The 128,872-nt window shown below is 32.1% G+C and overlaps 5 protein-coding genes, 1 long non-coding RNA gene and 1 pseudogene across 12 annotated transcripts in view; 2 read left to right on the plus strand and 5 right to left on the minus strand.

The window, feature by feature from the left end:
- LOC138935408 (terpene synthase-like) overlaps nt 1–946 on the minus strand; it is a 6,224-nt gene extending 5,278 nt beyond the window's left edge. The window contains exon 1 of the mRNA XM_070299958.1: nt 869–946. The gene's annotated coding sequence lies outside the window, so the exon portion shown is untranslated. The remainder of the gene's footprint in view (nt 1–868) is intronic.
- A 3,980-nt stretch (nt 947–4,926) lies between these two features.
- On the minus strand, nt 4,927–11,156 carry LOC138935787 (terpene synthase-like; annotated as a pseudogene).
- Nucleotides 11,157–18,911: 7,755 nt separating this feature from the next.
- LOC138935485 (terpene synthase-like) lies at nt 18,912–25,544 on the minus strand. 2 transcript variants are annotated; one of them, XM_070300105.1, is made up of 9 exons: nt 25,472–25,534; nt 23,955–24,440; nt 23,213–23,308; nt 22,924–23,078; nt 22,396–22,537; nt 20,122–20,242; nt 19,891–20,030; nt 19,710–19,812; nt 18,912–19,513 (listed from the first exon to the last, which is right to left on the minus strand). In XM_070300105.1, exons 3-9 carry the CDS (start codon nt 23,276–23,278, stop codon nt 19,311–19,313), a joined length of 930 nt encoding a protein of 309 aa, XP_070156206.1. In that variant the 5' UTR covers nt 23,279–23,308; nt 23,955–24,440; nt 25,472–25,534; the 3' UTR covers nt 18,912–19,310. The 2 variants fall into 2 exon arrangements, with proteins under 2 accessions (XP_070156206.1, XP_070156205.1); XM_070300104.1 differs by lacking the exon at nt 23,955–24,440 and having other exon boundaries at nt 18,913–19,513; nt 25,472–25,544.
- A 3,780-nt stretch (nt 25,545–29,324) lies between these two features.
- LOC138935412 (terpene synthase-like) lies at nt 29,325–36,052 on the minus strand. 3 transcript variants are annotated; one of them, XM_070299970.1, is made up of 9 exons: nt 35,973–36,052; nt 33,463–33,613; nt 33,124–33,219; nt 32,832–32,986; nt 32,038–32,179; nt 31,444–31,564; nt 31,218–31,357; nt 31,037–31,139; nt 29,325–30,856 (listed from the first exon to the last, which is right to left on the minus strand). In XM_070299970.1, exons 3-9 carry the CDS (start codon nt 33,187–33,189, stop codon nt 30,654–30,656), a joined length of 930 nt encoding a protein of 309 aa, XP_070156071.1. In that variant the 5' UTR covers nt 33,190–33,219; nt 33,463–33,613; nt 35,973–36,052; the 3' UTR covers nt 29,325–30,653. The 3 variants fall into 3 exon arrangements, with proteins under 3 accessions (XP_070156071.1, XP_070156072.1, XP_070156070.1); XM_070299971.1 differs by having other exon boundaries at nt 33,463–33,570; nt 35,973–36,042; XM_070299969.1 differs by lacking the exon at nt 33,463–33,613.
- Nucleotides 36,053–44,328: 8,276 nt separating this feature from the next.
- Nucleotides 44,329–45,391, plus strand: Mrm2 (Mitochondrial rRNA methyltransferase 2). The gene is made up of 2 exons (XM_070300006.1): nt 44,329–44,482; nt 44,567–45,391. The coding sequence occupies exons 1-2, from the start codon at nt 44,403–44,405 to the stop codon at nt 45,285–45,287; spliced, it is 801 nt and encodes a 266-aa protein (XP_070156107.1). The 5' UTR covers nt 44,329–44,402; the 3' UTR covers nt 45,288–45,391.
- A 729-nt stretch (nt 45,392–46,120) lies between these two features.
- On the minus strand, nt 46,121–108,880 carry LOC138935719 (uncharacterized). 2 transcript variants are annotated; one of them, XM_070300510.1, is made up of 3 exons: nt 108,307–108,880; nt 107,599–108,186; nt 46,121–51,132 (listed from the first exon to the last, which is right to left on the minus strand). In XM_070300510.1, exon 3 carries the CDS (start codon nt 51,011–51,013, stop codon nt 48,557–48,559), a length of 2,457 nt encoding a protein of 818 aa, XP_070156611.1. In that variant the 5' UTR covers nt 51,014–51,132; nt 107,599–108,186; nt 108,307–108,880; the 3' UTR covers nt 46,121–48,556. The 2 variants fall into 2 exon arrangements, with proteins under 2 accessions (XP_070156611.1, XP_070156610.1); XM_070300509.1 differs by having other exon boundaries at nt 107,599–108,880.
- Nucleotides 74,572–85,132, plus strand: LOC138935721 (uncharacterized). 3 transcript variants are annotated; one of them, XR_011447277.1, is made up of 4 exons: nt 74,572–74,744; nt 84,021–84,238; nt 84,451–84,581; nt 84,691–85,132. It is a non-coding gene; the product is annotated as an uncharacterized lncRNA (long non-coding RNA). The 3 variants fall into 3 exon arrangements; XR_011447276.1 differs by having other exon boundaries at nt 84,451–85,132; XR_011447278.1 differs by lacking the exon at nt 74,572–74,744 and adding an exon at nt 78,990–79,357 and having other exon boundaries at nt 84,451–85,132.
- Nucleotides 108,881–128,872: the final 19,992 nt, after the last annotated feature.

Below are 128,872 nucleotides of genomic sequence, written 5' to 3' on the forward strand. Positions count from 1 at the left end.
TTATAACTTTACTGACATATTTTTCAGATGTATTACTATTGATTTATGAAAAAAAAAAAATAAAATTGATTTTTTTGAACTTTTACATCAGGCTCCCCCCTTAATTCGAAGAAGTCTGTTCTTGAATTTACCTTTATCATATCCAAATCTGTATCCATTCTATTATCTATAGTTTCATGTTGCGTGCATTCACATAAACACACACACACACACACAATCCGGTGGCAAAAGTGCTTAGATGTTAGTGGAAACTATGTAGAAAAATGATTTGGATGTGCGAAAGGAATATGTTGATCGAATATAAAATTTTGGAAAAAGTTCGGTTTACATTTGACTGCCCTTTTTACTATATTGTAAACCACTGACAGATGTATGTGTGGCGTTAGCGTTTAGACGTTATCCACTAATTTGTACATATTCTACGCGATGTTTAGTGAGCCTTCTTTCTTGATTATTAATTTTAATTTAAAATTTGAATGCAATAAATATTGTGTACCTCAAGTTTTAAAATACTAATGTAATATATTTATATCTATACTGAAGATGGATCAAAAACGGTCCGAAACGTATATTTTTAATACACATTTATTACTAAAACTTAATAATAATAAGTTTGCGTACCAATACCCGTACTTTATTTGCCAGTTTTTTCACTTAATTGTTAATATTCTGCTTATTGTTAGTTTTTGATATTAGTTCAACGTCACATCAACTACAAATATATATATATATATATATATATATATATATATATATTTTTCTGGTTGCATAGTCTTTAACATTAAACACTAATGCTGGGCGCATTGCGCATTTATATACATATATGCATATACTTAATTATATTATTTATTTATTTATATATACATACCTTTCACTATTCGTATTTCAATAATCTGTCAGAATTCGTATGAAAGTTTGAACAGAATCGGACACACCAAAATATTAAACATTTACTGTTCTTGATCGTGATTGCGTGCTCTTTATATATCTTCTATTTTACCCCTTCTCATTAAATAATTATTTAACGCGTGATAACGCGTGGGGCGCAGAATGTTCTGCATATTAGATGTACGCGGTTCACGGTTATGTGCGTTATCTCCTTTCACTGCTGAGCCAGTGAGCACGCTTGTTCTGACATTATTGCTTGAATCTACGGTCAGTCATACGGCGAAACTCGAAAAGTTTGAGATTCTGTATATCGGTATATCTCGAAAAATTCTACGTTTATTATAATTAGTTATTATAACACAAGTGTATCGAAATAATCGTATTTATACGAGTATCGTAATTACATGCAAAAAAGAAGCAGTAAAACATGAAAAACAAAGTGGAAAAAAGACGCAGAAAAACATCGAGCGATTGCAGAGTGATCTTGAGATTTTATTATTCATTACATGAGAATAATTGTTCATTTTTTCTATTCTTCCAAGAAAAACATATTAATTCGACGGTAATGACAGTATGACGATATTATTATTGCGATTGTAATACAAGTATAATATATCATTTTTAAAGAATAAAGAAAATCATAAGACATTCCTTTCGAGATTATAAAATGTTAAACAACCTTCATTGGTCTATTGGATCAAGTTCTAGGAAAATACATATTTTTATAGTAAAAACTCTACATTCTATTTTTAAATATAGAATATTTATTTTACCTAAGTAATAATTACGTAATATTTTTCCCCTCTCTCTTTCTTAGTATTAATTTTTTAATTTTACAAAGTATAATATAATGTAATATAAATCAAAACCGGTTATGAAATATATATATCCTATTTTAAAATTAATTTTCAATTCTGTTTTTAATTTAGATGTTATGCGAACTGTAGATCAAATTGTGCTCTCGCTTTCATCTTGTATTTATTTAATTCTCGGTTGGATCCTGAAACTTTCCATGCAACAAAGATCAATATCGGATCATCTGGGCAACAGAGCTCGTTGTCATGGTATAGCGTATAACTACCCGTTTCCTGTTTTCATTATTTAAATAAAATTTAGAACATTTATATTATTCTTTTGTTCCGACATGTCATAGAGACTCTATTTTCATTTACATAGTCAACAATTTTGCTGTTATATAATTTAACTTAATAATGTGCGTATAAATACGGAAAATAATAATAATAACAAAAATATTATTATTAGCTAACAATTTCGCGTAATTCAATTAGTGACAATTGATAATGATAATATCACGATATTATATATGTTTTACCAAATTTTTGATTAAAATATCTAATATACATATTTTATATCAGATTGATGCAAAAATTTATCCCATTTTTACTATTAAATGGTATTTAGTATCATGTATCGCAAACTCAATTTGCAATCAACATATAATATTTATATGCCATTTGAAAGATTATGTTTCTATGAGTATTTAAAAAAAAGTTGCCATGATTAGTTGTATTTTATATACTTTGCGAAATTTTGGAAATGGCAGAAAATAAGGAATATTTTTGGCGTATTGTATTTCTTTATTTTCGAAAAGACAAAAACACATCGCAGACTCAAAAAAAGATATGTGGTATTTAAAACTTTGCAAAGTTCAACCGGTTCAAGTTTTTAATTTAATGAGCTTATCGGTTTAAATATTCCTAAATTTTATGAACATATATATATATATATATATATTTTTTTTTTTAGAAATTATATAGATATTAGGTGTACAACTTTGCTTCCGCCGTTTTTTTTCCGAAATTCAAGGCTTTATTGTAAAAAACTGGTTATACATTTATGAGGCGTTTTGAAATTGCTTGTTGAGTCACTCCCAATGATCGTGCCAATTCTTTTTGACTTTGACTCGAGTCTTCATTAAGTAATGCCTCCAATTCTGCATGTTCGAAAACCTTCTCTCTTTTACCGCTATGCCGGTCTTCGACGTGAAAATCACCGTTCTTGAAGCGTTGAAACTACTCACGACACGTTCTTTCGCTAATAGCGGCTTCATCATAAGTATTTGAGAGCATTCGATGAGCCTTAGCCGCAGATTTCTTCGTATTGAAGCAGAAAATTAAAACCTCCCGCAAATGACGAGAATTTGGCTCGTAAACTGTCATTTTCAATCGAGAATAACTTTATGATGCAGACACGAATCGAATAATGTTTCTATGGGGTTATGTTGACAGATGCCCAAGTTTATTGCATGACGTCTATGATCTATTCATTTCGACCACTATTTACCGCTAAAGCCATCTATAGGAAAACGGCGGAAGCAAAGTTGTACATCTAATATATTCTAATTAACAATAATTGCAATAAGATATTAATTTTTTATATTTGGATATACATACATACACATACGTATGACATATAAATACATGTATGCGTATACTATATGTTTATGTATATACCTAAGTATATACGTTACTTAATTTTATATTGAAATATTTTGTACATTCTACATAAATTTTGATTATTTTCATAATAATGTTTATAATTAATTAAGAAAACATTTCTATAACAATTAAAGATAAGTAAAATAAAACACAACAATATTTTTTTTTAATGTTGATTACGTCAATACTAAAATTTTTTGATCGTACTATACTTTATTTATTTTGAATTATTATAAAAATATAATAATAGATTGAAATAAATAATAAATTACATAAAAAATAAGAAAGCATACTCACTAATGCGTTTTGTGGTATTTAAAACTTCACAAATTTCCACCGATTCATGTTTTAAATCTAATGAACCTATTGGTTTAAGTTTAAATATTCCTAAATTTGAAACGATAGTGTTAGATTTGATTAATAGCTTGTAAGGCATATTGCCATTATTAAATTGAGCCATTTTTGATAGGCGAATTAGAACATCATCTAAATGAATGATCTGTTATATAAAGAAGCCTTTATTAATATTAAAAATATAATCAAACTATACATATATTTAGACACATGTATTATTTAAAAAAAGTAAAATATTTTCAATTTATAAATTAAATATAGATTTGACATTTTAATGTAATAAGGAAATAACAATAATAAAGAAATAATGACGTAATAATATATGATTATATATAAATATTAATGAGTATAAATAGCAAAATTAAACAATTATATAAAAGAGCGATAAGTAAAATAAAAACAATGTTTATATCTAAATATATAATTTTATGCTTCTTAAGTCTTTAAATATGTAACAATTTTATTTGTCTATAGTTGCAAGGAAACGATTAACATTTGTTTGAAGATGTTGAAATATATCTTTTTTATTAATATTATAATGAATTACAATCTTATTTTAATAAAAAAAATATTTAGTTTACAATTTAATCTTTGATAGCTTTAATTATTTTTTTTTTTACTTTTATTATTTTTATTTGTACATGAGAGAAATAATAAATTAGAAGTAATGGAAGTATTTACATAATTGACCATTACATGATGCAATATTTTGTCGATATCGTTATTATATTAATTATTAATATTATAAATATTAAAATATTTCATAAAGCGTTCGTTTTTTGATGAATTTACCTTACTAGTTTTATACGTATTAAAGTAACATTACTTTTATACGCATAAAATAATAATAATAATAGAAAAATATAGAAAAAACCGATTTATGCAAAAATGTTTATTTAAGAAGAAGTGTCCAACTATCAACAATATTATTATTTTTTTCTATTATTATTAATTGTAAGAAAAATATTTTTGACTTAAATTATATGACTCATTCTATAGATGCGCAAAAGTTATTTGAATAACAAATTATTAATAAACAATTATTAATAAACAAGATTATATAAGTAATAAGCTTTTAATTGAAGTGTATTAATCTGTAAATTAATAAACTTATTCAAATCAATAAAAATATTTGATAAGTTATATATGCAATAATAACTACTATGCGTATATTGTTGTAACTTGTTGTAACATGTCTTAGCGGGCTGTGTGATGCCAGTCAACTTTAAAATGTTTCGGTTAAAAGATCTTTGGTGCTTCTTTAGTCCCAATAATCTAAACTCTTGAGCTCGTCTAAAAGTTTTACCAAAAGCGGGTTACCTCCTAAACGTTCAATCTCAGCTCTCGCTTTCAGGTCCAACTCTTCAAGTACACTTTTCGTGTACTCGAAAGAGCCAAATTTCTCTAACAATTTAATGCAATGATGTTTCACTTCGATTTCTTTGGTTCGTTGTTTCAGAATATCTTTATCAGGCATTATTAAGAAAATCTATATATAATAAAGTTGATAAATTATAAAGTTTCTGAAAATGTCTTTTGTATGTGTATGATGTGTAAAATCGTTTACAGTTCTTTAGTAAATAAAGTGTATTAATTAACACAAATATTTCTGTTGTAAACAAAAAAAAAATATTATATAAAAGTATTGTATAAAGGATACATATTATTTGCTTATCATCAGGATTCGTTGTAAGCGCATGAACAATGGGAAAGCTGAATTTTCCTTCACTCAAGTCATCGCAAAACCCCTTACTTTCGGTATACTATAACAAAAAGTTACTTTAATTCTTTTCAGTTTATTTATGTAATATGTATAATGTCGCAGATATATTATTACTCACCTTATTACCGTTCAAATTGCCATAATCATCGCGTATTTGGATGTACAAACTCAAAATGGCATTTAGCAATGATAAGTCTTCTTCGTAAGTTGAGAACAACTTCATTAATTTTACTATCAAGTTAAAGAAACCACCAATCTCTGCGAAATTAGATGATATTTTAATTTTTGCCATATATAATTTTTTGAATTTCACAAAGAAATATGTAAATATATAAGTATTAATATTGACTTTTCTTTGCCATAGTATTGTAGTCTGCCTCACTTGGACAAATGAGATTGTCCCGCCAAAAAATTTCCATTCCTTGACCTCTAAAAACTTTCAACATTTGTTCCATATATACTTTTGTCGCCTGAAAAAAAAACGCAGTTAATACAATAATACAGCACAAGTTATATTTTATTTAACAAGCAAATATGATGCTAATCTTTTACAATTTTAATGAGTTTTAATGAGTTTTATATTGTATATATGTATACACTGAGAAAAAAATACTGTTGAATCAAAAAAAAAAAATCGCTTTGATTCAATTAAACGGCGATGTCACGGGCTGCCACAAACTTTTGCAGTTGATTCATCGTCTGTATATTTTAGTTAAGTTTCATTAAACATTTGTATTAAAAGAATTATATATCATGTTTGAACTAATGATATATAATGTTACATTAACAATATGCCGAATTATAAGAATTCTTTTAAATAAACAATTTAATTACAATGTAATTATGGGATTATCATATATATGATTATAGGAATATTGCACGATATTTTTCCAGTTTAATTTTTTTTAAAATTAATTTCATATTTAATTTGTATGATTAATTATAAATTAAATGCAACTATATTTTCACTTAAATCAGATACAAACTATCAGTAAATTTAAATAAACTTATATATGCATATAATACATATAGATTTAATGTATTTGGATATATTATTCAATGTATTAATCGCACATTTCATTAACTTACATGTGCAATTAAATCAATTATTAATATATTTTTTATAAATAAAAAAGCAATTGTTCTGATAATATCCTGAATTGAAATATGTATATTATATTTTACAAATAAATAAAAAATTAATTGTATGAATTCTATATATAAATAAAGCAATATAACGTATACATCAATCAATGTCATATTGCGTTGATTTAAAAATGAAAAAAAATTAATCAATTAAATAATTATTCGAAAGAAAATAAAATACTTTTCATAAGCTTTACTTTATAAATGCATTGAATTATTAATTAATTAATTAAACATATAAATTTAATTCTCTGAATTATATGTCGTGTTTTTATAAATTAATATTTAATTATAGTAATTATCTATACTTTTACATTAAACCAATGTGACATTAGAACGCTTTTATTAATCTGTCACTTCAATTAAATATGAAGTTCGAACATATAATAAAAATATTGTATCAATCATTAGTGAAATTTAAAAAAATTATTAAGGCTCCTGAGTAGTCACCGTGAAACTCCGAGTTGACGGTGACGACATAGGAATAAAGATGCTGCGGTAGGAATAAGAACCCTGTTCAACGACTTATCATATAAGTAAATAAATCAACAAGATAATGCTTTTGTGTTGATCAACAGCATAGTCAATTGATACTATCAATACAAATGAATCATCTTGTTGATTTATATAATTTATTTAACAAATTAATAAGATGATGCATTTGTATTAATTAATAACGTAATAAATTTTGATACTATTAATGCAAATGTACCATCTTGTTAATTTATATAATTTATTTAATAAATCAACTAAATAGTGCATTTGTATTGACAGTATTAAATGGATTATGTTATTAGAGTTATAAAATTAATTTATGCAGTTTAACTAACAGAAAATTTAATTTAATAGACTGCATATATTCAGTTACATAATAACGAATTATTTATTTCATATTTAGTTAAAGTGAATACTTATTTGTTTGAAGGGAGTACATATATAATTAATTTAATTAAATTCTTCAAAAGTATCATACTTTTGAAGAAAAGATTTCAATTTGTAAAACAAAAGCATCAAGTATTGATTCGATTAATTATATCATTGAATTAATCAAATAAAATTTAACTGCATCGATGTTGTTGAATCAACAATATTTTTTCTCAGTGTACATATATTGGTATATCATAAAACATGTATTTTTAAGGATACATAAAGCATATATTTTTAAGGACATACAAAACATGCATTTTTTTAAATGTTTTCTTTTTCAGTCAAGTTTTAGCAGTAACTTTTACTTTTCCTATACTATAACAAAAAACTAACTAAATTCTATTCAGTTTATTTAAGTATGTATGATGTCATGGACATAATTGAAGGAGTGCATTTGAATTTTGTATCATTTAAAAATGTTATTTGAGCACTTGGAAAAGAGAATAAGAGATCTCTTATTTTCAACTTTTTTTGTGACTAAAATAATGCATAATGTAACTAAAGTATATTTTGTTACTTTTTTTTTCATAAGTATAATGTGATTACTTACTGCAGGATGCAAATTAACAATTCTTTCCAATGCGATAAAAAATATAGAAATTGCAGCGTTTAGTGAGCTAGCAATTCCATAAACAGAATGAGCGACAGGAATACCTCTTCGCAAAATGGAATTATCTTGAATATCATCAATTCTGTAAAAAAAAAATTAGGATCTTATAAAAATATATATACAGAATTGCTTTGTTGATATAAATTCAATTTTATACATCTAATATAAAACTAATAACATGGAAATAAATGTAATGTGAAAACATAAGGATTTATATACTGAAACAGAACATTAGTTATGACACATCAATGTTTTGTTTCAATCTTGTTAACAGCAATAAATTCAGAATAAAAACAATTAAGTGGGAAAACTGATAGATAAAAGTCAAACCGCAAGTATCGAACTTATTATTATTTTATTAAATGTAAGTTTTATTAAATAATATGCATTAAAAATGTACGTTTTAATTGAAAAATATACAAAATACATAAAAGATCATATACTAATAGAGCAAAATGCAAACTTACATTAGGCATGAGTTGCAGAGCATGGTTACTATTTCGTTGATCGCTTGTACTTTGTCGGGCGATATTTTCAGCCAATAATTAAAAGCATGAGCTAATTTTACAGTTGTCTGTTTTCCAGGAACTTGAAGATGGTATCGGATCGGTTCCAACAGTTTCTACGAGAAATCATGTAATTTGTTAGTCTTCATACAGTCTTTGAATAATTGTAAGTCACCAAAATTTGTTTATTTATCGCAAACAAATCAAAGATTTTTTAAAAAAAAGAAAAAATCCAATAGAAACACTAACTTCATCTTCCTGCCTGTCGTTGCTCAGAGAGTAATAAAACGGCTTATTTTCATTTGTATTTGTCATGTTTCCAATTCGGAACGATATTTCTCTCTCCTGAAAAATTGTAAGATCTCAAAGAGAATATAATATCTCGTATATACAATCTTGCAATCAGTTAGAGACACAGACTTTTATCAGGCTTTACAAACTTCTATTAAACATATATTCTCAACCTCTTCTAATTTTCTTCAACCGTCAAATCTTATAGTTAACTAATAGCTTTGTAAATTCTCGATATCACAGAGGACCTTTGATACGTTATAAATGAAAATAAAAAAGATACAAAAAAATATACTAACTTGTATTACTTTATTTTATCTTTCTTAGTATCAAGAGACACGATAGTATGTCGCCAAGTTCATGCAGCGAAGCATCGCGTGCATTTATACGCGAATCGGCTGATTGACCTTAAATTATCGGATCTCAATAATAATAGTTGAACCGAACTAGGGTCTTAATTATATAAAGAAAACGTCTTAATTATTGTTTTATATATATCATGTACGACGTTATTATATTGCAAAGTCTCAATGTACACAAATTGTCCTAATTATTGTTATATTATATTATAATTACTGACCGTCGTCGGTAATTTAATATGTCAAAGTATAATATATGTTTGCTAATCGATTCCATGTTATTAATTGTTATCATTAAGAGGTGAGCCTGATGTAACTTGCCAAAAATAAAATGATTTTTGGGAATTTTTGGGAACTTTCAGAGCATATTAATTACATTTCAAAAAATAGAAAATTATTTTTTTCATATAAAAAAATGGTTATAATAGGAGTTATAAAAATATTTTAGCAGCTAGTCTGCTATTCCAGGCTCATACAACAATCCTTCTGCTTCCTCATAAAAATGTTGTAACTCAATTTGTTGCTTTTTTCGAGCTGTTCGAGCCTCTCTTGTGCCGCTTAGACTGCGGCGCTCTTGTCTCTTCAACCGCTCCGCATCGCGAATATCAACAAAAAATTTGCACTGTGGTTCAATAGTTATGTCTAGTGCTTCCATAATTCTTAATGTGACATAATCGCCTTCATTGAAAACACTAGCAGCTATAAAAGCGGCGATCTCAATAATCTTTAATTCAAGCCGTAATTCAAGTGTTTTGGAGCTGAGTATCTATTCTTTTTTCCACGTAACCGATACACTTACTTTTTACTGCTTGAAAATATATTTACATAAACATACATAAATTATACAGACGCGCTGACTCATAAATACCGGTTCATGTTCGAAGTCTATTCATACAACGGATTATAAGCGGAGCGGCGCGCCGCGCGCTCTCCGATATACCTGCGCGACGCGCAGTTGTAAAACCAGTTGTAACTCTATTAATACTTCAAATATCGGTTTATAACTTTATGGACATATTTTTCAGATGTATTACTATTGATTTATGAAAAAAAAAATAAAATTGATTTTTTTTGAACTATTGCATCAGGCTCCCCTCTTAATTCGAAGAAGTCTGTTCTTGAATTTAGCTTTATCATATCCGAATCTGTATCCATTCTATTATCTATAGTTTCATATTGCGTGCATTCACGCACACACACACACACACACACACACACACACACACACACACAATCCGGTGGCAAAAGTGCTTAGGTGTTAGTGGAAACTATGTAGAAAAATAATTTGGGTGTGCGAAAGAAATATGTTGATCGAATATAAAATTTTGGAAAAAGTTCGGTTTACATTTGACTACCCTTTTTATTATATTGTAAACCACTGAGAGATGTATGTGTGGCGTTAGCGTTTAGACGTTATCCACTAATTTGTACATATTCTACGCGGTGTTTAGTGAGCCTTCTTTCTTGATTATTAATTTTAATTTAAAATTTGAATGCAGCAATAAATATTGTGTACGTCAAATTTTAAAATACTAATGTAATATATTTATATCTATACATATTTATTACTAAAATTTAATAATAATAAGTTTGCGCACCAATACCCGTACTTTATTTGCCAGTTTTTTCACTTAATTGTTAATACTCTGCTTATTGTTAGTTTTTGATATTAGTTCAACATTACATCAACTACAAATATATATATATCTGATTGCATAGTCTTTAACATTAAAGACTAATGCTGGGCGCATTGCGCATTTATATACATATATGCATATATTTAATTATATTATTTATTTATTTGTATATACATACCTTTCACTATTCGTATTTCAATAATCTGTCAGAATTCGTATGAAAGTTTGAACAGAATCGTACACACCAGAATATTAAACATTTACTGTTCTTGATCGTGATTGTGTATTCTTTATATATCTTCTATTTTACCCCTTCTCATTAAATAATTATTTAACGCGTGATAACGCGTGGGGCGCAGAGAGCTCTGCGTATTAGATGTACGCGGTTCACGCTTATGTGCGTTATCTCTTTCACTGCTGAGCCAGTGAGCACGCTTGTTCTGACATTATTGCTTGAATCTGCGGTCAGTCATACGGCAAAACTCAAAAAATTTGAGATTCTGTATATCGGTATATCTCGAAAAATTCTACGTTTAATATAATTAGTTATTATAACACAAGTGTATCGAAATAATCGTATTTATACGAGTATCGTAATTACATGCAAAAAAGAAGCAGTAAAACATGAAGAACAAAGTGGAAAAAAGACGCAAAGAAACATCGAGCGATTGCAGAGTGATCTTGAGATGAGCAATTTATAACTACTTTATTTTATTATTCATTACATGAGAATAATTGTTCATTTCTTTCTATTCTTCCAAGAAAAACATATTAATTCGACGGTAATGACAGTATGACGATATTATTATTGCGATTTTAATAGAGAGAGCGTATTATCAGGAGATAATAAGGGACTATAAGTGCCAAAAGTGAAAACGTACAGCAAGTAATAATTCGCGAGAAGCAAGTCAGCCTAGCGACACGTGGCAACGGTCATGGCAGAGGTCGGCATGCAAAATTTAGGCCAAATCGAAAAATTGATAGGCCGGGAAAATTACGGGACGTGGAAATTCGCTATGCGAGCGTGCTTAGAAGCCGAAGACTTGTGGGGATGCATACTTGGAGAAGAGGCGTATCTGATGGATACAAAGAAGATGACCAAGGCGAGGGCGAAGATCATCCTAGCAGTACAAAAACAAAATTACGGGCACATACAGAGCGCGGAAACACCGAGACAAGCATGGGAGAACCTTAGGAATGCGTTTGAAGACAAAGGGCTCACACGGAAAGTAGGTCTTTTACGCACTCTAACCTCAATCAAGTTACAAGATTGCAATTCCGTAGAAGAGTACGTAAACACAATAACAACGACGGCTCATACTTTGAAAGAACTCGAATTCGAGGTCAAAGAAGAAATGATAGGAGGCTTGCTACTATCCTTGGACTCCCCGATGAATACAAGCCCATGATTATGGGCCTAGAAAGTTCCGGTACAATCGTAACAGCAGACGCAATCAAGGTAAAACTACTCCAAGAGGTCAAATACGACGGAAAACAAACAGGAGAGGCGGCATTATACTCGAAGGCGAGAGCAACACGTAAAAAGGGACAAGAAAGGACAAAAAGCAGGTGCTATGCATGCGGCAAGATCGGACATTTCGCAGCCAAGTGTCGTAACAAAATGAAAGACGAAACCAAGAAAAGAATGGCTCGACACACAGGGTATTCGCGACGTTCGCAAACCGAGCAAGTGCGAAAAGTGATGAGTGGTATCTCGATTCCGGAACATCGACGCACATGACAGGCTGGGCGGGCTGTCTGAAAGAGACAAAGAAGTGCAACAAAACCATAACAGCAGCAATCCACGGCAAATTGAAAGCAATAGCGCTTGGAACAGCAGAACTCGAGGTCGCCGTGAACGGAACCGAAAAGATCATTCGCGTTGAAAATGTATTATATGTTCCAGGATTAGCCGCGAACTTGCTCTCTGTGGATACAATAGTACAGAGAGACTACAAGGTCAACATCACCAAAAACGGGTGCACCATACATGATGCAGACGGAGACCTGGTCGCAGTAGCCAAACCGCACGGAGGAGTGTACAGGCTGTGCAAAGTTTCGGAGACAGCCTTTGCTATGATAGAGACGGAACAGCGAGGAGGCGTCTGGCATAGACACATGGGGGATCTCGGCAGAGGAGGAATGAAGCAGCTAACCAAGGGCCCCGCCAAATCCATAAGAGGCTTCGAGACAACGAAAGAAGAATGCGACATATGCGTAAAAGGCAAACAATGTAGAAAACCATTTAAGTTTAGTGGTAAACGAGCGCGCGTACCTTTAGAATTAATACACTCGGATATTTGCGGACCTATGTCCACGGAATCGTTAGGCGGCGCGAAATACTTTATAACCTTCATAGAAGACTATAGTCGTAAAAAATTTGTTTATTTTCTGAAACATAAAAGCGAGGCAGTCAAAGCATTCAAAAATTTTAGAGCGTATGCTGAAAATAAATTAGAAAGAAAGATAAAATCGATTCGAACGGATAACGGCCGCGAATACGTAAATAAAGAGTTCAAAGATTTATTACAATCATTAGGAATAGCGCATCAAACGACAGTTCCATATAATCCTCAACAGAATGGCTTAGCCGAACGCGCGAACCGTAGTATTGTAGAGCGAGCTAGGTGCATGTTAATAGATGCGAACCTGCCGAAAGCTTACTGGGCTGAAGCGACGTCCACGGCGGTTTATTTGCTCAATAGAAGCCCAGCTAGCGCATTACGAGGAAGAACCCCGGAGGAACTGTGGAGCGGAAGAGAACCTAATATAAAACATCTACGAGTATTTGGCAGCAAAGCCTTAGCATACGTACCACGAGAAAAGAGAGACAAGTGGGATTCAAAGAGCTAATATTCATCGGTTACAACGAAAATATCAAACGATATCGGTTGATCGACCCAAGGACAAAGAAGATAACCGTAAGTAGAGACGTTGTATTTCGTGAAGGTCATTACAACAAAGTCTCAGAAAAGAATAAAAGGACGCAGGAAGCCGCAATCTACCAATTAACCGAAGAATTACAAGAGGAACACGAACAAGCCGAAAACTTTGATTCAGATTCCTCAGAGGAGGAAAACGATGAGAGCGAAAACCAAGAGGATGTTTTCCTGGAAGCTGACGGAAATATCGAAGAAGCTCAAGAGCCCGCACAGGAAGAGCGAGCTGACCAACCGGGCGAACACCGAATACAACAAAACGAAGCTGCGCCTAGGAGATCCGAACGCAAATGGAAACCAATAAACAGACCAGGATACATGGCATACATGGCATCGGAAGAATATACGGTTGACCCAAGTACAGTAGAGGAAGCAATGGCCAGCTCGGAACGTCAAAACTGGATGAGGGCAATGCAAGACGAAATACATTCATTGCAGAAAAATAACTCGTAGGACGTAGTGGATCAACCACCTAGAATAAAGCCACTAGCAGCCAAATGGGTATTTAAGAAAAAACTAACCGAAACAGGAGAAACACGATACAAAGCACGATTGGTGGCAAAAGACTGCGCACAGATAGAAGGAAGAGACTACAGCGAAGTCTTCTCACCAATGATAAGGTATGAAACTATAAGATATCTTTTAGCCACTGCAGCCAAAAACGGATGGGCGATAAGTCATATGGACATAGTGACAGCTTACCTGAATAGCGAACTAAAAGAGGAAATCTACATAACATCACCAAAAGGTATCCGCAAAACAGAGAACGAGAAAAAGGTTTGGAAGCTGAAAAGAGCAATGTACGGATTAAAACAGAGCGGACGAGCGTGGAACGACACAATAGACAAGAAACTAAAAGAATACGGAATGCGCAGACTGAACGCGGATCCATGCGTATACATGAAGAAAGAATAGGACAAAATGTCGCCTAATAGTCGCCGTGTATGTAGATGATTTATTAATCCTTGGCAATCACAATGGTGAACAGAAAAGGTTAAAGAAATTTCTGAATCAATTTTTTGAAATGAAAGACCTAGGAGAAGCAAAATACTTCCTCGGCCTAGAGATCCACCAAAATAAATTAAAGAGCGAAATAAAAATCACGCAAGAAAATTACATAACACGGACACTCAAGAAATTCGGAATGGAAGACTGCAAACCTATTGGAACTCCAGCAGATCCAAACGTCAAGCTGACGGAAAGCGACGAGGAGCGCAATGAACCGGCCGACGACGACTTCAGAACCCAGTACCTTGAGGCGATAGGCTCATTACTTTACATAAGTCAAATCAGTTGACCAGACATAGCGCAATCGGTGAATGCAGTTAGTAATTTTTGTAAAAAATCCCAAGAAAATACATTGGACAGCCGTAAAGCGAATTTTTCGATATTTAAAAAATACCGCGAATTATCACCTTAAATATAGTAAAAATAATGACAGCGACATTATAGGTTATAGCGACGCCGATTGGGGCAATGATAAACGCGACAGAAAATCTATAAATGGCTGCGTTTTTATGTTAAATGGAGGAGCCATTATTTGGCATAGCAAAAAACAGCGCACGATAGCGTTATCCACAGTGGAGGCAGAATACATAGCGCTAGCCTTCATCTGTCAGGAAGCTATATGGCTAAGAAACCTTTCGCACGAGATCACAGAAATAGCTAAAGAAACGTTAGAAATTAAGTGTGATAACATCGGAGCGATAAATTTGTCAAAGAACAACTGTAATCACCAACGCACTAAACATATTGATATACGCCATTATTTCGTACGGGAGATACTTACACAAAAGCATGTAAATATAACTCACGTACCCAGTGACGAGATGACGGCCGATATATTGACTAAGCCTTTGCCAAAACCACAACATGTAAAATTAGCGAGTCGATTGGGACTAAACAGCGCATAAACAAGATGTAAAAAAAAATACTTTCGAGGGGAGGTATGTTGGGAAGTTCTAAAGACTGTGCGAAAAGCATTTTACTTGTTTCTAAACATATATATATATATATATATATGTTTAGAAATTATATAGATATTAGGTGTACAACTTTGCTTCCGCCGTTTTTTTCCGAAATTCGAGGCTTTATTGTAAAAAACTGGTTATACATTTATCAGACGTTTTGAAATTGCTTGTTGAGTCACTCCCAATGATCGTGCCAATTCTTTTTGACTTTGACTCGAGTCTTCATTAAGTAATGCCTCCAATTCTGCATCTTCGAAAACCTTCTCTCTTCCACCGCTATGCCGGTCTTCGACGTGAAAATCACCGTTCTTGAAGCGTTAAAACCACTCACGACACGTTCTTTCGCTAATAGCGGCTTCATCATAAGTATTTGAGAGCATTCGATAAGCCTTAGCCGCAGATTTCTTCATATTGAAGCAGAAAATTAAAACCTCCCGCAAATGATGAGAATTTGGCTCGTAAACTGACATTTTCAATCGAGAATAACTTTATGATGCAGACACGAATCGACTAATGTTTCTATGGGGTTATGTTGACAGATGCCCAAGTTTATCGCATGACGTCTATGATCTATTTATTTCGACCATTACTTACCGCTAAAGTCATCTATAAGAAAACGGCGGAAGCAAAGTTGTACACCTAATATATTCTAATTAACAATAATTGCAATAAGATATTAATTTTTTTTATTTGGATATACAATACATACATACACATACGTATGACATATAAATACATGTATGCGTATACTATATGTCTATGTATATACGTTACTTAATTTTAAATTGAAATATTTTGTACATTCTAGATAAATTTTGATTATTTTTAGAATAATATTTATAATTAATTAAGAAAACATTTCTATAACAATTAAAGATAAGTAAAATAAAACACAACAATATTTTTTTTTAATGTTGATTACGTCAATACTAAAATTTTTTGATCGTACTATACTTTATTTATTTTGAATTATTATAAAAATATAATAATAGATTGAAATAAATAATAAATTACATAAAAAATAAGAAAGCATACTCACTAATGCGTTTTGTGGTATTTAAAACTTCACAAATTTCAACCGATTCAGGTTTTAAATCTAATGAGCCTATTGGTTTAAGTTGAAATCTTCCCAAATTTAAAACGATAGTGTTAGATTTGATTAATAGCTGGTAGGGCATATTGTCATTATTAAATTGAGCCATTTTTGGTGGGCGAATTTGAACACCATTTAAATGAATGATCTGTTATATAAAGAAGCCTTTATTAATATTAATATTAAATATAATCAAACTATACATACATTTAGACACATGTATTATTTAAAAAAAGTAAAATATTTTCAATTTATAAATTAAATATAGATTTGACATTTTAATGTAATAAGGAAATAATAATAATAAAGAAATAATGACGTAATAATATATGATTATATATAAATATTAATGAGTATAAATAGCAAAATTAAACAATTATATAAAAGAGCGATAAGTAAAATAAAAACAATGTTTATATCTAAATATATAATTTTATGCTTCTTGAGTCTTTAAATATGTAACAATTTTATTTGTCTAAAGTTGCAAGGAAACGATTAACATTTGTTTGAAGATGTTGAAATATATCTTTTTCATTAATATTATAATGAATTACAATCTTATTTAAAAAAAAAAAATATTTAGTTTACAATTTAATCTTTGATAGCTTTAATTATTTTTTTTTACTTTTATTATTTTTATTTGTACATGAGAGAAATAATAAATTAGAAGTAATGGAAGTATTTACATAATTGACCATTATATGATGCAATATTTTGTCAATATCGTTATTCTATGCAACAATTTGCATCCGTTTCTCCCTTCCATTATTCAGATAAAATTTAAAAAATTTATACTGTTGTTTTGTTTCGACATATCGACAAGACTTAAAAAAAATGTAAGAATGTGTAAGAATACCGTTGACAATTCTAGAATAAAATAGCATGATGAGCCAAAAATGCTCCTTATTTTCTGCTATTTTTAAAATTTTGAAAAATGCATAAAATACAATTAATCACGGTAATTTTCTAAATGCTTATTGAAATATATATAATCTTTCAAATGACAGAAATGTTATTTCTATAAATTTGTTAGCAACTTTCTCTTAATAAGATTATTAGAAGAAACAGAGATTATAATAATTAATATTAAGAAGAATATAAATAGCAATAACTTAAATATAAATGGCGATTGTAAAAGAGCAAATAAATAAAGAATGTAAAATTGCCACTAGACAAATTACAGAGTGAACACGTCTGTATTATGGGATTCTAATTGAATTCTTAAATCGGCGATACAATTATTGTTCATGGACTGGGAACTTCATTGAAAAGAGAAGTTAACGTTCAGAGCCTGGTTGCCATTCGATTACTTCTTGACAGTACTCTTTTACTTTATGTATTTTCATCAATTGATAGGTTTACTTGTTGGGGTTTTTCTACATGTTGCTTGTGACAGTCTGATATGTGATTTAAAAATGCACATATGGTATACTGTCAAATAGAGATATTGAAATTTTACTTGAAAGAAATCATATGTAATCCAAAAATTCTTTGCGACTACAACCTTCAATATAATCTCAAGTTTTTGAGTTTATGAGTTTTTTTCACTTAATTAGTATTTTGTTCTATTAGAATTATATATTTCTTTTTTGTGATTCCTATATGATTGTAACACATATAACAGTTTTATTAGGCTTAAAAAATAAAATATAAAGAAGGTTTTAAAATAATATTGTGATTAACAATTTTGCATATAATATTTTATTTATAATTTTTTGTTAATAATATTTTATTTATAATTTTCCGGAGTATAATTTTTTTTTTAATTTTGATAAAAAACATCATACTCTCTTATGCTTATAGTGAGAATTAAACAATATAATACATTATATAAAACTTAAATAAAGCTATTAAAGAGTAAATATTTTTTTAAATATTTTATATTTTATATATTCTTTCTAACATTAAAGCATAAAATATTTCATAAAGCGTTCGTTTATTGATGAATTTACCTTACTAGTTTTATACGTATTAAAGTAACATTACTTTTATATGCATAAAATAATAATAATAATAGAACAATATAGAAAAAACCGATTTATGCAAAAATGTTTATTTAAGAAGAAGTGTCCAACTATCAACAATATTATTATTTTTTTCTATTATTATTAATTGTAAGAAAAATATTTTTGACTTAAATTATGAATCATTTTATAGATGCGCAAAAGTTATTTGAATAACAAACAATTATTAATAAACAAGATTATATAAGTAATAAGCATTTAATTGAAGTGTATTAATCTGTAAATTAATAAACTTATTCAAATCAATAAAAATATTTGATAAGTTATATAGGCAATAATAACTACTATGCGTATATTGTTGTAACTTGTTGTAACATGTCTTAGCGGGCTGTGTGATGCCAGTCAACTTTAAAATGTTTCGGTTAAAAGATCTTTGGTGCTTCTTTAGTCCCAATAATCTAAACTCTTGAGCTCGTCTAAAAGTTTTACCAAAAGCGGGTTACCTCCTAAACGTTCAATCTCAGCTCTCGCTTTCAGGTCCAACTCTTCAAGTACACTTTTCGTGTACTCGAAAGAGCCAAATTTCTCTAACAATTTAATGCAATGATGTTTCACTTCGATTTCTTTGGTTCGTTGTTTCAGAATATCTTTATCAGGCATTATTAAGAAAATCTATATATAATAAAGTTGATAAATTATAAAGTTTCTGAAAATGTCTTTTGTATGTGTATGATGTGTAAAATCGTTTACAGTTCTTTAGTAAATAAAGTGTATTAATTAACACAAATATTTCTGTTGTAAACAAAAAAAAAATATTATATAAAAGTATTGTATAAAGGATACATATTATTTGCTTATCATCAGGATTCGTTGTAAGCGCATGAACAATGGGAAAGCTGAATTTTCCTTCACTCAAGTCATCGCAAAACCCCTTACTTTCGGTATACTATAACAAAAAGTTACTTTAATTCTTTTCAGTTTATTTATGTAATATGTATAATGTCGCAGATATATTATTACTCACCTTATTACCGTTCAAATTGCCATAATCATCGCGTATTTGGATGTACAAACTCAAAATGGCATTTAGCAATGATAAGTCTTCTTCGTAAGTTGAGAACAACTTCATTAATTTTACTATCAAGTTAAAGAAACCACCAATCTCTGCGAAATTAGATGATATTTTAATTTTTGCCATATATAATTTTTTGAATTTCACAAAGAAATATGTAAATATATAAGTATTAATATTGACTTTTCTTTGCCATAGTATTGTAGTCTGCCTCACTTGGACAAATGAGATTGTCCCGCCAAAAAATTTCCATTCCTTGACCTCTAAAAACTTTCAACATTTGTTCCATATATACTTTTGTCGCCTGAAAAAAAAACGTAGTTAATACAATAATACAGCACAAGTTATATTTTATTTAACAAGCAAATATGATGCTAATCTTTTACAATTTTAATGAGTTTTAATGAGTTTTATATTGTATATATGTATACACTGAGAAAAAAATACTGTTGAATCAAAAAAAAAAAATCGCTTTGATTCAATTAAACGGCGATGTCACGGGCTGCCACAAACTTTTGCAGTTGATTCATCGTCTGTATATTTTAGTTAAGTTTCATTAAACATTTGTATTAAAAGAATTATATATCATGTTTGAACTAATGATATATAATGTTACATTAACAATATGCCGAATTATAAGAATTCTTTTAAATAAACAATTTAATTACAATGTAATTATGGGATTATCATATATATGATTATAGGAATATTGCACGATATTTTTCCAGTTTAATTTTTTTTAAAATTAATTTCATATTTAATTTGTATGATTAATTATAAATTAAATGCAACTATATTTTCACTTAAATCAGATACAAACTATCAGTAAATTTAAATAAACTTATATATGCATATAATACATATAGATTTAATGTATTTGGATATATTATTCAATGTATTAATCGCACATTTCATTAACTTACATGTGCAATTAAATCAATTATTAATATATTTTTTATAAATAAAAAAGCAATTGTTCTGATAATATCCTGAATTGAAATATGTATATTATATTTTACAAATAAATAAAAAATTAATTGTATGAATTCTATATATAAATAAAGCAATATAACGTATACATCAATCAATGTCATATTGCGTTGATTTAAAAATGAAAAAAAATTAATCAATTAAATAATTATTCGAAAGAAAATAAAATACTTTTCATAAGCTTTACTTTATAAATGCATTGAATTATTAATTAATTAATTAAACATATAAATTTAATTCTCTGAATTATATGTCGTGTTTTTATAAATTAATATTTAATTATAGTAATTATCTATACTTTTACATTAAACCAATGTGACATTAGAACGCTTTTATTAATCTGTCACTTCAATTAAATATGAAGTTCGAACATATAATAAAAATATTGTATCAATCATTAGTGAAATTTAAAAAAATTATTAAGGCTCCTGAGTAGTCACCGTGAAACTCCGAGTTGACGGTGACGACATAGGAATAAAGATGCTGCGGTAGGAATAAGAACCCTGTTCAACGACTTATCATATAAGTAAATAAATCAACAAGATAATGCTTTTGTGTTGATCAACAGCATAGTCAATTGATACTATCAATACAAATGAATCATCTTGTTGATTTATATAATTTATTTAACAAATTAATAAGATGATGCATTTGTATTAATTAATAACGTAATAAATTTTGATACTATTAATGCAAATGTACCATCTTGTTAATTTATATAATTTATTTAATAAATCAACTAAATAGTGCATTTGTATTGACAGTATTAAATGGATTATGTTATTAGAGTTATAAAATTAATTTATGCAGTTTAACTAACAGAAAATTTAATTTAATAGACTGCATATATTCAGTTACATAATAACGAATTATTTATTTCATATTTAGTTAAAGTGAATACTTATTTGTTTGAAGGGAGTACATATATAATTAATTTAATTAAATTCTTCAAAAGTATCATACTTTTGAAGAAAAGATTTCAATTTGTAAAACAAAAGCATCAAGTATTGATTCGATTAATTATATCATTGAATTAATCAAATAAAATTTAACTGCATCGATGTTGTTGAATCAACAATATTTTTTCTCAGTGTACATATATTGGTATATCATAAAACATGTATTTTTAAGGATACATAAAGCATATATTTTTAAGGACATACAAAACATGTATTTTTTTAAATGTTTTCTTTTTCAGTCAAGTTTTAGCAGTAACTTTTACTTTTCCTATACTATAACAAAAAACTAACTAAATTCTATTCAGTTTATTTAAGTATGTATGATGTCATGGACATAATTGAAGGAGTGCATTTGAATTTTGTATCATTTAAAAATGTTATTTGAGCACTTGGAAAAGAGAATAAGAGATCTCTTATTTTCAACTTTTTTTGTGACTAAAATAATGCATAATGTAACTAAAGTATATTTTGTTACTTTTTTTTTCATAAGTATAATGTGATTACTTACTGCAGGATGCAAATTAACAATTCTTTCCAATGCGATAAAAAATATAGAAATTGCAGCGTTTAGTGAGCTAGCAATTCCATAAACAGAATGAGCGACAGGAATACCTCTTCGCAAAATGGAATTATCTTGAATATCATCAATCCTGTAAAAAAAAAAATTAGGATCTTATAAAAATATATATACAGAATTGCTTTGTTGATATAAATTCAATTTTATACATCTAATATAAAACTAATAACATGGAAATAAATGTAATGTGAAAACATAAGGATTTATATACTGAAACAGAACATTAGTTATGACACATCAATGTTTTGTTTCAATCTTGTTAACAGCAATAAATTCAGAATAAAAACAATTAAGTGGGAAAACTGATAGATAAAAGTCAAACCGCAAGTATCGAACTTATTATTATTTTATTAAATGTAAGTTTTATTAAATAATATGCATTAAAAATGTACGTTTTAATTGAAAAATATACAAAATACATAAAAGATCATATACTAATAGAGCAAAATGCAAACTTACATTACGCATGAGTTGCAGAGCATGGTTACTATTTCGTTGATCGCTTGTACTTTGTCGGGCGATATTTTCAGCCAATAATTAAAAGCATGAGCTAATTTTACAGTTGTCTGTTTTCCAGGAACTTGAAGATGGTATCGAATCGGTTCCAACAGTTTCTACGAGAAATCATGTAATTTGTTAGTCTTCATACAGTCTTTGATTAATTGTAAGTCACCAAAATTTGTTTATTTATCGCAAACAAATCAAAGATTTAAAAAAAAAAAAGAAAAAATCCAATAGAAACACTAACTTCATCTTCCTGCCTGTCGTTGCTCAGAGAGTAATAAAACGGCTTATTTTCATTTGTATTTGTCATGTTTCCAATTCGGAACGATATTTCTCTCTCCTGAAAAATTGTAAGATCTCAAAGAGAATAATATCTCGTATATACAATCTTGCAATCAGTTAGAGACACAGACTTTTATCAGGCTTTACAAACTTCTATTAAACATATATTCTCAGCCTCTTCTAATTTTCTTCAACCGTCAAATCTTATAGTTAACTAATAGCTTTGTAAATTCTCGATATCACAGAGGACCTTTGATACGTTATAAATGAAAATAAAAAAGACACAAAAAAATATACTAACTTGTATTACTTTATTTTATCTTTCTTAGTATCAAGAGACACGATAGTATGTCGCCAAGTTCATGCAGCGAAGCATCGCGTGCATTTATACGCGAATCGGCTGATTGACCTTAAATTATCGGATCTCAATAATGATTGAACCGAACTAGGGTCTTAATTATATAAAGAAAACGTCTTTATTATTGTTTTATATATATCATGTACGACGTTATTATATGCCAAAGTCTCAATGTACAAATTTTCCTTATTATTGTTCTATTATATTATAATTACTGACCGTCGTCGGTAATTTAATACAATACATCAAAGTATAATATAATATATGTTTGCTAATCGATTCGATGTTATTAATTCGGTGTTATTAATTATTGTTATCATTAAGAGGTGAGTCTCATGTAACTTACCAAAAATAGAGTGATTTTAAGGAATTTTTGGGAACTTTCAGAGCATTTTAAATTTGCATTTCAAAAAGTAGAAAATTAATTATTTCATATAAAAAAATTGTTATAATAGGAGTTATAAAAATATTTTAGCAGCTAGTCTGATATTCCAGGCTCATACAACAATTCTTCTGCTTCCTCATAAAAATGTTGTAACTCAATTTGTTGCTCTTTTCGAGCTGTTCGAGCCTCTCTTGTGCCGCTTATGCTGCGGCGCTCTTGTCTCTTCAATCGCTCCGCATCGCGAATATCAACAAAAAATTTGCACTGTGGTCCAATAGTTATGTTTAGTGTTTTCATAATTCTTAATATGGCATAATCGCCTTCATTGAAAACACTAGCAGCTATCAAAGCGGCGATCTCAATAATCTTTTATTCAAGCCGTAATTCAAGTGTTTTGAAGCTGAGTATCCATTTTTTTTTCCACGTAACCGATACACTTATTTGTTACTGCTTGAAAATATATTTACATAAATATACATAAATTATACAGACGCGCTGGCTCATAAATACATGGTTCATGTTCGAAGTCTATTCGAACAACGGATTATAAGCGAAGCGGCGCACCGCGCGCTCTCCGATATATCTGCGCGACGCGCAGTTGTAAAACCGGTTGTAACTCTATTAATACTTCAAATATCGGTTTATAACTTTATGGACATATTTTTCAGATGTATTACTATTGATTTATGAAAAAAAAAAAAAAATTGATTTTTTTGAACTATTGCATCAGGGTCCCCTCTTAATTCGAAGAAGTCTGTTCTTGAATTTAGCTTTATCATATCCGAATCTGTATCCATTCTATTATCTATAGTTTCATATTGCGTGCATTCACACATACACACACACACAGACAATCCGGTGGCAAAAGTGCTTAGATGTTAGTGGAAACTATGTAGAAAAATGATTTGGGTGTGCGAAAGAAATATGTTGATCGAATATACAATTTTGGAAAAAGTTCGGTTTACATTTGACTGCCCTTTTTATTATATTGTAAACCACTGACAGATGTATGTGTGGCGTTAGCGTTTAGACGTTATCCACTAATTTGTACATATTCTACGCGGTGTTTAGTGAGCCTTCTTTCTTGATTATTAATTTTAATTTAAAATTTGAATGCAGCAATAAATATTGTGTACGTCAAATTTTAAAATACTAATGTAATATATTTATATCTATACTGAAGATGGACCAGAAACGGTCCGAAACGTATATTTTCAATACATATTTATTACTAAAATTTAATAATAATAAGTTTGCGCACCAATACCCGTACTTTATTTGCCAGTTTTTTCACTTAATTGTTAATACTCTGCTTATTGTTAGTTTTTGATATTAATTCAACATTACATCAACTACAAATATATATATATCTGATTGCATAGTCTTTAACATTAAACACTAATGCTGGGCGCATTGCGCATTTATATACATATATGCATATACTTAATTATATTATTTATTTATTTATATATACATACCTTTCACTATTCGTATTTCAATAATCTGTCAGAATTCGTATGAAAGTTTGAACAGAATCGGACACACCAAAATATTAAACATTTACTGTTCTTGATAGTGATTGTGTACTCTTTATATATCTTCTATCTTACCCCTTCCCATTAAATAATTATTTAACGCGTGATAACGCGTGGGGCGCAGAATATCTGCGTATTAGATGTACGCGGTTCACGCTTATGTGCGTCATCTCTTTCACTGCTGAGTCAGTGAGTACGCTTGTTCTGACATTATTGCTTGAATCTGCGGTCAGTCATACGGCGAAACTCGAAAAGTTTGAGATTCTGTATATCGGTATATCTCGAAAAATTCTACGTTTATTATAATTAGTTATTATAACACAAGTGTATCGAAATAATCGTATTTATACGAGTATCGTAATTACATGCAAAAAAGAAGCAGTAAAACATGAAAAACAAAGTGGAAAAAAGACGCAGAAAAACATCGAGCGATTGCAGAGTGATCTTGAGATGAGCAATTTATAATTACTTTATTTTATTATTCATTACATGAGAATAATTGTTCATTTCTTTCTATTCTGTCAAGAAAAACATTTTAATTCGACGGTAATGAAAGTATGACGATATTATTATTGCGATTTTAATACAAGTATAATATATCATTTTTAAAGAATAAAGAAAATCATAAAACATTCTTTTTGAGATTATAAAATGTTAAACAACTGTCATTGGTCTATTGGATCAAATTCTAGGAAAATACATATTTTTATAGTAAAAACTCTACATTCTAGATTTTTAAATATAGAATATTTATTTTACCTAAGTAATAATTACGTAATATTTTTCCTCTCTCTCTTTCTTAGTATTAATTTTTTAATTTTACAAAGTATAATATAATGTAATATAAATCAAAACCGGTTATAAAATATATATATTTTATTTTAAAATTAATTTTCAATTCTGTTTTTAATTTACATGTTATGCGAACTGTAGATCAAATTGTGCTCTCGTTTTCATCTTCTATTTATTTAATTCTCGGATGGATCCTGAAACTTTCCATGCAACAAAGATCAATATCGGATCATCTCGGCAACAGAGCTCGTTGTCATGGTATAGCGTATAACTACCCGTTTCCTGTTTTCATTATTTAAATAAAATTTAGAAAATTTATATTATTCTTTTGTTCCGACATGTCATAGAGACTTTATTTTCATTTACATAGTCAACAATTTTGCTGTTATATAATTTAACTTAATAATGTGCGTATAAATACGGAAAATAATAATAATAACAAAAATATTATTATTAGCTAACAATTTCGCGTAATTCAATTAGTGACAATTGATAATGATAATATCACGATATTATATATGTTTTACCAAATTTTTGATTAAAATATCTAATATACATATTTTATATTAGATTGATGCAAAAATTTATCCCATTTTTACTATTAAATGGTATTTAGTATCGTATCGCAAACTCAATTTGCAATCAACATATAATATTTATATGCCATTTGAAAGATTATATTTCTATGACTATTTAAAAAAAAGTTGCCATGATTAGTTGTATTTTATATACTTTGCGAAATTTTGGAAATGGCAGAAAATAAGGAATATTTTTGGCGTATTGTATTTCTTTATTTTCGAAAAGACAAAAACACGTCGCAGACTCAAAAAAAGATATGTGGTATTTAAAACTTTGCAAAGTTCAACCGGTTCAAGTTTTTAATTTAATGAGCTTATCGGTTTAAATATTCCTAAATTTTATGAACATATATATATATATATATATATATATATATATATTTTTAGAAATTATATAGATATACTCTAATTAACAATAATTGCAATGAGATATTAATTTTTTTTATTTGGATATACATACATACACATACGTATGACATATAACATACGTATACTATATGTTTATGTATATACTTAAGTATATATGTTACTTAATTTTATATTGAAATATTTTGTACATTCTACAAAAATTTTGATTATATTTATAGTAATGTTTATAATTAATTAAGAAAACATTTCTATAACAATTGAAGATAAATAAAATATAACACAACAATATTTCTTTTTTGGATGTTGATTATCTCAATACCAAAATTTTTAATCATGCTATACTTTATTTATTTTGAATTATTATAAAAATATAATAATAGATTGAAACAAATAATAAATTACATAAAAAATAAGAAAGGATACTCACTAATGCGTTTTGTGGTATTTAAAACTTCACAAATTTCAACCGATTCAGGTTTTGAATCTAATGAGCTTATTGGTTTAAATATTCCCAAATTTGAAACGATAATGTTAAATTTGATTAATAGCTCGTAGGGCATATTGTCATTATTAAATTGAGCCATTTTTGGTGGGCGAATTTGAACATCATCTAAATGAATGATCTGTTATATAAAGAAGCCTTTATTAATATTAAAAATATAATCAAACTATACATATATTTGCACACATGTATTATTTAAAAAAAGTCAAGTATTTGCAATTTATAAATTAAATATAGATTCGACATTTTAATGTAATAAGAAAATAACAATAATATTAATAAAGAAATAATGACGTAATAATATATGATTATATATAAATTTTAATGAATATAAATAGCAAAATTAAAAAATTATATAAAAGGGCGATAAATATAATAACAATAATAATAAATGTAATAGCAATATTTATATCTAAATATATAATTTTATGCTTCTTGAGTCTTTACATATGTAACAATTTTATTTATCTAAAGCTGCAAGAAAATGATTAAAGTCACGGTTTTACGGTAATTTTTTAAATACTTATTGACACTTAATATTCACACTATAGCAGTGCATTGTTTATGAAATACTTTTTGGGCTGCAAATCACTTCTCGACATCTAATAAACCTCTATGTAAATATTAATGCAATATGTATGTAACATCATAATAAAAACAAACAACAAAATTCTATTGTTGGAAAATAATCTCATAAAAAGTATTTATAGTCATACATTAGTATTCACTATATCGCCAAGATCAAATTTTGTCTATATATTATATAAACCCAGAGATTGACGATGTTTATAGCTATATCTGATGAGAGAAAAAGATAGTATATCGTATGTCTGTTCCCAGGGAGAAACGCAAGATCGGATATACGTCTATTAAATGTTGGAGCCATCTAGCCTAAAACAACATCTAGAAATATATGAATTAGATGCCATGTAATTTTGTGTCATTGAATTTTTTAGATACTATTAAAACTTAATATTCATACAATAGCAATGCATTGTTTATGAAACACTCTTTGGGCTGCAAATCACTTCTCGACATCTAATAGACACCTAATAAACCTTTAAATGTTAACGCAATATGTATGTAACATCATAATAAAAACAGAAAAAAATTTTCTTGGTGGAAAAATAGTCTCATAAAACGTATTTGTGGTCATATTCACTTCATATCGTCATAGTCAAATTTTTGGCCTCTCGAGTATTTCACAAAAATTTGGCATCTCGAGTATTTCACAAACAACATATACTGTCAAATAGAGATGTTGAAATTCTACTTGAGAAGAATCATATGTAATCCAAAAATTCTTTGCGACTACAATCTTCAATATAATCTCATGATCAAGTTTATTTCACTTAATTAGTATTTTGTCTTATTAGAATTATATATTTCTTTTTTGTGATTCCTATATGATTGTAACACATATAACAGTATCTTTATTAGGCTATAAAAAATAAAATATAAAGAAGGTTTTAAAATAATATTGTGATTAACAATTTTGCATATAATATTTTATTTATAATTTTTTGTTAATAATATTTTATTTATAATTTTCCGGAGTATAAAATTTTTTTAAATTTTGATAAGAAACATCATACTCTCTTATGCTTATAGTGAGAATTAAACAATATAATACATTATATAAAACTTAAATAAAGCTATTAAAGAGTAAATATTTTTTAAAATATTTTATATTTTATACAATATATTCTTTCTAACATTAAAGCATAAAATATTTCATAAAGCGTTTGTTTTTTGATGAATTTACCTTACTAGTTTTATACGTATTAAAGTAACATTACTTTTATACGCATAAAATAATAATAATAATTGAAAAATATGTTTTATGCAAAAATGTTTGTTTAAGAAAAAGTGTCCAACTTTCCATTATTATTTTTTTCTATTATTTTTCTACTATTTTTTTCTATTAATTGTAAGAAAAATATTTTTGACTTGAATAACATGAATCATTCTATAGATGCGCAAAACTTAATTTGTATGACAAACAATTATTAGTAAACAAGATTATATAAGTAATAAGCATTTAATTGAAGTGTATTAGTCTGTAAATTAATAAACCTATCCCAATCAATAAAAATATTTAATAAGTTATAAATATATATAATAATATTCGTATGATGTTGTAACATGTCTTAGCGGGCTGTGTGATACCATTCAACTTTATGGGGGGAAACTAGTGTAACGGTTAAAAAAAAGACTATTTTTAAGAATTTTTTTTCTGGTTAATAATTGTTTTTTTTCTAAATCGCGTTATTAACATTTCTCCCAAAGTACATAATTTGAACTAACTTTTGTGAAATTTTCGTTAAAAAATATTAATATTTATAGCTACAATCGCCAATAGTGTGAATCGGTTTAAAAAAAAACAAACGCCCGTGTAGCGGAGCAACGAAAGCTCCGAAACAAAAAAAAACAAGGATTTTCTTAAAATATGAGACAATAGCTTGAGTTGTACGTATGGAATTTTTGATTGAATAATTTGTTTTTCTGTAATATTAAAAACCAGAAGTCAATGTCTCACCGATTTAGAAATTTTTTTCTTCAAAAGTCCGCCATTTTGTAACAAATCTTTTTTTTTTTTTTTTTTTTTTTTTTTGGAAGCTTTCGTTGGCCCGCTACGCAAACGCCCGATCTTCTTGGGCGGCTCACACTATTGGCTATTGTACTTACAAATATTAACATTTTTTAACAAAAATTTCACAATAGGTAGTTCAAATTATGTACTTTGTGAGATGTTAATAACGCGATTTAAAAAAAAAAAACAATTATTTACTAAAAAAAAAATCTTTGAAAGTAGTCTTTTTTTAGCCGTTACACAGATTTCCCCCCTGAAAATATTCCAGTTAAAAGATCTTTGGGTGCTTTTTTAGTCCCAATAATCCCATTTCTTAAGCTCGTCTAAAACATTTATTAGAAGTGGATTGCCTCCTAAACGTTTAATCTCAGTTCTTGCTTTTATGTCCAAATCTTCAAGTACACTTTTCGTGTACTTGAAAGAATCATATTTCTCTAACAATTCAATGCAATGTTGTTTCACTTCGATATCTTTAGTTCGTTGTCTCAGAATATCTTTATCAGGCATTATTAAGGAAATCTATATATAATAAAGTTCATAAATTATAAAGTTTCTGAAAATGTTTTTTGTATGTGTATGATGTGTAAAATCGTAAATAAAGTGTATTAATCAACACAAATATTTCTGTTGTAAACAAAAAGAAGTATTATATAAAAGTATTGTATAAAGGATACATATTATTTGCTTATCATCAGGATTCGTTGTAAGCGCATGAACAATGGGAAAGCTGAATTTTCCTTCACTCAAGTCATCGCAATAACTCTTATTTTTGGTATACTATAACAAAAAATTACTTTAATTCTTTTCAGTTTATTTATGTATTATGTATAATGTCGCAGATATATTATTACTCACCTTATTACTGTTCAAATTGCCATAATCATCGCGTATTTGGAAGTGCAAACTCAAAATGGCATTTAGCGGTGATAAGTCTTCTTCGTAAGTTGAGAACAACTTCATTAATTTTACTATCATGTTAAAAAAACCACCAATCTCTGCGAAATTAGATGATATTTTAATTTTTTTCGTATATAATTTTTTGAATTTCACAAAACATATGTATATAAGTATTAATATTGACTTTTCTTTGCCATAGTATTGTAGTCTGCCTCACTTGGACAAATGAAATTGTCCCGCCAAAAAATTTCTATTCCTTGACCTCTAAAAATTTCCAACATTTGTTCCATATATACTTTTGTCGCCTGAAAAAAAACGCAGTCAATACAATAATACAGCACAAGTTATATTTTATTTAACAAGCAAATATATGATGCTAATCTTTTACAATTTTAATGAGTTTTTATGAGTTTTATGTTGTATAAATGTATACATATATTAGATCGTAAAACATGTATTTTTAAGGTCATATAAAACATGTATTTTTTAAAATGTTTTCTTCTTCAGTCAAGTTTTAGTAGTAACTCTTACTTTTCCTCTACTATAACAAAAAATTAAATAAATTTTATTCAGTTTATTTAAGTATGTATGATGTCATGGACATAATTGAAGGAGCGCATTCGAATTTTGTATCTTTTAAAAATGTTATTTGAGCACTTGGAAATGAGAATAAGAGATCTCTTATTTTCAACTTTTTTTGTGACTAAAATAATACATAATGTGACTAAAGTATATTGCATACTTACTTTTTTTTCATAAATATAATGTGATTACTTACTGCAGGATGCAAATTAACAATTCTTTCCAATGCGATAAAAAATATAGAAATTGCAGCGTTTAGTGAGCTAGCAATTCCATAAACAGAATGAGCGACAGGAATACCTCTTCGCAAAATGGAATTATCTTGAATATCATCAATCCTGTAAAAAAAAAAATTAGGATCTTATAAAAATATATATACAGAATTGCTTTTTTGATATAAATTCAATTTTATACATCTAATATAAAAATAGTAACATGGAAATAAATATAATGGAAACATAAGGATTACATACTAAAATAGAACATTAGTTATAACACATCAATGTTTTGTTTCAATTTTGTGGAAAAACTATATATAAAATATATATATATATATATATGTATATATATATATTTTATATATATATATATATATATATATATATATATATATACACATATATATACACAATAATAATATGAAAATATAATAGAATATAACAATCTAAACACACACACACACACACACACACACACACACACACACACACACACACACACACACACACACACACACACACACACACACACACACACACACACACACACACACACACAGAGAGAGAGAGAGAGAGAGAGAGAGAGAGAGAGAGAGAGAGAGAGAGAGAGAGAGAGAGAGAGAGAGAGAGACAGAGAGAGAGAGAGAGAGACAGACACACACACACAGAGACACACACACACACAGACATATCGAAAATTAGAAGTGTGCAATTGAAAAATATATAAAATACATAAAAGATCATATACTAATAGAGCAAAATGCGAACTTACATAACGTATGAGGTGCAAAGCATGGTTACTATTTCGTTGATCGCTTGTATTTTGTCGGGCGATATTTTTAGCCAATAATTAAAAGCATGAGCAAATTTCATAGTTGTCTGTTTTCCAGGAACTTGAAGATAGTATCTGATCGGTTCCAACAGTTTCTACGGGAAACCATGTAATTTGTTAGTCTTCATGTAATTTTAATCTTTTATTAATTGTAAATCACCAAAATTTGTTTACTTATCGCAAACAAATCAAAGATTTAAAAAAAAAGAAAAAATCCAATAGAAACACTAACTTCATCTTCCTGCCTGTCGTTGCTCAGAGAGTAATAAAACGGCTTATTTTCATTTGTATTTGTCATGTTTCCAATTCGGAACGATATTTCTCTCTCCTGAAAAATTGTAAGATCTCAAAGAGAATAATATCTCGTATATACTATCTTGCAATCAGTTAAAGACACAGACGTTTATCAGGCTTTACAAACTTCTATTAAACATATATTCTCAGCCTCTTCTAATTTTCTTCAACCGTCAAATCTTATAGTTAACTAATAGCTTTGTAAATTCTCGATATCACAGAAGACCTTTGATACGTTATAAATGAAAATAAAAAAGATACAAAAAGATATACTAACTTGTATTACTTTATTTTATCTTTCTTAGTATCAAGAGACACGATAGTATTTCGCCAAGTTCATGCAGCGAAGCATCGCGTGCATTTATACGCGAATCGGCTGATTGACCTTAAATTATCGGATCTCAATAATGGTTGAACCAAACTAGAGTCTTAATTATATAAAGAAAACGTCTTAATTATTGTTTTATATATATCATGTACGACGTTATTATATTGCAAAGTCTCAATGTACCCAAATTTTCCTTATTATTGTTATATTATATTATAATTGACTGTCGTCGGTAATTTAATATGTCAAAGTATAATATATGTTTGCTAATCAATTCGATGTTATTAATTATTGTTATCATTAAGAGGTGAGACTGATGTAACTTGCCAAAAATAAAATGATTTTTGGGAATTTTTGGGAGAAAAACGGTTCAATGGATTTAGTTAAAACTTTCAGAACATTTTAATTTACATTTCAAAAAGTAGAAAATTATTTTTTTCATATAAAAAAATGGTTATAATAGGTGTTATAAAAATATTTTAGCAGCTAGTCTGCTATTCCAGACTCATACAATAATTCTTCTGCTTTCTCATAAAAATGTTGTAACTCAATTTGTTGCTCTTTTCGAGCTGTTCGAGCCTCTCTTGTGCCGCTTAGGCTGCGGCGCTCTTGTCTCTTCAACCGCTCCGCATCGCGAATATCAACAAAAAATTTACACTGTGGTACAATAGTTATGTTTAGTGTTTTCATAATTCTTAATATGGCATAAGAGCCTTCATTGAAAACACTAGCAGCTATAAAAGCGGCGATCTCAATAATCTTTAATTCAAGCCGTAATTCAAGTGTTTTGGAGCTGAGTATCCATTCTTTTTTCCACGTAACACTTACTTTTTACTACTTGAAAATATATTTACACAAACATGTTATATAAATTATACAGACGCGCTGACTCATAAATACCGGCTCATGTTCGAAGTCTATTCATACAACGGATTATAAGCGGAGGGACGCGCCGCGCGCTGTAAAACCGGTTGTAACTCTATTAATACTTCGAATTTCGGTTTATAACTTTAGGGACATATTTTTCAGATGTATTACTATTGATTTATGAAAAAATAAATAAAATTGGTTTTTTTTGACCTTTTACATCAGGCTCCCCTCTTAATTCGAAGAAGTCTGTTCTTGAATTTACCTTTATCATATCCAAATCTGTATCCATTCTATTATCTATAGTTTAATGTTGCGTGCATTCACACATACACACACAATCCGGTGGCAAAAGTGCTTAGATGTTAGTGGAAATATATAGAAAATATAGAAAAATGATTTGGATGTGCGAAAGAAATATGTTGATCGAATATAAAATTTTGGAAAAAGTTTGGTTTACATTTGACTGCCCTTTTTACTATATTGTAAACCAATGACAGATGTATGTATGACATTAGCGTTTAGACGTTATCCACTAATTAGTACATATTCTACGCGGTGTTTAGTGAGCCTTCTTCCTTGATTATTAATTTTAATTTAAAATTTGAATGCAGCAATAAATATTGTGTACGTCAAGTTTTAAAATACCAATGTAATACATTGGTTATTTATATCAATTTATATCTATACTATCAATTTATATCTATACTGAAGATGTACCAGAAACGGTCCGAAACGTATATTTTCAATACACATTTATTACTAAAACTTAATAATAATAAGTTTGCGCACCAATACCCGTACCTTATTTGCCAGTTTTTTCGCTTAATTGTTAATACTCTGCTTATTGTTAGCTTTTGATATTTAGTTCAACGTCACATCAACTACAAATATATATATATATATATATATATTTCTGATTGCATAGTCTTTAACATTAAACGCTAATGCTGGGCGCATTGCGCATTTCTATACATATTAGGTGTACAACTTTGCTTCCGCCGTTTTCCTATAGATGGCTTTAGCGGTAAGTAGTGGTCGAAATAAATAGATCATAGACGTCATGCGATAAACTTGGGCATCTGTCGACATATCCCCATAGAAACATTAGTCGATTCGTGTCTGCATCATAAAGTTATTCTCGATTGAAAATGTCAGTTTACGAGTTAAATTCTCGTCATTTGCGGGAGGTTTTAATTTTCTGCTTCAATATGAAGAAATTTGCGGCTGAGGCTCATCGAATGCTCTCACAAATACTTATGGTGAAGCCGCTATTAGTGAAAGAACGTGTCGTGAGTGATTTCAACGCTTCAAAAACGGTGATTTTCACATCGAAGACCGACATAGCTGTCGAAGAGAGAAGGTTTTCGAAGATGCAGAATTGGAGGCATTACTTAATAAAGACTCGAGTCAAAGTCAAAAAGAATTGGCACGATCATTGGGAGTGACTCAACAAGCAATTTCAAAACGTCTAAACGCGTTTTTTACAATAAAGCCTCGAATTTCGAAAAAAAAAAACGGCGGAAGCAGAGTTGTACACCTAATATATACATATACTTAATTATATTATTTATTTATTTATATATACATACCTTTCACTATTCGTATTTCAATAATCTGTCAGAATTCGTATGAAAGTTTGAACAGAATCGTACACACCAGAATATTAAACATTTACTGTTCTTGATCGTGATTGTGTATTCTTTATATATCTTCTATTTTACCCCTTCCCATTAAATAATTATTTAACGCGCGATAACGCGTGGGGCGCAGAATGCTCTGCGTATTATATGCGGTTCACGCTTATGTGCGTTATCTCTTTCACTGCTGAGCCAGTGAACACGCTTGTTCTGACATTATTGCTTGAATCTGCGGTCAGTCATACGGCGAAACTCGAAAAGTTTGAGATTCTGTATATCGGTATATCTCGAAAAATTCTACGTTTATTATAATTAGTTATTATAACACAAGTGTGTCGAAATAATCATATTTATGCGAGTATCGTAATTACATGCAAAAAAGAAGCAGTAAAACATGAAAAACAAAGTGGAAAAAAGACGCAAAGGAACATCGAGCGTTTGCAGAGTGATCTTGAGATGAGCAATTTATAATTACTTTATTTTATTATTCATTACATGAGAATAATTGTTCATTTCTTTCTATTCTGTCAAGAAAAACATTTTAATTCGACGGTAATGAAAGTATGACGATATTATTATTGCGATTTTAATACAAGTATAATATATCATTTTTAAAGAATAAAGAAAATCATAAAACATTCTTTTTGAGATTATAAAATGTTAAACAACTGTCATTGGTCTATTGGATCAAATTCTAGGAAAATACATATTTTTATAGTAAAAACTCTACATTCTAGATTTTTAAATATAGAATATTTATTTTACCTAAGTAATAATTACGTAATATTTTTCCTCTCTCTCTTTCTTAGTATTAATTTTTTAATTTTACAAAGTATAATATAATGTAATATAAATCAAAACCGGTTATAAAATATATATATTTTATTTTAAAATTAATTTTCAATTCTGTTTTTAATTTACATGTTATGCGAACTGTAGATCAAATTGTGCTCTCGTTTTCATCTTCTATTTATTTAATTCTCGGATGGATCCTGAAACTTTCCATGCAACAAAGATCAATATCGGATCATCTCGGCAACAGAGCTCGTTGTCATGGTATAGCGTATAACTACCCGTTTCCTGTTTTCATTATTTAAATAAAATTTAGAAAATTTATATTATTCTTTTGTTCCGACATGTCATAGAGACTTTATTTTCATTTACATAGTCAACAATTTTGCTGTTATATAATTTAACTTAATAATGTGCGTATAAATACGGAAAATAATAATAATAACAAAAATATTATTATTAGCTAACAATTTCGCGTAATTCAATTAGTGACAATTGATAATGATAATATCACGATATTATATATGTTTTACCAAATTTTTGATTAAAATATCTAATATACATATTTTATATTAGATTGATGCAAAAATTTATCCCATTTTTACTATTAAATGGTATTTAGTATCGTATCGCAAACTCAATTTGCAATCAACATATAATATTTATATGCCATTTGAAAGATTATATTTCTATGACTATTTAAAAAAAAGTTGCCATGATTAGTTGTATTTTATATACTTTGCGAAATTTTGGAAATGGCAGAAAATAAGGAATATTTTTGGCGTATTGTATTTCTTTATTTTCGAAAAGACAAAAACACGTCGCAGACTCAAAAAAAGATATGTGGTATTTAAAACTTTGCAAAGTTCAACCGGTTCAAGTTTTTAATTTAATGAGCTTATCGGTTTAAATATTCCTAAATTTTATGAACATATATATATATATATATTTTTAGAAATTATATAGATATACTCTAATTAACAATAATTGCAATGAGATATTAATTTTTTTTATTTGGATATACATACATACACATACGTATGACATATAACATACGTATACTATATGTTTATGTATATACTTAAGTATATATGTTACTTAATTTTATATTGAAATATTTTGTACATTCTACAAAAATTTTGATTATATTTATAGTAATGTTTATAATTAATTAAGAAAACATTTCTATAACAATTGAAGATAAATAAAATATAACACAACAATATTTCCTTTTTGGATGTTGATTATCTCAATACCAAAATTTTTAATCATGCTATACTTTATTTATTTTGAATTATTATAAAAATATAATAATAGATTGAAACAAATAATAAATTACATAAAAAATAAGAAAGGATACTCACTAATGCGTTTTGTGGTATTTAAAACTTCACAAATTTCAACCGATTCAGGTTTTGAATCTAATGAGCTTATTGGTTTAAATATTCCCAAATTTGAAACGATAATGTTAAATTTGATTAATAGCTCGTAGGGCATATTGTCATTATTAAATTGAGCCATTTTTGGTGGGCGAATTTGAACATCATCTAAATGAATGATCTGTTATATAAAGAAGCCTTTATTAATATTAAAAATATAATCAAACTATACATATATTTGCACACATGTATTATTTAAAAAAAGTCAAGTATTTGCAATTTATAAATTAAATATAGATTCGACATTTTAATGTAATAAGAAAATAACAATAATATTAATAAAGAAATAATGACGTAATAATATATGATTATATATAAATTTTAATGAATATAAATAGCAAAATTAAAAAAATTATATAAAAGGGCGATAAATATAATAACAATAATAATAAATGTAATAGCAATATTTATATCTAAATATATAATTTTATGCTTCTTGAGTCTTTACATATGTAACAATTTTATTTATCTAAAGCTGCAAGAAAATGATTAAAGTCACGGTTTTACGGTAATTTTTTAAATACTTATTGACACTTAATATTCACACTATAGCAGTGCATTGTTTATGAAATATTTTTTGGGCTGCAAATCACTTCTCGACATCTAATAAACCTCTATGTAAATATTAATGCAATATGTATGTAACATCATAATAAAAACAAACAACAAAAAATTCTATTGTTGGAAAATAATCTCATAAAAAGTATTTATGGTCATACATTAGTATTCACTTCATATCGCCAAGATCAAATTTTTGTCTATATATTATATAAACCCGGAGATTGACGATGTTTATAGCTATATCTGATGAGAGAAAAAGATAGTATATCGTATGTCTGTTCCCAGGGAGAAACGCAAGATCGGATATACGTCTATTAAATGTTGGAGCCATCTAGCCTAAAACAACATCTAGAAATATATGAATTAGATGCCATGTAATTTTGTGTCATTGAATTTTTTAGATACTATTAAAACTTAATATTCACACAATAGCAATGCATTGTTTATGAAACACTCTTTGGGTTGCAAATCACTTCTCGACATCTAATAGACACCTAATAAACCTTTAAATGTTAATGCAATATGTATGTAACATCATAATAAAAACAGAAAAAATTTTCTTATTGGAAAAATAATCTCATAAAACGTATTTGTGGTCATATTCACTTCATATCGTCATAGTCAAATTTTTGGCCTCTCGAGTATTTCACAAACATTTTGGCATCTCGAGTGTTTCACAAACAACATATCATATGAGTCTGGAGATTGACGATATTTATGGCTATATCTGATGAGAGAAAAAGATAGGACATCGTATGCCTGTTCTGTTTTGTCATCTGCTGAGCGTATATAGTTATGTATAGACATCGGATTTTTTATGCAGAAATTTATTGTTGGAAAAAAACAATTACTAACTAAGATTTACGTTATTTATAATATCCAACATATTTATACTGCAACATATACCAATATGCAGTTTCTATGCAAAATATATGTAAAATAATATGCAAGATAATTGTCAAAATATATTCTTGTAAAAAAATGTCTATTATATTAATAATGTTTACTTATGTTACCATGGAAATGTTATTCATCTCTGAAACTGAAATACAGTTTAATGTAAATACATTTTTAAGTGTTTCTTTATTATTATAGTCTTAAGTTGACACAATTAATATAATTAATATAATTATTTTAAACATTTATATATTTATCAAAAAATTTAGATGTGAGAAATATTACAAACATACAAGATGGATTATAATTCTTAAAATAAAATGCTATTTAAGAGTTATAAAATTTAAATTGCAATAAATAACTAATATTTTCTCAAGACTGGAGACTGTAAATTTGTGACGTTTGTCTGAAAAAATCATCTTGTATGCAGAAAATGAAGTTCCACGTCGCAAGATGATGTAATAGGAGCGTATTTGAATTTACTTCACTAACATTGTTGCCTCTTAAAATTTTTCTTATTTTTGAAATAATGGTGAATCTCCAGGATATTTTTTTAAGACTAAATCAAATTTAAAAATAACTTCTTTCCATATTCATCTGGCATATTTTTTTCATATTTTGCATAGTATATATTAGTTATTAAATTTATGGATTCAGTTAAAAGTTAAAGGCATACTTTTCATCTCTAACATTTTCATAATTTCTGGAAAATATTTGAAGTGAGTTTGAATATATACTTATATATACAGGGTGTCCTATTTTAAAGAACCCACTCAAATATCTCAGAAACACTGCGTTAAATCGAAAAAAGTTTCAAACAAAAGTTAAGTGGCTTCGGGGAGGCCATAAGATGGTGACAATGATTTGACCTTGGAAAATCATGTGAAGGTCAACTTTAAAATCTTAAATAGAAATCCCCATTTTTTATTTAGTATTCTTGTAGCTGACATCGAGAGATTTCCAAAACACTATAATAAAGTATTTTTTTATTAAGTACTTTTTGAGTTATTTTATATTTTAATCTGACATATTTTGATATAAAAAATTAAATATCTCGTAAAATATTTAGTTTTTGATAATATTACCGTAATACTTCTATGTACAGAATAATGAGACAAATCAATTGGTATAAATAAAAAAATTGTTTTTAAGAAAATTATTTACAATGTATTTTTTTTAACAATTATTTGTTTTTTTGGGGCACTAATTAATTTGTCTTATTATTCTGTACATAGAAGTATTATGATAAAATTATTGAAAACTGAATATTTTACGAAATATTTAATTTCTATGTACAGAATAATGAGACAAATCAATTGGTATAAATAAAAAAATTGTTTTTAAGAAAATTATTTACAATGTATTTTTTTTAACAATTATTTGTTTTTTTTGGGCACTAATTAATTTGTCTTATTATTCTGTACATATAAGTATTACGGTAAGATTATCGAAAACTGAATATTTTACGAAATATTTAATTTTTTATATCAAAATATGTCAGATTAAAATATAAAATAACTCAAAAAGTACTTAATAAAAAAATACTTTATTATAGTGTTTTGGTAAGCTCTCGATGTCAGCTACAAGAATACTAAATAAAAAATGGGGATTTCCATTTAAGATTTTAAAGTTGACCTTTACATGACCTTCAAATGATTTTCCAAGGTCAAATCATTGTTACCAACTTATTGTCCCCTTGAAGCCACACAACTTTTGTTTGAAACATTTTTCGATTTAACGCAGTGTTTCTGAGATATTTAAGTGGGTTCTTTAAAATGGGACACCCTGTATATGTATAAATCATTTTTAAGTTGTTTATTTTTTAATATTTTCTGAGCTGTTTTTATTGATGTTGCATCATTCGCATCAAATGATTGAATCACCTTTTCTTTTTTAAATAAACATAACCAACCCAGACAGCACAAGGATGTCCTTAGGACGTCCAAAGGGCATCCAGGATATACATGTAGGATATCCTCAGGAAATCCCATTGTAATCCTCAGATCTCCTCTGGATGTCCTGAGGAAGAGTAAACGATAGCCGTATATTAACCTCTGGAGAATCCAGGGAGATCCTGTGGAACATCCTAAGGATTTTTATAGGATATGTTAGGGATATTTTTCGTATGTTTCAAGGATCAAATTTAAAAATTTAAATATGAATTAAAATTATGTTTTGTTATTTACTGCCAATATTAAAAATCTAATATTAAAAATAGTTCACCGTTCTTTAATATTTGAGGCTTTCGTGCTGTACATGAATATTTTAGGTTTGGCTCCCAGGTTTGAGTTGTGTAATATTTTTTAAACAATCCAATATCTGAATTCCCTATGTTGGGATTGCATCAGAGATTGAATTGATAGAAAATAATTACATTTGTAATTTCCTGTCAGTTGCTCTTTGCAAGCTTTATATAATTCTCATGACCAAATCTCAAATACGAGTTCGCGTGTCGCATAGCGGTAAACAAACGAACTAGCGGTTGAATATTATTGTTTGTAAAGTTTTTGGAATATTGCGAACAGTAACATTTCTCATGAAATATTAAATAAATAATAATTTTGAATATCTGAAAATGTGCGCATCAAATTCAATTATTAATATTAAACGAAATTAATGTTAACAATTAATTGCACATGTATATGTCCTCTGGAAATCCAAAAGACATCCAATATAATAGACAGGGCAGATATATCCTACAGACATCCAGGGGTTATCCAGTGGACATTTATAGGACATTAATACTTATTATAATACTTAAGATTTTTAAATTATATTAAATAGCCGACACAACTAAAAATGATTATGTATGCATATTAAATTTTTATAAATATATTTATAATAATATCTTAAAACATCCTACAAATGTCCTGAACTGTCCTGGACATATTCAGGATGATCCTGAGGATGTTTTGTGCTGTCTGGGAATGTATCAACAAACTATTAATAAGTTTTACTATAATTTTTAATAATAGAAGAAAAAATTAAATAAAATATTTCAACAGCAAATGTGTCAAATATCAAATAATAAGGGGGAACACTAACTTAAAAATATAAAATTCTTAAACTTGTCTAAAATATATAAAATATATGAAAATATGCACAAAAAATGGAGAAAATATGCACAAATATGCACAATATGCACAATTAAATATACATTTTTATGTATATTTGTTCACTCTGTTATCTATATTATCCTACTATTATTATTGATCATCATACAAAATATTTAATTGCACGTACAATTTTAATTATAATTTAAACATATATATGCATATATATATGTATATATGCAAGTAAAAAATTCTCAAAAATGGGCGCCCGTTAGTCTTGTCGCATTACTGCTTTTTGCCACGAAAGGCCAGAAAACAAAGGCCGTATCTCGGCTCTCGGCCGTAAAGCGATACGCTAGAAGCTAGAGAAACAAAGATAGCGTTGATCCTTTTCTATCTTTCCTCTCCACGATATATGCGTCCATGCGAGCAATGCAATCATAGACATAGTATATCTAGACCGAGTGTTGAAGAGTGGAAGCCGAAGTGCACGTAGAAAAGAACATACTCTGTTTCGTGCCCCATTCATTCTCTTTCACTCGCACGTAGTATGACGAAAGAGAGCGCTATGCTCTGTGCGAGCGAGAAAGAACGCATGGAGCACGAAACAGAGTATGTCCTTTTCTACGTGCATCTCTACCCCCACTCCGTAAATAAAGGCAAACGCTCGGTCTAGATATACTATGTCTATGGTCTAGAGTCTAGATATACTATGGCTGCGGTCGAGTAGATGCTAGAGATGCTTCTATTAATCTGTGCTTCAAAGCATTGCATTAACCAATCAGACTAAAGAAATCTTTGCACTTTTTGTCCTGATTGGTCAATCAAACGCTTCGAAGCATTTCTAGCATCTTCCCGACCGCAGCCATTATATGTTATTTATTGTACGATCGCGCAATTTATCAGAGTTTCTGATACAAAGCGATTACAGATATTTAATATAATTATTGTAATTATAACATTATATATATATATGTTTTCTTGATACTGTCTTTATAATACATTTAACATTTTTTGAATAATATTTTATTTTCTTTTTTTTGCTCTCTCTATTATTTCATGTAATATATTTTATATATTGCATAATTATTTATGTAATATATTGTATATTAGCATAATTATTAATTTATCTTTTTATTGTTTTATTTTTTCCTTTTTTAAATATATTATTAACAATTTATCTGTATATATATTTCTGATTAAAATATATTATTTTGGATTATTATTTATTGCTACATATGTATCAATGGGTTAGAGAGAGAACGAAAAACGAGAGTGAGCGAGAGAGAAGTTCAGATGGCGTTCCCGACCAACTTATTTATTTCGCGCCTGCGCACTCCGTTTTGGCCAATGCTAACATTAAAGGTGCCGACAGGGAGTTGCGCTACTGTACTATAGTACTGTGATATATGGTCTGTTCTTTACAGCTGAACTGGCTGCACCAGTTCAGAGCCCATCCTTCTCCTTCCAATGGGGAGAGAAAAAGATAAACTCTGAACCAGTGCAGCCAGTTCAGCTGCAAAGAACAGATCCATGGTCGCGCGCAGAGTCGCTGTTCCATGTTCCATGCTATCGACGGTTTATTGCGCGTGTTTATTCTCCAATTAATCAATCCCAGTTTGTATATACATGATCGATATATGTCCTTCAAGGATATATGGCGCCTAATTTGCGCAGAGCTACTGAAAGATGATCAGTTCGCGAGGAGCGTCGATATTGAGTACGTCCGCTGTGAGCAACGTTTATTAGGTTAGATTATATATTTGTATACCGGGTAAATCGAGATGAATTGTTTCTGCAAAAGCGTTTCGCAGACGAGAAGCGTATACACCAATTGCACGCTATTGAGAGAAACGCCGCAGAACTTGAAGGGCAAGAAACACAGTTCGCAGCTGTGGTTAATGAGGCAAATACGCGATCCTTACGTGGAGAAGGCGAAGCAGGAGAACTACAGGTGCAGAAGCGCCTTCAAGCTTCTGCAGATCAACGAGAAATACAAAATTCTCAGCCCAGGTCTGACTGTCATAGACTGTGGAGCGGCACCTGGTAGCTGGACACAAATCGCCACCAATCTGACCAATGCACTTGCCAAAAAGGAGGGTCCCATTGGCAAAGTGTACGCCATTGATAGACTACCGTTTTATCCTGTGGAAGGTGCAACCGTTTTGGGAAATATGGATTTTACAAAGGACAAGACGCAGGAAACTTTGTATAAATTATTGCAAGGTAATAAGGCCGATGTTATTTTATCCGACATGGCTCCAAATGCATCCGGTATAAGAGAGATAGATCACGATAATATAATATTACTGGCGTACGCGGCTTTGAAATTTGCATTGCAAATTACTAAAGTGCACGGTACGCTTGTTATAAAAGTTTGGGACGGCGGCAAATCACAACAGTTGGAGCAGAATCTGTTGAAATTTTACGATAATGTTAAGGTGGTAAAGCCTGATGCGACAAGAGATGAATCGACGGAAAAATTCTTTTTGGCTAGAGGATTTAAGGGTCTCAAGACTAGCTGATTTAATCAGAGTCGTTAGGTATATATTAATTCTCTATTGTAGGATACGATGATGTGTGCGGACAGAGGTTGTATAAATAAAAGTGTATAATAATTTTCATATCATACGGACAGAGCGTATGCATTTTTTTTACAACTCCTTTCACTTTGTTATCTAACAGGCGACCTTGCACAACACGACAAATGTAATATACATCGATATAATACGCTATAAATAATACAATACAGTTACATAGTTAATACGCATTGGAACGCTGTTGTTACAACTTATTTATATTATGCCTATATTATGCTATGTATATACATTTCTCAATAATAAAACTAATATGTACATGAATTGACATCCAATAATACGAGAGACATTACACACCACATTGAAACGCATGTAGACTTACTGGCCGCATAATGTCAAGTATTATAAAAACTTTCCGCTTTGTTGCCACATTCGTAGTGAAACACGCACTAAAGTAACAATAGCTAATTCGAAATGTTTCGTGACGGTATCTCGATAACACCCGCTATAATGATTACAGTTTTCATATCGCGACGTTATACGCAACAGATCAATAATCAAGAAGTAAAACGATTTGACAAGTTTCGATGTACTACAGGATTTAATGATATGTATTGTTCGAAGAGAATCGGCTTAACAAAATTATTTAATTAATGTAATTATTTAGTCAATGATATATTCGCTATATTTTTGAAGTTCTTTGATTTTAAAGAAGGGATAGGTACCTAAAATAATTCCAGGAATATATTAATAACAATATATATATATATATATATATATATATATATATATATATATATATATATATTACATACATACATATAATTTGTAATGTGAAATGTAAATATCTATTAAAAAAATTTGTAACACTAAAAAAATTAAATTTTTTAAATTTGTAACTACATTTTTGTCTGAATGGTTCAGCCATTGACCTAAATAATTACGTTACATATCAATGCTTTCTCTCTATCTCTCTCTTTCTCTTCTCTCTAGTATTATTATCGTATAATACTATCTACATAAATAAAAGTTTTATTACGGATTTTAACTTATTGTATACCGTTGCTGGAAGCGTTTATTGTAGCGGAACGACGATAACGTTCCCGTTGAAGCGCAATCATCTTGCGCATGTAAATTCGAAAGACAAAACAAATACACGACAATGATGATCGAAACTTGTCAACTCGGGATAATTTCGGTGGGTATTTCCAACGAAATAGCTTTTCAGGCTGTCGACGTGAAAGAACGATTGTTTAGGTCACACCGAAAAAACACACTACGTTGTCGGCTACAATGTAAGCGTAATCGATTTGCGACATAAAATAATTTAAGACGTCGAAAAAACCCGGTCACTCATTATGCGAATTATAAAATCGACTCGCTTAAAATCTGTCAAAATCGAAAAGTGATCTTAAGGTGGGTATACACTTAGCGAACGAACAGCGAATGCGAAACGTTTTGAACGTTTTTCTCGCACGAATTGTCTTTGATGTACCGCTTCATGAGCGAATCGAACGTTCTGTTCGCATTTGCTTTGGCGTATATATCTGCTGAATGATAATAATGAACGTTTGCATTCGCTGTTCGTTCGCTAAGTGTATACCCACCTTTACATGTCTTTCTCCGAAAAATCTTACGACGACGTGCATCAAATTGATTGCTGCGTACGACATTATTCCGTTACTATTCGCGATTCTCAAGATTTCGTACGACCGGAAATCTTGATTTTTTTTCTACTCTACAATAATAACCCTAAAGATCAGTCTGCTTCGATAACGCCTCCATTAGTAGATTAGCTCGACATATCGCTCGTGAACTCGTTAAACGCCGCTTATATATCGTTATCTCGAAAGTAATGTTAGCACTCTGACAAGCCCAATAACGATCCATCCGCTATACAGAGAATAAAAATTCAGCATCATTTTATACATGAAACTTTGCATGAATTAATGACTTCTTTCAACGTATGATATTTATTAGCAATATATTTTGCACTACAAATTTATTATTTCATACTTTTGTGTCGCATATATTTAGTATTAAATGTCATTACGCGTTTTTAATTAGTGTATTCTTCGTGTTAAAGTAATAAAATTTCCAGATGAATAATAACAGTTAATAATGTGAAATCAGCGCAAATAAAATTTTATTAAAAATCGATTGTTATATATGTAATATCATTAAAATAGCGTTAGTAGGTAAAAATAAAAAATATAGGGATCCAAAATATATCACACATAAATTCAAATATAGAAATGTGAATTGTTATGAATTTCTATTATTGATAAAATATGTTTATATATAATATAAAAAGTCACTTGTAAAAAAAATTTAAAAATAATCTCAACCAGTGCGTTTCTCTTCTATATATAATCTATTGTAGCACATTTTAATAAGACCTTATCTACGTTTGGCTGGCTTGTTTCGTAAATATTAGCTTCGTGAGATTCGTGAGATTCGACATAAAGTTCCAAGAAATCGATTTTGTTATTCGACGTATAGCAGCGGCATGATATTCCTCATGTAATTCAATATCTCATCATCGCTAAATGCAACGAGTTCGCAAAGAATATCCGATGCACTAAAATGCCTTTGTCTAAATGGACGATGTAATTCAAGGTTTCCGTAAAAAGTTCATTAGTATAGCGAAAATTCTGTCATCGGGATTATATAAATATCTTATGCCTTACGCTAACACGCGTTATTTTCTTATTATTTTGTCTATTAAATTTCATTATCGATTGCGCAGCTATTACCAAAATGCATTCTTCATATGTTGGAAACGACTGTTGCAATACAGCTATGGATTTCTATGGAAAAAGATGGAAAAAAATTTTTCCACATTCGAGCTTAATAATAATTCAATATGACTCGTGTAATATCCGTTTAGTATGTTTTTTTACTAAATCTTCTCTGCTATTAACGAGTTGAATTCTACTGCTTCCTTTCCATACGTGAGCTGGAAAAGACCTAGATCACTCCTTCTGAGATCGTCAAACTTTCCAGACAATTCGCAGCACTCGCGACACGAAATACTAGACACGATTTACGCAATATCGATCTATGGAATTATTACGGAATAAAATATTTTCCATCGACGATTCTTCTCGTCAATCGCGTTTTTTCGAAGTTCTCGTACTACAGTGATTTAAATGTCGCGACTTCGCGCGATCTTGGAATATTTCTCGCAAATCATTTGGCACAGTTCCAAATAGTTTACTGGATTTTTTCTTTCAAGGAAAATAACATACGGATAATTAGCCGCCGATCGATATTCTTCGCTTTTGTGCGGGCACTCTATTGACGTTCTCGAGTGATAGGATTTCCGGCGTAGAGGGACTCATCTTCCGCGATCGCGATGCACGGAGGAATCGGTCGCGGGGTAGTTCCTGAGTGTCGTCGGCCGTTTCATCATTCGGAACCTGATCGACGGGGTAGATGTCAGGGTCCCTGACCAGCGGCATCTTGCTCCAGAAATGCAACAAATCCGGTCTCTGCTTCTGTCTCTCGGTCGTCGGGACGTGATCAGTTTGCAGTCGCTCCGGCTTCCAGCTCGGCAAATAATAGACCGGTTTCTGGCGAACAGGGACGCTGCTCTTAGTACTGGTGCTATCGTGAGGACCAATGTCATCTATGAGATAATGCGAATGCTGCTTATAGCCCAGGCTGTGTATGCTGTTGGCCTCGCTAGACGGGAACCTCACATAACTGTCCTGCTGCGGCTGCTTCACGTAATCAGGAAATCTCACGTAGTCTTCGGCCGAGCCAAGATTCATCGTCGTCTGTTTGAAATTTGCGGGGATATTTAGCTGAAAATCCTTCGCATTTTCCTGCAGCGCGCTCTCTTTAATGATTGATTGTTCTTTATCCATCATGCGGATCTCCGTTATCGGATTTTCCTCTGGAAAATTGTACAGAAACGACTCCGACGAAGACGGCGCAGCGATCAGTTCCTCGTTGTTCTTATCCTCGAGTTTCGTCAATTGCTCGGTTCGTTTGCGTCCGTGCAGGCTGGTAAACATTGTACCGTGAGCTTCCTGAGAAAATACGACTTCCGGTTCGGTGTTAGGATTTATGCCGGATGGTTCTTTGGAATCGTCATCGCTGCTCTTTATAATCTTTCGAATTACATCCGGCGATTTGGTGGTGAGTTGCACCTTCTCAGTGTTTACGTCTAAGAGAGTAGTCTCCAAAATGAGGTCGCCATTGATACTGACCTCACTGGAGACGTTGCTGCCCGCCTCGTCTTTGTCCTCCGTAGGTATGGAATCGTTAAAGCGAATCATGATCTGATCGCGTACCTCAAGTGTCTTCTTCTGATTCGTAGTTTGATTCTGTTGCTGCTGATCGCGATGCAATCGCTCGACATTTCGTGTAGGAATCGTCATGCCGGCTTCTCCGTGTCTCAGGATCTCCTCGTTCTCTAGTTCTACCGAATCCTCCTCGTTCGGTACATCCGTGCTGTACGAGTATTCCGAATCCTCTTCCTCTTCATCATAAACGAACTCCGTTTCGTGGGACTCGTTCAATTTGGAACTTTTCGATGCCGTCTCGTTATTCCACTGCTTGTCCATTGTAATTAACGAAACTTCCGCCGACTTGTTCGCAGACGGAAGCGTGGATTCCGGCACATTGACAATGATGACCTCCTTCGCGGTCTCGTTGGAGGTGACGTTGAACATCTGCATAGTCACATGGCTGTCTTTCGTTTCACGTGGTTGTGTTTCGTTTTGCATTATTGGCAGATTATCCGTTATGCTTGGCAATTTTGTAGACGGAATCAGCAAGATCAGTGTGGGCGACAGTTCGGTGAAGTTGATCGGTTTTTCCGCCATCGGAACATTTCTCGTAACTTCGCTCGCATTGAGTCTCATCACGCTCGAAATGTTCAATGAAGTTTTCAAATCTATCGGGATCTTGTAATCCACCACCTCTGAGAAACTAGTATCGTTCGCCTCTTCGATGAAATCGGCTACCGGAACCACTGCATCAGCCTTCTGGTGAATTTCGCTAACATCGTCGATACTGGAATTCTCAGCAAGAATCGTCGTCTCCTCCAGTTCTAGCATCGTGTCATTCTTCATCTCGTATTTGCTCGCTATTGCGATCTCATGCGGCCTCGTCTTCTTTTCATCATCCAGTTGCGTTTCGTTACGAGACGGCATCACGATCGGATCTTTCATCGAGAATGTTTCCTCGAGCTCGATTTTCGTCGACGAAGGCTTAGGATTAGAGGGTATCAGAGGGATATTAAGTTGTAATGGACCACTTGACTTCCTTTGATCGTTCTTGTTCCCGGAGGCTTGTGGACTACCATACATGGCGTTGAGCCGCTGCAAAAGGAAGCTGATGTGCGCGTTTTCGTCAATGTTAACACTTTTCACGCACCTGCCCATGGTATCCGCGCGATAACCCTCAGCGCAAGCGGGCAACGCCGGCGCGATAAACACGCTTTTGGGTGTTATCCTTCGTAGAAGAGTGGCGGAGTCTATGCCATGTTGAAAGTTGTTCTGCGCGTCCACTAGGAGCCACGCTTGCCAGGAGAAGTCGCTCAGGGAACCAATGTCCTGTGGTTTTCTTTTGGCGGTGGGCGCCGACGACGATGATTCAGGTACATTGACGGGTGCCAATTCGCCGTTGCAGATCAGTCCGAGGAACACCACGAAGATGAGGGACATTCTCCATCGAGAATGCCTTCGTCGTTGACTCAACATCTTTTTCGTGTTCCTGACGAAGGCTTCTTCAGAGAGTGTTCCGGATATTCCCAGAGACGCTTGTCTGTGTGTGGATCTTTTGCTTGTCACCTGTCCTTCTTTGGAAGCATCGGGTCAGTCTGTCAACAAATAGGAAGGATGAAATTAATTATTGTCTATATATGGTGTATATGGTAAATGGTATTTAAGTGGTCGAGTGAAAAAATTAGCGATACGTTTGCGTAACGCGATAATGAATTAACTTCGCCGCTAGGGCTTTCGCTAAGTAGCCGTTCATCTTCTAGGGAGCAATATATTAACCCAGTTTCTAATCTTAATAAACACCACTTAGCCAATACGTATACCGGATGCGACATTCTCTGAGGTAATTTAGGACTATGAGTTTCCTCAGGAGTTTCTCAAAATGTTGCTCATCTGCTTCGGCCGTCTCTAAAGTGCCTTTAGCAATATTTCCATCTGTCCGCAAGTCGCATAAATTGATAAATTAGAGCGAATTGAGACAGTGTATCGCGTTTATTGCAAAGGATAATACATAAAGAAATATCTATTATAAGAAACAGAGAAACAGATCAGAGCAAGGAACGCTAAAGTAATGTTTTCAAATATTAGTAAATCATAATTATAAACACATGGCATGTCACGTTTAGAAAAAATAATAATGGTTCATTATTCTTATGATGTAAAAGTTGTTTTTTGATCCTCTTAGGAGCGTATAATAAAAGAATCTCGGGATATATTTCTATGCGTCAAATTTGATGACATACACATATGCGTGCCACATGTCAATTGTCAGTTTTATTAATTTAGTCGACCGTCCACAAATGTCACGTATTAATCGAAAGAGATTCTTAAACGCGAAACAATTTTTTGAAAGGATCATATTATGTCTCAAAAATCTGTCCAATTAAAAATCTTGCATATATAACAAAAGAATTTTCGAAATAGAAATCTTTAGTAATTTCTGGAAAAATATAATATTTGTTACTATTTTATTAGGTAAAGAGAAAAAGCATTGACCATATTAGAGTTGTCATTTGTATGGTGGTTTTTCCTTCTATATTCATATACCAGGTATATAAATATGAAACCGGAATTTTTGTATAGAAAATACACGTTTATTGTATGAAAATGATAAAAAATATTTTATTCCAAGTATTGCCCATTGCTAGCTATACATTTTTCCCATCTCTCTGACAATTTGTGGATGCCACGCAAAAAAAACTGTTGCTCCTTTGAGGCAAACCAGTCATCGAGCCATTTTCGTACATTTTCGTAAGAAGTGAAGCGCTGCTCAGCGAGTGCGTGTCCCATCGATGCAAATAAGTAGTAATCGGATGGAGCCAAGTCTGGTGAGTAAGCCGCATGCGAAAGTATTTCCCAACTAAACGCCTCAATCGTTTCCTTGACCGGTTTTGCTGTGTGTGATGGTGCATTATCATGAAGCAAAATCACTTTGCCTTTTTTGATATTCTGGTCGTTTTTCACGCAAAGCTTGATTCAAATCGAGTTGTTGTTGCGTTTGAGCGTCATCCTCATCCAACAATGTTTGCAATTCGCTGTCTTGAAACTTTTTCGGTGGTCTCCCACGTTCTTCGTTTCTCACGTTAAAATCGCCACTTTTGAATTTTTTAAACCACTCAAAGCGCTGTAATTTACCAAGAGCATGCTCACCGTAAGCTTCGACAAGCATTCGATGCGATTCTGCAGCAGTTTTCTTCAAATGGTAACAGAAAATCAATGCTGTCCGCAAATCATAGTTTCCAGGCACAAAATTCGACATGTTCAACGCTATTAAAAACTATGCTGTTGTATGAAACTTGTATTGTTGTGAGTTGAAAATCTTCATCAGATGTCAAAACAAGAAAATGGCGCCAATGACGCGGTTTGACGGTAACTACATTGACAGCTAGGGCCAGCTATGGGCAAATTCCGGTTTCATATTTATATACCTGGTATCTGTAAATATTAATCCAGAATGTAGCTATCTTTATATCTTACTTTTTAATTGAGACTCTAGCATCTAACAAAATATATTAGAGGTACTAAAGGAAAATTCAATACAGGTTACATCGTGAGATGCATTGTTTCTCGAGTAATAGAATATATTTATTTTGGCTTGTAATTAGACATATATCGTTCGCATATATCGTTAAAAAGCGCGTCGAAAAATGCGTGCCTCGTACGCGTATGCGACTGAATAATACGTTTGCGAGTGTATGTATGCATAGCGAGGAAAAGTGAATGCACGCCGATCTGTTTTTACCGTTACGCAGGCTCGCCGGGATTATGTCTGCTTCGTGAATAAGACGTACAAATATGAGAATCGACTTCCCGATCGTTTATATGTCGTCGCCTCGTGGAATATATGGGGTCTCTTAAGGGTTCTTTTGCCTTCTATTTTCAGTAGCAATAACAGCAAAAGCAATATCGGTAGACACTTTACGACGTTCCGAACGAGAGAAGCCGCGAAATATATCGCATATCTCAGTTTATGTCGCTAATTTATATCGGGAATTATTTTAAGATAAATTTGTATGATTACGATTTGAAGAAAAAAAATTACTATTTTTAATTAATAATTATCACGATGACTGCCTCGGCGTTTTCCAAATCAAGCGAACGATCAAATTTTTGAAACTAACCAACCGAAATAACTTTGTAAAAGTTTCTTATTAAATCTCATATTTTTTATAAAAATCTATTTATACCAGGCAGGACAATGTTACGCTACGTTGAATTTTATTTTCTCAGAATTTTTTGTTACTTCATATTTATTTAACACGATTATATTATACAAGATTTTCTTGATCTCTTGCAATTTGTTCCTCATTTATATTACTAAATGATTCGATTAATGACATAGAACAAGCATATGTTTTAATTATTTTTAACTCTATTAAATTCTTTCTTTAAATACTTTAACAAAAATGAACAATGTTTTATACTTTAATTAATCTTAAATTAATCTCGCTTTATTTGTAATCTGAAATTGCCATATTATCGCCATGTTTTTTCAAGTAATATAAAAAATTAAAAGTCACATGAAGAAAATTAATGAAATTATTGCTAGAAAAATATCTAGTATTTCAAATCCACAGGATATGTATTTCAGTGTGAATGTAATGCAAAATTTACATAATAAATTATAAAATAATATGTATCAGATAAAAAAATATACATCGTAAAATTGTTTTTTAATAAATAAAAAATCAAAGAATTTCTTCCTCTGTAATTGATTCATGAACGCATACAAATACGAAAATTGATTTTCTTGATTTGATCGTAATTGACTGTATTAAAATTCTTGCGTAAAATTATATATAATTTACGTTTGAATATCTGTGAATAGATTAACTATGTACATTCATTAGTTAGCTAAAAGATATAAATTTGCTTCATACTCGATATATAAAAGATAAATTAATGCTTTTTTGCTATTCCTGTCAATGGCGTGACATTTAAAAATAATATAAATAAATTAACACACACACACACACACACACATGAGTGAAAGAGGCTCTATAGAAATTTAAATAACGTTAAATATCATTACGGTGTAAATATAGAAATGTGTGTGTTCTTCAGGATCACAGATTCTTCTCTTAACAGTTCTTAACAAAGTAAACGAACGCGTTTAATCTAGATCAATTTCTATCGTAAGAAATGTACGTTTATAAATTATTCATATCTGGAAGGAAAAGAAATTCACTATTTAAGCAATTTATTACGAAAACGAGACTTAAGTAAGCCTAGTATTGAAATATGAGGAATTTAGATAAAATGCAGATACAAATTGACGCTATGTCAACACAATGAACACAAATTTCTTCCCTTTTCCCTTTACAGTTGAACCCAAATGACACAATTTATAAACGTGTATTCCCCGATGCAGAAGTAAAATATAGTCTCCTACGAGCATGTCGGTTAACATAGCTGTTGAAATTGATGCTATAAATAAAACGACGTGTAATGACCGAGGAGATTGAATATCTTTCGCGCGGGCGATCATATTTACCAGCCTTTCCAATCAACGAAAGTCGATGCGTTAGCATCGAGGTAAATGTCGGGCCGCGACAGGAAGCGCCGTCGTCGTCGTCTGGCTTTTCCCGTTTTCATACGAGTATCTCGCCGCTGCCACTCGCGCAAATAATTTCGCTCGGCGAATGGAAAATGCGATTTTCCGCGCTGGCCACGATATTGACAATCTCGGTAATCTCAGTTGAATTAACGCCCGGTCTCGGTGATCGCCGATATCAGTGATACGTTGGAGTTGACCAGAGTGCGGAGAGACCGTGAATATTTCAAACGTGAAACGTCGATAATCGTTATCGCGAGAGGAGAGCACGCCGGAACGGAGAAAGAACTGTGTGTATGATTTATGCGAGAGCTAACTATAAGTATATATATATATCTCTTTCTCTACGTGCTTCTTGAGATCGTTGTTGCGATATCGGCATGATTCTTCTTTCGGAATGACTCTATCTCGTACACGTACTGTAAACACGCGCAAGCGTCTCTATTAAGTGCTGTTAGAGGGCGCTCGATTAATGTTCACAGCCGATCGCAGTAAGATCGCTAAACTAGGATACTTATCCATTATAGCCTATTTCAACTATAATCGCTAAATTGGTTATTCAATGTATTCTATGCTAATAAAAAGCATTATAATATAGCGTTCTGCAACATGCATGAAGATATTAATATGTGCATGAGACACGCGTAAGTTTCGCATTATTATTTTTTTTTGTTTTGTTTTAACAAACTTTCAGAATTCATATAGAGGGTTCAAAAAATAAAAATAAATAAAGTAATAAAAAATAAATATAGATAGTAAAATATATCGTTTAGAAAAATGGATTTATCTATAAAACTTGTCCTTTTTAAATTTACATCTTTTCGTATAACAAGAGAAAGAGAGAGAGAGAGACATGTTCAATTTATTAGAAAAAAAAAGACCAACAGCACGTAATCCAGCTGTAAATTCAGAAATTCGGACGGAGCGAAATAAATATAGCGTAATTTAAAATTTTTCACCGCTTGCCGGATGCGATGATTGCTCGAGGTCACCGAAAAAGAGTTAACGGTCGCGTATAGCGACACTTTATGCGATCGTCGTGACGCTTCGAATCTCGTTATTTTGCAAAAATATGTGTTTCTATATATAAAGATCATATGAGATACGTTAATAATGTCTGTCTGCCATTCTTATCGCGAGGAATCACATCAGATGTCGATGCGAGGTGTTTTAGAATTAGCATCGATTATTTCTTCGTTGTCCTAAAAGTATTTTGATATATTTTCTTGTTGATTCTTTTTTTTTTTTTTTCAACATTATCGCGTTCTCGAATATAGCGTTAATAGGAAATTACGTTCACATGCTTAAATATAATAGTAAAATTTATATTCAAATATAACAAGAAGAAGATATAGGGGAAAGTGGGGTAAAACCGGGTACCTTTTTGGATCTGTCTTCCTACAAAAGATCTGTAAAGTAAAAAAAAAATTTTGCCGATCCTTAGTAGTCTTCAGTGAACCTTAAACTACGAGAAAATAAGGTTGGTTGCTGTGAAAAAAATTTTTGATTACCAAGAATAATAAGATTTTGTCGGGAAGTCAAAGTACCCGGTTTTGTCCTACCGATAGGATCAAACTGGATATCCATTTGAAAATATGGAAAACATGTGTGATTACAAAATCTAAATTTATCTTTAATCAAAATACAATATAAAGATATATTCTATTGATCGAAGTAACAAATAAAGATATCCCCTTGTTCGACATTGCTGCAGAACTTCCTTATTTAACATTTTAACTTTAGGGATCTCAAAAAGGTTCTTTTTTAAGCGGTTTCTTTTTCCGATTGTTAGTTTTTGTTTCCAACTGTTTTTTGTAGGGAGACAAAGTCAGGATAACAGTTCTTCTTCTTTTCATCTTCTTACATCAGATGTGTTTAAAGTACCCAGTTTTGCCCCAACACAAGGAAAGTAATAAATACGGCGGTTGTATATTCACAAAGTGCTGATCAAGATTAATATACTCTCTAATATGTACAGACACACACACACACACACACAAATATTCATATATATATATATATAGTCAATTTCATTTCAATTTCACATTTTCGAATTTTTTAGCTCGGAGGGGGCTTCATTTGCGAACCCATGTTCAAAAAGTAAGAAAAAAAAGTCTTATTTTGACCTCTAGAATATGCTCCTAAAGTTTAGTGCATCATTACACCCTGTATACATAAACTGTGTCATCTAATTGTAAAATATACACATTAAATATAATTCACACGTTAACTTGTGCATTTAATGTTCTAAATATGTTTTCGTGCCAAACGTTTTCACTATTCAATTTCAAGTATGTAATAAAAATATCGATAGCTGCCCGGTTCGATAAAAAAGTTCTTGTTAAACGTATTTTACGTAGTCAGGACACGAACGAAAGGTGTACAGTTTTTGCCGATGATCCGTTCGTTCCGGCCAACACTTAAGAGCAGACGTTTCACTGATAGCCGATGGCGAGAGTATTTCCTACGCGAGCGATTCGTTATCCGCGCTTGTCAATGGCCAGCGACTTTGATTGCCTATGTACCAACCACCGAGCGTTTCTGTATCGGAAGCTTTCTCCGATAACGTTGTCATTTTCGATGAAAAGGGAGAATAGAAAGTGATATATAGAGGAATGTTTGGAAAATCCGTTAATTACGTTCCAACGTTTATTAGGAGATTATAATTAAGCGATAACAACGCGTCCGTTAAGCTTGATTTCCTAGAAATTAATTTCAACGTGACGTTCGAACTGACAAACAAGATTATTGGCGGGGAGGAAATTGATTTAATTATCCAATGTTTATAAATTGTATTGTCTTTTAAAGATGTTCTGCCTATATACTAGTAACAAAACATTGTCAAAATTAAAAAAAAGAAAAACATTTTTTACGTTTACACTGTTTGAAAAATCAAATAAATAAATCCGGATTATATAAAAATAATTAAAGTATCACAAAATAAATATGGTTTTTAACGTCTTTGTAAAAGGAAATAATTGTAATTAATATTTTTCCTAATTTATGATAAAAACTTGATTGTGAATACCCCCTGAAATTAATTGCAAGAATAAAAAAAAAAAAACGAGTAATTTGCAGAAAAAGAGAGAGAGATAATATTTTCCTACAATTTTTAGTAAATAACTTTTAAACGAGTAAATGGATGTAAATCAAATTTTGCACAAATATTTGTTGGAATTTTCTTGATATATGTGACAATTTGTATTTTTTTAAATCGCGATTGCAGCGGGTGATACATAAGCCTGAGAAAGGTCGAATAGTAGAATATTATATGTTGTTTATTATGGTTTATGATGCTCTCGTTTCTTCTGCGAATTATTGGCAGAATGCAGGCATTGATTTTTAACGCAAATTACGCTGCATGTAATTATTATTATAACATTGCTACGATAATATTATCTGAGAAAATTTACGATGGATATCCGCTGACCTGTTTTATTATTTAGTTAGAAATTGATAACAAATCCATGAAAGGAAGACTATTTCGAGCCTAACGCAATGATGGATGCATAGAATATTTTAACATTATTAATATGACAGATTGAAATTGAAACTTCGATGATCGAATTGATAAGCCGATCGTTTAGAAAGTAAGAAGGTTCAATTTCGATTCCCAATTAACTATTTTTTTGCAATACTAAAATTATTCTACCTTTCTCACAAAATCGTTCTATCTGTATTAAGGATATTTTGGGTGTACAACAAAAAAAAAAAAAAAAAAAAAAAAAAACTCGAAATTAAAAAAAAAATATTTTTTAAGTTTATACTATTTGAAAAATTAAATAAATAAATCAGGATTGTAAAAAGAATTAAACTGTCATAAAATATTGTAATATGGTTTTTAGTGTCTTCGTGAAAACAGATAATTGTGATTAATACTTTTCTGATTTATGACAAAAGCTTTTGATCGTGAATACCCCCTGAAATCAATTGCAAGAAAAACGAGTAATTTGCAAAAAAAGTGAGAGAGGTAATATTTTTCTACAATTTTTAGTAAATAACAATCTATGAAATTCTCATGCTTTTGTCAATGTTTGGACATATGATACGTACATCTTTAAATTAATGTGTTTCCGCGTTTTAAACTCGAATTGTCTTGTTCTTTTTTTTTCATGAGTGAGGTCAAACTATTAGGTGTACAACTTTGCTTCCGCCGTTTTCCTATAGATGGCTTTAGCGGTAAGTAGTGGTCGAAATAAATAGATCATAGACATCATGCGATAAACTTGGGCATCTGTCAACATAACCCCATAGAAACATTAGTCGATTCGTGTCTGCGTCATAAAGTTATTCTCGATGGAAAATGTCAATTTACGAGCCAAATTCTCGTCATTTGCGGGAGGTTTTAATTTTCTGCTTCAATATGAAGAAATCTGCGGCTGAGGCTTATCGAATGCTCTCAAATACTTATGGTGAAGCCGCTATTAGTGAAAGAACGTGTCGTGAGTGGTTTCAACGCTTCAAGAACGGTGATTTTTTTCACGTCGAAGACCGGCATAGCGGTGGAAGAGAGAAGATTTTCGAAGATGTAGAATTGGAGGCATTACTTAATGAAGACTCGAGTCAAAGTCAAAAAGAATTGGCACGATCATTGGGAGTGGACAATACTTTGAATCATAAATGTATAACCAGTTTTTTACAATAAAGCTTCGAATTTCGGGAAAAAACGGCGGAAGCAAAGTTGTACACCTAATATGTTGAGAAATATGAAACTGAAGGAAAAGGCGGTAAACTTTGGCCACCCTGTAGAATCAGCCGGAGAGTAGAGATTTATCCCGAGAGTTACTATTCTCGGTCGGTTAAAATGGCCTCGAGATGACCAATGGTGATCGCCTCTTCTTCGACTTTCGTCGCTTCTGAATTCTCTCGTTTTGCTCGAATCTACGATGATTCACTGCGAGTTGACCTCTCCCTAAATAACGCGACGCTAACAGAACGTATTCAATAATACGAAATAAAATCAATTCTCTCATACTCAGGTTAATCCCAAGATATGAAAGGCATATTGTTTTACGCGTCAAATTTTTGGCGCGCGATATAAATATCGTGTAATGCAAACAATTATTTGTAGAAGCAGATATTCTTATCATTTAAAAGCGAGAATTCAGGAGAATTTTGTGAACATTTTCACAATTTATAATATATTAATTCAATTGTGATTAATTGTGATTTGTAATTAAGAATATGTAATACGGGTTTGCGATTAAAATATAACGATCGTCGACTACGCGATAAATAAATCTTTGTTGCCGGCGAAGACCACAAATCTGTACACTTGGACGAACATAATACGGTGCAGCTAGAATGTGAGAGTAGAAGCCTTTCGAAACGACGGCTCTAAGCGCATTCCTCAGGATTGTAATCTTGGCGTTTCTCAGGTGATTAGTAAATCCGCTTCTCTCTCGGTTTCTCTCCAACGAAATTCCGCTCTATCGACAAATAGTGGCCGTATTTATTCGAGAAAAGGTAGCTAAATATTTTGATATGCTGATATTAGCGAGGAGTGCACGATCTATTTATAAGTACAATTTTAAATTGCTAAAGATTTTTTTTCATCATAAACTTGATTGATATTCTCCACATATAAATGTATATTATTTAATACTATATATATATTCTATTGTTATGCATTTATCGGTTTGTTTCGCAGTCATACAATACTATATGTATAATTATATGATATTTAAGAGCGTTATGTAATAGCAAACTTCGGTTGTTAATGAGAACATTGTTATTAACGAAAATTTAAGGCTGTATGTGTCATATGTCGAAACATTGACAAAAGCATGAAAATTACATAGTTCTATTATTTCTTCTGAGTATCTGTGCAAAACCTGGAAACAATTCTCTTAACGGTTTGAAAATATTATTTAAGTTTTTTTCAAAGATTAAAAATTTAAAGATTAAAATTATTTAAGTTTAAAGCATAGTATTGATTTTTATGGAAAATCGCGTATTGTAGCACTTATTGATAAATTTGACAAGAGAAAAATAATTGTCACTGAAATAAAAATATTCACATATATTAAGAAAACTCTAAAATATATTTATGCAAAACTTAATTTTAGATCCATTTACTCGTTTAAAAATCATTTACTAAAAATTGTAGAAAAATATTATGTATATCTCTTTCTCTCTCTCTCTCTCTCTCTTTCCGCAAATTATTCATCCTTTTTGTTTCTTGCAGATTTCAGGAATTATCCACACACGATCAAAAAGTTTTCATCATAGATTAGAAAAAATCTTAATTATAACTATTTTCTTTTATGGAGATATTGAAAACCATATTATTTTGTGATATTTTAATTCTTTTTGTAATCCGGATTTATTTATTTGACTTTTCAAACAATATAAACGTAAGAAATGTTTTTTTTTTAATTTTGACAGTTTTTTGTGCAGCCAAAACATTCTCAATCACGCCTTTTTGATATATTTGTTATAGCAATAATTTACAAACCGAGATCGTAAAATTTCGGCTTTACCTTTTTGAGAAGTCCTATTAAAAGAAGTTGTCATAAAAATACAATAGGGTATATTTTGAATTTAAATAAGCACACTATTTCTAAAATTCTATCGAAAAAAGCTTTTCAAATCATAAATCACGAATGAAATTCTCAAGGCGCAAATGCAACATCTCTCTCTCTCTCTCTCTCTCTCTCTCTCTTTAGAACACCCTGTAGCCGAGATCCGAGTACGAGTCGCACAGCAGGTGCATCTTTGCTAAGAATCTCCTATATCTCCAACAGCATGCACTTTGTCTGGCCTCGTACGTATCCCGGAGCTGGTGCATCTCTCGGCTGAGTTTGTATTTATCTGAGGTTGAGAGCGCAGTTTGACCATGGCAGTATATATTTCAAAGCGTCCCTCGACTCCTCGATCCTGCTACATATGTATATGTACGCGTTCTAACTCTCGGATACACCTTACTTTACGTCCAACGCGCTTCGCCAACCTTAACCGAACAGTCACTATTTCTTGCGTACTTGTTGCGCGAATGCTCAACCGAGTAGCGCGATTCGCTTTTTCTCTTCGCGATTACATTTTCTCACAACGCGGACTTTCGTCGAACATCTATACTGTATTAATTGGCATTTTAGATCATGTTATCTCATATTACACGAACAAATGTAAGGATAACTGTGTTAATTTGTATTAATTTGTATTTCTACCATTAATGTGTTATTTATTTTTTGCCATAATATCCGGAAAAACAGCTTTTCGAAACGCTTTTCGAAGCAAATATTAAATATTAAATTAAAAAGAAAGTTTATCTGATTTGATAATAATAAATTATTATATATGATATACGAATGATATATTAAATAGATTAAGTGTTCGAGCAATATTTTAGTCAATTATTATAATTCTCCAAATGAATAAATTAATAAACAATAGTATATTTATAAGAAAATAAATTGAACGTTTAATATGTAACATTTTACGACTTTATTTAAATGGCCTTCGTTAAGCACTATTTTATGAGACCGACGACATATGAAAAATGAATCATATGCTCGATCAATCGAATAAATTATCTCAGAAGCTCATTCTGCTATAATGCAATAGATAAATAAAAACTGCGCATGTTTATTCAATGTTATACGAAAATGTTGCTTTAGCAATTGACACGTGTAAAGCTTTTTGACTTTTATTATACGGACCATTAATTGCTATTATACGACGTTGGCGACACGTCAAACAGGATAAATGCCAGAACAGCTGAATCAATTACTCAGCCTGTTCAAATAAATAAACAAAAAAATTTGAGATTATGTATTTATTCAGTTGCGAGATAATGCTTCTTGGAAGTAATAGATATGTAAAATTCATCGACAGCAGACCACGCGAACGTCCATTTTTTTTTTTCTACGAATCAAAATTTCATCATATCACGGCGAAGGTTGACCGGCTTGTCAGTGACAGGATATCGTATTCTACCGGCGCACATGCCGGTTAACGTAATTGGCGCTCGTAAATTAAATATGAAATTAGGCCCGACACTGTTAACTTATAAAGCGAAGGCGATACCGTAATTTTCCATCCGAGGTGATCTCTCGATTGATCCGAATTGCTGGGCTTTTAAGTAACAAGATGCGAGAGCAATTTCCTTTGCAGCATCTTGTTCGCTGCAGACGAGCAGATTCGACACACTTCTGGTCGATACTTGGCCTCGAATGACACGACTGTCCCGGAACAATGAGCGCTTATCGATTTAACGAGGATCATCGATAATCATATTATATGATACGCAATTGAAATTAAAGCATCGAAGATACCGTGTTTCGCTGCGGGTTAAGGTCGTTCTGGCTGTACAATAGTAGCAAAAAACAGTCAAAATTTAAAAAAAAAAACATATTTCTTGCGTTTGTACTGTTTGAAAGATCAAATAAATATATCCGGATTATAAAAAGAATTAAAGTATCACAAAATATGGTTTTTAATGTCTTCAGAAAAATAGTTGTAATTAATATTTTTCCCAATTTACGATAAAAACTTTTGATCGTGAATGCCCCCTCAAAATTAATTGCAAAGAAAAAAAAAAGAAACGAGTAATATGCAGAAAAAGAGAGAGATAATATTTTTCTATAATTTTTAATAAATAACTTTCAAACGAGTAAATGGAGAGATCTAAATCAAGTTTTGTACAAATATTTATTAGAGTTTTCTTAATATATGCGCAAATTTTTATTTCGTTGGTCTTTTTTTTTTCCCTTGTCAAATTTGTCAATAGGTGCCTACGATACGTGATTTTCCATAAAAATCAATAGTAACTTTGAACTTAAATAATTTTCAAATCGTAAAGAGAATTATGCTCAGGTTTTGACATCCCAGACAGCACAAAACATCTTCAGGATCATCCTGAATATGTCCAGGACGGTTCGGGACATTTGTAGGATGTTTTAAGATATTATTATAAATATATTTATAAAAATTTAATATGCATACATAATTATTTTTAGTTGTGTCGGCTATTTAATATAATTTAGAAGTCTTAAATATTATAATAAGTATTAATGTCCTATAAATGTCCACTGGATAACCCCTGGATGTCTGTAGGATATATCTGCCCTGTCTATTATATTGGATGTCTTTTGGATTTCCAGAGGACATATACATGTGCAATTAATTGTTAACATTAATTTCGTTTAATATTAATAATTGAATTTGATGCGCACATTTTCATATATCCAAAATTATTATTTATTTAATATTTCATGAGAAATGTTACTGTTCGCAACATTCCAAAAACTTTACAAACAATAGTATTCAACCGCTAGTTCGTTTGTTTACCGCTACGCGACACGCGAACTCGTATTTGAGATTTGGTCATGAGAATTATATAATGCTTGCAAAGAGCAACTGACAGGAAATTAAAAATGTAATTATTTTCTATCAGTTCAGTTTCTGATGCAATCCCAACATAGGGAATTCAGATATTGGATTGTTTAGAAAATATTACACAACTCAAACCCGGGAGCCAAATCTAAAATATTCATGTACAGCACGAAAGCCTCAAATATTGAAGAACGGTGAACTATTTTTAATATTAGATTTTTAATATTGGCAGTAAATAACAAAACATAATTTTAATTTATATTTAAATTTTAAAATTTGCTCCTTGAAACATACGAAAAATATCCCTAACATATCCTATAAAAATCCTTAAGATGTTCCATAGGATCTCCCTGGATTCTCCAGAGGTTAATATACGGCTATCATTTACTCTTCCTCGGGACATCCAGAGGAGATCTGAGGATTACAATGGGATATCCTGAGGAGATCTTACATATATGTCCTGGATGCCCTTTGGACGTCTTAAGGACATCCTTGTGCTATCTGGGATATGACATTCCTAATGGCCGATTAGGGATCAATAGTTACACTTAATTGATAATCGATCATTTTTTAATATTTATAATAAAAAAAATATATTGCAAGTAATAGGTAATAAGAAATTTTATTGCTCGAGTTATTGACACAAGAATTATCTATTATTTAAATAAGTAGTTGAAGATTTAAATAAGCATTAATATAATTTTGATAAGATTATTTTATTGCATTATTATATAAAGAAAAAATGGATATCTTCAAATATATTGTCAGATATGAGCACAATTTTTCAATCAGCTGAAATGATCGGAAATTGTTTACAATTTCTCTTTCTCTCTCTCTCTCTCTCTCTCTCTCTCTCTCTCTTGTCTATGTTTTCTCTCTCTGTATTTCTCTTTAATGATCGACTTAAGGAAAGTTTCTTTTATCATGCATGCCTTAAGGCGTTACATTATTTCATTGCAAGGTCAGTGGCGTTTTATCAAGGAATGACTAAATCGCCGGTTAGCAGACCGCTTATAATATTGAATTTTTTCAATATGTACGTCACTCTTTTGTTTGGAGATTATGGACACCGTCATGTCAGAATTATGAGGCGTGATGCAACTTCTTTTCTGTTATTATCTTGTCTTTTTCTTGAAAAGTATGTGTATGTATCTCGAATCGAAAATATCATAGTTGGCTCTGTGCCTGAGATGTGGGGCGCCTTTTCCGGCACACTTCCTGTTTATCTCTCACACATACACATCATTTTATCTGTATAATAATTTATTTCTACTCGTTGACCTTCGTTTAGGCTATCATGACGAATCTTCGAGGGCATCGTCCTGATGTCTCGCCCATGTGTGTTACATAGAAATACATGAGATTTTAATTTTTATAGAATTAATACATTATTAAAGTTACCTATTATCATATATAATTATTAATTAGCTAAAATAATAATCTAAAAAAAAAAAAGAAAAAAGAAAAAAGGAAAGTGTTCTAATAATAATTCATAGGAAACTTTTCGCCGAGATATTTCTAGAGGGAGAAAAAGAATTCAATCTTCGTTTCATATTATTTAAAATAAATTCTTGCTTATAATGTCATTGTTAACCTTCTTTCTTTCATTCCTATCTTCAATATCTCGTTTTGCAAAAATGCGTTTCATTATTACAGGAAACCAGCTTCCTTAGCTCTCATTCTCTTTGTTTACATTTTTATCTTGTTTATACATTAGATTTGCTTAATCTTTTTTAATGTAGTATTAGACTCTCTCTCTCTCTCTCTCTCTCTCTCTCTCTCTCTCTCTTGTGCGTATTACATAGTATCATACGCCGACACCGCGGGCGGGCCGCGTTTCTGTCACGCATGGAAAAAGCACGAGCGGCCGAGTCTCCGCTCCGACAGATTCAGCGGGGTCAATGTATCTGATCTGAAAAGCGGCGTGTACTCGCGGTGGCTGAGCTCGTGGGAGCCGCAGCCGTGGGGAACTATAGGAGTCGCGACCTCGAGGCCTCCACTCCCGGAGGTGACGACGGCGGCTTCTGCTTCTTCCTCTTCTTATTCTTCTTCGCTATCTTATTTTTCCAGCTGCCGATGCACCGCCGATGAAATCATATGCTCGCGAACTCGCCCGCGACACGCGACATCCTTTCGTACGCTCGAGAAAGATTCTCAAAGATTGATTGAGAGAGACACAATGTTCCTTTTAAATATAATAAATAATAAACACTCCACTATATATTGGAAATAATGGAGCTGTTAAATATATTTCAATGAAGAATAAAGTATTATTTATGGTATTAAAAAAAAAAAAAAAAAAAAAAAAATGTGTGTATGTGTATTTTGATATAGTAATATATGTTTTTATATACAAGGTGTTCCAGAAATAGACCGACAAACTTTAGATGGTTATAAGGAACGCCTTTCGAAACGGCCGGCCGATTCGACCGTATCGTGTTAACGTAAGTATAAGAACCGAATACGCTGCTCGCAGCTTCCGCGTTATCATGCTCGTCGCGATAACTGCATTCGCAGGAACGTGACGGAGTAATTTCGAATCCCACGTAAGTTGTTTTGAGTCCGCGAGTCCGTGACATATCGCGGGCATGCGCGACACCGAAGGTCCGCAACGGGAATTTCAGTACACGTTTGCAGCATGTACTGTCTGGCTGTCGTCCAAGGAGGTTGAGAGACACAGCGGTAATAATCGGCACGGCCAAAAGTTCGTCTGGATCATAAGAATTAAGGCTTTGGCGCGCCGCCAGCATTCACTACCACGCACAGGAATTGACACTCCCTCCGATAATGTTAATCATAGACACCTGCTGCCGAGACTGAGTTATGAGTCTGGATCACGCGCTGGATCGTGTGGCTTCTTCTTTTTGCTCTTTCGATGTAGGGAATAAAACGAGCATCACCTTTCTCCTCCTCGGTTGCGGTTACGGGTATAAGAAATACTCTGTAAGATATTCTGTCCATTTATACAGGGTGTCCCCAATTTAAATGGCAAAACTTTAGAAGCGTATAGGGGACCGAAGAGCTAAGACAGAAAGTCCTTTAGAGGTTTGCTCGTTTTTCATCCATTTTGGAGAAAATCACAAAAAAAGGAACACAACAAGTTTTCGTTATTTTATTTATGTTATCATCTATTTAATGCAGATATTGTTCAAAATGTTGTCCTCCTGCATCAATGCAAGCATTACATCTAGCACTAACCTCATTGATTGCAGCTAGACATTGTTCTAGTGATATTTGGTGCACTGCATCTATGATTCGGTCTCTTAATTGCTCTCTTGAATTGATTGGCATCGTAAAGGATAACATCGAGTGTTTACGTATGTAAGGAACCTTGAAGCAGAAAGTTTATTCGATGCCAATCGACTCGAGAGAGCAACTGACAATGAGGGATTGAATTTTTGCGATTTTCTCTAAAATGGAGCAAAAACGAGCAAACCTCTAAAGGACTTCTTGTCTTAGTTTTTCGGTCCCCTACACGCTCTTGAAGTTTTGCTATTTAAATTGAGGATATCCTCTATATCACGAAGATTTTTTTTTCTCAGTAAAACCCAATCGAAAATGTAATCAACAATTACTTCATGAAAGAGAGAGAAAGAACGTTCATCAATATAATCAATTTGTTTCTGTTATATTCTTTTTATTTCGTTTTTTACAAACAAGTAAGAAGTACGAATTTCTTGAATGTGAAAAACGATATTTGACATTATTTATAATAGAAGAAATCACAGATGTCTGGTTTTTTAATATAAGAGATAATATCTATTTCTGTTTGCTCTCAGCGTTAAATTTCACGGACCGGCGAAGATATTAAATCCGAACGCCGATGTGTGCGAGGCGTTCCTTACAACGTTGTCAATTCTGTAAAGATATATTTATATGACGTGCGACCGTTCGTTGAGAATACACTTGCGGAAAGAAAAAGCGCGCCGAAATTTATTGTGACGTCTCGACATAGCTATATTTCTTGTTGCTCGTCGCTAACGTAAGATGGGATCGGGTTCGCGTTTAATGTCAGCCTCCGAGCATCGAGCTCTTTCATGCTCGCTATCGGGACTTTTGAAATTACGAGGGGCACGTTATCATTATAACGAATCTAGACGAGTTCGCAAGAAGCTTGCACAAAGAGACTTCATAATACAGGGATATATTAATAAATTCCTTCCTCCATTTTTAACGCTCAGATGAATTTAGGGATGTTCTCACTCTACAATAGTAGCAAAAAATTAAAAGAAAATGTCAAGATTTAAAAAAAAAAAAAAATTATGTTTTTTACGCTTATACTGTTTGACAAATCAAATAAATAAATTCGGATTATGAAAATAATTAAAGTATCACAACAATAATATGTTAATGTCTTTGTAAAAGACAATAATTGTAATGAATATTTTTCCTAATTTATGATAAAAACTTTTGATCGCGAAATCAATCGCAAGAAACAAAAAAAAAAAAAAAAAAAAAAGAAACCCGAGTAATTTGCAGAAAAAGAGAGAAAAAGAGATAATATTTTTCTACAATCTTTAGTAAAAAAAACTTTTAAACGAGTAAGCTGATTTAAATCAAGTTTTGCATATAAATATTTATTAGAATTTTTTTTAATATACGTGAAAATTTTTATTTCACCGACAAATATTTTTTTCCTTGTCAAATTTGTCAATAAGTGCCACAATACGATGATTTTCAATACTAACTTTAAACTTAAATAATTTCCAAACCGTTAAGAGAATTGTGCTCAGGTTTCGCATAGATAATCTACGAAATTTTCATGCTTTTGTCAATGCTTTGACAAAACATTTTTGATATACGTCTTTAAGTTATGTGACTTTCAAGATACGTAGGTTCATTAACTTAAGCAGAATTAAACATCTTTCAAGAATTTCTGTAAATTCCGCACATTATTATAAATGACATTGCGAATTGAAGGACTGATCCGTCTATCATCTCGAAATTATAAAATGCGATATTAGCATTTTATTAAGATACCTAAGTGAGATTTATAAGACATTACGTCATTATGTGAAGAACATCATCTTCAAGGCTGCAAATGTATGCATCTTTTCTAGATAGCTGAATATTCTTGAAAACGCGAGGTCTCACCGCCAATCCCTTATGCGCGATCTTCTCCATTCGCGGATCAGCAATTTCCCTTTCACGTTTAAAGGTGACATCGATATCTTCCTACTTAAAATATTTTCAGGATAATATCATACATTTCATTACGCTACTCTTGACACAAGAGAGAATATTCTTCAGCGCAACTTTTATTGTCTAAAAAGCATATTGCATAAAACATAGTAGTTTCAAGTATTAATATTAATCAAAAAGATTAATCAACGTCTTCGTATATTATGCTGTCATATTAATACCTTTACGTGAAGTACGAGCAGCGACGCATATTTTATGACGCGTCAGCCGCCGCCAGCGCCTCCTGCAAGGTTTAACGTTATTCCATGTTATTATCTCCATCTTGGAGAATGCATCACGAAGACGTTCTCACTGACAGGAAACAATACGAGCCGCCGGCAGATAAGGCTTATTCACCTTGTTCCCACAGACTTGTTGCCCTTCCTAATCGAGAAAATGCGTTTGCTTCCTATCGCAAGTGAGAAGAAACAAAGACATCTCATCAAACTGTAATCTTAATAAACATCCTAATGAGTTGTGCTAATTTGCAACTAGTCGGATAAACTTGTATCGAGTTTGTGACGATGTTGAATCGATAAAGAAACGAGAGCAAAAAAAAAAAAAAAAAAAAGAAAAAAGACACAATGAACTAAATCTTCTACTTTTCATTCCTATTTGTTCATCGCCAATCTGGAACATCGCGTATAAAACAATATCCGTTACAGGATGATAAAAAAAAATACGATATGCTATAGTGACGAATTCACATTTCGCTACAATTCATATATATTTCGTTTTCTTGAAATATTTTATCTCTTTGGCGCTGAAAAACCTGTCGGATATATCTATTGCTAATGCAATTGATTGGCTTGTGGAAAATCAAGTATACGACGTTTGTATTTTTTTTTTTTTTTTTTTCAGAAAACCAGTCATTACGAGACGCGAAAGAAATAAAATTGTATTTAGAACAACTGCATTAGATGCACGTTGCATCAATGGCACTATCATACTGAGAATAATTATGCGATAACAATTAATAATAGATTAATGATAGTATAATTATTCATCCAAATTATTCATAAAATGATTCATCGAAAATATTTAATTATAAAATATATTTGAGTTTAGACACAGGCTAGTTTAGACAGATAAACACGACGATATAATTATGAAAAAAATGAATATACTGGGTGGCCCATTTTAATCTCCTCAGGCAAATATCTCAAAAACCAAGCCCGGAAGAGAAAAATGTTTCAGACAAAAGTTGTTTGGTTTTGAGGGGGCCATAAGATAGTACCATTGGTTTGACCTTGGAAAATCATTTGAAGGTCACGTGAAGGTCAACTTTAAAATCTTAAATAGAAACCCCCATTTTTTATTTAGTATTCTTGTAGCTGACATCGAGAGCTTTCCAAAATACTATAATAAAGTATTTTTTTATTAAGTACTTTTTGAGTTATTTTATATTTTAATTTGACATATTTTGATATAAAAAATTAAATATCTCGTAAAATATTCAGTTTTCGATAATCTTACCGTAATACTTTTATGTACAGAATAATGAGACAAATTAATTAGTGCCAAAAAAAACAAATAATTGTTTAAAAAAATACATTGTAAATAATTTTTTTAAAAACAATTTTTTTTTAATACTAATTGATTTGTCTCATTATTCTGTACATAGAAGTATTACGATAAGATTATCAAAAACTAAATATTTTACGAGATATTTAATTTTTTATATCAAAATATGTCAGATTAAAATATAAAATAACTCAAAAAGTACTTAATGAAAAAATATTTTATTATAGTGTTTTGGAAAGCTTTCGTTGTCAGCTACAAGAATACTAAATAAAAAATGGGGGTTTCCATTTAAGATTTTAAAGTTGACCTTCACGTGACCTTCAAATGATTTTCCAAGGTCAAATCATTGTCACCATCTTACGGCCCCTTGAAGCCACACAACTTTTGTTTGAAACATTTTTCTCTTCCGGGCTTGGTTTTTGAGATATTCGACTGGATGGATTAAAATGGGCCACCCAGTATATAATATATTTAAGAAAATCTATTTATTATAATTTAAACGATCTTCTTTGCAAGTTGCTGCAGTATTTTATCAAGTTGTTCATTCTCCATTTTCTTTCTTATTCATTTACGCACGAAACACCATGACGTGGGATTTATAAAAAGGCCGCTTATATACAAGGCAGGTACAAGAAGCGCGTAACATGCTTACCTTTTCTATCGCTTCCTTTTGTCGAGGTAGACAAACAGGTAACTATTCCATTTGATTCGCCTCCATGTTTTCGTGCGAACCTGTCATGACGGATCCCGCTGTTTTGCCGCGAAAGAGCCGCGCTTAATCCCTCACCGGAGTTAGCGCGTTTTATTATGTGTGGTCCCATCAAAAACATATTCTTGTAGGTGGGTAAAAACGTTCCCTCGTTCGTTTCGTTGAACGACCGAAGGCGTAGAAAATGACGCGTATTTGGAATCCGAGGGGAGAAACCCGGCTTCTCTATATTCTTTTTTTTTGTTCCAACCAAGCGCGCTGCTTAAAAACGTGACTCGAACCGGATTTCTAAATCTGTTCAACAACCGGCTATATTTAGAATCGAATGTCTTTTTCTCAGCATGGTATATGAATCGCAGCACAGATTTTTTTTTTTTCTGTCTTTCCGACAGGGTCCTCATCTTATGCGGTTTTATCTCGATGCGCGTGTTCGAAAGCGACTGAGAAGATAGAGAAGCAAAAGTAGATGCGACGGCTTAAAAAAAAAAAGGTTGGGCCAGTCTGAAGTGAAGTGGTTCTTTTTTTTTTCAAGTCCCAATTATATTCCGCCGAAAAGATTATCGTTTATTTGAATTATCCCGATGAGACTGCCCTTGTCCCAAAAATTGAAGAGGATTATTGAAGATTTTACCTTCGTATGTATTTTATAAATAATCGAAGCGAATGTAGAATAAATATTAACAATTTGAAGCTTATTTGTTCATTAACTAACTGTTTATTCACAGCTATAGAAATTTAAGAAACTCTAACATTTTTTTCAGATAATTGAAATAGAAAATAAAAGAGATGTTTTTTTTCTTGTAATACACAGTTGAAAAATTCGTGTTTTCTTGTTAAAAAATATATCGGTTAAGATTTTTATTATAAGATCTAAAAGAGTAAAAAGTTTAAATTTTTATTTAAATATTTAACGCATTTATGTGTTAAGTTAACATATTGCTGTTGTGTTAACTGAAATGTTAAATTATTAAAAAATTTAAAAATAACACAATGTACATCTATCTTTAATTTTACACAATAGATATGTTCCGTATTATTAGCAACAGGATTTATCTGTTAAAATTTACAGGAAAAGAAAAATGTTGATTTTGTTCTACAATAGGAGTGACTATAGACCGTCAATAACATTTTCCAAGTTAATTTTATCATTAAAAACATGTTTATTTTACACAAAATTTATTTTAAATTATTTTGAGATTCGCATTTATTTCGTGTTAAAATATTAACATAATATTAGTGTCACTATTTAACATATTTGTATTATGTTAAATTAAGACAAAAATTTCTGTGGACCGTTTGGGACACATGTGGTTCTGTTAAATTTAACAAATTTTTCAACTGTGTAGAAAAATAAGTAGTTAATAATGCTGTCACTTTTAATAACAGTTTCTACCGTCTATGGGAAACGGATAAACTTTCCCCATTTTATGGTTTAACGATATCTCGATTATTCCGCGAATGGTAGAGATCTCGCGGCAGGTATTCAGATTATGCAAGATCTGAAACAAGTGATCGGACTCAACGGGCCGCGGCGAGCAATGAAGACAAAGAAGTTCAAGGCAAATTGAAAGTAGAAAAGACACTCCGTTACTATGCCGATCCGGAGGAATGAATTGTATTTGAATATATATATATATATATATATAGAGTGGACTTATACACATATAATATACTGGGTGGCCCATTTTAATCCATCCAGTCGAATGTCTCAAAAACCAAGCCCGGAAGAGAAAAATGTTTCAGACAAAAGTTGTTTGGTTTCGAGGGGGCCATAAGATGGTACCATTGGTTTGATCTTGGAAAATCATTTGAAGGTCATGTGAAGGTCAACTTTAAAATCTTAAATGGAAACCCTCATTTTTTATTTAGTATTCTTGTAGCTGACATCGAGAGCTTTCCAAAACACTATAATAAAGTATTTTTTTATTAAGTACTTTTTGAGTTATTTAATATTTTAATCTGACATATTTTGATATAAAAAATTAAATATCTCGTAAAATATTTAGTTTTTGATAATCTTACCGTAATACTTCTATGTACAGGATAATGAGACAAATCAATTAGTATAAAAAAAAAATTGTTTTTAAGAAAATTATTTACAATGTATTTTTTTAAACAATTATTTGTTTTTTTTTAGTACTAATTAATTTGTCTCATTATTCTGTACATAAAAGTATTACGGTAAGATTATCGAAAATTGAATATTTTACGAAATATTTAATTTTTTATATCAAAATATGTCAGATTAAAATATAAAATAACTCAAAAAGTATTTAATGAAAAAATACTTTATTATAGTATTTTGGAAAGCTCTCGATGTCAGCTACAAGAATACTAAATAAAAAATGGGGGTTTCCATTTATGATTTTAAAGTTGACCTTCACATGATCTTCAAATGATTTTCCAAGGTCAAATCAATGATACCATCTTATGGCCCCTTCGAAACCAAACAACTTTTGTCTGAAACATTTTTCTCTTCCGGGCTTGGTTTTTGAGATATTCGACTGGATGGATTAAAATGAGCCACCCAGTATATCGGCGCGATTCCGCAGAAAAACGACATCGAATCGTATCGTCTGTAATCACGCGGTTATTATGAAACAAGAGTATCGCACAACAAAGATAATAATGAATAATTAATCGCAAACCCCTAATTAATGATTACCACATTTATCTCATTTGACACGTAAATCCATGTTTGTTTAACGTCGCAAGTTAGTGTTGTGCAAACAGCGCTCTGTGAAACATCGATCCATAAAGTCGACTTTTAGCCGGGTCTTAGAAACGAGAAATGAATACCGAAGACTGCACTTTCTCCAAACCCGACAAAAAGATTCTTGCCTATTGAGCTGTGAACGTGCCCTCTCGAAAGAACCGAGGCGGTATCGAGCGATTACGAGCGTCAGGTCCGTGTATACTTAAGAATTTTACACATACCGTACTTCTCGTAAAGAATCGCTGAAATTCTTTGGCGAAGTGAAGGTTTCCTTCCAAGCGAGCATGTTCCCGTTTTATCGGAAATAATGCATTCTACTGCACCGGCGTCTGCGTCGCCATTCCGATATAAAAAAATACCTTCCTAAACTTCTTTTCTTGATTTGTGTTCTCTCGATGTATTGAAAAGAAAATTTAAAATATTCAGAATGTTGAATATATTTTGTTGAATATATTGTGTGCGATTCTTTTTTATAATCATTATTCTGATACGATTGGGATAAATGAAATACTTGATTTAAGTACTTAATTATAAACAATTTAAAATAAAAAATAGTTTAGTCTCTCTACGTATTACAATACCATAGAATTTTTTTTCAACAACAATTTTGAATGTAATTTAATAGAATCTAATTTTTATTTGAAAGTTAATATACACTCTTATCAAGATATTTAATAATATTTTAAAGATTGTATATATAAAAAAAAATAATATATAGGGTGTCCCCAATTTAAGTGGCAAAACTTCAAGAGCGTATGGGGGATCGAAAAACTAAGACAAGAAGTTCTTTAGACGTTTGCTCGTTTTTGCTCCATTTTAGAGAAAATCGCAAAAATTCAATCTCTCATTGTCAGTTGCTCTCTCGAGTTGATTGGCACCGAGTAAACTTTCTGCTTCAAGGTTCCTTACATACGTAAACACTTAATGTTATCCTTTACGGTGCCAATCAATTCAAGAGAGCAATTAAGAGACCGAATCATAGATGCAGTGCATCAAATATCACTAGAACAATGTTTAGCTGCAATCAATGAGGTCAGTGCTAGATGTAAAGCTTGCATTGCTGCAAGAGGGCAACATTTTGAACAATATCCGCATTAAATAGATGATAACATAAATAAAATGTAAATAAATAAGTAGAAAAACGAAAACTTGTTTGTTTCTTTCTCTGTGATTTTCTCCAAAATGGAGCAAAAACGAGCAAACCTCTAAAGGACTTTCTGTCTTAGCTTTTCGGTCCCCTACACGCTTCTAAAGTTTTGCCATTTAAATTGGGGACACCCTGTATATTAGAATCATAATAAATTTTTGCAAAGAATAATGACTTTATCTTTAAATTCATCTATTGTGTGATTGCACAAGTTTGTGCCCGATTTAAATATAAACTTCAATAAATTATATTTTAGAGATAACACTTTTATTAATCAATTATATAGTCTCCATTCTTTTCTACAATGGTTTTCCAACCATCTATAAGCTTGTCGATTCCATTTTTGAAGAAAGAACTTGGTTTTTCTTGAAAAAAGTTTGTAAGGTGGTTTTCGACAGCTTCCTCGGAATTGAGATTCTTGCCATTTAAACTATTCTACAAAGACCGGAACAGATAAAAATCTGAAGGCGCAATATCTGGAGAATATGGCGGGTGCTGCAGAATTTCCCATTGCAACTCCTGCAGTTTTCGCAGCGTCTGTTGAGCGACGTGTGACCTAGCATTGTCGTGGTGGAAGATGCGGCACCCACGTATCAAGCTTGGAAATGTATCCAAGCTTTTTTAAATGACGAAAAGCGGTTGAATTATCGATGTTCAGTCTTTCAGCAATATCCTCAGTTGTAATCCTTGGGTTTCTTTCCACTAAGGCATGCACAATGTCATCATCAATGCCAGAAGGCCGTCCAGAGCGGGGTTGATCCTCCATGTTGAAATCACCATTTCGAAATCTGCCAAACCACTCTTTGACTGTTCGGAGAGCAGGATCGCGGTCCAAATAAACGCTTTGAATATTTTTTTGTGCAATCCCAACACTCACGCCTTTCCGAAATTCATATAGCATTACATGCCGCAAATGCACTTTTTCGTTCTCCATTTTTAATGATTTCTCTTATACACAAATGGACTTATCTGAACAATATCTGACGCTAAATTGACATAAGACAACGTCATCTATTCGGTGTAAGCAACAATTACCACACGAAAACAATAGAACTCCGCCATGCAGTAACTTAATGCCATCTATGAAAATCGGTCACGAACTTATGCAATCATCCAATATATCATTTTACATATACAGGGTGTCCCGGAATTAAATAAACTTCAGGTGGTCATAAGGGACAACAAAACAAGCCAATTTTGACAATAAAGCTGCGTTTGCAAATCAGCTGTTTTGGCATTAGAGAATCGGGAACTAACAAGAGAACCCGAAAATTCTTAATTTTAATGAAACTTTAATGAAATACGTAAATAGATGAATTTAGAGAAATTTCCAGTTGCGGATCGAAAACGATTCTAATCAAGTGAAATCACCCCTCACACGTAGAGCAGCTTTTTGCTTTTCTCAATATATCCCGAAAATTATTTGAGATATCAAAAAATATTTTATACAAAAGTTTCACGGTATAAAAACACTTCTATTTAAATATAAAAAATAATTTTGTTCAAAGATTTTTGCTCTTGTTAATCTGTAATTCTCTAGTGTGAAAACGGCTTATTTGCGGGCTTGTTGACAAAATTGGCTTGTTTTGGTGTTACCTAACTACCTAAAGTTTGTCGATTTTTTCCTTAATTCATTTATTCATATCATTTATAAATAAGTGATAATATAAGTGTAAATATCTCGAAAACTCGAGATTACGAAGTTCTCTACAAGAAATATGCGATTATTTCATAATCGAGAAAGATTAACAGATCGTCGCGCTCGCGCAATTAGATAAATGGCGTAAGATTCGCGAACACTCTCTATGCATCCGATGAGAAATAGCAACGAAGTCTGGGTGGCGTGTTGTGATTATATAAAGACGCGCGAATCGTTGCCGTTATTTAACGGCAATTTCGTCGTCGTTGTTGTCATCGTCGTTGCCATTGGTGAACACAATGCGACACGCGAGAGGACCTTGAGGCCAACTGTCCCGCTTTGATAACATCAGCAAAGTTTCGTATAAACTAATTAATCGGCGCGCGTGGTGTTGGCCGTCATAAAATAACATCGTATATTATCTTCTCGCGCGATCGCCCGACTTTATCGCGAATTATGTTTGCGTGAATCGTGGCGCCTGGGAGAGGGAGAGAGAGAGAGAGAGCGTGTGAAAAGAGTGTGAAATGATCCTCGTCTCGTTTTATATTCGCGATAAATTATGACGATCCGTAACGTGTAATTCGGACGATAGCGGAAGAAAACGTTGCGACAATTACGACGACATCATCGAGAGACAGGGAGCAACATTTCGTGTTTAACATCCAACTCCCTGTATTATGGCTCGTCGCGTAGCGAAGGATCGGCGTGTGTGAGATAATAAAAATAATGATGACGAAAATTTAAATGGAAAGCGGTGATAATAAAGTCGCGTAAATCCGCTCACCGTCCACGACGCGCGTGATCTCGCCGGTGAAAATGATCGGTTTGAAAGAGCGCAATAAAAAATCCACGGAAAACTGGTTTGGCAAATCGTCAACTTCCGATATTTCGCCGCGGCCAATTGCGTGACGAATATTACATAGGCTCCCCCCGCCGGTTGTCGCTCGTTACTGAAAATAAGAAAAATTTGCGAACCACAATGCCATAACGTGAAATGTCTACCGTATAAAGCCGGCGAGTACTGCAACGTCGCCCTAATTATATATGCGCGGTGTGTCGCAACGTATTTGTATTTCTATTTTTTTTTACATATATTCGCGCGAGAATCGCATGTTGACACATTGAAAAGTTCTTTTTTTTTTCTTTTCGTTCTTTTCAACGTTACCTTGTTCCGCCATTTACAAAGTAGATACGATCTGACGGGAAAAAGAAACACCACCTGAGCGCATAAATGTTACAATGACAAGCGGTTTTCGATTAAACTGGGGCACATTCTTGCAAGATTGTAAGTTCGAAATGAATAATTATGCTGAGAAAAATGCAAGTAGCGAGAACAAAGGCTTTTTAATCTATTAGCTCAGCTTGATAGTAATAACTGGTTATGTTTAATATGTAAGCGATTAAAATACCTCTTACCACGACTGCCGTGAAATATATATGAATATCATAAATAAAATAAGCTTAAGATAAAATTTTACCTTAACAAAATGATATCTAATGTCCAAACATGAATAGTAAAAAAAAGAGGTTCCGATGAAATATATTTGAAAAATATATGTGGATAGATATATAAAAGAAAGGTGAATTTTCAATTAATTTTGTATGATTTTTATTTTAATTCCATCGGAAATCATATCTGTTTCCAGAATTGATAAAGTTGTCAAGATATCTAATGCTTGGAATCGTCAACTACTAGATTCTAGCGAGGGCAAAAATCATTTCTGTTTTCGATAAGAAATATTGCTTCGCTCACGCCTATCACCGAACGGCAGTATAAAAGCCAAGATAGTCCTAGGAATTAGCGCCGAGCGGTGGCTGGCTAATGCCAACTACCGCAAACTGGAATCGATGAAAAATCAATGCAAGTCCCTCAGACACGCTCTGATAGACCTCGACGCTCGCAGGTCTCTCGCAATTCGACGGCGACTCGCGCCTCGGCTCTATCGCAAGAGCCTTTTCTTTTGCTACGAGAGCGACACGGACGGAAGATAACAATTCATGAGCGATAATTATACCGGTGAGTTCGCATACTTGACCGATCAGATTGGAAGGCGACAATAAGAGCGCGTCGCGCGCGATCGGTATCGCTTCGCGATTTTCAAATAGTCTCCCCGCTCGAATTCCTCAAATTCCTGACCGCTAGAGGGATTATTCCAAAATCATGAACGAAATAATGCGATACTTCCATTATCGCGATCTCAGTTTTACGAGTGCGAAACAATCGGTAATAAAGGCAGGAGAAAAATTGATTCAATTTGTTATCGCGAAAGACCGATTGCTCGAGAGACCGTATTTGGTGAAGGTAGAGATGTAAATACACAAAAGAAAAAAAATTTCCCCCCCCCCCCCCATAAAAAACGTATTATCTCGTAATTTGCAGCTGCGTGTTGTGTGAACTATATGACGAGCCCAAAATCGTTTCCGAGATCTTCCCTGCTCCTGTAAACGGCAACGCCGTGAAATATGCAGTTTCAAAGAAAACTTTCTTTTTTACATATAAAGATCGCGTGTATGGTCACCTTGTCTTTCCCTCCCCCCCCCCTCCCCCCGCCCCCCGATCATTAAAGAGCAGACGCGATTATGACGCTGCTATCCTAGAGGAGCTGCGTTCTTTACAAAGCTACAAATACGTACGCGATGTCTGTGTAAAAAGTTGCAGCGTGTTTGACAGAGATACAAGCCACGGACATTCGCTCGGATATTTTTAAGGCATTTCTGGCATCCATGAACATTTTGGCCGCAGCATATGGCGCGAGCCATCATCGTGGCATTCATCGCGAATCTGGTCGCGTGCCGGACCTACCTCAATGCTCAGAGGAATCCCGCACTTTTTATTGATCGAATTGAATTCATCCTGCCCGTTACTTGAGAGAAAAACGACCGAATTGCATAATCGCACCATCATTGACCAAAATTCATTGATTAATATGTAGTTACTTAAGGATGTTTTGGCTGTACAATAATAGCAAAAAACTGTTAAAAAAAAACAACATATTTCTTACGTTTATATTTATTTGAAAAATCATATAATTTAGATTATAAAAAGAATTAAATGAAATTTATATCACAAAATAATATGGTTTTTAACGCCTTCGTAAAGGAAAATAGTTAATATTTTTTCTTGAAAAACTTTTCATCACGAACTACCCCCCTGAAATTAAATGGAAGAAACAAAGTGAAACGAGTTGTTTGCAGAAAGGGAGAGAGATAATATTTTTCTACAATTTTTAGTAAATAATTTTTGAACGAGTAAGTGGATCTAAATTAAATTTTGCACAAATATTTCTTAGAGTTTTCTTAATATACGCGAAAATTTTTATTTCGTTGGCTTCTTTTTCCTTGTCAAATTTGTCAATAAGTGTCACAATACGCGATTTTCCATAAGAATAGTATTGAAACTTAAATAATTTCCAAACCGTTAAGAGAGTTCTGGACAGATACTCAGAAGAAATACTAGAACAGTCTACAAAATGTTCATGCTTTTGTTTGATGTTTTGACATATGACACATACATCCTTAAATGTGTATAATCTCTTGTGTATACGATTTGGAAGAATAATTTTATGATTATCTCTGTCAATAAAATCGATTATATTTGAAAAACATATAAAGTAAATTTCTGATTTTATTTGACGATTTGAAATTGATTTTATATAAGATAAAATAAAATTTTTATTTAATTTCTATAAATTTATTTTTTGCACTTAATACGTTCCTTATTAATCCTTAACTCATAGTCGATTCGATTTATAAAAGTTAGCTGCGCTATAAGAAGATATGAACAATACAAACACAGACATATACTCGTATTCATAGTCCGTCCTTGAGGAATAAGGATTCCTTGTTCCTCGTTCCACGTTTCATAAACTTTCCTTGACCGAACAAGGAATCTTATTGGCTCCCTTATCTCAAGGAAAGTCACGAGCTTCCTTGAGAAGTGATGCGACCTTTTTAGCAGACGATACGCAGAATATAACCAAATATAACCTCCAAAAGTTAGTTTCGTTACATTTGTGGTTTTGTAGTTATTTGTTGTCGCGCTCTCAAACTGAAAGTGTATAAAGGAAAAAGGGATAATGGACAATGAATTTTTAAATGATTCTGACGATGGATTTGAAGACGAAAATCCAGAGAATCGGATGCTGTGGCGGATTCCGAAAAGATACATTCGCGATTGGGAAAATCCCGTGGAATTTTTTGAAGATACGAAAAAATTTTCATATGTATTATATGAAACTAGTTGCAGGCAGCATAAAACGGTGCTGCCTCCAGTCGGTCACTAAAAATCCCTAAAATATCCCTTCCTTCTGAAAGGGAGACTCGAGTTCCATCTATGAAACAAGGTGGCCTTGCAGATTCAAGGAATCCTTCATGGAGGCTTCCTCCGTCCTTAAAATAAGGAAGGACTATGAATACGGGTAATAGTCTCTCCTTTCAAGCTACAGTAATAATTACAGTAGCGCTTAATTAGCAGGCTGATGAGTGCCACAAAGTCTCACTGCTCTTGTTCGCTCTAAATCAGTCTGATAATTGCTCTAATATGCTCTAAGCGTCAAGGCGGCTCGTCTAATTTAGGTTATCTCGTGTTATACGTGATTAAGCTAGTAGACACTTTGAAATCATCGTATATGACATGTCATGCGATGAAAAAAATGAAGATTAGGAAGTCGCTATAGGTGCGCATGACGACACATATGGCACAAGGATGAGAAATATGGCTTGAATGCGCTTGCATCCTCATTGAAGTTTGACTCTTTGAGAGGAACTTTATATTTTATAACGATGATAAGACGATAACTAAAGTGAAAAGACTTAGTTTAGATTAGACTTAGTTCTATTTCTCGAATAATAATTAAAAAAAATAAGATAATAAATAAATAATCATTAAAATAGATAATCGCTAATTTTTAACTCTTTGATATAATATAAAAACTTGATTTGTGAAATAAGAAAATACCAGATAACATGTACTCCCACGTATAATTAAATATCATCATCAGATAACAGCAAACGACTAAATAAGGTATTATGTTTTATTACAATATACACTTTGTCATGTTATGTCTTACGTTTTAATGATTTTCAGTAAAATACAAAGTGATAATAAAAGAAAGGAAATGTTTTATTTCGTATAATATGAACTGATATTACGCAACTATTAGTGATCGAGAGTCTTCGATTAATTTGTACGTCGTCATTTGGATTAATCATCCTTATCGTAACAGCATATATATTCTTTCAACAAAATTGTAAAATTTATGGGTGATCTTCGTCTCATTAGCAATATGATTCATTGTGTTAATTGTGTTAATGTGCGGCATTATATTCACATACCATCGTCCATAAAGTAATACCGTTCGGACCGATATTCAGGCTCATAATATTCGTAATTCATCATGATACGGTGAATTCGCGCTTGCACTCGGGAGCGGAGAATGGCAAAAGGGAGTACGTTGTGAAACGTCGTTTCTTCGGATTTTTTCAAAAGCCGGACGTGGCCGGAACCGTTAATGGGACACGCGCGTGCATTCACGCGGAAATTATGGAAATCGACGGTGACGATTTTGTGCGAGGCGAGGCTCAACGACGAGCGGAAACGACAGCAAGGGCGGAAGAAAGGGGTTGGCAGACGAGAGTTCACTGGATATTTAGAATGAAACGTGGGAATAGTCATTTTTTTTTTCACTGGTACCATTGATTTTTTTCATTTTGGAACAATATAGTGGATTTTTTTATAAAACCGAAAATATGTTTAAGAAAATGAGAAAAATGTCTACCAGCATATTTTTAAAATAATAAAACTATATATACATATTAATACATTATTATAAATCTGTATCAAATATTTACCCGTTTCCTAAGTTCACTCGTGGGGATCGTGAATCCCGATTTCCTAACCTGAATATACGGTTGTTTCGAGTATTAGCACATTAACATCTAAAGTGTACACAAATAATATCCGAATAATATAAATTACGGACAAAATATTTTCCAGTAAGTCGTTTCTATTTTTAATTTATACTTCAGTATATTCGTTAACTATAAAAATCTAAGTAGGTGAGCACAAGTACAGTAATTGTTTTTCTCTTGTTTGCTTACAATAAGCATGCCACAAATTTGATCGTCGATGATATGATTCGCTTCCGGTTGAAGAAAAGATACAAATTGCATCGATTGATTTAGCAATTACATCGCGATTATAAAGGCGATGATAAAACTTCATGCAAGTAGAATAATTTGTCTTAAATTACAATTTATACTCAATTCAGTTTTGATCATTTATTTTGACTTATATTTATTTATTCTTAAATTCATTTATTTGAGTAAATTAAATTCATTTATTTGAGCAAATTAAATTCATTTATTTGAGCAAATTAAAAATAAATAAGATCAAACTGATTTTACTCGAGAAACAGGACAAATGCAAAATATAAAGTATATTAATCATTATTAAAAAAAACTTTTACTTTCATTTTTTTTTTTCAAAATAACACTTCTACGCTCTTCTTATTTGAATTTTTGATTTTTTTAGGAATGTCAATATAAATCATGTTCTTTTTTTTCATGTTTATAAATTAATAAACATAAAAATATTAAAGCATTGAAAATACTATAATAGAATTCTCGTCTTAAGAAATTTTTGTTTAACTTAATCGACAAATTCAATGAAATGATTAAAGGTTAAAAAGCTATGGCTCCAAAATAATCAAAATGCTCCACAATACTGGAAAAACGTGCCAAATCGCACGATGGCGCGAATGAGATTCCAGACGGAGGAGCTGACGACGCAGGAACGCCACTCTCGTCTCGCACTTTATCTCGTTTATCGAGGAGTAGGTGAATTTTTTAAACGAGACGACGATGCGTGAGATACGTGCCAAGTACGTAAGAGAAAAAGGTTAGATTTCTTTTACCAGTTGATTCTTTTGATATATCGTGTATATATTGTGTGTGCGTATGTATGAATAGAAAATTATTAGATAAAAAAAAACGAGCGAAAAATATTGCAAGCATTAATATATATAATATCACGTCTAGAGAGCATCGATCAGTTTTATTTTCTAAACGAAAAGTCTCAAGGTGTCAAAGTTATTTTTGTGTTTTACATAGTTCCGGACCTTCAAATGGACGTGACCATTGGGGCGATGCGTGGCGTTGGGCGTAGAGTCGCAGGCTGGTAATCGAGGGATTCCAGGTTCGATTCCACTCGGGTCCCATCCTCCCATATGACTCAAAAAGAGGTTTTCATATATTATCCTATATAATGCCTATATTGGTTTATCATATATTATCCTATCTAATACTTATATTAGTTTATCATATATTAACCTATCTAATACCTATATCTAGTTAATGGTGTATAGACAATTCCTTTCGGAAAGTCTCTCTCAGTCATATCAGAGAAGAAGAAGAAGAAGAAGAAGGACGTGACCATTCTTCTAAGTAACATCTTATGTCTGAGAGTTATAGTATTATTTCATTACTAATGGTTCGTGTAAAGGCATGTAGAAGGTAAGAGAAAACTTCGCACCTTTCGCTCTCTCGATCGGAAAAGAAAATGATGACCATGACGACAAATGTACTTCGTGGAACTATAAAGGTGGGACGTTCACCAAAACCTTCTGGAATGGTATTGACCATAAAACCAGCAGCGATCCCTAATTGGACGAGAAGCATTTCATTCGATGAAATGACCATGCGAATCAATTTCTTTCCAGCGAATATTCTGAATTTGCATGAAGTAAAGGTTCCCTCAAGTAAATATTTTTACATATTTATTAACGCTATAAAATGTGCCATCTCTAAATCTTGTAAATCTAATTACCGAAATAAAATAAAAAATAAATAAAATAGAATTAAAAATTAAAAATAATGATAAACAAATATGATAAACAATAATATTGTTATAAAAATAATAGGCTCTGTACATATTTTTTTTCCTTTGCTTTTAAAGTGCAAGACACATTGATCGTAGATGATTTAATCTTATGTTGAAATCGAGGTGAGCCATTGGATATCCCTTTTGGCTTTCAACGTTGTTATTCGGACTATGTAAGGTAGAAAAACAACAGGTTCCTGTTTTCCGACAACGACGAGAAGAAAAAATTTGAATTATAAAAATAAAAATGAGAAAGCGAAACATACGATCGATATTTACTTTCGCACTGTGCCGAGTAAGATTATCGGAGGAATTTAAGAGTGTTACGGGGAGGACAGTCAAGGTAAGAGGGTCAGTGAGATGCGCGGGAAAAAAACGAAAAGTTGAGATGCACCATCATCATTGATGCAATTCTGGCTTTAAACATGAGTTTCAAACTGATTTATATTTATGGTGAAGATACTTCAATACTTCAATTCTGTGTAGCAATTTTAATGACGATTGAAATCCGCCGTTCAAAGGCGACAAAATATATTTAGCATAAAATAAAATACATTTCAGTCGCATTAACACGTATAGTGTTCCAGGTCAGGTCAATGAAACTTTAGGGTCTTGTAGGAAATTGAATTTGGAACAAAAAAGTTCCTATAAACGTAAGTCCGGAAATGTTTCGTTGAAAGATTGTATCTACTAAACTTTGAAAAATCACATTTGAATTTTAAAAATAAGTTCAAAACTCTTTATTCATTTGAAGAAAGTAACCAAATAAATCCGATGGATAATTAAATAACAAATTAAATTACATCAATTTCATTTAATTCTGATAAAGCTTTCAAAAGAAAATAAGCTCAAAACAATGAAGAAAGCAGAAACTTGGAGAAACCTTTCTTTGTGTAAATACTACATTTATAATGCAAACATTGCAAATGCAAACATAAAAATGTTCTTATTAAATTTTGATCACATAACTAATTATTTACAGAGAGTTTTTAACGAAGCGTTTCCGGATCTACTCCTTTATAGGAATTTTTTTGTTTCAAATTCAATTTCCTATAAAATCCTGAAGTTTCATTGACTTGACCTGGAACACCCTGTATACATATAATATTTCGATAAAAGAAATCATTATTTCCAAATTTATTTATGTAATTTCGAATTGAAAAGTGTACATTATATTATAAAGAAACCTATTATATTATAAAAAAATATAACAAGAATGAAGGTACGAAAAATAAGCGAGCTAGAATATATCTTTGAATTTGAAGGAGAGGATATTTGAAAGAAAAATACAACAGACATACTGAAATTTGCCAGCTGCATCAAGTAACTGACATATGCTCGCTTAATTGAGCAAGAGCTTTTAGAGGATTCAGAGTGGTTATAGCTAGCACGGTCGTTTATTTATGTCAAAACTGTATAGTACATTTATCAGGCATGATATATTTGTCTATAAACGTTGTGTTTGGTACTCACGATTGGCGCAATATGTTTTTGGCTGAATTTATTGGTTATTTGAAGAACGCTTAAGCTTATAATACTTCAAGTAAAATAGATAAACGATAGTATCTTTTCCATGTTTTCAACAGAGAATTTATCGATTCTTTTATAAATTTTTTTTTTATCAAACTTGATTATTTCTGAAAACGACTGATATCGATTAATCTAATTCAATATTATAATCACGATTTTAATCATGTTTTTTTAGATATTATTTGGGTAGGATATAATCATGGCAATTAATTGAAGAATTAATTAAAATTATTTTTAGAAATATTTTATTATATTATTACGTATCTATTATACAGGGTGTCCCCAATTAAAATGGCAAAACTTTAGGAGCGTGTAGGGGACCGAAAAGCTAAGACAGAAAGTCCTTTAGAGGTTTGCTCCTTTTTGCTCCATTTTGGAGAAAATCACAAAAAAAGAAACAAAACAAGTTTTCGTTTTTTTACTTATTTATTTACATTTTATTTATGTTATCATCTATTTAATGCAGATATTGTCCAAAATATTGTCCTCTTGCATCAATGCAAGCGTTACATCTAGCACTGACCTCATTGATTGCAGCTAGATATTGTTCTAGTGATATTTAGTGCACTGCATCTATGATTCGGTCTCTTAATTGCTCTCTTGAATTGATTGGCACCGTAAAGGATAACATCAAGTGTTTACATATGTAAGGAACCTTGAAGTAGAAAGTTTATTCGGTGCCAATCGACTCGAGAGAGCAACTGATAATGAGAGATTGAATTTTTGCCATTTTCTCTAAAATGGAGCAAAAACGAGCAAACGTCTAAAGAACTTCTTGTCTTAGTTTTTCGATCCCCCATACGCTCTTGAAGTTTTGCCATTTAAATTGAGGACACCCTGTATATTATTTTTTTTTTACAATCTTTAAAATATTAAATATCTTGATGAGAGTGTATATTAACTTTCAAATGAAAATAAGATTAAAGGAGTGTTTATATATGTACGACCCAACTGGCAATTTATTGTTCGATTGTTAACACAACGTTTCGACCATATGGTTTTGGTCCTTATCAAGTGAACTAAAATTACAATAAATAATGATAATCACGTTACAAAAATGAAATGGAATATTTTCCATTGCAAATTGTCCTACGTAGACTTTTATCATGTGACGCAAGTTCGTTCGTTCCCTTAATTGCGTTTGTCGAACATCTGTTTCTTTAGCATCACTGTATATAGATCAACATAAATCAAAATTTTACGCAACGCTTGATAACGAGAAGTGCCAAGGTAATTGAGGGTGGCCAAGGACGAAGATGCAAGTAGCATGTGTTCTGTTTACACTCAATGTCGACCCAAATTTCCATCTCGATCCATCTCGACTCTAATTCATTTAGACGACCTCGACATTACACTTGTGTGATGCCGAAATCAGAAGCAGTTTCAACAGAGAAATTTTCTTATAAGATGAGATGTAAAGTAAAAAAATTTCAGGCAAGTCCGATAACAACAGAATTAAAATAAGTAGTCTGGCTTAATTTTGAGAGGAAGTTTCCGTTCAACTTCAACGTCGACAGGCAATCATATCTATCTTGACCGTAACTATCAACATTGGCTACCGTAAATATTATTCTCCGATGAGCTTCTTTTTCGATAACCTTCTCGCAAGATGTCAAGTTATGCGCCCAACTGTCTGGAAAGCTTTTGGATGCGCTCCAAAATACACGGCGTTAAAAGAAGCTTTAGGGTTTCTACGTTTCGTCTCGTTCTCTCCCGGATAAAAGCGAGTTAGAGATGCGCGCGTAATGAGGACTGAGGCTCGAGCTTGCGATTTTCGGCAAAGCTTGCAGACTCGTCACAGAAAGATTTGGTTTATTCAAGGCTACGAATATTTTAGACAGAACATTTTGCAGAAATATATTAGTTTGTGATATTCAGATATTTAATAAAAAACGAAAAGTTGTCGCATTTATTCATAAACATTTAGATGATTTCTTTATGCGTGTATCGTAAAAAAATATTGCAGCGCTATTTTTATTATGAAATTTCACTCATATGGAATACTAAAAAGAAAGTGAACATGTGAATTTTCGAACATAAAATTACGAATCGCGGGTGTCAAAATTGTTTAAGCTTTCATGCACAAGTAAAAGCCTCTGATCGTTATGTTCTTCGAGCTTTCAAGAAGACTCGCTCAGAATGGTTGGTAGCAAAGTGAATTCAATCTGTATGACCGAGGATTACCGTGGATAACGGAAGAGAGATAAAAATTTCGACGAAACTGTCAAGCCGATGGCAGATGCTTTTTTCCGTTAAAAGCGCGATAGACACGAACGTATAACAAGCGACGACAGCAGAAAAATTTCGATGAAATTTCTTGCAACTCAAAGTCTCCAACGCGCTTATAGCAACGATGAATGAATTGGGGTTCGAAGAGTGAGACGTATTTTAAGGATGTATGTGTCATATGTCGAAACATTGACAAAAGCATGAAAATTTCATATAAACTGTTTTACTATTTCTTCTGAATATCTGCAAAACTTGAACACAATTCTTTTAACGGTTTGGAAATTATTTAAGTTTAATGTTAGTATTGATTTCTATGGAAAATAGCGTATTGTAGCACTTATCGACAAATTTGACAAGGAAAAAACATTGCCATCGAAATAAAAATTGTCACACATATTAAGAAAAGTCTAATAAATATTTGTGTATAAAACTTCATTTAAATTCGCTTACTCGTTGAAAAGTTATTTAGTAAAAATTGTAGAAAATTTTTCTCTCTCTCTCTTTCTGCAAATCACTCGTTTTTTGTTTTTTTTTTTTTGTTTCTTGCAGTTGATTTCAGAGGATATTCACGATCAAAAGTTTTTGTCATAAATTAAGAAAAATATTAATTACGACTATTTTTTTTACGAACATATTAAAATCTATTATTTTTATAATCCGGATTTATTTATTTGATTTTTCAAACAGTATAAACGTAAGAAACATTTCTTTTTAAATTTTGACAATTTTTTTTCTACTATTGTACAGCCAAAACATTCTTAAAAAACGATCACATAAAATCTTTTCGTTTAATTATCTCATCATTTTTTTATATACACAATTGTCGGTCGTATTATAACAAGTTTAAATTCGCTTCCTTATCTCTGTCAGGGATAATCGTACAACGATTTGTCAAACAATATAAACGTAAGAAATATGTTTTTCCTTTTAAATTTTGATAGTTTTTTGCTACTATTGTACGGCCAAAACATAAAAAAAAGCTTACTGACTTATTCACTTTCTCCCGTCGAGAATGAAGCAGCAATTACTTTTACGACCAATCATTATACTTTTGCTAGGGCCGCGAGTTTCTAACTATAATCCACTGCACGGCATGCAATGATAAAACCCCCGCGGTTACTATATTTAAGAATTCCAGCTAAAACGCGTCGACGGCCGCGAACGGAAGTTTAAGTAAACTGCACAACTGGCGGCACAATGAATCGCGCAAATCGTGCGCGGACGCATTCACCACAATTGTTTTAAATGGTCGCAGCCGCGGTTTGATCGAGATTTATCGCCGTTCGTCATTCCGGAAACACGCGGGTCCGGCGTCAATATTGACGCAAATTATCGCGGACGCGAGGAGGGGCCCGTTACGTAATCAGCGACGTTACCGCAATTATAACAGTCCGTCGACGCAAGAATTTGAAACGTAATACGGCGAGCGATGTGGCCGAGAAAATATGCGCATCATCGCGCGCACTTTGCGCGCTTCGCTCTTCCTGACCTTGACGAGCTGATAATTACTTCGCATAAAAGAAAGAAAAAAAAAACAATATAATAGTTAAGCTGATAAAAATGTACAGATGATCCCGTGGTATGTGAAAAGACACGCTACATTTTTATCGATAATTCATTTGCCTTTATCTTTCCGTATATAATAATTTCTAATATTAAACGAACAGTGTCTTTTAATAAATCTTTTCATATTTATGCACATAATTACGGCTAAATATATCTTTCTCAAAGTTTATTTCCAATATATTTTTTCGTATTGAAGGTAGCAATGTGTAAAAAAAAAAAATCTGTTTTTTTTTTTTTTTAAATAGAAAAAAAGAACACACAAAAAAGACGTATTTTTTTCGATTGAAAAAGAAATTTTGTTTTTTTTTTCATTATTTTTAAAAATATTATTTTTGTTAATATAATAAAAAAAAAAAAATAAATAAAGTTTTTATATTTTTAATTAACTTTTTTAAAAATTATTTTACCTAATTAAAAACAGTAATTACATAACTATGTAGCCAGTTGGGATGCGAGCTACATTAAAAATAATAACGTTAATTCAAATTTAAACAGTTAAGAATAATCAATTTGCAGTAATCATAATATAAAGATATTAAATACCTGGAAAAAAAAAAATTTGAAAAAAGACAAGGTTTTTTTTTTCTATTTGCATCTCTAATTGAAGAAAATTCGACATTACCATCAACAACTTTAAAATATGCTCTATGAAAAATAGGTCTCATATGCTCGATCGATCGAAGATAATTCAGTTAGAGAAGCCATCGATTTTGCTGATTGTATCTGGTCTTCTCTTAGGACTAACTGGTTTAGATGATGAATTGACCCGATTGTTAACCCCTTAGTCTTGCTCACCAGAAGCTCGGTTCTTTTGTTGTAATTCGTGCAATGGCTTTTGATCCACTGCAAAAATTTAGGACGATTCGCGCTTCGAAGAAAAGCAAATTGAGAGAGTGGTCCATATTAATCATACTAGTACGGTCGTTGCTCCGAAATATTAAAACGATTTGTCATCAGCAAGATCAATCTAATTGCGCTACCAGCTGCTTGATTAAATTCCAGCTGCGCTTTCATATTTGTGTAAAATTTAAGCTGTTTTCTGAGAACATTTCATTTGATTTATACAGGGTGTCCTACAATTAGTTCGACAAATTTTATTGTTTGGTTATAAAGGATATCAAAAGAAGCTAATTTTGTTAATAAAATCGTGTTCGTGACAAATTTTTAGCCGTTTCGACACTAGAGGATCAATGACCAACAACAAGGGCAAAAAAAAAAATTATTCTTTCAAAATTTTATTAATGTGGTTAAATAGAGGTGTTTTTACCATGAAACTTTTGTATAAAATATTTTTTCACATCTCGAATAATTTTCGAGATATATCGAAAAAAGTAAAAAGCCGCTTTACATATCACCTTTTAGAATTGTTTTTGGGCCGCAACTGGAAATTTCTACATTCATCTATTTAGCCTCCTACATCTGTGTAAAGTTTCAAAATCAAAATTTTCGGGTTCTCTTGTTAGTCTTCGATTTTTTAAAGCCAAAACGGCTCATTTGCAGATACGGATTTATCGTCAAAATTGGCTTACTTTGTTGTCCTTTACCAGAAGTTCGTCGGTCTAATTCTGGGGTCACCTTGTATTATACGCGAGAAACATCGGGATTTGAGAACTCGCACCGATAATGGAGCGATTACACGAGAGAAGTTTCTCTGATTGTGGGGGAACGAATGGTATTGCGGTTTCCTGGGCGACCTTAAGACCGATTTTAGAATGCCCTTTGGGACGAGTCTCGCTGTGAGTGTGGTGAGGGGTCGCTCCATCGCTCTTTCTCGACACGATTTATGCCAAAGCTCAAGCTAAGGTCGCGGAAAAGTTTTGATCTCCTTCACCGAGTGAAGGTAGCCTTCTCGTTTCGTGGCTCCCTTGTCTCGCGAGAGAATTCTCTTTGCCTATGGTATTCAACCAATATCCTCGCTTACACGGAAATACTTAACTCACATTTCAGTAATGTTGCTTAAATTAAAAATATCTAATAACGGAAAATAACTAATAAAAAATAATTAATCTTCTACAAATAATAAATAATTAATAATTGATTTAATCTGCGTTAATAATCAATTAATATTCGATATAAAATTAGAATAAAAAAAAACAAACTAATTTCTACTTTCTCATTCTAATAGTTTAATATCTCAAATAGTTAATTCTCTCATAAATCCATATAAAATTTTGTCAACTGATACTGCATTTTTAATTTTTTTAATCATAATCTTCGGTCATTCAAAATTCACTTTTAATTTGGTTATTAGGTCTTAAGATATCTTGAGAGAGAGAGAGAGAGAGAGAAGCTCGAGGGCAACTACTTGAAAGTCGCTGATCCCACGTGGAATCGAAACGTGGGTACCCGTTCAATTTTTCGATCGCGTGAGGATACGAGCCGGGCCGTTGAAGCCCGTCGTGCGGGTTGTGAAACAGTGTCAGTGACCGACAGCCTAAGGCCACCAGACCGCCTTGCACGGAGAACACCGTCTCAAAATGATTTAAGTATCGTTCACACCGAAAAAAAAGGCGACGTTTACGTCTCCTCGACGCGACGTCATCGTCCATCGATGCTTAAACTCGGGGACAGCACACGTCGCTGAGAAAAAGGCCGAGGTACCACTCGTCTGAAATTCCATTTGCTTTCACTCGGCGTGTCTTATCGATTCATCCCGTGTCGTTCCCCATGCGATATACGCGATTGCATAAACACAAGGATTTTATATATCGCCCTTGCGTGAACAGAATATTTTATTTCTTTTTTTTTTTTTTTTTTAAAGCAGAAAAAGATAGTCCTGCGCCGGGCGCATAATTTTTTTTTTTTTCATACGTGAAATGCTTGCAGGGAATAACCAAGACACGTTTATTTTTGTTTGATAATATGTACAATAACTGTACGAATCACTAATCTAACTACTTTTCAAAGGAGAGAAGTTTGCTAAGCAATAAGATAACATGCGACAAGATACATGTATCGCGGAAATATTTTCTTTTCCCTTTTGATTGAGCAATTCGTCCTTCATGATTATATCCTGAGGTAAATTCTCTTCTCCAACTATAATCATAATACAATTACACGAACAATTCGCGAGTTGCAGGTTCGAGGACATGTTAATAATAATAATAAGATGGAACGAGAGATGAGAAGAAAAAAACCGGTCAAGATTTGTCCTTGACTTAAGGATGTTTTGGCTATACAATAGTAGCAAAAAATGGTCAAAAGTTAGAAAACAACATATTTTTTACATTTATATTGTTTGAAAAATTAAATAAATGAATCGGAATTATAAATAGAATTAAAGTATCACAAAATAATATGGTTTTTAACGTCTTCGTAAAAGAAAATAATTGTAATTAATATTTTTCCTAATTTATAAAAAACTTTTGATCGTGAACATCCTCTGAAATCAACTGTAGGAAACAAAAAAAAAACGAATAATTTGCAGAAAGAGAGAGAGAGATAATATTTAGCCCGACTGCTGCCAACCTAACCTAACCGCAGGTTGGCAAAAAAACGGAGAGAGTATGCGTTTCACCGAGCTCGGATCGGTTGTCCTCTTAGTTCTCGATAACTATTACATAGTTTGATATCATCTTTTGCTCAAAAGCTTCTTATTAACCAAGGAAGATTTAAAGCGTATAATTATCGTTATTTATGTTGTTTATAAAAAGTAAGAAAACAATATGGGGTCTCGTCTACGCGTCCTCTCATTGGCTGCCGATTGTATCTAAGAAGCAAAATGATTCACCAATAAGATTCGTTCTGAGCATCTGCATAGGGAACTTTAGTAACTTACTGAGAACATCTCGAAGTGATAATGATGGGAATATTATACATAACCTCAACCTGTCATATATCAAAGTGTCAATAATTAGTATTGTGAGAGAAAAGGCTTTCTCTATGGTGTTATTTATTGGTGTTTCACTTCTTATCTTATTAGTGTTTCACTTTTTATGCCTTTGCATTTTTAGTAAATACCCATACAGCACAGAACATTGCAGCAACATTGCAACAATATTGCGACAATGTAGCAACATTGCGGCAATGTTGCAATGTTGCTGCAATATTGCTGCAATGTTCTGTGCTGTATGGGTAATTTTTAAACGAGTAAGTGGATCTAAATCAAGTTTTGCACAAATATTTATTAGACTTTTCTTAATATACGCGAAAATTTTTATTTCATTGGCAATGTTTTTGCCTTGTCAAATTTATTAATAAGTGCTACAACACGCAATTTTCCATAAGAATCAATACTAACGTTAAAAACTTAAATAATTTCCAAACCGTTAAAGGAATTGTTTTCAGGTTTTGCAGATATTCAGAAAAAATAGTACAACAGTTTATGACATTTTCTTGCTTTTTGTCAATATATGTTTCCATATATAAAACATAAATTCTTAAAATTAATTAATGTGATTATATATGGAGTGATCGCCATCGATTCGCGCCGCATTCACGATTCAATCACGATCGGTCGATACGGATAGAACCGAATCGAAAGCTTTATCGTCTTTTATCCGCACCGGCATTAGAATCGACCCCGATGTTGCGGTCGTCGCGGCCACGATTGAAATAATCCGTTACAACTCGCCCATGTAACGCGAGACACGCGTGTCTCGCGATCGATAACGTCCATCTCGGAACCAAGATTCATCCGCCAGCGGCGATCGCTGGCCCTGAGAAAACCCCATCCCTCTCGACGACGATCACCTTTAATGAGGGTTTGGCACTGATACACACGCACGTATGCATCTACACTCACATCACCGGCCAAGTGGGCCACACTTACGCGCCATTGTGACAGTGTTACGTAGCATTGCCAATGATCACGTATTTTTCCACAATCTCGGGATAAGTCGAATGACACTTATCTATCTTTATTTTATTTTTAAAATAAAAAAAGAAATCAATTTCAACTATTGGTTTAGCTGTAACTGAATAACGAGATTTTTCAAAGAATCTTGCTAAGACAAGATACTAAAATCGACATACTTTTATTTTTTATCAATTAAGTGCAACTTTATTAAAATTGATGTAAACTTGGTCTCCTTCGTCTCTAAGTTTATTTGTTCAAAAGCAAATTAATCAAATGTAATATATAATTCGATAGAGAGAGAGAGAGAGAGAGAGAGAGAGAGAGAGAGAGAGAGAACAATCTCTAGAAAAATATCTATAAATATAAATTTTCATTTTAATCTTGCAATTAGGAACTAATGCTCAAAAACAAGGTGACATATCTCAATTTTAATATTTTATTAGTAATTGCTTTAATTAATGGTTGTAAATCTGAATGGACGCATTTTCCACTTCTGTATCAGTCCACTCCGAGGAAGTTACCTCGGCTGTTTCCTGTCGGCCCTTGAGTCGAAGACAAAAAGAAGACAGCGGCTATCGAGTGAATAAACGACAACGTCATCCATTTCGCGAGAACTCTCCCGTGGTCTACCCGTGGGAACCGTTACACGCGGGAAAATCGCGGTACGAACGCGACAGAAAATAGTTCTCTCGTTAATCACCGCGTCAGATGGTGCGCGCGCGCGCGCGCGCGCACACTCGCCTGCCCCTATAATTAAGCCACGTCTAATTGATTCTTCTCGCGTCAAATATGGAACGAAAATGTATGACGGGTGACTCCGCTTGAGCGACGATCAAGTCGTCCGTGTAAAATGCACTGGCGAATTACGTCGGGGCGTTTGATCGACCGTAAAACCTTGTCCGGACTCCGGGCTTCTCTCGAAGAAGGGCTCTGTCGCTGCACCTCGTGTCAATTTGATTGATATATTTGCATCTCGCGAAAAACGTCGACGTCGTAAGGTATAATAAAATTCTGATTAGAGATGTAAATATAAAAAAAATTTTATTTTTCATAATAAAGCATTTTTTTTAACAAGTCTCGCTTTTTTTGTCTAAAATTTTTTTTTATTTTTTTTTTATAGATATTTAGATGATAGATTTGAATTAACCATTATTATTTTAATTGTAGCTCGCATTCCAATTGGCTATATAGTTACGTAGTTACTATTTTTAATTAAATAAAAGAAGATAAATTAATTAATTAAAAATATAAGAACTTAAATTTTTTTTTGATATGTTAACAAAAAAATATAAAGAAAAATAATATTATATTAAAAATAATATATTTGACATAATAATAATAAAAAAAAACAAAATTTGTTTTTTTCCAATGAAAAAAAAAACAAACTTTTTTCATCTGTATTCTTTCTATTAGACAAAAAACCCTTTTTTTACATCCCTTATTCTGATATAGCAAACTTTTCGAAACAAATGAGGGTAAACGTAACGCGCCTTTATAATAATTACAAAGTAGATTGAAAAAATAATTGTGACGTGTAAAAAAATAATAGTTTTGTAAAAAAAATTATATAAAATATAAAATAATTTTATAAAAAAAACTGCGCTTAAACAAAACCATAAACAAGAAATTCCTTCTTTCTTCTTAGCTACAATTTTTTTTCTTCCTTCTTTTCTTTTGTCATTTACTTCTTCAATATTTTTTTTATATCGCTTTGTCATTAAATGAATCTGGCTGTAACAATTCGTTCGCCTATCCTTGTATGTATACACATCGTGCAAAGGTCCCCTCGAACTTGTCCCACGACAATGGCGTGTCCGTATCGGAGGCACGCTCAAGATTCCTCAAAGCTAATTCCGAGAATCCTACGATCCCGCGGACATATCCGTTCCAAAGGAAGGTTCGACCGACACTATCTTCGGGCTAGCATAAGTCATATCTCAGCGCTCACGACAGGTACTCGTCGTTTCAAGTACCTGGTCGCGTAATTGCCTGCGTCAAGTCTTATGATTACTTTAATAGCGAATCTCCTGACTGCTACCGGTCGATGAAAAAGGAAGATTTGAGATTTCCTGCACTGTCAACTTCTCTTTAATTGATTATTTTCTTCGTAAGAGACGAGCATTACGGTGAAAAAAATTTTGCGTGTCGATATCCTTTGTGATGATATTCAAATGATTTATTGCCCTTGCGATATCGATCTATAGATTGAATCTTTAGATTAAACTTTGTAGATTTAATTTGTGAAAAAAAAAACGTCTTATATGTATGCTGAAACAGTAATAACTGCTCTTACGTTTGCATTTGCATAATTGCGATAGACATTTTTACATAATTACGATCATTATTGCCATTTACGATAATCATCGCTGACTTATTATTGCTTCTCATTTTTAATGGAAAAAATAAACGATAAGATTTTGAAGACAGATTTGTTTTTGTTTTTTTTTCTAAATATTTATATTTTTTGTACTTTGATCCACATTTATGAAAATTCCGACATGCGAGATATCTCGCGATTTTCTTTTACGATATAGTAATATTTTAAAATATTTTTATTTCATCTATCAATATCGAGATTTTTCTTTATGTAATAAGAAGAGAGTACAATTTACTTTAATAAATATCGAGCAAATTTACTTTAAATTATTTATGTTTTATATAATTTTCATTCATTTGTATCTATATATAAAATAAAGATCGAAGCATCTCTATTTCAGTTCGTAAAACGTTGAAATACAAAAAAAAATAACAGTTAGTTCAGAATGATTATTTTTATGTTAGCATGTTGAGATGTCTTTAAGTTACTTAAATATTGCATGCGATCAGCTCTTTGTCGCGACATAGCCTCGAGTGCTGACTGAGAAACTGTTCCAAGGTGGAAGCAGCCGATGCACGAGCGTTGAATGCCTTATGAAGTACGAACGAACGGACATCCTGGCGTTATGTAACGCGTATTCTCCTACCCTGCGCCCGTAATTAAGTAGCGTCTGCTGTTAACCTTCCAACCTCCGCGTCAACCGCGGCACTCCTTTCTCCGATTATACATTCACTAGCGTACTACGGTCTCTGAACGGGGTCAGCCATGAGCCAAATTTACTAGCAAAAATCGAGACACTGCCCACTCGTTAATAGAATGCTGCAAAACGGTAGTGCGGTGAGAGCCTTGAACCTGAAACCGTTCGCAACTGCGGAATAAGACACGAAAGCAAGATACTTTTGTGCCGGTTGTGTTAAAACGATCGTCGATTCTTACGGTGAAAAAATTATATAATTTACGCCTTCAAGTAATATATCTTATGTGTATTATCATTAAAGTTTACGTTATATATATTTATAGAAAATGCAAATTCATGGTTCGTGCTGGCCTTTATATAATTTATCCTTTATATATATATATATATATATATATATATATATATATATATATATATATATATTTTAATATCATTAGCTTTCTATCATTTATATTTATTTATAGAAATTTATTATCTCTAAATTAGATTCGATAAATATATTAGGTGTATAACTTTGCTTCCGCCGTTTTCCTATAGATGGCTTTAGCGGTAAGTAGTGGTCGAAATAAATAGATCATAGACGTCATGCAATAAACTTGGGCATCTGTCAACATAACCCCATAGAAACATTAGTCGATTCGTGTCTGCGTCATAAAGTTATTCTCGATTGAAAATGTCAGTTTACGAGCCAAATTCTCGTCATTTGCGGGAGGTTTTAATTTTCTGCTTCAATACGAAGAAATCTGCGGCTGAGGCTCATCGAATGCTCTCAAATACTTATGGTGAAGCCGCTATTAGCGAAAGAACGTGTCGTGAATGGTTTCAATGCTTCAAGAACGGTGATTTTCACGTCGAAGACCGGCATAGCGGTGGAAGAGAGAAGGTTTTCGAAGATGCAGAATTGGAGGCATTACTTAATGAAGACTCGAGTCAAAGTCGAAAAGAATTGGCACGATCATTGGGAGTGACTCAACAAGCAATTTCAAAACGAATCATAAATGTATAACCAGTTTTTTACAATAAAGCCTCGAATTTCGGGAAAAAAACGGCGGAAGCAAAGTTGTAATATACCTAATATATAAAAGTATTAATTTGTTTTAATTATATATATATGTACATTAAGTGCACTTATATATATATATATAAATTTTCGAAAATCTGGAATCTTTTTAAATAATCATGATTTTTATAAACTGTGAAAACAGAATGATTTCTCCCATCTCATAATACTGGCATTATTTTCCAGTTACCAGAAAGCCGACGCGCCGTGTAACGATTCGTAGAAATTAACGGAGGTGTTATAATTGCACCCATAAAGTGGTTACGGAGAGGGTGGGGGGGGGGGGAAGAGCACAAAACAAATTCTCGTTAGATTGTTTCTTCAAATTAACGCCCGACGTATAATACGTAACGGTATATCAATCGTTGCATAAACCACGTGCAAATATTATAAATACATTATGTGCCAATGTTTTGGTTTTTTATCGAAACTTTTTAATTGTTCTGATTTATAATAATATATGTGTATAATGATGTAATAAATAATGATTTCCGTACACATTGTAGCGAAATATCTTAATATCTAGAGCTAAATGCAAGTATCAAAATTTTTTTAATCGAGCTACCTATATAAATTCGAGTACTTTCTTTCTCTTGTGAATATAGTATTTAAATATAAAGCGTATAATATATAATACATGTATATGTATATATATTTATGGTAAACATATCAAATATTTACATTCGCAGAATTGTAAAAATTTTAATTACTATTAAAATTGAAATTGTACGCTATGTTGTAGACGCGAAAATTGCGTTACACAGTGTCGCAAGTACGAAGAATTGCATTTTTCGAAAACATGGGCAACACTGAGATAGTCGATTCAGCGTTTAAATCGGTTGTGCGGCGTCGCCGATGTTAAGGTCGTTCTCATGTAACGTAACATCACGATGTTACGTGCGACAATGTACCGCAACGTCCGTACCATTCTCGCCACTTCCTGGCTCCTGGTTGCTGGACATTTCTTTTCGCGCGGGAAAACATCACGAACGCGCGTGTCATCGTCTCCTGCATTTCGCTCCGAGATCGTGAACATTCCCATTTCGTCGACGAGGAAATGCATCGGTTGACGCGCGCGACGAAACGTCTTGGGTGCATCTCGCCACAAAATTCAACGCCTCTCGCATTTAGATATGTTTGTAAGCACTTTAAATGGAAAGCATGACAGAAGCAGCCACACGTTTAGTTTATATTTAGCCGCAAGTTTAATTTTGATCAGAGATATTTGCATCCTTTTTTGCAGATAAACGCAGTTGACAAAATTTGTGTTAAATTCAACAGATATTGCATGTCCTAAACAATCCATACAAATTTTTAATTATATTATATTATTAATTATATTATATACATATATATTATTACTATTATATATTATTAATTATTACATAATATGGATATATTAAATGACACTAATACTATGTTAATATTTTGACACAAAATAAATACAAACTTCAAATTCGAAATAAATTTTGTGTAAAATTAACATGCTTTTAATGATAAAATTAATTTGGAAAAATGTTATTGACAGTTTGTAGCCACTTGTATCAATAATTTTTCTGCAAATTTTAACACATAAATCCTGTCACTAATAATACGGAACTGGGTAAAATTAAAAATAGATTCACATTGTGTTATTTTTACATTTTTTTCAGCTGTTTTAATAATTTAATACTTGAGTTCAATTAACGCAACAGCAATATGTTAAATTAATACATGAATGTGTTAAATGTTTAACAGAAAGATTTTAAGTTTTTCACAAGAAAAGACAAATTTTCAAACTATGAAGGAATATTAGCAAATAGTTTCTAAATTTCACAAAAATTGGGCAAAATTTTGCCGATAAAATTGATCCACCGTATCGTTCTTCCGAAATTTCGATAGCGTGTCATCGATGCCGATTATCCGTGATTCAATTTATTTTTAATCCATTTCAGCAATCGGCGAGCGTAGCCGTTGTCGCGCTTCGGCGGACGTTAGCGAACGGTTTACATAGGCGGGCGTTTTGGAGCCATCGCGTACGCCCAACGAGTAGTTAATACCTATTTTCGTTTGGCCCGTACACGTTCGACGGAATTTTATTTGGCGGCAACGGACCGTAACAAAATCCCTCGGCGCTGAGAGCGCCGGCTAAAATCCCGTTCCGGAAGCCGCGATTGGCGGGCGCTTGATTGAATTGGCGGTCAGTGCCGGGCATTAGGTCCAGCTTGCAAAGGATTGAATTTCTGTCACAATTATCGACCCGTCCCTCTTATCCGCGCGCGCTTACATACGAACGCGGGACTAAATTCCATGGCAATCGTCTAAACGCAGCTGCTGCTGCTGCTGCTGCCCTTAATGGCAAGGGTAACGAAGAAGGGTAAGTCCGCAGCCAAACGACCCCGAAACGACGTGCATTTCCACAATTGCTTTCGTAAAAGCAAAAGCTCTTTCTACCCGGACATTTCCCGCTTGGGACATGAAATTATAAGCTAAATATGATACTCTACATTTCGTTTAGAAAATATACAGTGGCTCAATTATCGACATAATATGAAGGATAAAATGAAGAATAAAATGTCAAATAGATAAACATGTATATTATTAGATATATAATTATGTCGGTAATTGAGAATCAAAGATTCGCTAATGGTGGGGATTCGTGATAGTTATGGAAAATTTCCATCTACATATTATTTAAGTACAGCTCATCAAATAGAATAAGAGCGTCTATTTTAAGAGTTTCATGTTTCTGGATCCAGGAAATGAAATTTCTTGACATTAACAGGAATTTATTCATTAACGCATTGGAAAGCTTCAAAGAGAAGAGTGTCACGGCCGACCCAAATTAGTTAGGCACGTATACTTCGGTCGTTAAGCTTGACGTGAGATGAATCTGCGGGTCGAGCCCGATATTCCGATCACAAGTCTCGTTAGAAAGTGTCGCGTGCCCTATGTGTGTCGTGCCATAAAATGCACCATTACACAAACGAATCTGCTATGCATATAAGCGAATAATCCAGCATTAAATATCTTGGCAAGCGTGAAAAATATTATAATTGCTGTTATTCATTAAACTTGCAAATAAATATGTTCTCTTTCCATTTTGGCGATTAGAAATTAATATAGACTTGTATTAAGGACTTGTGTGTGTCATATGTCAAAGCATTGACAGAAGGATGAAAATTTCGTTTCTGTTGAAAATTTCTTCTGATGTGAATATTTGTGCAAAACTTGAGCAGAATTCTCTCGTAACGATTTATGGAAATTAGTTAGGTTTAAAGTTAGCATTGATTCTTCTAGAAAATTCTGTATTGTAGCACTTATCGACAAATTTGACAAGGAAAAAACATTACCATCGAAATAAAAATTGTCACACATATTAAGAAAAGTCTAATAAATATTTGTGTATAAAACTTCATTTAAATTCGCTTACTCGTTGAAAAGTTATTTAGTAAAAATTGTAGAAAATTTTTCTCTCTCTCTCTTTCTGCAAATCACTCGTTTTTTGTGTTTTTTTTGTTTCTTGCAGTTGACTTCAGAGGATATTCACGATCAAAAGTTTTTGTCATAAATTAAGAAAAATTATTAATTACGACTATTTTTTTTACGAAGATATTAAAAACTATTATTTTTATAATCCGGATTTATTTATTTGATTTTTCAAACAGTATAAACGTAAGAAACATTTCTTTTTAAATTTTGACAATTTTTTTTCTACTATTGTACAGCCAAAACATTCTTAAAAAACGATCACATAAAATCTTTCCGTTTAATTATCTCATCATTTTTTTTATATACACAATTGTCGGTCGTATTATAACAAGTTTAAATTCGCTTCCTTATCTCTGTCAGGGATAATCGTACAACGATATCGCGCCTGTCTAGTAACGCAAGATTTTCATTGAAAAGATTTGTTTGTGCGATAGACGAGAAAATTACTTGCAAGCGTGCAATTAATTACGGCGTGTTGTATGATAATTGGCAATGACATGACAATGCACTTAAATGCGCGTGCTGATGTTCGACGACTAGCGCGACGTTAACCGCACTCGTATTTTCCATGTGCGCACAATCGATAGGCAAAATAAATATTCTAACGGACATTCGTTCTCGCGAGATTATAAAACAGAATCAACGAGTGGTGCTCATAATATTGTCGCAAGGCGTGCACGTGTGCGGGATGAGCGTAGCCGCTGCTCTTTAATCCGTCCGGCAGTGCCGAAGAGATCAATGAAAATTATAACGGTATTTACATATGTGGAACATGCGAAAAAAACAAACAGATTCTATCGCGACGTAAAATTTAAGCATTTTCATTCGTAAAATAAAACAATGAGTCATGACACTTGAGTTTCATAAAAATATTGAGTTCCATATTGAGTTCTATAAAAAAATAATAATTTTATTTTACGATGTATTAATTTATTATGTGTTTCTATGCCGTTTATTTTTTAATCCTCTATATTATTAAAAAAGTATTATATTATAGTATATTTATATACATATATAAATCTCTTTTAAATTAAATATATATATATACATGTATGAAATCAATAATAAAGTTTTTTGATAGCAATAAGAAATAAAAAAATTTTTTGTTAATTTGCTTAAAATAAGAATTATTAATAATTTAGGAATACGTATATTGAGATATTATTCTATATATGTATAATATCTAATTATTATCAATTACATAAAAGTAATTATATTATAAAATGTAAAATGCATGTTAATTTAAATTTTGAAAATATTGTTGAGAATTTTTCGGTAATTGTTTTGAGAACTTCTCAATAATTACCCTTGTTGAGAAGTTGATATCATCAAGTAGTGGTAATCTACTTTGATCTAGATTGTCTTCTTTATGGTTCGATCTAAACGCGGATCCTGACCTCCTCTAACCGGGTACCGGTGATCTGACCAGCCGAACGGTATTAGATGATCGTACACCAATACAAGAACACAACGCTACTCACATTTCGCTTCGATAGAATATTATGTATTTAATTTTTATTATTTATTATATATTATATTTATTTTATATTATATATTATATTTTTTATTATATATTTTCAAATCACTTCAATTAATTAAATTAATAGACAAACTAATTCTTGAAGAATCGTCTCTGATCGATAATAATTGGTAATAAAAGGAGAAATAATAAATTTATTTTTGGAAAATAAATTTTTTATTCGTTGATACTCTCTGATAGTCACAAGTGATTATTAATTATTTTTATGTCAAAAAGATAAAAACGTAATTTGAGGAAACTCAGAATAGAACCGGATAAGTTAATTGCTTAGTATTCCATATGATAAATGACCGTGTTATCGAAGAAATTACAAGTTACATAGCGATTTATATGCTGTATGCTTTAAATAATTTTCATTTTTTTTTTTAGAAATATAATAAAATTTTATAAAAATAATATTATTACATTTTTTATGCGCGATTATCGTTATTTTAAAAAATAAAGCAGATAGTCGGCGTCCAAAATTTTGACATTTCAATTTCTTAAGAATCTCTTTTAGAGAGATAATTTTAATGCATTTTGTGTTTGAGAGAGAGATGTGGCAATTTTATAATTTAAATCGAAAATCAAATACATTTTTATCTCTATTTACTATCAATAAAAATTTGTTTATCAATTTAAAACCTTCGTCTATTACTTTAATTAACTAAAGTAATTTGAAAAGAAATCAGAAACGCTTTGAAATAAAAATAAAAAACATTTCACATTAATTGAATATTAATTAGTAATTATATCTGATCGTTTCCCTTCTAATGACCAAAGGCATTAAGTTCTTCACATTTTGTAAAATTATCTTAGTAGTTTATCATCGTTTCTGCATTTATTATCTTCTACAAGGTGGCCTCATCCCTAAAATATACAGCACGATAGAAAGCAGCGAACAGTGATTCTCACAAAAGATCTATTGGAAATGTCATTTCCATTTGTACGGATTATTTACGGATGGGAAAACTAAATAAAGATTCACTCAATGTGCTTTCGTTAAATGTGTGGGTTACTTGGAAAAAACAGGAAAATCTAAATACTAGGAAATATCTGTAAATACGCTTTTATAAATTTTCACCGTTACATATGTCAAATGTACCGAGAATTAATTCCCTTAAGAAAATTCATAAAAGAGCCTTGGACATGTCAAAAAAATAAACTTATCTACCATAAAAAAAGATAACAAAATATTGCTGTTGGCTATTCACTGAGAATCATTTGTTCTCTTTTATTAATTATACAGAATACCAACGGCATTACATTAGCTATTATCCCTCAAAGTCATAAAGAAAACTGACCTACCGTAAGAAAGAAGCTAAGACGACCGTCGCTATTGTCTATCCATTTGTATATCACCTGTTCTCTCACAATACAAGAATGTTAAGAATGTAAAAGTTTTACAACAACGTCATATATTTATTTTTATTTTTATTGGACAAAAAGAAATTTCACTTCTTTTTGACAAAAATTCAATTTTTAACATCGTAATGTTTACAATATATCTTTTAACATTAAATATTTCTCTCCCTATCATTATAGTTGACCTTTGCAATTATTTCTCATTTGTATTAATTTATAGAAAAAAAAAAAAAAAAAACACTCGCATAATGATTCAAAAATAATATATTTTACAAGTTTCTTAGAAATTTGGATTATTTATTAAACAATGCTTATTAGAATATTCGTTGTTAAAACTTTTGTTAAAAGTATTTTTGTTGACATTTTGTATATGTATTTTAAATTACGTTTTAAAAGCACTGGATTTTTTTACTTCAAGAATAAGAAATTATAAAAATTAATGAATCGAGCATTCTTATGTTCAATGGCTAGTAATGGTTATATTAAACAGAGTAATTTTCGTTAATAATATATGTACACAATAATATATGTGCAATAATTATTAAACGGAGTAACGTGTATATTGCGCTTTGACAAATGGCCGGGAATATTAACGGTAATTAAATAGACAATTACATCGTATTTTAATAAAAATAAAAAATAAAAAATGTAAATGTATTATAATAATTCGAAAGATAGGAAAAGAGAATCGCAATTTTTGTTAAATGTATTCGGCAAGTTTCATTGGCATTACATAATTGTTAGATACGATCTATATTAAAAAAGCTTGCTCTCCATACGTCATATGATACTCTTTTCATTCGTTTTCTAGACGACCGAGAAAAATAGATAAAATTATTTTCGCAAAGGGTTAAATTTGCGTTTCGTGTCGGAATCGTGTACACTCGAGAAACTATATAATATATAATTGAGAATCGCGAAGCGCACTCCGTTAACGAGCGTAATTGTTCTTGGATACAAGGGGATTTAATTACGCAGTACCTTCCTCCGCGCGCCAAGCACATAGTGTATCTCATATTAATGAGCGACGATTGCGAAGGTGAGTAATTACGTAAAGAGTGGTCGACGTATCAACAATCGCGCTTTTAGCCTGATTCCACATCGTTTGTTTACAAGCAAACGAACTGCGGGAACCCGCAACACTCTCTGGGTTAAATTAATCGATCATGCATGTTTATTTCGCGTAACGTTGCTGAATGTTCGAGAGAGATATTCATTTATTACTGACGTTTCGAAGGACCGCGGGAGTTCGCATTTAATAATATAATCATATGATAATTAAAAATTTAATTAAAAATTTAAATGTGCAAAATGTAATAAATTCATAGAATTGTAATAAATTTATAGAATGCAATAAATTCGATGAATTTATTATAAATTTCAAAATGTGACGAAACGAGATTATAGATATTACATAATTATTCTATAAAAAAATATGACATTGATTTGAGATTAACATATGTGCTAAGAGATTAATATATATTGTTAAGTAATAAATGAAATATGTATTTTTCAAAATTTGCGCTTTCCAAAAATTTCTAAGAAATACTGTTTCAACATGCTTTAAATTATAAAATTTTTAATGTATTTTAATAAATTTTTGGAGATAGATTTTAATTAAATATGTTATCAATTCATATATAAGAATTTTTTTCCGCGATATTTTTTTCCCACCATTCCGTATTCAAATCATCGATTACCTCAATTTTGCATAAGATATTTGACATTTGGGATATTCGCGGGAAAATGACAGATTTCTACTGCGCGTGTTGTCGGCGGCGTGTATTTACATCCGCATGTGTACACATAAACAAAACTCAAACTTACCACGTTTGTATTCGTCCGGGAAGCGCGGATCCGTTGCCCCTCTCTCTCTCTCTCTCTCCCTCTCTCTCTCGCGTTCTCGTTGTGCGATATCCGACGAAAACAATATCAATTTATCGCGTCTCCTCACGCATGCACGTGTTTCTCCTCCTTCCTCTTCTTCTCACACCCGTCACGTTCGCGAAATTTCTCTTCTCCCTGTGCCTAGCGTAATCCGCGTGCTCCTCTTTCTGCGACGAACATCGGGCACCTTTTCACGGAATAACCGAGAAAAAAAAAAGAACAGGAAACGAAGAGAAGCGAATCCGAATGTGTCACACTCGCGCACGCCCTTCTTTTCCCGATCGCACCGATCTTTTCCCGCAGCCGGTCAATTTTTGTCCGTGTCACGTGTCGCGGAAACCTGTTTCGGACCAATTCGTCGTCTGCTTTCTCCCTTCCTCTCGATCTCTTCCAAAACGGATGAAACGGATAAATGTCACTTTCTCTCCGTCGCACGTTAAACGTAACTACTTTATGTATTTGTCCGTTATATTTCAACAATTAATTATTACGATGCGTCTATTCGTTTTTCTTAATTTTTCCTTGTTTCTAAATGTTTATTTAAATATTACTACGAATCATATCTCATTCTTTTCCCTTTACCACTTGGATCGTATCAACATTCTCGATCGATCTTTCGGGAACAATAAAATCGCTCTTCTTTCTTACTTTCTTTCTTTCTTTCTATCTTTATGTCTCCTCTGTCACTGTCCTCGCACCTGTCCGACGTCACCGCCGAGCGCACTTTCACGAACCGCGCCGCTTTCGATCGCGCGTGCAATTTTACAACTCGCGAAACACCATGCCGGCAATCTAAGAAATGTCGTAGAGCTTCCCCCTTTTGATCTTCCCGTCACGAGAGCGATATCGGGCGCGATTGCTCCGCCGAAATTCGCGCCGACCGGAAGAGGCACTTCCGCTCGGCCCGATTTTGCGCGATCCGATCCGATCGATCGATCGATCTCCCGATCGATATCGCCGATACTACCCTTCTTCGGACGCTTACACCGGATCCAGGACGATCCCGCGACGTTTCATCGTTCCTCGATAATCGTTCTCAATTTACGAAGAAAGGAGAAAAATGATTCGAGAGGAACGAGAGATTAAAAAAAAAAAAAAAAAAAAAAAATCTGGATGCAGCAAATTCGCGATCGCCGAGAGCTGTCTTTAAAAATTCGTCCCCGAAACTCTTCTTGGCGAGGGTAAAATTTTGAAAAAACCGCGCGCTCGCAGAGCTACCTCCCGTTCGGTGCAGGCGTCGAGTAGCGACTGCCGTTTCTTCCAGCGCTCAGTCCGCCTCTGGCCTGTCCCTTCCCCCTCCCCGCGACCATCGGGAACCGACTACGCACAGTTCACGGATTTATGCTATTACAGCATCGTTTTCCACCCTTGATGGCCGGTGCGCGTTGCCCGCAGCCACCCGTTGGTCACTCCTTTTTTTTTCTTTTTTTTTTCTCTTTTTGAATTCCGTGCTCTTTCGAAGCCCGTAGGAGGGTTCAATGAAACAGCATTTTTTTTTTCGCGCGAACGAATTTCTTTTCATGCATTAAAAAAGTTTAGATATGGAATAAATTTGTGTAGAGAAAGAAATGCAGCATCAATATAAAAAAAAAGAGAGAGAGAGAGAGAGCGATTTAAATTTAAATTTATTTGTGCGAAAGAAATTTTTCTGTAAAATACTATTATTAAATTATTTACAATGTTTACCAACGTGAGATTTGTTGCTCTACAAATATCTTTATATTATATTTATAATATCCTTTTGTTATATTTCTATTAATCGTATATATTTTTTGAAATACCATATATGGAGTTTCTCTTTTTTAAATAGGGTTTTGTGCCAGTAGTGTTCTTTCCCAGACTCCCCCGCATTAATGCCACTTACGGATATACAATTCGTTTAAGCATCTCCCTCGAAGGGTCGACATCCCTCGACATCCCTATAAACACGAATATCCATGCGAGAAAGGATCACGATGATCATGACGTATGCATGGCGAGTTCAGAAAACTCTGACACGTGGCTACGCAGTGATGTGACAATGCTGTGACTGACTTTCTCTCGGAACCGGAAATGTATCTTGATATAAAAATAATATTTTTTCGTTATTTTTTTAGATCCGGATGTACGCATGTAAGGCGTAACGAGAGGACACGCGTTTTCACCCTCGAGTCACACGCGCGTATACGAATATTCATTTTTTTAAAGACGACATAACCTCTCATCGCAATTGTATAATTATCGATGCTTGAGTGTTGTACAGAATTGTCCCAGAATTAGACCAGCAAACTTCAGGCGGTTATAAAGTGACACCAAAACAAGCTAATTTTGCCAATAAACCCACACAGAGAAAAAGGTTTCTTTAAATTTAATATATCTATTTGTCTGACTTATATTTGTTTCATTACAAAAACATAATTTTATACGAAACATTATTTTGTTGAATAAAAAATTTAATGCTTTCGTTGCATTAAACCATGTTGTTTGACGGAAAAATAACTATTATTTGGAATAATATAATTTATTCGCATACTCGTATTCAAGTTTCTGTCATAAGAGTATATGAATAAGGCCTGCAAAATGCGGCTAATAACATTTAACAACTATTATTTCTATCAGTTTCATTTGTGATACGATTTTTATAGAAGAGAATTCAGATAATGAAACTAATTTTTGGAACATCGGACGGATAAATGTTTGATATTCATTTATTCGGATAGAAATTCCGAATAAGTAAAATTAAGTTTTTTTATATGCTATGGTCCTTAAGATGCTTCAAAGATTTGATTAGAAAGATGCAGTAACGTGCCATTTAACTTTATCTAACTTGTTTTAAGATTTATTTAAATTGTTAAAAGCAATATAATGAATCTTTTAAAGAAGAATATTGTTTGAAAGAATAATATAATTGTTTAAGTTAAAGAAAAAATAGAATTTATTCAAAAAATATTTTATTTAAAATAAATAAATATATTATTTGAAAATCAAACAATCATATTTGTTATTTTAAACATTAGTATGGTTGGACCATTTCAAGCATTATATATTTCCTTGGTTACAACAAAATTTATTAAATCCAAAGAAACTTTTCTCTCCGCGCATGTCCGCCAAGAAGCCATTTTGGTATTAGAGAATTAAAGAGTAGCAAGGGAATCTCGCGAATCCGAAAATTTTGATTTTGACGAAACTTTACGCATACGTAGGGGATAAATAGAGGAATTTAGAAATTTACAGTTCCAGCTTAAAAACGATTCTAAGGAGTGAGATCACCCCTCATATGTAAGAGCGGCTTTTTGCTTCTCTCGATATATCTCGAGAATTATTCGAGATATCAAAAAATGTTTTTTAAAAAATTTCACGCTAAAAACATCTCTATTTAACCGTATTAATAAAATTTTGAAAAAATAATTTTTCTTCAAAGATTTTTGCCCTTGTAAGTCTTTGATTCTCTAGTGTCAAAATTGCTCATTTGCGAGACGTAGGTTTATTAGCTTCTTCTTTATAATCATCTGAAACTTGTCGATCTAATTCTGGGACTTCCTGTATAAGATGTGTAACGTATGTTTTTTAACCAACATATGTACGTCTCTTTATATTTAGATATTTATATAAGAAATGTGAAAATTCTGATAAACGGGATACAAGAACCGTAGTCCTTAGCTGCTTTATTTGGGGCACGTGCCTCCCTTCGAAATCCGCTTACGTATGTATGTATCGTGCGGCGTGCGCGATTCCGGGTCCTTCTACGGAATAAATCAACGGAGGAAAACCTGCCGGAAGGTATTAACGTCGGCGTCCCGTCGCGTCGCGGAGAAGGGCCTTTCCAAGAGAGGGTTAAACCGGCGCCCTTATCGCGTGGTCCCGGGAGGGATCTTCTCGTTCTCTGCCTGATCCTGCCTGACGCGAACGATTCACCCGGATCGCTCCAATCCTGCCGGTTGCACGTGGAACGATGAAGAAGGAGGATGGGGACGACCGGCGAATAAAGAGATGGTGGGAAGGTTGGGGGTGTGGTGGTTTGGGGGGGTGGGGAAGAGAGGGAGACAGAGGAACGGGGCACAGTTGGCCCTTATCGGAGGTCGCGCATGACAAGACAAGCTAATTGTGTTATCAGTGTGCAACGGGATGCTGCCTCTCCTCCCGCTCCCACCCCTAAGCTGTCGGCCTTTACACGGCACGCGTGTTTGTTCGCCGAACCGCGCATCTGCTGCAGCCGCCGTGGTTGCAAACGAGCGCGTGACTTCACGCACGTGTGCAAATCTCTCGGATAGCTCTGGTTCTAGGCTTGTTAAGAGTGAACCTTAAGATATCTGTTAAAAGTTTTATTATTGTATTGTATGTCTTTATTGACTCCCCAATGGGGTTGCAATTTTATACTCTTACACTTTACAAATTTCCAAATATATTTCATTTTCTTACATTTCCGCTCTTACAACTAACGCTCCTACACTTAACCTAACGCTTTTACACAACGCTTTACTACACCGCTTTCCTTTTCCCTCTCTCTTGCTCTTCCCCTTTGCTCCTCATGCTCCCTTTCCTCCTTCATCCTTATGCCCTTATCTTTTTTCGCTCTTCTCTCTTGTTCCTAACTCCTAACCCTCTTTATGTCTCCTTCCTATTCCCCTCCTTTTTATCCTTCTTTCCTTCGCTGTCATTCCTCCTTCTCTTCTATAAAGAGGTATATGGTGGGATGAGATCCGAGCGGAATCGAACCCGGGACATGGCACTTGTCAGCCCGCAACTCAACGCTCTAAGCCACTCATCGCCTCTAAAAGTTTTATTACTTATCTCTATAACCTTGTATTGCGTCAACGCAATCGCGCATTAAATTCTATATTTTCTCCAATATTTCTTATATTCGTGCAGATATCTGGAGAATGGTTGGAAAAAATAGAAATGTTTAAAATCTAGATTTACATAAATTAAAGTATATGGTAACAGATCTATCTTGATGTTCTCTTCTACAAAGCTTCTTCACCGTAAAGTAGGTGAGACACTTTCAGGCTTCATCTTTAATAAAATTCCATATTTTCCTAACGATTCATATTTGTTTTCCGATTTATTAATAAATTATTACATTGTAAGTAAAATCGAAATAAAAAAAAAATGATCACGAGCCATTTCTTCTGATACAAGTTTTAACGAAATGTTTTTTCAATTTTTAGCGAATAGGTCCTTAGCACGAAGGAGCATTTAAACTTTTCAATCGAGGAATATACAAAATCGACTGGCCTGCTACTCCATGTCTGGCGCCGTAGTACTTATCGCGCTCTAGGTAATGCGTGTTATCTATTTGTTATACATTCGGTTAACACAATCGAGTTTAATCGGCGCGCGTGGCAATTACAGTAATGCACGTTGTCATCGTTTGAACGACCATTAAAATAATTATGGGTATCGATCGGCGGCGCAGCGATAAGAAAGATCGGCGATCGACGGATATTATCATTGCAACTTTATTGCAACTTTATTTGCCGCGATTGCGCAGATAGAAGAACTTTCCCGCTCTTCTCCCCGGGAATAAGGAAAAGCGCGCGCGGGAGGATTCCAGGCGCTGTGTCCGACTTAATTACGGCCGGCCCCTAGCCTAGGGTCCATTTGCTCGCCTCGATATGAATATCGCATTAAGTCGTGAGTTAGAGATAGCTCTAGGCGGAGGGGTGGACCCCCGACGGGAAACTACGAATTTAATAGAATAATAAATGGAGCTGTGTGCGCATGGTACCCCTGAGGCATAAATCGATTCGCCAATCGTGATTACATATCTATACAGAGTGGTCCACATGCAAAGTGTTTAAGTAAACTAAAAACCGAAAAACTAAAAATTATTTGTTAATAATAGAACTAAACAAAAAGAAAGAGGGGGGTAGGCGAGAGTGGGAGAGAGAGAGAGAGAGAGCAAAATAGAGAAAGAAAAACAGAAAAAAGCAACGAGAGAGAGAGAGAGAGAGATTTTTAATAAATATTTTGGTAATGAAAACTTAAAATAAAAGTTTCTATTCATTAATTTTTCTTTTTTATGTTATATTAAAAGTAAGATTTTTTTTTCTTTATCAATTCACTTAACCATAAATCTTCATTAATCGATTTTTAAAATGTATGTTATCTTTTATAACCGAATTTCTTATCAAATTTTATCTGAGGAAAGTTGCCTCTGAGTAATTTCAAGATAATTTATGACGAGGAGAGAGATTGATGACAAAAGGATAAGGAGAGAAAGTATGTGTGCACGCATATAAGTCTTAAGTATAGAGGTATATATCTATAGTTTTAACATTTCATAGTGAGATTTAACATACGAAAAGAAAATTTCAAAAATACAATAAGGAATGAATAAGAAAACCGAAGTACGTTAAAATATAAAAGAATGTAATATTATTAATATTTTTCATACATATAATGTCATAATTTTTATTAATACTTTTTACTAATTTTTAAATTGTTCGAATCTTCTTTGAGATGTAAGATTGACAAAAATTCTCGTTATTAATTAGAAAATCTTCATAAACTTATAAGGAGAAACTCGCGGTCTTTCTTTAAAATAAAATAAAAAAAAACAAGAACAATAAGCGATACATATATTGTTGATTGTCATTGAGTACACGCATCATCGGATATTTGTATACACAGGAACACAGTTGCTCGTGCGACTCGATACATTTCCCATAATGAAGCCGCTGGCACGTACACGCGTGTATATACGAACATCATCGGGCGTGAGGGGGGCAGGACGAAACAGATCGAGCTATTGGAGTAGCCTCTGTGATGTTACAGGTTCAATGCATTAGTTTGCCTAAAAGGTTTGTGCCATCAGTCTCTAAATGTCCCTCTGTCGTTTGCCTCCGCTCTTGCGCCTCTCCCTTCTGTCACACTCTCTCTCTCTTTCCCTCCCTCTCTCTCTCTCTTTCTCTCACTTTATCCAAATTTACACGCTCTCTGTCCCTCGATCTCTCCCACTCGCTATCGTTTTGCTCGCGCGAACGCATCCTCGAGGGAAAAGGAGGGCAAACATCCCCGTACGCACACACGCGTACGGTCAATGCTTGCACGTAAATTAAGTGCGTTGCATCAGCGGAATTCGGATGAGTTAGTGCAGCGCGTTAATTCGCGCTAATGGACAGATTATGAAAGTTTAATTGTCGATCAGGCACACCCGCGATGGATCCGCAGAAAGATAGAGAACGAGAGAGATAGAGACGGTGATGAAAGAGGAGAGGAGGGGAGATCGTTGCTCCCCGGCGTTTTTCGAAATTGAAGAAATATCCCGAGCACGAGGAAGTTTTTCTGTTACGAACACGTTTATGTTAATTCCTTAGAAAAATGTATTGTATCAATCTGGATGGAAGAGCCAACGTACGGTATACGGATCACAAATTGCTCGAGGATGACGGCGTGATCTTAGATGAAGAATTAGATAATAGAAATTAATAAATAATTTAAATTAATTTTTCAATCCCTACGGCACTAATATAACGCTATTCTATGCAACCCTTACATTATTTATAATGCAAAAAATATATATTCCAATTTTATTTATTATTATAAAAAAATTAAAACACTTCCTAAATATCATAATTTTATACAGTTCAACATTGTGCGCAACATATTTTTAAAATATATATTGCGTATCAAAAATATATTCCCCCCCCCCTCCCCCCGTCTCATAATGCTTCTCATAAAATATTTATATTCAGAGAATATTTTTTTCTATAGTAAATACGATGTTCGTATTACAAGTTTCTATCGCGAAGAACGTAAATGATGGAATTTTAAATCAATGTTAACGAGAGCAGATGTCTTTTCTTGAACAAAAGTCCGAATTACGTATGTTCCAGATGAAGGAAGTTTCAGATAACTAGAATTAATGATGTATGTATCGTATCGAAACATTGACGAAAGAACATTGAAAATTTCTGCTTTACTATTTCTATCTGTGCAAAACCTAAGCATAAATTCTCTTAACGATTTGGAAATTATTTAAGTTTAAATATTATTGATTCTTATGGGGCGTATTGTAACACTTATTGACAAATTCGATAAGGATGAAAACATTGCCAAGGAAATAAAAATTTTCGCATATATCAAGAAAACTCTAATAAATGTTTGTGCAAAACTTGATTTAGATCCACACTTACTCGTTTAAAAGTTATTTCCCAAACAGCACAAAACATCCTCAGGATCATCCTGAATATGTCCAGGACGGTTCAGGACATTTGTAGGATGTTTTAAGATATTATTATAAATATATTTATAAAAATTTAATATGCATACATAATTATTTTTAGTTTTGTCGGCTATTTAATATAATTTAGAAATCTTAAGTATTATAATAAGTATTAATGTCCTATAAATATTCACTGGATAATCCCTGGATGTCTGTAGGATATATCTGCCCTGTCTATTATATTGAATGTCTTTTGGATTTCTAGAGGACATATACATGTGCAATTAATTGTTAACGTTAATTTCGTTTAATATTAATAATTGAATTTGATGCGCACATTTTCATATATACAAAATTATTATTTATTTAATATTTCATGAGAAATGTTACTGTTCGCAACATTCCAAAAACTTTACAAACAATAGTATTCAACCGCTAGTTCGTTTGTTTACCGCTATGCGACACGCGAACTCGTATTTGAGATTTGGTCATGAGAATTATATAAAGCTTGCAAAGAGCAACTGACAGGAAATTACAAATGTAATTATTTTCTATCAGTTCAATTTCTGATGCAATCCCAACATAGGGAATTTAGATATTGGATTGTTTAGAAAATATTACACAACTCAAACCCGGGAGCCAAACCTAAAATATTCATGCACAGCACGAAAGCCTCAAATATTAAAGAACGGTGAACTATTTAATATTAGATTTTTAATATTGGCAGTAAATAACAAAACATAATTTTAATTCATATTTAAATTTTAAAATTTGCTCCTTGAGACATACGAAAAATATCTCTAACATATCCTATAAAAATCCTTAGGATGTTCCACAGGATCTCCCTGGATTCTCCAGAGGTTAATATACAGCTATCATTTACTCTTCCTCAGGACATGCAGAGGAGATCTGAGAATTACAATGGGATATTCTGAGGATATCCTACATGTATATCCTGGATGCTCTTTGGACGTCCTAAGGACATCCTGGGTTATTAAAGATTCTAGAAAAATATTATTTGTCTCTCTCTCTTTTTCTCTCTTTCTGCAAATTACTCGCCTCTTTTTTGTTTCTTGCAGTTGATTTCAGAGGGTATTCATGATCAAAAGTTTTTGTCATAAATTAGAAGAAATATCGATTACAACTATCTTCTTTTACGAAGACGTTAAAAATCATATTATTTTGTGATACTTAAATTCTTTTTATAATTCAGATTTATTTATTCGATTTATCAAGCAGTAAAAAACGTAAGAAATATGTTTTCTTTTTTTTTATATTTTGACAGTTCTTTTGCTGCTATTGTACGGTCAAAATATCCTTAATAGAGTGATCGCGACAAAAACGGCTCAAATGTTGAGATATTAGAGAAACGTTAGAGAAACATTGCGTAACATGCTTCCCAACTCTCGCAATTTCGCGTTATCGATCGACCTTTAATGCGCCATGGAGCCGACCAGCTGCTTCGTGATTAGCGATTGCGATTTGTGCACGTTGCAATAATTGCGGCCGCGCGTACAGTATGCTGTTCTTTGCTTTCCCGATTCCCTTCCTCCCCCCGCCACCCTAGATTCGGTCGCGCGCTTTACGTTACGCAAAATAGAAACGCGTTCGTGAGATAAATCCGTGTTCATAATTTCCGCAACGAGGTGACATAATCCGACTGATTTAACGCACGGCCTGATGCAGCGTGTGTCACTATATATTATGCTTACTACGCTTTCTAAATTATTTGAGAATGACTTCAAAACAATTCTTAGTCATGTAAGAAATACATGCTTTACTTAGATTTTGTTTTCCTTTACATCTTTCATTGAAGGTTTACGTATGGGTATTATAACTTATTACATAAAGTAATATTGTTATTATTAAAAAATGCAACAAACATTTAATGAGTCCGGCTATTTTATTTTTTTTTTATTATTCTGTCATTGTATGAAAACGCGCGTCTTTTTAGATGTTTTTTAAAAAAATGTTTTCTCTGTTGATGTAAAACAAAATTACTATAATGATATAATCTGATAAATTAACATATAATCTAATGCAAATCTTATTTTTATTCTTTTAATATCCTTGAATATTACGAGATTAAAATAAAGAGAAATTTAAAATACTTGAGTAAAATATCTTGTAATTATTATTTTTTATGATTTTTCCTGAAAATTAGATATGAGATACAAGAGTAAACCTATAAATATTGAAATAGCATACCTTCCCAGACAGCACAAGGATGTCCTTAGGACGTCCAAAGGGCATCCAGGACATACATGTAGGATATCCTCAGGATATCCCATTGTAATCCTCAGATCTCCTCTGGATGTCCTGAGGAAGAGTAAATGATAGCTGTATATTAACCTCTGGAGAATCCAGGGAGATCCTGTGGAACATCCCAAGGATTTTTATAGGATATGTTAGGGATATTTTTCGTATGTTTCAAGGAGCAAATTTTAAAATTTAAATATAAATTAAAATTATGTTTTGTTATTTACTGCCAATATTAAAAATCTAATATTAAAAATAGTTTACCGTTCTTTAATATTTGAGGCTTTCGTGCTGTGCATGAATATTTTAGATTTGGCTCCCTGGTTTGAGTTGTGTAATATTTGCTAAACAATCCAATATCTGAATTCCCTATGTTGGGATTGCATCAGAAATTGAACTGATAGAAAATAATTACACTTGTAATTTCCTGTCAGTTGCTCTTTGCAAGCTTTATATAATTCTCATGATCAAATCTCAAATACGAGTTCGCGTGTCGCATAGCGGTAAACAAACGAACTAGCGGTTGAATACTATTGTTTGTAAAGTTTTTGGAATGTTGCGAACAGTAACATTTCTCATGAAATATTAAATAAATAATAATTTTGTATATATGAAAATGTGCGCATCAAATTCAATTATTAATATTAAACGAAATTAATGTTAACAATTAATTGCACATGTATATGTCCTCTGGAAATCCAAAAGACATCCAATATAATAGACAGGGCAGATATATCCTATAGACATCCAGGGGTTATCCAACGGACATTTATAGAACATTAATACTTATTATAATACTTAAGATTTCTAAATTATATTAAATAGCCGACACAACTAAAAATAATTATGTATGCATATTAAATTTTTATAAATATATTTATAATAATATCTTAAAACATCCTACAAATGTCCTAAACCGTCCTGGACATATTCAGGATGATCCTGAGGATGTTTTGTGCTGTCTGGGTTTTCATACGTTTTTGCATAAATAAAATTATCGATATAAAATTTTTTGCTAAAGCTCAAATTAAATCATGTTAAAAATACACTTAGAATTAAATCAAGAGTTAAGCTTTGTTATATATTAGAATTTTCCTAGAACTTGATTTGCAAAAGATGGGGAAGGGAGGCTCTTAAATCAGAGATTCGCGGTTGGTTTCTCGCGTATGCAATTATTACCTATATCGTTTTAAAAATATCTATCCACTTCTCTTTTTGTACTTTTGTAAGTTTTATTCTTCTATCTCCTGTTCTTATTTACTGTATTTTTTTTTTTTTTTTACATAGTTACTGAGAATGGCCCGACGTGGAATCAAAACGTATAATTAAAAAACTTTACTGAATTTAAGAAGATTTACATAATTTTGACGCCTTCCTCCTCCCAGCGAGCGATTTTATTTGCTCATTTTTAATATTTTTTTTGTAATTTATTTGCAAGGGAAGCCTGTCTTTCTCAGTCAATTTTAATCTCGGGGATAATCGTTATTTGCTAAGGAATTTTGCTAACTTCACATTGGATTCGGGAAATACAATTGTATTTTTTTACACTCACTACACAATTGGAAAATTTGTATTTTCTTGTTAAAAAATATGCCGATTAAAATTTTTGCGTTAGATATTTAACACATTCAATACAAAAATAACACAATGTGCACCAATTTTTAATTTTTACACAATAGTTATGTTCCGCATTATTAGTAACAGGATTTATCCGTTAAAATTTACAGATAAAAATATTAATTTTATTCTACAATAGGAGTGACAGTAACTACAGATCGTCAATAACATTTTTCCAAGTTAAAATTTTATTATTAAAAATATGTTGATTTTACCCAAAATTTAATTCATATCACTTTGAGGTTTGTATTTATTTTGTATTAAAATATTAACGTAGTATTAATGTCGTCATTTAACATATCCATATTATTGTTAAATTAATACAAAAATTTGTGTGGACCATTTGGGACATGTGGTATCTGTTAAATTTAACACAAATTTTTCAATTGTATATACGTTTGTATCAACGCATTTTTTATTAAGTGCCCGTTCTTTCACGCGTGTGCGCTCTCATTCCGAATACGGACGTAATTAACGCTGACATGCGGTGCCGATAAAAGCGGCACGTTTGCGACGAGTTATTTAGAAGAGATGCGGTAGGTCGATGTATGTATAGATGCATACGAGGAGGTGGAGAGCCCCCTCATTTGCATCCTTCCTCGCCGAGAGGAGGTAGCTGCTGGTTGGTCACCGCTCGCTTCATCTTGTTCCAACGATCGAGAATTCCTAGACAGTGGTGGCTCTGTGCGCTCCCGGCGTTTCTGCTCGGTTTCACTGTTCAGGATTTCCTGTTTCCTGCATCGCGGATGATTCCGCGGACACCCGTCGACGCTCGCAAACTTGGCAAGAAAAGAGGAAACTTGTAAAAAGAAATAATTAGCTAAAGATCTTCTCCCTCGCAAATCTAAAGCTTGATAGTATCGATGAACGATATTAATTAATTTGATTAAACGTAATTAAAATATATCTTTCTCAAACGTACGAACAATATTATTTATGTATTTTATATTTCAGAAAAGAATTCACGATCACAATATTTTCCAAAATTGTGAAAAACTAAGAATAAATTATATTGTAACAAAAGATGTAAAAACTAATAGCTTTCGATATTTGCTTTCACTGCGTCTTAGAGCAATTAACGATAATGTAAGAGAAGAAATAAAAGTAGAAATTAAGAAGTCCTCAAACACACAAGAGATCTGATTTCTCATACTTATTTGCATTTATAAAGATACCATTCAGTACTGTGCTCCTTTGATTCTAACCCGCAGTTTCTGATTCACAGTAGTAATTAATAGACGAGTTTTAATTAATTGCTCGGCATTAAGTCGTGAGGAATTTCGCCCCTACGTTCCGACTCTGAATATTCGAGTCTTCTTATGTGTTTCTCTTCGAAGAATTCTAAATTTAAAAGAACATTCTGAGAAATAATATGTATTTCAAGATAAAAGAAAATTTTTCTGAAATACTAAAAAAGACATTATTTAACGCGTTTTATCAATAAAATGTTTGAAATATTTCTTGATTTATTTCTTCCAACTCTTTAGAGTTCAGAATTTTTTATTTGAATAAGAAAGATCACGAGAAATAAAAATGTTAAATATACAGGGCGGGGCATTTATATTGAGACACCTGAATATCTAAAAAATAAAGCAAGATAGAATGAAATGTTTCGGACAAAAGTTATTCGGTTCTGAGGGGGTCATAAGATGATGCCATTAGTTCGATCTTGGGTCGAGGCGCTTCGGAGATGTCAATCTTGTTTGTTTAAATGGAAATACCCCAATTTTTTTACATAAATCGATTCTTTCCAATATTCTGCATAAAAAGTTATAGGGGTATGATGGCCAAAAGTTCAATAGTTTACGAGATATTTTATACTTTATTTTATTACTTTACTTCGACATAATTTTACATAAACTATGAAATATCTCATAAAATTATTTATTTTGCAATAATGTTACCTTAATATTTTAAGCTCGAAAAGTGAGAGACATCAATTGGTGTAAAGGAAATAAAACAAGATTGACATTGAAATTTCCAAAGCGCCAAACTAATGGCACCATCTTATGACCCCCTTAGAACCGAACAACTTTTGTCCGAAACATTTCTTTCTATCTTGCTTTATTTTTTAGATATTTAGGTGCCTCAATATAAATGTCCCACCTTGTATATCTGATGAATGACCAACAATCAAATTTTTTTCCAGGATTTATAAATAAGATAAAGAAAAGATCCGCTTTATGAAATTTTGCAATTTTGAAAAATTTCGAATATCCGGGCATATTGATGAATCATTTATTTTTTTTTATATAACATCAACAATATTTTACATTTACTGCCGGTTTTTTCTATGTGTCACCTTTATCCGTAATTGTCATTCGTTCCACTTTCCAAATGGAACTTGAAATGGAGAATGAAAATATCTTTTGAGAAATACAATATCGCAGTGTCTTTATTAAAACTTGTAATTTAAGAGATATTCTTGTATCAAAATGTGAAATTGTGATTTTAAACTTTTTGAAAAAAAAAAAAAAAAAAAAAAAAAAAAAAAACTACGAGATACTTCAATTAATCATATATATCTTATCTTTAATCTTTATTACCGCTTCTAGAAGAGAAGATTATAATTAAATTATAATTGAAAGAGAACTTAATTTTCTATTCATAATAAAATGCTATCTACATAATTGATTATATTATATATATTCTCTTAAAAAAAAGCATGCTAAATCGATATTCACAAGTATTGTTGCTTCTTTTTCGCGATATTGATTGGTTTCAATTTTTTATACGTAATTTATATCAAATTAATTTTTTATTTCCCTGAAAATATTATATTTTTGTATTCTTTGAATTTCTCTAAAAATGAATTTAATTCTGTAACTTTAAATTTTATTTCATTTCGAGCTTTTTTAATATTCTAGTAGTCCTAGCAGATCTATCCTGATAGCCCTAGCAGACTTTGTCGCCCTACTTGCTGGCTACGCCAGCAGAAATCTACGATAAAGCGAGATTTGAGAAACCCTAATAGAGAATCCGTGATAATGCAAAGTTTGAGGAGCCCTTATCAGTATATGGCGAGATTTGGCGACCGATAATTTCTTTGTGTTTTTAATTGCATATCATTACATGCACATTTATAAGAGAAAATATATATAGTTAGCTTTTTTTGCATATATTTTTTATGCATTCTGGCTAGTATCGACTATATACTTTTCAAAGGTCATTTAGACCTACCTTTGCTTTTGATCATACTCATTCTGACTCAATTTCTACGAATCGAGGATCAAATAAGGAGAATAACTCTTTCTAGTGCTGGTTAATTAGATAAGACGACTTATACTTGATCGTAATATCATACAATCGTCATTCAATTGTCAAAAGTTGCAAGAGAGAAGTGATGATACGTATATAAAATATAATATTAGTATGCATTTGAACCCTCTGTCGGCTGGTAATTAAAGATCCATATCAAAACTATTTTATAAAGCTCAAAAATATATAATTGAAATCAATATTTCATGTAGGTTTTGCATAAAATTGGAATAAATATCATATATTTCTACTTTAAAAATATTTTCTCCTCTCCTTTAATTTTTACATACAAATAGTATCTCTCTTTTAACAAAAGTTCAGACATATAATAAATTTAAAATAAAATTTTATTAAAGATTAATAAGGGCAAAAATCTTTGAAAAAAAAAATATCTCTACAAAATTTTATTAATATGATTAAATAGACATGTTTTTACCACGAAATTTTTATATAAAACATTTTTTGTGATGTATCGAATAATTTTCGAGATATATCGAGAAAAGGAAAAAGCCTCTTTACATATGAGGGATGATTTCATTCCTTAGAATCATTTTTGGGCCACAACGAAAATTTCTAAATTCATTTATTTACCTCCCCTACGTGTGTATAAAGTTTCATAAAAATCAGAATTTTCGAGTTCGCGAAATTCCCTCGTTATTCTTTCATTCTCTAATGCCCCAAAATGTATTTGCGGACACACATGGTTTATTAGCTAAAATTGGCTTCTTTTATTCTTTATAATCATCTGAAGTTTGTTGATCTAATTTTTGAACATCCTGTATACGTTGTATTGCAGAATAATATCGAATAAATCGCAGAAAATGAAAAAAAGAACAAGCAACGAACAATATATCTATGTTGAAAATAATGATAATCAATTTATAAATTACTTATCGCATATCGTTGCTCTATACGTCGCTCGATTGTGCTTCAAATCTTTTCTTTCTCTTTTCCTCTTTTCTTTCTTCCTCGTGGCATTTACACTCACTCGCGAAAACACAATTGATACGAAAAGTATGATTCGCGCTCGACATTTACACAAGGCCAAAATCATATGCATCGTTACAGAAATGATATAGCAATCGTTTAATTAATAATTATTTTATGCTCTCGCATTTTGGAAAAAGTTATCGGATGAAATATATTTGACTATAAGAAATAAACAATTATTATTCATAAAGATTGATGATTGAAGGATCGTTACAAAATTTACTATTTTTATCCGTGTTAATTCGATTTTTACTCGCAATAATGGATGATTACGCTTTAATAAAGATTTATATTTGTAATTACTTAATATTTTTGAAGAAATAATTATTGTTTATAAGAATCGCGACAAAACAATAATTCATAATTTTGATTCCTGTCACTTCGATTCTTGATTAAATGTATATATACATCATGCAAAAAAAGGCACGTAGAGACCTATCGTAACGATATAATTACGTTTAGTTATAATATTAAATTATAATTATTATATTTAAAATATATGTATAAAAAATAACTAAATATTAATCTTATTAAATTATTTTCCGATACTTGTTGCGATCGCGTTTAGGAAAGGAATTTGACGGAGCACCTTCTCGCACTGCTACTTTACTACTCGAGTGTAGCTATGCGAATGATAATACGTAGGAAAGGAATTTGACGGAACCTCTCACTCTGCTACAGTTCTATTCAAGTGTCTCCGTACGAATGATAACATCCGCGATACGTAAATAATAGCGTGTCTATGTTTACGCCGCCAAGGCCGAATACTATGTTATTGATAATTCGCTACCGAAATATTTTACATCCTATGATATACAGGGTGTCCCATTTTAAAGGAACTACTCAAATATCTCAGAAACACTGCGTTAAATCGAAAAATGTTTCAAACAAAAGTTGTGTGGCTTTAAGGGGGCCATAAGATGGTGACAATGATTTGTCCTTGGAAAATCATTTGAAGGTCATGTGAAGGTCAACTTTAAAATCTTAAATGGAAACCCCTATTTTTTATTTGGTATTCTTGTAGCTGACATCGAGATCTTTCCAAAACACTATAATAAAGTATTTTTTTATTAGGTACTTTTTGAATGATTTTATATTTTAATCTGATATATTTTGATATAAAAAATTAAATATCTAGTAAAATATTTAGTTTTTGATAATCTTACCGTAATACTTCTATGTACAGAATAATAAGACAAATTAATTAGTGCCAAAAAAAACAAATAATTCTTTTAAAAAATACATTGTAAATAATTTTCTTAAAAACAATTTTTTTTTATACTAATTGATTTGTCTCATTATTCTGTACATAGAAGTATTACGTAGTAAGATGATCAAAAACTAAATATTTTACGAGATATTTAATTTTTTATATCAAAATATGTCAGACTAAAATATAAAATAACTCAGAAAGTACTTAATAAAAAAATAGTTTATTCTAGTGTTTTAGAAAGCTCTCGATGTCAGCTACAAGAATACTAAATAAAAAATGGGGGTTTCCGTTTAAGATTTTAAAGTTGACCTTCACATGACCTTCAAATGATTTTCCAAGGTCAAATCATTGTCACCATCTTATGGCCCCCTTGAAGCCACACAACTTTTGTTTGAAACATTTTTCGATTTAACGCAGTGTTTCTGAGATATAGAAGAAACTTTTCACATTTTTTATGCTCAAGCCAATATTGCAAGAGACGTTGCAATTTTTTAATCATTTTTATCTATTATCATTTATAAAAATTAATCGGCACATTTTACAATATTTCACATAACACATACATACACTTGAGATATCTACTCTTAAAAAGGCGTGTTGTATCGATACTCGCAAATATTGTTATCTCTTTTCCGCGGTACCGATTAATTATCTCGACGCTGTGCATTATTTTATATCAATAAAAGCGTATCATGACTGAATTTGACAATTCAAATATTAAGTGTGCGTGTAATATTTATTTAATTGATTTTGAAAAAAAACGGAGAACTGGGGTTAATATGTGTAAGTAATACACACACACACGAAATAAATGGTGCGCCCGAAGCACGTGCTTATAGTGTTTTAATCTAAATAGATTAAGCATGCTTTCGCATCTCTGCTTTTCTTAAAAAAGATAATCTAATTGATAAATCGATTTTATTATGTTTAATATTTGAAGCAGATTTTTTATTATAAAAAATTTAGCCAAAATATTTGAAAGATGTGCAGAAACGTGAAAAATATTTTAGAATATTTTATTGTGTGTGTGTGTGTGTGTCGATACTCTTTCTCGCTTTATTCTTAATGTAAAATGAAAATATTTCGTAATGTTTTCATTTCTCAATACTGAAACAATTATCGTTTCTGTTAACTTTATTTTCGGAATTCGTGACAGGCAGGTAGGGCGATAGACGCTAGCTATCGCGAGGATAAATTTTTCTAATGAAAAAGAAAAATTTCACAACTCGAAGCGAAAGATTAATTAACATATATTTATTACTTATTATTACATATTTGATTAAGATAAATCTATAGATTTTGTAATTACACGATGTTTTGCATGTTTTCAAATAAGTGCCCGGTTTACCCTAACGGTAGGACAAAGCTGAGTACTCTTTGACTTCTCCATAAAATCTTATTATTTTTTGTAATCAAAATCTTTCTTTCAACGCTAAGCCTTATTTTCTCATAGTTTAAGGTTCACTAAACACGACTAAGGGTCGGCAAAAGTTTTTTTACTCATACTTTTTATAGGAAGACAAATAGAAAAGAGTACGCGGTTTTACCCTACGACACTATCCGATGTGCCGTTGATCTCGATTGACCTCTTAAGGTTGCGTTTATGCGTCGCATTTAAAATAAAAAATCGGGTACAACTTGCGTCTTAAGACGGCAGTTCCGCGCCCGTGTGTGGCGTTAATATTTAAAAAAATTCTTTCGCCGACAAAGAGAGTCTAGTGTTCGACAGTGTACCGGCGAAAGGCTGACGGTATGTCAATAACTACGGCTCCTGCTATAAAGCAATAAGTAATCACATCGTATCGTCGTAAATGGGTTAACTACGATGGCGGCGACGATAACGACAAGAGATACGCGAGCGTTATCGAGAACGAGACGATACGATTCTCTTTGGCGGACGGTGCACTCCCGCGAGCGCATACCGGAAGTGCAATTTCGCGGGGTGGCGACGATGACGCCAACGACCACCAAAAATAACCCCGCCGACAGAACTCTTGCAAACGTTGGAGCGAGAAAAGAGAGGGGTCCCTTAACCCGCCGCAAAAGCCCGCTACGCGGGCTTTTGTCCCGCGAAAAGCTGGCTCAAGGCTGGACCAAAACAAACTTTTACTGCCGACAGATTCGGGCGACTCTGGAATATCATCATGCCACGTACGAACACTTTTGTGGCCAGGATTTTTTCTCCGCTCTCAGTAAATTATTAGAGGAAAAGAAATGAAACAATAATACCGTAACATTTTGTTTTCCTAGTTTTTAATTGAAAGTTTAAAATGACAATTTATATTCGGTTTTATATTATTGGAGATTGCTCCATATCATAATTTTTAAAAGTGGACAAAACTTTTTAACTCCAATAAATTGATAATCTGATAATCTTTAAAGCTAACGCAATAAAAGCTACACAAAAAAGAGATAAAAATAATGCAAAAGTAATTAAATCAAAACTAAAACAGATTTAAATATTTACAAATATAAAGAATATATAAGAATATGTATATATATCTATATATATAAAGAACGATATATTATCGAAAGAAATAGTCCGTAATTACTGCGATTTAAATGTAATTTGTTTAAAAAAAAAAAATTAAAAAAAAAGAAAACTTCTTAAATTTGTTTTTGATACAAATTAATGAATTTATAAACTACAAATTTCTGATAAGCGGATAAGCTTTGATAAAATGTAGTAAAGTCTGTTTTAGAGAAAATATTCTTTATTTTCTTTAGAAATATAAATTAATATCGATTATAATATGATTATATAAAAATAAATTATCTAAGAGAAGATAAATTATTTTATTTCATTTGTTTAAGATTCTTTAGAATTTATTATTATTATTATTTTTTATGTTTGACCTTTTATTATATTAAACGATATAATCGCATATCAGACACATACACACACAATTACGATTACTTGATACGATGTTTCTCTCATGTCAGTTATAAATCTTTTTATTGTATTATCTATTGTAGAATTCTCAAATACAATAATTCGGACAATTTGCAGATTAGCAAGGATTGTTTGATATTAGTCGAGTTAAGCGAGCCGTTTTTCATGGATCAGAAAACCGTCCGTTTGTTCGGCACTATATTTTCCTTTCTCAAAGAAAAATATTATTTCGCGTGGGAATTTCTGCACGCCCTATACGGATTCCTCGCTACTTTCGCGCTCGCCTGTGTTTTTCTTCTGCCTCATATTTTCCGAGGAGGAGTCGTAAACAATTCTCGCCCTTCCCCCGATGTAAATACAAGAGAAGATAACTCGTTACACAGACTTTGCATACAGAATCCTCAACGTTTCGAGAAGGATGCTGTATGGGTAGGCTTTTCATTTGCTTGCAGCTGATGCCACATTTCTTACTTACATATCGTTTACATCAACACAATTAATCCGGCTGATTTTCATAAAATTACGTAAAGGGGACTGAATAATTTCAATATGAAATTTCTACTTGTACGATACAATAATTTATCGTAAACATGACCAAGAAGATAAATATTTTTTGTATCCTTATCTCGTTCGCTAGAATAAAGTTTTGATTTATTTTCAGATTCTTTTTCGGATAGCTTTATATTCCGAAGTCACGTTCCTTTAGTGATAATTGACTTTCGTGACAAACGTTTCGTTCAGCGTTCTCTTTATTCTACATTTTTCCCTTATATCAAATATACTCAACTTTTAACAGAAAAATTTTTATTTCTTAACAGATTTCTTAACAGATTATAAT

This window comes from Polyergus mexicanus, unplaced genomic scaffold (assembly GCF_030449975.1).
Source record: "Polyergus mexicanus isolate NDT 795.1 unplaced genomic scaffold, iyPolMexi1.0 SCAF_8, whole genome shotgun sequence".
NCBI lineage: Eukaryota > Metazoa > Arthropoda > Insecta > Hymenoptera > Formicidae > Polyergus > Polyergus mexicanus.

Coding starts and splice junctions, on each gene's coding strand:
- LOC138935719 (XM_070300510.1), bottom strand. CDS start 51,013: ATGTTGAGTCAACGACGAAGGCATTCTCGATGGAGAATGTCCCTCATC.
- LOC138935485 (XM_070300105.1), bottom strand. CDS start 23,278: ATGACAAATACAAATGAAAATAAGCCGTTTTATTACTCTCTGAGCAAC. Junction 20,243..22,395: donor TTGTTAATTTGCATCCTGCA/GTAAGTAATCAC, acceptor TTTTTTTTTCAG/GCGACAAAAGTATATATGGA. Junction 19,514..19,709: donor TGATGATAAGCAAATAATAT/GTATCCTTTATA, acceptor TGCCTGATAAAG/ATATTCTGAAACAACGAACC.
- LOC138935412 (XM_070299969.1), bottom strand. CDS start 33,189: ATGACAAATACAAATGAAAATAAGCCGTTTTATTACTCTCTGAGCAAC. Junction 32,180..32,831: donor CTTTGCACCTCATACGTTAT/GTAAGTTCGCAT, acceptor TTTTTTTTACAG/GATTGATGATATTCAAGATA. Junction 31,565..32,037: donor TTGTTAATTTGCATCCTGCA/GTAAGTAATCAC, acceptor GTTTTTTTTCAG/GCGACAAAAGTATATATGGA.
- Mrm2 (XM_070300006.1), top strand. CDS start 44,403: ATGTCCTTCAAGGATATATGGCGCCTAATTTGCGCAGAGCTACTGAAA. Junction 44,483..44,566: donor GCGAGGAGCGTCGATATTGA/GTACGTCCGCTG, acceptor TTTCTGCAAAAG/CGTTTCGCAGACGAGAAGCG.